The sequence below is a fragment of the Esox lucius genome, chromosome 7, assembly GCF_011004845.1.
Source record: "Esox lucius isolate fEsoLuc1 chromosome 7, fEsoLuc1.pri, whole genome shotgun sequence".
In the NCBI taxonomy this organism is placed as follows: domain Eukaryota; kingdom Metazoa; phylum Chordata; class Actinopteri; order Esociformes; family Esocidae; genus Esox; species Esox lucius.
In genome coordinates this window covers 19,817,485-19,921,171 of record NC_047575.1, presented here as the reverse complement: position 1 = coordinate 19,921,171, position 103,687 = coordinate 19,817,485, and the positions used below count along the sequence as shown (strand labels likewise).

The 103,687-nt window shown below is 44.0% G+C and overlaps 2 protein-coding genes and 1 long non-coding RNA gene across 11 annotated transcripts; all 3 read right to left on the bottom strand.

Annotated features, from left to right (window-relative positions):
- Window positions 1-277: 277 nt before the first annotated feature.
- Window positions 278-76,673, bottom strand: LOC105025996 (Down syndrome cell adhesion molecule-like protein 1 homolog). Of its 7 annotated transcripts, none has more exons than XM_020048673.2 (34): window positions 76,367-76,568; window positions 64,495-64,815; window positions 57,979-58,125; window positions 26,910-27,056; window positions 26,504-26,782; window positions 24,146-24,421; window positions 23,759-24,055; window positions 22,252-22,524; window positions 21,148-21,432; window positions 19,412-19,531; window positions 19,015-19,191; window positions 18,158-18,357; window positions 16,670-16,766; window positions 16,443-16,571; window positions 16,122-16,289; window positions 15,962-16,032; window positions 15,628-15,868; window positions 13,743-13,928; window positions 12,841-12,996; window positions 9,732-9,871; window positions 8,774-8,824; window positions 7,909-8,062; window positions 7,173-7,290; window positions 6,757-6,920; window positions 6,539-6,637; window positions 5,903-6,091; window positions 5,519-5,806; window positions 5,167-5,322; window positions 4,949-4,979; window positions 4,642-4,763; window positions 4,293-4,445; window positions 4,010-4,210; window positions 3,581-3,898; window positions 278-3,481 (listed from the first exon to the last, which is right to left on the bottom strand). In XM_020048673.2, the coding sequence occupies exons 1-34, from the start codon at window positions 76,551-76,553 to the stop codon at window positions 3,045-3,047; spliced, it is 6,378 nt and encodes a 2,125-aa protein (XP_019904232.2). In that variant the 5' UTR covers window positions 76,554-76,568; the 3' UTR covers window positions 278-3,044. The 7 variants fall into 7 exon arrangements, with proteins under 7 accessions (XP_019904232.2, XP_019904233.2, XP_019904234.2 ...); XM_020048674.2 differs by having other exon boundaries at window positions 4,642-4,760; XM_020048675.2 differs by having other exon boundaries at window positions 13,782-13,928.
- An 8,903-nt stretch (window positions 76,674-85,576) lies between these two features.
- LOC114839472 lies at window positions 85,577-86,712 on the bottom strand. The gene is made up of 4 exons (XR_003781912.2): window positions 86,698-86,712; window positions 86,449-86,545; window positions 86,275-86,301; window positions 85,577-85,640 (listed from the first exon to the last, which is right to left on the bottom strand). It is a non-coding gene; the product is annotated as an uncharacterized LOC114839472 (long non-coding RNA).
- A 1,289-nt stretch (window positions 86,713-88,001) lies between these two features.
- Window positions 88,002-102,226, bottom strand: tmprss13b (transmembrane serine protease 13b). Of its 3 annotated transcripts, none has more exons than XM_010897126.5 (13): window positions 102,045-102,226; window positions 99,304-99,469; window positions 99,017-99,127; window positions 97,579-97,728; window positions 96,949-97,075; window positions 95,935-96,030; window positions 94,271-94,317; window positions 93,973-94,132; window positions 93,471-93,649; window positions 93,283-93,381; window positions 93,007-93,149; window positions 92,649-92,804; window positions 88,002-89,215 (listed from the first exon to the last, which is right to left on the bottom strand). In XM_010897126.5, the coding sequence occupies exons 1-13, from the start codon at window positions 102,057-102,059 to the stop codon at window positions 89,201-89,203; spliced, it is 1,464 nt and encodes a 487-aa protein (XP_010895428.2). In that variant the 5' UTR covers window positions 102,060-102,226; the 3' UTR covers window positions 88,002-89,200. The 3 variants fall into 3 exon arrangements, with proteins under 3 accessions (XP_010895428.2, XP_034148860.1, XP_010895431.2); XM_034292969.1 differs by having other exon boundaries at window positions 88,002-89,212; XM_010897129.5 differs by having other exon boundaries at window positions 94,271-94,314.
- Window positions 102,227-103,687: the final 1,461 nt, after the last annotated feature.

Genomic DNA, 103,687 nt, shown 5'->3' with positions numbered 1-103,687 from the left:
CTGTCTTTGGTTGTTAGAGTAGTTAGTAACAAAGACAGAAAGGAGGAGCTGATCTATGGACAGATACAGTTCACAAATACAATATCTCAGGTCCTTTATACAAACCATAAGTGTAATGGTTTCAATAATGCTACGTGATTTACTATTCAATTTTTTTTATATTTATGTTTTTTTCATTGTGGTCCCAAACTTGGTTATTCTTTTCTCCAGTTCCCAACAAAAGCCAACTTTTTTTCTTCCAGCGACGCACCTTTTAAGAAAGAAAGAAGCCATAGCGTATAGAAAGATAGCTTTATTGCACAAGGTGTTAGAATACTCTTTTTGTTTGATTTTCATTTCTTTTCATAGAAAATGTTCTTTTAAACACAAGCAATTGCTATTAGAAGCAACTCAAACAAATGTTTGGAATCCCCTCCACATATTATATTTTTTTCAAATTGTAAATTTTCTTACATTTCTTTCCCTTGCCTTTTTCCCTTTTACCAAGCATGCAATGTCATTTTTGAGGATGAACAAAATACAAAAATCATAATAAAAAAAGTGAATAGGACAAATGACAACATCAAAAGACCTTTAAAAAAAGAATAAAAATGCAACAAATTAGTATAAAAAACGTAAAGGGAATAGAGAAAAATGACTACATTTGTTGCCCGTTGCGGAAATCAATGTTTATCAAATCAATGTTTTCTTCAACTTTGTTGTAATTTTTGATTTGGGGCATGATTCAAACCTGAACTTTCCCCTGTTTATTCTGACGAAAATAGCTCTTCATAAAAAACAGTGTTTTATGTACAAGAGTTAATTTATAAACAACACTGACAAAGGTAGTGGTGTTGGGTCCAGTACTGTATGTCCAAAGGAGAGGGTTTAACAGGGAGAGATGGTAGGGTGAGAGTTTAATAGGGAAAATCTGTTAGGAGGAGGTTTAATAGGGAGAACCGGTAAGGAGGCAGTTTAATAGGGAGAGACGGTTAGGTGAGAGTTCAGTAGGGAGTCAGTTAGGTGGGAGTTTAATGGGGAGAACCGGTAAGGAGGGGGCTTAATAGGGAGATTTGGAGTGGCAGGTTTTCCTAACCGTCTCTAATATATACACCATTTCAATGTGTGTGACCTAAAGAACTAGTCCCTGATTTCACTTGGCTAAGACCGGCTGACGCCATAGATGTGTAATACCTCAGTACTGTCTGGCCTCTGGAACCAAAAAAAAAAGAACCCAAACAATAAAAGCAAACATATTCAATCAATATGAACAGAAGGACCTTAACAAATAATCAAAGAAAATGACAACACACTAGAATAGCAATGCTTCAATAGACATTCCAACAGGTTCCTGTTTTGACATGTAATTCCACAAAATGGAAATGAGGATGGATATCGGGATGGAGAAAAAAGTAGGAAATATACAGCACTTCAGACAGAGACACCAATAGACCACTGACTGCACATCATCTTATCATATTCAAGCTGAACACCCTGACTTGCTGCATCTCTCTGGTTAACTAAACAATTTACTTCACATGATTATCCTCCTTGATTTCTTGGCGGCCATTTTGTATTGGAAGGAGGGAGACATGACTACATGGGCTATTAGGTTGGTAGAGGTTACAGGGCTACTAATGTGTGCTATATGTGGTAGGTAGCAGTGGTATACAACAGCCAGGTTCTGATCCCTGATGTCTGCTCCATTCACAGTGACCCTGTAACCCCTACGCTGCCACAGGTCAATGGTCAATGACCTCTGTTTCACTCAAGTAACGGAAGTGAACGAAAGTAGAGAAATTATAGATAATAGTGACAACGGTGTAGGTCGCCTTGGATACCCCCTGTCTGCAGAGGAAATGATTTGGCTTCTGAAAGTAAGTACACCAACCAATCACGACAACCTCATGAGATACTAACTAATTAGGGGCTTTGAGATATACACTTCCTGTTTCGAAAGGATCACCTCATTCCTCTCAGCCTGTCTACATACAGTTACATACAGAACACCCTCTATATACACGCGCTCCTCCCTCTTCACAATACTCATCTTCATCCCATTTTTACTGCTCTTCACATGATTGAGCGATTGTCTCATTCTTATAGTTTTTAAAACATTTAAATGTTTGTATATTCGTATTCTTTGCCATAATTTCACTTAAATGACATAATATACTTATATAGAAATATATACGTAAAATCTTTAAAATACCAAATATTCTATATTTGTTTGTATTGCGAGAGCCCTGATGTTTTCAAATCATTGCTGGGTTATTTGGGTTGTCATGTTTCAGTCAAAAGCTATTGGATAATGTAGAGTAGGGAAGAAGGAGTGTGGGGTAAATATCAACAATAAATGTGCTAAAAATATGAACTTAATGTTCTGAGTGAGGTGAACCTGAAATCCTTATGTTAGGGAGAGAGAGAGAGACAGAAAGAGGAGAAGAAGAGAAAGATAGAGACTGCCGTTGGAGATTGACACTGGACGATGAGACAGAGAGAAACTAGAGAAGATACTGGAAACTGGAAGTCCTACAGGAGCTTCTGCAAACCACGGGGGACAGCATAATGTGTGTATGTGTAATAAACACTGTTTTTATCCCAGCCATCTGCTATTATGGACTTCATCAGCATGAGCAGTGAGCTTCCACCATTCAACTCTTCAATAATACTCAATAGTTTACCTTGGAGAACAGATCTGGGTTTTGGCGAGTGTGTGTGTGTGTGTGTGTACGTACGTTCCCAGACACACTAACTGAGCAGCAGCACGGCAGCTAATAGGAGACAGTAGTGTGTTTTAATGCAGGTCCAGGTGAACATGAGTCAGGCAGGTTACAATGGTCTCTGGTCATTCCTGGGAGGCAATCCAAGGTCAGAATGACTAATCAGGCTAATACGTTATTAGCTGTTAGCTAGCCGTTAGCTGAGGATACGTGCTGCACTGCACTGCACTGCATGCCCTCACTGACCTGGAGTGGACAGCACTGGTGTGTGGCTGGGTGTGGGCCAAGGCCAGGGTCTGACAGGAGGGTGTCGTCTTGGACAGCGAGAACGGGGGCTACTAGCTACACCAGTGTGTATGACTTGGAGTAGGCCCCAACCCCTTGCTTCTGAAGTCTGCCCAAAGCAGATGAGCTGTTCTCCAGTAGTGAGTCTCTGGAGCCCCCCATTTTGGTACTGGAGCCGGTGGGGTTGCTGCTGGTGCTGGAGGTGGAGGCTGTGGCTGCGGGGTTGGAGCCAGGCATAGTGAGAGTCCTCTGGGGCAGGGTGGCGGTACCTGAGCTAACACCCAGGCTTCCCAGCCCGGAGTGACCCAGCGTCAGGGCCTGCTGCTTGGACGGGTCCAGAGTCATGTGACGTCCCTGGGTGTGGTACGCCCGCTGTGCCAGGCTGCGGATGGAGGCCTCCCGGGGCGGTACCGCGGGACACGGGTCGTGCAGCTCCGCTTGCTTCCGGAAGAACGGGTCCGTCTTCATGTAAAGCGGGAGGTTGCAGAATTCGCCTGGTGACGAGGACGGAAACAGAGAAAGGCTTAGAGGCGTGTTGCGAGGCACCCCGGGCAGTGTCCCGTAGCGGAGCTGTGGCGGCTCCAGATACTCACTCTTGTTGGCGCGGTGGGGGATGGGCACGGCCACGTTGGTAGGTCGGCCGCGGTCGTAGTCCTGGGGTTTGGGCGGCGAGGCGGTGAAGCGACACAGACCTGTCTCGGACGGCGTGCTGAGTGATGTCATGCTGTCGGCCGGGTCGTTGGTGCCCGTGGTCATCTGATCAGAGGAGCTGTCGGAGATGAAGCACTCCGTGATGGTGAACTTGGCGTGCTGCAGGTGCTCCTCCAGTTTGGCGTGTTCGTACGCCCGCGCCAGCTCCTCGTACGTCGACGACGCACTCTCTGTGGACACCATGCTGTTACGACCCTTATCTGGAAAAACAGCAGGAGGTTCCACATCAGAACCCTGAACACATTTCTATCAGTAAGCCTTTGAAGGCCACCTGCGGGTCTGGTTAGACAGACGGGACCACTGGTACCCACCAGTGTCCTGGGACAGGCTGGCGCTGTAGCTGTCACTCTCAGTGGCCGTGATGCCATGAGAGCCCATGGTGCGCCAGTCCGAGGTTAGAGTTCTAGCCGATGCTGTTGACTGGCTCTGACCCGGCCTGCTCAGGGTCCACTGGCTGGAGTAGCGGTTCCTGGAGCTGTGGGCTGACTTCACGCTCTTCCGTGACACCGGGTCTGAGACAAGGAAAGGATGGCGCTTACTCACCGGCTCATGGTCAGAACAGTTCAGTAACAACCAGTTTGGAAATGCACTCACTGGTTCCAGGGCGGATGTCGGACATGTCAATCAAGGGACCTGTGTTCTGGATGAGGGCGGGGTGGTGCAAAGAAACGCCTGTGCAAAAGCTCTGTGGATTCACTGACTGGCTGAACTCTGTGTCCGTCACTGGGACCGCTGCCTTGTCCTCACCTATTGGAGACAAGGAAAAATACACTACACTTAAAAAGGCCCGATTCTTGTCACATGGCACGTGTCCTCCTAATAGGCTGATTTGAAATCACAATCTCCCAATACGTATTTGTCATTTGAGGGAAGGAGTTTTAATGGTTGGTTAGCATTTTGTATCTACGGGATACCTGGTTGGCTGTAGTGTGTCCATACTGACCTATCTGCTTGATACCCTCCTTGTCCTCGATGAGCAGCTGGACCCGAGGGATGTCAATGTGGAGCCGGGGGCCCTGGGCAGGCCCCTTCACTGGGGTGTCCATGCTGCGGTTGTTCTTACTGCTCCACACACACCAACAAGACACACACTTAGACTGGGTCCACGGTCACATCAGCTGTTCCCACACACATGAACAGGGCAGAACTGGTGCTACTTGAGCACTGTTTTCTGGGATTGACAGTTGTGTTCACCAATCTGTACACACCCATGACCACAGGCACCAATCAATGAGGAGTATTATCGTTACCTGATAAGCATCTCGGCGAGGCTTTTTGCATCTGTAAAAACAAACACAAATATCTTAAAAAGATAATGATCATTAGGATCACCATGGGGCATTATGCTTATTATTTTGACCTGATTTACCTTTAGTGATACCGAGCTGCTTAATCACCCCCAGCATGCACTTGTCTCCCACTCTCTCACCCCCCCCCCCCTCATTCTCCTGGTCCCCCTCTCTCTCACCTCTGAGTCGCTTCAGTCTTTTCTCCTTGCGTTTCTTGCGGATGATGAAGAGCAGGGCCACGCCAAGGGTGACCAGGATGACAGGAGAGCCAATGGAAAACAACTTCTTGACATCATCCCTGTCCTCCTGGGCTGAGTTTATAGGAGGGATGGTACCTGGGGGGGGGGGGAGGAGGAAAAGGTAGTGCTTTCTCTACCACTGTTATGCCCATTCACATTGTACCCCCCCCCCCCCCCGCCGAGGTCTTCTCTCCCTAACCTTCTGTGTCCCCTGAATTTCCTTGAGGCTCGGGGTCTCTGAATAAGATGCTAGAATGTTAAAGGTATCTGGCAGAAGCAGGAAGTAACTCACTGCCGTCGTAGTCTGTGGTGGCGAACTGGGAGCTCTGGTTTCCACAGCCGGCGCTATTACAGGCCTTCATCTTCAGCTCGTACCAGGTGGCCTCGCGCAGTTCGCTGAGGAAGAGCTGGGCCGTGGCATTGGCCTTAAGGCTCTGCCAGGCCCACGTGCCCTTGGGCCGGAAGTCCAGCAGCAGGGCGGTGATGGGGCAGCCTCCACTGGTCCAGCCCTGCAGGTTGAGCCCTGCATGGGTGGAGTTGATGTGGGTGAGGAGGGGTTGCTCCTTGTTGAACACAGGCTCTGTGGGGGAAGAGGATAGACCGTGAGACAGGGGGTACTGACGTCAGCAGGTCACAGGGTGGATAGTGGCCCCCCCAGTTCTTCCTCTCCTCTCACCTCGTCCGTGGGTCTTCGCCTCTATGATCTCAGAGATCCGTCCTGATCCCACGCTGTTCTTGGCTGCCAGTTTGACCTTGTACCAGGTGCCACAGCGCAGGTTGTCCAGCCTGAAGGACCTCTCACTGGAACTGATGAACACATCCCTCCACTCCTCTGTGTTGTCCACTGAGTACTGCAGCACAAAACCTGAGGACACAGCAACAAACACCACCGAATAAATGGAGTGTTCCTTCATATATATTCTGACAAAGACACAACATTTTTTTACAGTTATTACAGAATGCTTCCTTTAAATAACAATATTAAAGCCCTAGTACAGAATACTCACCGTTTCCATGCTGTAACTAAAGACATTATACATACTGTGCACACTTCATTAAGGCAAAATCAGGTCAGCTCAAACTGCTGTAACCCTGTTTAACACCAGGGGGAGATAAAGGATGTAAAATAACCTGTATGATACTTCCATTACAATGAGCGTAAGAGCTACGAGGCACTCACACACTGACAAATTGTTACACCATGACAAATGAGGAGAAAATCACAAATACACAAAGGCTCATGCCGTTTTAGGGACAGACGGAGTAAGGACAGACTGAGGCAGGGCGGAAGGCAGTGCAGGGCTGTAACTACCTCTGATGGAACTGCCTCCGTTGTCCCCAGGAATCCAGGCCAGGGTGATGGAGGAGGTGGAGGTGGTGGAGACAGTCAGGCGGGGCTGGTCTGGAGGAACTGGACACCCGGAGAGACAGAACACAGTTGGTGTCCCAGAGACCACGTCCAAACCCCTCCCAGTCTGAACGTCCTCAGATTTCTCCCCATCCCATAAACACAATCATGTCCCAGCTTACCTTGCACCAGCAGGTTGACTATGATGGTGTCGAAGCCCAGCGTATTGGTGGCCGTGCACGTGTAGTACCCAGAATCCTCCGCTTTGACGGAACGGAGCACCAGAGTACCGTTGGACAGGATTTGACGCTGTCCATCCACTGTCACAGGAATTGCAGTCTCCTCACTGATGCACACACAGAGAATCCAGGTACCCATGTTATCATACACCTCTGAACCTGGACCTGGAAGGTATCCTCCCAAACCTGGTCATGGTACCCTCCCAAACCCAGCCATGGTAACCTCCAAAAAACCCAGCCATGGTATCCTCCCAAACCCGGCCATGGTATCAAGTATATGAAGGTATAAAATCTCTCCAAGCAATGGTTGTGATTTCCCCACTTGGCTTGAACTGATGTTGACATGGAAGTGTCCTGACCTGTCTTTGGTCCATTTGATGGTAGGAGTGGGTTCTCCTACTGAGCTGCAGGGCAAGCGCACCTCCTTCATCCAGGGAGTGGTCACGGTTCCCCCAAACGACAGGATCTTTGCTGGGGCTGCAGAGGGTTACAGTGGACACAGGTTAAATTTGGGATGTGTCATACACACACAAACACACTCAGACAACCAGGCACGTTTACAACCAGACAAACATGCTGCCACACTAACATCCCTGACATACCTCTCTGTCCTGGTGTGTAAGTGTCCCTTTCTAGCATCGCTGTGATGATGTAAGTGTCTGCCGTTATGAGAACAGAGAGCAGTGCGCGGGAATGCTCCCCCAGCCCTCCGCCTCTCTCTGTCCATGCTCCATAGATTCTTCCCTGTATTGATCCCTGCACACCCCTACTCCCCCCTCTCCCTAAGGCCCAGTTTACTGGGTAGGCCCTGTTCATCACCACATAATCAACAACAGTGTTTCCTGCTACACCGCCAGCCCTCAATCAATAATACAGCTGTCAGTCAATAGCACAGAAAAAGTGTGTGAGAGAGAGAGAGAGAGAGATGGGAGGGAGACTCTGTGAGAATGAGAGAAAAGAAAAAAGAAAGGTTGAGACTGAAAAGGCCCTCTGTTTAGGACAGACTATTTCTGTAGTATATATTCCTTTTTTAATAACCTTCAGACAAATCCCCCCAACCCTGCCTTAATTATCCCTCATCCCTTCCTGTCTTACCTTTTCCAGCAGGCTCCACGGTGACCTTTTCGCTAATGTTACCGCGGCCAGCGGTTGTGACGGCGGCGGCCCAAATGAGATACTGTTTGCCGCGGGTCAGGTGGGTGATCCTGTAGAACAGCATCTCTGGGTTGGCCTCATACTCACTAGGAGCCTGGGAAACAGATACAGGGAACAGTTGTATTTTGTTCTTTTCATCCCACATTTACCCAGTTTTTTCTTCCCTCTAATATTTTTCATTATTTCCAATTCCCGAATAACATCTTTGCTCATTGCAGCAACTCTGTGGGTTTGGGAGAGTCGAAGATCAAGATATGTGTCCTCAAATACACATATCGCCAAGCCGCTCCGCTTGTTATTACACTACTCGCTCAACCAGGAAGTATTTGCCGCGGATCCTGCACGCCCAGAGGAGAGTACATTCCCTGGCCAACAACCATGATTGCGCTTGCAGGCACACGAGCTGCCACAAGGACTCGTTAGTGTGACAAGGCAAGGCGACCCTGTACAAACGTAGACCCCCTGTTCCCGGACAGTGCTGGGCCAATTTGCACCGACCTTCAACAGACTGTTGGAATGCCTGTACCTGGGAACCCCGGTCGCAGGGACACAGCTGGACCTCACCTCGCGGGGGCCTAGTTGCCTTATTACCACTATATAATGTCATTGTAGCTTGGCGTCCGTGGTCTGATGGCATGAGCGGGAGCTTTAAAGGCTTGGAAAAGGGTTAGAACTAAGGAGCAGAACTCATGCATGTAGTACATTTAGGCCCACACAGGAGCAGGCAGGCGCACATGCACCACCTCCCTCATCTGTTCACCACTCAGCACCCATCTTCATCTCTCCTCCCATTTGCCTCGTTTACCTTTATCTGTCTTTCTCTCTCCCTCCCTATCTCAGCCTCTACCCAGGCTGGCTGCAGAGCAGGGTGGGTACGACAGAGGGATAGAGAGAAGAAGGGAGGGGAGGAGGCAGAAGGGGTGAACGCGGGACTCTGGGGGGTTGGGGGTGAGTAACAGGAACATTAGAACATTCCTCCAGCGTGGAGCCAGTGGTATACTGCTGATACAGGAAGATAATGAAAAGAGGAACAAAACCACTCTCATTTCAGTGTTATTGATACCCTCCTCTGCTCCTCCCTCCCGCTACCTCTCTCCCTCCATCTTGCCCTCACCCTTTCTCTGTCTCCCTTCTCCTCTCCATGCTCATTTGCATGGCACTCATGCGCAGGGTGAGCGAGAGAGAGAGGTTAAGAAATTGTGAATGATAACAAAGTAAGATTCTCCCCATTATAGCAGGATTGTAATTGATTGTGTATGTGGTCTGAAAATGTACGTGTGTATGTGTGAGTAAGAGATAATAGAGTGGATGTGTGAAATCTGCATAGCTGGTGCAGGTCTGTGTGTGAGAGCTCTTGGTGCTGCAGTGTGTGAGCCTGTTCTCTGCCTCATTTGCATATCTACGTCTCATCACGTTGCCAAGACAACCTCATCTGTTCATCTGGGAGGGCAGGAAATAAAGCTACGGAGCAGACACAGTGAGAGAGACACACCCAAACACACACACACACACACACACACACACAAATAAATATGGACAAACACATACACAGGTACTGACACACACATGCACACTCACACACATACACACACAGTCACACATACACACACACACACCCTGAGTGATGGTTACTAATAAATGGTCCATCAAGTGTTATCATGCATTCACGTCATGTTTTGTCACGAGGGCCTTAATTCTCTGCCTCTCCAATACCTGTCAATGCCCCTCCCCCATCTCCCCCGTCCCCTTTTGGTGGTACTTACCGGCTGTCCAGAGCCTGGGCTGGAGCAGTAGATGGTGTACTTGCGGATGACACCATTGGGTTTATGGGGGGGTAGCCAGGACACCACCACACTGCTGGGAGACGAGGGCACGGCTTTGATACCAGCTGGAGGACCCGGGACTGGAGACAAACACCATAGTACAGGTCAACAGGGACGCGTTTGACTGTGTGTGTGTTTGTCTGTGGCGTTGTGTCTGTGTGTGTGTGTGTGTGGCGTTGTGTCTGTGTGTGTGGCGTTGTGTTTGGCTGTTGTTTGTTCATGGGGGTGTGTTCATGGGCATTTCTGTGTGTGTGTTAAATCTTTGTTAAAGTGAGCAAGCTTGTTTGCAGATTGTCAGTCTTATCTTGTTCTGTAAGCCGCTCTGGGAAGGCGTTGAGGAGGCCCCCCCGGGAGGGGCTAGGCCTGGGGAAGACCAGGGCCAGCGGTGACATATGTTCCCTCAGACACCGCGGTCAGCGGTTCTGCTCTGGCCTGACACCCGCCAGGATAACTCTCTAACCCCAAACAGATTAACACACACCCAGTCTGATCCTCTGGTCACTGTATGACCACTTGACTGGCTCACGGAGAAAAATAGTGTCATTACTGTAGCTGTGGGCGAACACGAGACGCAAAACTCTCGTTACACCGGACGTACCAAAATGAACAGACCCTGAAGAGTGTTTCATCCTGTCTGTCGTTCGGTAAGGGCACTAGCATTATGTGGCCAACTGGATCATTTATGGATCATACTGAGGAGAGATCCTCGGTACCCCCTCTGGGCAGCTCGGTCCCCAGGGCCCCCTCCATCCCGTGGGGATCCATCTCAAGCGCCGCATTATGGAAGGGACAGCACCAGGGACATGAAAGGGGAGGGTAAAGGAGTAGCCCCAAGGGGAGTTGGTGTGTGTGGGGGGGGGGGGGGGCAAGGGGGTTTAAAGGAGAAATGCATAATTATCATAACTGTGCCTTCATGTCACAATAGAGAGAGGGGAGGGGGTGCAGTTAAGCTCCATCTGCCCATACTCGGCACGTGCCCAGTCCAGACATTCTGATCCATGGTCAGTACAACCCAGACATCATCTGAAAAACTACTGTCTTTAAAACCACAGCTACCAGAACCATTTGGAGAGGGTAAACCACAGCTACCAGAACCATTTGGAGAGGGTAAACCACAGCTACCAGAACCATTTGGAGAGGGTAAACCACAGCTACCAGAACCATTTGGAGAGGGTAAACCACAGCTACCAGAACCATTTAGAGAGGGTAAACCACAGCTACCAGAACCATTTGTAGACAGGTAAACCACAGCTACCAGAACCATTTGTAGAGACACAAACGGAGACTCCCACAGAACATGAAATACCAGGGAGCAGTAGAGGACATGCACTAAAACAGGGCTAACATACATACATACATACATGTTGGTCTACAGCACCACTAAGGCTAAAACAGTGATGTTTACTGGGATATAGGAAATTATAGTAACAACTAACAAAGAATCTAACAAAGCAGAAAAAAAATTATATCGGGATTTTTTTTTCCTCCCTCCCTCCATCATCCATTCATCATCCCATTTTTTTTGACCATCTTTTGTCTCTTGGACCCTCACCCAATACCCCCAGCTGTGCCACCTCCCTCTCCCCTCCTTCCCTCTCCCTCCTTCTCTTCGTACCCCTCTCCTTCTGTTTAGAGTAGTGAAGGAGACAGGGATCGGCCTGTAATCCCACCTCCAATGGTGTAAGCACGAAATTAATTCTCTCTAATCCAGAAGGAGCTAATCCATGCGCCTAGCTGGTTGGCTGCTGGCGCCCAGAGGCCTGTGGGCTTCAGGGCTGGGTGACGGGGAGAAGTCCCTGTCCTCCCCCATTCTGCTTCTCCCTCTACCCCTCAAAATCTATCCCCTATCTCATCTCTGGAGACCTCAGCCATGGGCCCAAAGCCTCTTAATTCTCATTAGCACTGGTAATGGGGTCTCACTACACGATGAGCTTTAGTCATGGGCCCTGACATCCTCCTTAGTGCCCCAACCTCTACACACACACACACACCACAGTGTTTTTTGGAGCAGTGAGATTCTCAGTGTGGTATATCTAATGGCTTGTCAAACAACAAGACAGCGTGATGTCATCTCTTTCTGCTAGAAATATTGTAGTTCTGCGTGTTTGTGGTAAAGATGTCAGGTAAAATGATCCGGAAAATACAAAACTCACAAAGTTATCTGTAGGACCCCAACTGTTTCAGCTACAGAATGAGGAAGTTATCATTTGTGGGAGAACAGAGTCTAAAGAGCATCATCATTTTTATGATTATTGCTGCATAGGAATCAGTGTTGCATTTACTGAAGGGGTCTTCTCATAAAGTGGTCTTCTCACAAAAAGAAGGTAATTTTGTAATTTTATAATTATTACACCAAGCATGTGAATACCTTCCTATGTCCTAAAATACAGTCTATACCTTCATATGTCCTAAAATACAGTCTATACCTTCCTATGTCCTAAAATACAGTCTATACCTTCCTATGTCCTAAAATACTGTCTATACCTTCATATGTCCTAAAATACAGTCTATACCTTCCTATGTCCTAAAATACAGTCTATACCTTCATATGTCCTAAAATACAGTCTATACCTTCCTATGTCCTAAAATACAGTCTATACCTTCATATGTCCTAAAATACAGTCTATACCTTCCTATGTCCTAAAATACAGTCTATACCTTCCTATGTCCTAAAATACAGTCTATACCTTCATATGTCCTAAAATACAGTCTATACCTTCCTATGTCCTAAAATACAGTCTATACCTTCATATGTCCTAAAATACAGTCTATACCTTCCTATGTCCTAAAATACAGTCTATACCTTCATGGGTCCAATTTCCTCACATTGGTTTAGTATATAGTGAAAAGTTAATTAAAGTTATATAAGGGGGACTATACTTTATGTTTGTTGATTTCTGTTTGTCTTTTTGTGTGTGTGGGTGCATGTACTGACATGTATGTGTGTGTGAATACATTGCGGTTGTGTGTGTGAGTATGTATGTTTGTTTGTATGTGTGGGTGTTTTCGAATGCATAGTGCGTGTGTTTCTGTGCATGTAGGTACTCACGGTCCTCGCGTGTCTGGATGTACAGGACGTTGCTCCGGACCCCGTCTCCAGCCTGGGTGTAGGCCAACACCTGGACGCTGTAGTTAGTGAACTTCTCCAGACCCCTCAGCTCCACCTGCTCACGGGTTGTAGTGATGTTCTGCATTTCACCCCATTCTAATGGAGAGGGAGGGAGAGGGGGAGAGGAGGAGAGGAGGAGAGGAGGGAGAGAAGGGAGAGGGGGAGAGGAGGAGAGGAGGAGAGGAGGGAGAGAAGGGAGAGGGGGAGAGGAGGGAGAGGAGGAGAGGAGGGAGAGAAGGGAGAGGGGGAGAGGAGGGAGAGGAGGAGAGGAGGGAGAGAAGGGAGAGGGGGAGAGGAGGGAGAATAGAAGAGGAGGGAGAGAGGGAGAGGAAGGAGAGGAGGGAGAGGAGGGAGAGGGGGGGGAGAGGGAGAGGGGGGAGAGGAGGGAGAGGAGGGAGAGGAGGGAGAGGGGGGGGGAGAGGGAGAGGGGGGAGAATAGGTTAGTCCTGTTTTCTTATGAATCAAATGTGGACACATTGTGAGAGAAATACATGTTAGGCTTAAAGGACAAAAGTAAAATATTACATTATTACATCCCACAGAAAGACAGACAGACAGATATGGGGAAGGGTTGTGGGGCCACGCCCAGTTCCAGGTGGAGACAGACAGACAGACATGGGGAAGGGTTGTGGGGCCATGCCCAGTTCCAGGTGGAGACAGACAGACAGACATGGGGAAGGGTTGTGGGGCCACGCTCCGGTTCCAGGTGGAGACAGACAGACAGACATGGGGAAGGGTTGTGGGGCCACGCTCCGGTTCCAGGTGGAGACAGACAGACAGGTGGTGTCAAGAGTGGGGGGTATATTCAGCAGGGTAGTAGTAATGATAGTGGTGATAATTACTCTGCATCGGCCCCTGTGCCTGGCCCCCACAGCACCCACCTCCGTCGGGGAAGAGGGACCAGAACACCACGCGGTAACCCTTCAGCACGCCGTGCAGTGTCAGACGTGGGGGCTCCGCCCACGTGATCACCGCCTCGTCTGATGTCACCGAGATGGCCCGCACGTTCTGGGGTGGCTGGCTGGGCACTGGGTGTAGAAGAGAAGTGTCAGGTCACCAAGGTCACACATCTGTCTATGACAAACAGGAAGGATGTGATTGAACCATAACAACCATGTGGAACTGAGGAGACTGGACTATTTAGGGTTGGATGAGGGCGGGTGTTGATGAGATGCAGACAGGATAAAACGCAGAAGTGTGTGGATAGTGGACAATGTGTCCAGTAGTGTGATAATTGTAGCAGACAAGCAGAAAAGACTGACAAACAGAAGACAGGAAGACAGACGAGCAGAAAGACAGACGAGCAGAAAGACAGACAAACAGAAAGACAGACAAGCAGAAAGACAGACAAGCAGAAAGACTGACAAACAGACGACAGGAAGACAGATGAGTAGAAAGACAGACGAGCAGAAAGACAGACGAGCAGAAAGACAGATGAGCAGAAAGACTCACAAACATGACAAGAAGACAGACGAGAAGAAAGACAGACAAGCAGACGACAGGAAGACAGACAAGCAGAAAGACAGGAAGACAGACAAGCAGAAAGACAGAAAGGCAGAGAGGCAGGCAGACAGAGAGACATGTTGCCTGATGTAAATTGACAGAGTAGTGAGAAATGGGGGGGGATTCCCCAAAGAAAATCAAGGGGAAGAAATGTAATGAGTAAAAAAGAAATGGTGTTTAAAAGGAGAGAGGGACGGAAGACAGAGACGAGTGAAGGACAGAGCTAGAAGGATAGGGAGGGAGAGAGTGGCGGTAGAGTGGGCAGGCAATTTTTAGAGAGTAACGGGGTCTCAGTCTAATGAGGGAACTAATTAAAACAGGAGGGTGATGGGGGATGGCTGCACGTTTATTTCCTCCATTTTGTATCAGAGACTGTGTGAGTGTTTGAATCAGAGACTGTGTGAGTGTTTGTATCAGAGACTGTGTGAGTGTTTGTATCAGAGACTGTGTGAGTGTTTGTATCAGAGACTGTGTGAGTGTTTGTATCAGTGACTGTGTGAGTGTTTATATGAGAAACTGTGTCAGTGTTTGTATCAGAGACTGTGTGAGTGTTTGTATCAGAGACTGTGTGAGTGTTTATATCAGAGACTGTGTGAGTGTTTGTATCAGTGACTGTGTGAGTGTTTGTATCAGTGACTGTGTGAGTGTTTGTACCAGTGACTGTGTGAGTGTTTATATGAGAGACTGTGTGAGTGTTTGTATCAGAGACTGTGTGAGTGTTTATATCAGAGACTGTGTGAGTGTTTATATCAGAGACTGTGTGAGTGTTTATATCAGAGACTGTGTGAGTGTTTATATCAGTGACTGTGTGAGTGTTTATATCAGTGACTGTGTGAGTGTTTATATCAGTGACTGTGTGAGTGTTTATATCAGTGACTGTGTGAGTGTTTATATCAGTGACTGTGTGAGTGTTTATATCAGTGACTGTGTGAGTGTTTATATCAGTGACTGTGTGAGTGTTTATATCAGTGACTGTGTGAGTGTTTGCACAACTGAATCACTGTGTGGGTTCTTTGTGATTTCCACCCTATTCTCACATTGGATGCTGTTTTCTTGTTTGTTGGCAAATTAATTTCCCCACTCAACTATCAAGGATGAATCTCCTTGTATCTCTCTTTCACTCTCCAGCACACGCCACCCTTTAACTCCCACACAATCTTCAGTCTACCACCCTCCCCCTTTCCCTCCCTCTTTCCCTCCCCCTTTCCCTCCCTCTGGTCCTACCATCCTCTAGTGTGGTAGCATTGATCTCTGTGCTGGAGGGGCCAGTCCCAGCCCTGTTGAAGGCCTGGACCACCACTCCATACTGGGCAAACTTCTTCAGGTTGTCCAGGGTGTAGACCTCACTGTCCCCTGTGGCCTTCATCTCCACAATGCTGTACTGGCCATTACTGCCGGGCCCGTTCTCACGATAGCCAATCTGGTACCCTCGGATCACCCCGTTCTGAAGCTCCTTCCTGGGGGCCTGAGAGGCACGGGACAACTCTGTTAGATCACTAGATCGATGACACCTTGTGTGGACGTGTCAGCTATTCCACTGTAGCGGCAGGACATTTACCCTCCAGGTGACTCGAATGCTCTGAGAGGTCATTGGTTGGAGGATTACGTCCATAGGAGGGCCATCAGGTTCTGTTGAGGTGAGAGGACAAAATTAAGATTTCAATGACATCTCACTAGACAGCCTTGTGTGTGTGTGGACGTTTGTGTATTAGACTTACGAGCTTCCTCTGTGCTGATGGTGAGCTCTTTACTCGGCTGGCTGCGTCCTATCTTGTTGAACGAGTACATGCGGATGCTGTAAACACAGGCTGGGTGCAGCTCTACGATGTTGGCCTGGTTGTTAGTGGGGGAGATGTTCCTGGTGGTGTATTTGTGATCCCAGGTGTCTGTAAAGCATGGATGCAGATAGAGAGGACATTAGAGGAGAACCCAGAAGGACAACCAAAGCAGTGTGTGAAGATAGAGAGGACATCACCGGAGAACCCAGGACAACCAAAGCAGTGTGTGCTCCACAGGGACGGACAGGTTTGGACTCTTACCAGACTTGTTCTTGTACTCAATGTCATAGCTGGTGATGATGCTGTTGCCATCGAACCTCTGGATCCAGCGCAGATTCATACTGCGGTCCTTCACCTCTCTCACCTCCAGCTCAGGAGGGTCAGGGGGCTCTGTGTGGGAGTGGACAAGGGTTGGTGTCAATGTCACCTCCATTACTGGTCAGTCAATAGTAAGCCTATTTGCACTAACAGCAGAGAGTGAGAGGCACCTTGCACTGTAAGCTGGATGAGTCCTCTCCCCTCTCCGTAGGAGTTGATGGCGTGGCAAGAGAAGAAGACTGAGTCGCCACGTTCTGCCGGCTTCAGCTGTACACAGACAGAGAAAAAGAAAGAGAGGGAGAATGGACATCCTTTTTAGTGGTCAATAATACAATATACGTAGTGTACCATGTCGTACTGTTATACTGTACCCTGGTGCACTATATTGTTCTATATTATACTGTACCATGTTGCACTATACTACATTATTCTTTACCTGGTTATTTTATGCTGTTTGGACACCCCTGCTATAACCAATTGAACACCTTTTTCGAGATCAATCAATGTTAGAGTTTGCATAGCTGGCCAAAAATTGAATTTGTATTATACCTTATGGGTTATGTACAGTGCCTTTGGAAAGGGTTTCTAAACCATTGCATTCTACTTCAATATGATTGGGCTACATCTCTACATTACACACACAAGGTCTGTCAGATATTCAATCATTCCAATTAATTCAATAATCCTTGTTCTTCCAGAATCTGACTTTTTATCTGAACATAACCCAAATCTAAGGATGTGTTAACCTATTCTGTTATTTGTGTTGTATTCATGTTTTCTATTGCTTCAAAACATTGTTGAAAAATAAATGTAAATTTGCCAAAAAGGGTATTGACATTATTGTATATAAAAATCTTCACATCGCGCGTACACTCAATCTACAGTAGTCTGATGTTTTGCTCCACGACCACCAACATTGTCAAAACGTTGCACAAACCCCAGGCTCGCGACTGCATGTTTGCAATTGTGAACACCCGCACACAAATACGTTTTAACCGCGCAAAGGTAACCTGCGATTAATAGGGCAACCAGCGATGGATTTTCAAAACGCAAATGAAAGAAATAAACTGTAACCACTTAACACAAGTTTCTGATATATTATCGTAGACATACTCTGTTTTTACCAGCCATCCAACCAAGAAAATTATACTAGCGCTTCATCGGTCACTAATCTGTTTCTGCTTTCACACACATAACTGAGGCGTGCAATTGTAATTTTGGTTTAAAATAATGATGATTTTAAAACATTAAATACAAAAATCAAACATGCAAGGTGTCAAAATTATTTCGTGCACCTATTATTTCTTTTTCAAAAGTATCTGTAATCTGATTACAATATTTTAGTTGGTAACGTAACGGATTACAGTTACTGTTTTTCTGTAATCCGTTACTCCCCAACTCTGACTGTACTGTGGTACTATACTGTACTGTTTATTGTTGTACTATACTGTACTGTATATTGTTGTACTATACTGTACTGTATAGTGTTGTACTATACTGTACTGTATATTGTTGTACTATACTGTACTGTATAGTGTTGTACTATAATGTACTGTATATTGTTGTACTATACTGTACTCTATACTTTTGCTGTATAAAATTGTACTATGATGTACCTGTTGAACTTTAATCTCAACTCCAAGTCGTCAGTGTCTAACCTTTAGTGTGGAGATGACCTCTTCTCCTTTCTTGTTGATGGTGATGGAATAGCGGGGGTTCCTCTCAGCGTCGATGACTGTGTCGCCCCTTTCCCAGCGGATGATAATGGGCTGCTCCCCCCGTGCTGTGCAGTTCAGCTCCTTTACCTGGCCCTTGATGGCCATGGTTGTGTTGGGATGCGATGTGATCATGGCTGGTACTGGAGACAAACACATATTCATGAATATGATGAATAGATATGGAAAAATGAGAGAAGGAAAGAGGGATATTAGAAAATGGAGGACCATTACTGGGGTGTAGAAATCTAAATGTTTTTCCCTACGTTCACCCCTCCTCACTCATCCCACACCCCCTCCTCTCTAATCCTAAACCCCCTCTCTCATCTCTTACCCCCTCTTCTCTCATCCAACACCCCCTTCCTCTCTCATCCAACACCCCCCTCCTCTCTCATCCAACACCCCCCTCCTCTCACATCCAGCATCCATTCCTCATTTAACCCGCCACCCTCTTTCCCTCCTCTGCGCTGACACAGGATATTGATCTGAGGGGTTCCTGATGTTTTGTTTTCATTACTAATTCATCAGAATCTTTCCTTTCTTTAAACCAAACGTACAGGACAGGCTGACTGAAGGAACAAATCAATCGATCAATACATACAGCGGCCTGGGATGAGAGACAGGGATGTATAATGCATGTCTATGGTTAGAGATGCCCCTCTTGAACAGGGTTAGCACTTTTGTTTAGGGTACCCAGAGGTCAAACTGGATGTTTGACACAAGAAATATCCAACACGACAAAGTAGGACAGAGAGATCTAGAGATCCTTGAGCGAGGAGAGAGCTAAAGAGGCTACTCACTCTTGACGGTCAGGACCATGCTCTTGCTAATGTCAGAGCCCACTCCATTGGAGGCCTGACATAGGTAGTATCCCCGGTCATCCTCCAGGACATGTCGGATCAGGAGGGAGCCGTTAGACATGATCTGGATCCGACCGGTCAACGGGACAGGGTGGTACTGCTGGGGGTTTCCTATTCCTACCGGGGGAACAGTACAGATGGGTCAAGTTTAACACAGGTTAACCATGGTTTCTAATCTTACAGTTCGACCTACATTAGCTTAAATTTGTCAGTCTGCTCATCATTCAGATAGTTAGATAGATAGTTTTTTGGCATTCATATGAATGAGTAGTTCAAATCTCAACAGCTGTGATTGGTTGTAATTGAACTGGTGTTTCAGCAGCTTCTTGGTGTTTACCTTTGGCGTGTTTCCACATAACTTTGGGAGGTGGGTATCCCTCCACAGAACAGTTGAGTATCCCTGCCTTCCCATAGATACCATCCTGGTTGTTGGGCTGAACCACAAAGCGAGGGGGAACTGAGGGGGAACAGGGATTGGCAGAATAAGTCAAGAATACCAGTCATTATGGCACGTTGTTGGTTGAACACATTTATGATTGGCTTGAAGGGAATTCTAGATAGTGCATTACATTTCAATTAATAGATTACAAACTGCATCACAATACTTTTTTGAACGTTCAATTTGGTTCTGATGAATTCTATTTGATTCTTCCTCAACGTGATTTAAGGCTTAAAAACACAATCCCATCTCTAAAGAAGGTAAATATTTGGCATGTAAACCTTTTATCACAATTTTTATTTAATCAAATTGATTTGAGATTAAGTACAATATTTACTCGCAACTTAATATTGAGGGCAGTCCACCGAATTTTAGCAAATGTTAGCATCGCTAGCCATTCTTTATGGAATACTTTCCCGTCAAGCTAATGCTAGCTAATGACAACATTGCCACCTGTCAACGTATGATAGCATCGTATGATAATATGATAGCAACATTGTTTTCATTTAAATATTAACCTTGTCATATTTCCAAGCCAGTATAATTTTAAACAAACGGGTAATTAGCCCCCGTTTAGAGCCATTAGCCCATGTCAACTTTTGGTCGTCAATATAGTTGCACCGTCAACAGAATAGTGACCATGGCAACAACGCAACCGAGTGACGGAGGAGCAATCCATAAATATGACAGACAGTTGGAAACATTGGACACCTTGCAATCATGTGTGCCTATTATAGTGATGTGTGGAATGATTCATATCCCGCTGGCCCCGCAGTTACATCCACGAGTCAAGCGCATTTAGGGTTATACAATATTTTGGGGATGAAGAGCGGGTGGGTTTCGGGCGGGTTGAATGGTACAGTAGCTTTTTGGGGTCTATTTACCGTTGTGCCGCAATTTAAGTTAGTACTTGCCTGGCATTGATATTTATCGAGCATCACTAGCGTCCACAACATGCAGACTATGTGCGGCTACAATTAACAGAAATGTAAACCAACCAGACAACTGGAAATGTGCTAAATTGTAAATACAGGCCAACATATACAGTTCTGTTCTACTAGCCCAGGTTTTTGTTTCCAAGACATTGTTCTCTGTTGCATTAAACCATGTCCTGACGAGAGGGTAAACTTTCCTATGCCAGGCGAAATCGTGCATTATCAGCTCGATGTTATGGAGGTATTTTAATTCATGGCACCCGAAAACAGCTTTAATAACGGCCAATTTGCCACTTAGCAAGGGACCAGCATGGTGACAGAACATTTAGAACAAACCACTGTGTTGTGTACTTGAAGAGAACGGATAAATACATGACACATATGTGTGCTCCAGTGTTGATTTTGGTAATTGTAGTATAAGTTGGATAAACACCTCTATGTACATTACCTTGGGAAAATGAACACAAATATAGTCCATAGTTTCCAAGGTATTATACTGAACACTGTTGTTGACACTTTACCTGACATAATATTAGATATATTATATCTCAAAATTCTTCCTTTTTTCCAATTAAGCAGTTCCACCTATTTAAATCTGCTTCTATACCAAATCGGCCAACTGTAGATTTGTGAACCCCACATGTTCCAACCCCTTGTCTGCTTCTAACCTTTCACGTCCCCCATCTCCACGCCTCTCACCTGTGACGATCAGCTGTCTCTCCCAGCTGACGGTTGCAGCGGCGTTGCTAGCGATGCAGGTGTAGTTGCCATTGTGCTTCAGCGTCACCTTGGAGATCTGCAGGGAGCTCATAAACTCCTTGGTCTCTATGCCAACACCGGATGCGGAGCCAGGAACAATGAGCTGCCCATCTTTGTGCCAGGTGATGCGGATGGGCATGTCTCCTGACGACACCACGCAGGCAATGTACATCAGCTTTCCAACCGATGTGGAGGGGATGTCAAATGGCTGGATCAAGGGCGGTACTAGAGGGCAGGGGTTACAGAGCGTAGTGGTTAGGAGAGGGGCATTGAGCAGGTGTGCCATCTCCTAGAGCCCACAATAAGCAGAGGCCCACTGACAGGGGAAGTCGTGTTGTTACCATGGTAGCGGAGGAGGTCAGGGAGGGGTGGGTAAGGCTTGCTACAGCCGAGGCATTTGGGGTATTTCTTCTGGGATTCATTCTTATTAATTCAATTAAATCACATACACACACATATCTACAACCCCCAACACACACACACACCTCTACAACCCCAAACACACACATACTACTAATGCCCTCAACAAACACAGACATACCACTAATACCCCCTACACACACACACACGCGCGCACACACACACACTACTAATACCCTAAACAAACAGACATTTCTACAACCCTCAACACACACCTAAAGCACCTACACGTACCACCCAACACAAACACACACACACACATTCATATTCAGTAGAGTAGTGCTTTACCAACATGCTGTGACCTACTTGTTGAGCTTGAGTGCTTTGTTACGTCTATAAGAAATCACCCAGTCCTTCAACAGATTCACTGCATTGAAGTTAGGGGACACTTTTTGTCTATGTCCCTGTCTAGTCTATGTCCCTGTCTAGTCAGTGTCCCTGTCTGGTCTATGTCCCTGTCTAGTCTATGTCCTTGTCTAGTCTATGTCCCTGTCTGGTCTATGTCCCTGTCTGGTCTATGTCCCTGTCTGGTCTATGTCCTTGTCTAGTCTATGTCCCTGTCTGGTCTATGTCCTTGTCTAGTCTATGTCCCTGTCTGGTCTATGTCCCTGTCTAGTCTCCCACCTTTGACTGTGACGTGGACAGTTTGGTCGATGGAGGTCTGCGGCTGGATCAGCACACTACACAGGTATGTTCCCTCGTCCATGCCCTTCTGTACGTCGCTGAGCCTCAGAGTTCCATTTTCATACACCACCTGCCTATGGTTGTCAGGCAACAGCATGCCATCCTTAAACCACTTGATAGAGTAGTAGGGGTAACCAATCACACGACAAGTTATAAAGGTGTTCCTTCCTGCCACGGCCGTAATGTCACGCATCTCCCTAATCCTTGGAGAACCTGGAGACAGAGAGAGAGAGGACCGGAGAGGAGGGGGGAGAAGAGGGAGAGAGGGGAGGTGAAGAGAGAATGGAGAAAGGAGAAAGGGGAGGGGAGGAGATGGGGTAAGAGAGGGGAGGAAGACAGCAAGAGATGAGAGAATATTGGAGGGAGAGAGTGATTGGGGCAGATTGATAGGTAGAGAGGGAGGTTAGTGATGCCTCATTAGACCAATCCCACTGGTCATATTGTCATATTTCAATAATCTAATCATTACTTGTGTTGTCCAAGTGACTGCGTGTATGGGGGTGTATGCTTGTTTGAGTGTCGTGGATGATTGTGTGTGTGAACAGATGAACTGTAAACCTAGCTATGTTAGTGCATGTGTTCATTTGTGTTGGATGTATGTTGAACATGTGTCAAGCTCCCTACACATTGCCTGTTGTTGCACTGTGTACACGTCATTTCCTGTATATGTGGTCTGGATAGGAGCATCTGCTATGTGCATAGATGTACTTGTGTATATACACCAGCACTTATTAATGTTGGGGGTGTACAGGTTTAGGTGTATAAGTGCAGGTTTATAAGTTTAGATTATATTTGGGGGTGTACAGGTTTAGGTGTATAAATGTGGGTGTATTGGTTTAGGTGTATAAATGTAGGTGTATGTTTAGTTGTATAAGTGCTGGTGTATAGGTTTAGGTGTATGAATGCGGGTGTATAGGTTTTGGTGTATAAATGCGGGTGTATAGGTTTTGGTGTATAAATACGGGTGGATAGGTTTAGGTGTATAAGTGCTGGTGTATAGGTTTTGGTGTATAAATGCGGGTGTATAGGTTTTGGTGTATAAATGCGGGTGTATAGGTTTTGGTGTATAAATGCGGGTGTATAGGTTTAGGTGTATAAATGCGGGTGTATAAGTTTAGGTGTATAAATGCGGGTGTATACGTTTGGTGTATCAATGCGGGTGTATAGGTTTAGGTGTATAAGTACTGGTGTATAGGTTTTGGTGTATAAATGCGGGTGTATAGGTTTAGGTGTATAAGTGCGGGTGTATAGGTTTAGGTGTATGAATGCGGGTGTATAGGTTTTGGTGTATAAATGCGGGTGTATAGGTTTAGGTGTATAAGTGCTGGTGTATAGGTTTAGGTGTATAAATGCGGGTGTATAGGTTTTGGTGTATAAATGCGGATGTATAGGTTTAGGTGTATAAGTGCGGTGTGGGGTGCATGTATATTGAAAAGTAGACAGGCACCTCTTACGTTTATGCGCGCTTGGTACTCGGCGCTACCGGCCGAGTTGCGTGCAGCGCAGCGATACACTCCCCCGTCGCGGATGGCCGGGCTGCTGACGTTGACGTGGGACACGGTCAGGCCGTCTGATAGGGTGTACTGGCTGGTCTTGTAGGCGGAGTCTCTCACCACAGGCTCATCGTCCAGCGTCCAGGTGATGGAGGGGGGCGGGGCTCCCTTTGCAGCACACATCAGGTAGAAGGGTTCTCCTGGGGCAACCACGCGCTCACTGAACGACGACACAATGCGAGGAGTACCATCTAAAGGAGAGTGGAGAGGGAGGGGGATAAGTGAGCACTCCTCCCACGTCTGCTACATGACCACCTCCACCATGTCCTCCATCTTCTTACCCTCCAGCAGGATGATGGAGAAGTCTTGGGCCGTGTGACCCTTGCGGGAGGCGAAGCACTGGTAGGCCCCGGAGTGGCTCTTCTGGGCGGCTGTGATCTGCAGCGTGTCGTTGTGGGTGCCCTGGATGGAGATGTGCTGGTCGGGGACTATGGGTTCTGTGTTTCTGTACCAGTTCACTGTGTACTCTGGAGAACCCTCCACAGCACAGGTGAAGAACAGGGTGCTGCTGATGCCTGTCTTCAGACTCTTGGGAGACAGGGTAACTCTGAGAGGATCTGGAGAAGGGCAGGGGACACACACATCAGTAACACACACACACACAACACAATCAGTTGTGGAGATTCAGTTTGTTTTTCCAGCACTCATTAAAAAACCAGCTGGAGACATCTCTTTACATCTTTGTCCATGTAGGTGTGTGCGTGTGTGTGTGTTTGTGTGTGTGTGTGTGTGTGAAAGTAAATGTCAGTGAGCAATAAGGCAGCTGGTGGTGTGTCCTGGGGGGCATGGCTGTGCCACCCCCACCCCCCCCTCTTCTTGTCAGAGTCACACTGTGTGCTGCCATGATGGGCCCACTGGCAAAGCCTCGCTCTCTCTTTCTCTGTCTCTCTCTCTCTGTTTTTGTCCCTCTCACCCTTTCTTTTTTCATCTCTCTCTGTTTCTCATTCTTGTTTTTTTATCTCTTGTGCTCCCTATCTCTTTCTGTTTCTATACATCTTTGCCCCTCCTGTCTGAATGGTTGTGGACCGTGTTTTTGTGTAACACGTTGTCTGGTTGTTTGAGGGCATTCTCCTGCTCTCTGGATGTGATGGAGAGTGGTGTTGATCTCTAGTGTGAATTGTTCAGTCTCACTGAATGACTGTCCTATCTGTACTCTGTCTAGAGACCTGATCTGACAGGGCTTCATACACAACACCCATTCACACTCCTCCCTGTCTCACGCACATAATAAGTGTGTGTGTGTGTGTGTGTTTGTGTGAGAGAGCCTCTCAGCCTCCAGCTCAAAAGACAGTGTTATCTATGTAAGTGTTAGTCTGCCTACTAGTAACAGACTCATTGATAGCCCCACCACAGCCACAATAAACTCCAATGTATAGCCCTCCCTCACACCTCTATATCCCACTATCTACCCCCTCACACCTCTATATCCCACCATCTACCCCCCGACACACCTCTACATCCCACTCTCTACCCCCCCACACCTCTATATCCCACTCTGTACCCCCACACCTCTATATCCCACTCTGTACCCCCACACCTCTATATCCCACTCTGTACCCCCACACCTCTATATCCCACTCCTTACCCCCCAACACAAATACCTCTATATCCCACTCTTTACCCCCCCACACCTCTATATCCCACCATCTACCCCCCGACACACCTCTACATCCCACTCTCTACCCCCCCACACCTCTATATCCCACTATCTACCCCCCGACACACCTCTATATCCCACTATCTACCCACCGACACACCTCTATATCCCACTATCTACCCCCCGACACACCTCTATATCCCACTATCTACCCCCCGACACACCTCTATATCCCACTATCTAACCCCCGACACACCTCTACATCCCACTCTCTACCCCCCCACACCTCTATATCCCACTATCTACCCCCCGACACACCACTATATCCCACTATCTACCCCCCGAAACACCTCTATATCCCACCATCTACCCCCCGACACACCTCTATATCCCACTATCTACCCCCCGACACACCTCTATATCTCACTATCTACCCCCCGACACACCTCTATATCCCACTCTTTACCCCCCCACACCTCTATATCCCACTCTCTACCCCCCCACACCTCTATATCCCACTATCTACCCCCCGACACACCTCTAAATCCCACTATCTACCCCCCGACACACCTCTATATCCCACTATCTACCCCCCGACACACCTCTATATCCCACTATCTACCCCCCGACACACCTCTATATCCCACTATCTACCCCCCGACACACCTCTATATCCCACTATCTACCCCCCGACACACCTCTATATCCCACTATCTACCCCCCGACACACCACTATATCCCACTATCTACCCCCCGAAACACCTCTATATCCCACTATCTACCCCCCGACACACCTCTATATCCCACTATCTACCCCCCGACACACCTCTATATCTCACTATCTACCCCCCGACACACCTCTGTATCCCACTCTTTACCCCCCCACACCTCTATATCCCACTATCTACCCCCCCACACCTCTATATCCCACTATCTACCCCCTGAAACACCTCTATATCCCACTTTCTACCTCCTTACCCACACCTATTTCCCACAAACTACCCACACACACTTCTATATCACACTATGTGCATCTCCTCACCTATGACATTGAGTACTCCTGACACCTCCTTGGAGCCGAAGCTGTTGGTGACCTCACAGGCATAGCTGCCGCTGTCTTCCAGCCTGAGGTCACTGATGGTGAGCCCTGTGAGTCGCCGTGTCCAGCGAGCATCAGAGGGCAGGGGGCGGCCATCCTTCAGCCAGCGCACCGTGGGGCTGGGGTATCCTGCTGCCATGCAGGGAAGCTCCACACTCTGACCAACCCGCACCTCCCCCGCCTGGAAACTGTCCAGAATAGAGGGAGACGACTCTGTTGGGTCTGGAGAAGAGGACGGTAGGATGGAATATGTTTACATGAATACAGTAACAACACATCTTCAACACTAAACTGTATGTTTATTCTTTAGGGAAATACAGATGCCTAGAAAGTTGAAGGCCCCTCTCACCCATGACAGAAAGCCGGGCTCCGTTGCTCTGACGGGTCTCTCCACTATATTTGTGCTTTGTGATGCAGCGGTAGGTGGAGACAGCATCCTCTTTCTGCACCTCTGAGATGTATAGAGCACCAAAGGACGTAAGGAAGAACCTGTTACCTGGTGGAAAGAAATGCAGACAGACACACACAGATTGGTAAAAAAAATGCAGTATTGCACTTCTGCAAATAATAAAGTAAACATATTGGGCTGAATGTGAAATATTTGAATCACTATCATACCTCAGTTAGCCATGTATTTCCAAATTTTAATGCAAGCGGTTATGATGATATGGGGCCCATATCAGCACATGTATGTTCTGGGACCCTTTTAGGCTCTACTGCAACATTTTACTACCAGTGGGCAAAAATCATGGAATGTGTCTTTAATAAAGCTACAAAATATCGACATATCAACAAGAAAACGAGGCAAGCCTAGTTCAACCGGCCCGCAATAGGATGTGTTGATCGTGGATACCCTCTCAAGAACCGAACCCTGGTCGCTCACGTGAAAGGCAGTGTCGTTAACCACCATGCCCCCATTTGTTACACATCATTAACTAGTGTTAAACAGAGTAATGTTTCTTATGAAGTTTACCTCCACCACAAATAGAATCTATGAACGGTATGACTTCTGCCACTGGCCGTTTTAAAAGCGTATTAGCAAGTAATATGTAACTAGACGCCATTAAGCATTGTGTTAAACTGAGTAACGTTTCTGATTAAATTCACCTCCACCACAAATAGCATCTATGAACTTGGATATTGTCACTGGTCATTGTAACAGCTTATTAGCCATTCGTGAATGTCATTAATACAATAATTACTGTATCAATATAGGTTAAAAAACAGACTTTTTCGTCAAGTGAAAAGACAAGAGAATCGTGTAGCCAGCGAAGTGTTTGTCTATCTTGAACAAATCCTGAGACCAGAAATAGTCGCAACAGAAAACAGTTTCATTTTAGGCTTCCTATAACGTAGCTACTCAAGGTTGTAGTCAGTGAGGTTTTTGTCTATCCTGAACAAATCCTCTTTGCCACTGGCCGTTATAACAGCTAATTAGCCATTCGTGAATGACATAGATACAATATCTATCAATATAGGTGACGATAACTAGTGATGGCCATTCAAAGCTTCATTAGTATTATTGTAGCAGCAGGATACTATGCTGGCAGCACTCAGCTTTTCTTTATTACATTAAAGCCATAATTGAAATATATAAAGCAATATAGTTAACAATCTAGTCTGTGAAAAAGAACAGACAAGAATAACATTGGAATGGACAATAAACATAAAATGTAAAGACTAGATTGTTAACTATATTAACTTATATAGTTCAAAGATGGCTTTTATTTTGAAGTTAGCACTGATAGCATAATATCCTGATGCTAGAAAAATGGCCTTGAATGGCCATCACTAACGACAACTTTTTTGTCAAGTGAAAAGACGTGAGAATACAGGAGGCGAACGCGGGATCTGTTGTTTCCGGAGCCCGCGTCTGTAATCAATACGCTATTTAACAAGGGGTAGTCAGTCAGGCCCTCACTCACTCACTGACTCAGTAAGAGACATTTGCTCTTCTAGGCCGGCTCCGCTTACGCAGTCCGGCAAAAACAAAGAACCCAGGAAAGAGTGACATATTTTATTACATCACACTCAAATCATATAGTTCATCACAGTATCTTCATCACATCATCAGCACTGTTCTCAGGCAAATAAACTTGCAGTTGTGCAACAACTTAAAGGACACAAAACGTAACTGGACAATTGAAAAACATTGTACTTGCCTTAGCTGTTCTGAAACTAGAGAAAGACTTAAAACTATTTTGGTTGCTGAAAATGTGCCTCTGTACGGCTATGTAGATATTCCATTGAAAATCTGCTGTTTCCAGCTGCAGTTATCATTCAAAATATTAACAATATTTACATTATTTCTGATCACATTGTTGTTGTTTAAATGGATGTGCTTCTCTTTAAATTGCATTTGCAAGCTATATTAGTTCTGGTTTGGTTTACTGCTATAGGTGGTTTCAGAGAGTAACCTGTGGACGAGGCGGCTCATTTATTTTCAATGGACCCTTGGTGGTGAGCGGAGTTCTACTGAGGCGTAAACGTCAGTAGTGTACATGAATCCCACTCTTCAATCGAAACATTTTCTAGAGGAGAAAAATCGTGGTAAAGTGAATCACTGTTAGCTAGCTTTTCTCATGATGGGTCAATGTGGACGATGCAGTCAACACGGGCATGCAATTCATCCTACAATACCTGATCATACAGAATCTAATTGAAGTCTTAACAGCACAGTATATGAAAAAGATCACTCCAATATAGTATAACAATCTAGCTAGCCTGCTAACCCTGTTGCCTCAATGCTTACTAAAATGTATCACAGCTATAGCCTTGCATTAGTTGAATGGACTGGGTCCAAACATGACCACAAAAATATTACAAATATAAAAGTATTGAAATGACACCTTGTTGCTTAGCATCTAAATGAAACAGATGTTGATTTTGAGTTTTATGTTGTTAGGGAGAACATTGTTTAAGGTCCATCGGCTAGCTTTATTCTGTACAGCTTTACCAGTTAAATACATGATTTCATAGCAATATGTACTGTATATGTTTGTTAAGGGATAATGTTTTTTCCGTCAATCTAGCTTTTTGGTAAAAGAGATTTTTTGCCAGCAGTCCTAGCTTTCATTGAGGAAGGCAATGGGACTCATTTAACACTTACTCCCCAAATAACTGGCTTTAGTTTGACTTTCAGGTGCCTTTTACACAATAATACAGTATGTTTTTATTTAACATGTATGTCTCTGAAATGTGTTGGTTTAACACATTATGGCAGGCATTGTTGATCACAGTGCCTATTCCTTGACCAGTAAGTAACAGAAAACGTTTGCAGTATACCAAATTGTCTTTGCCTTTAATCACTGAAGATAAGACTTATTGATCTACCCACAATCCTATAAACAAAGCCATGTGGCTGGATACTGAGGGGGTGTAACGGTGGTGGTGGAGAGGAACAAGGCGCATCGCATTTCGATGTAGACTTTTGTTAATGGAAACAAACACTGAGTATACAAAACAAACGTAATGCAAGTAAAGGGGCTGAACTTTAAACAGCAAAATGGAAGCACTTACCAGTTACTTGTGGACATACAACAGACAAGTGAGGAGAGCAGAGGAGAAACATTTAAACACATGCTGATGGAATGATTGGGACCTGGAGTGAAAATAAGTCCGGGATGCGTTGGTGGAGTGACGGGAACTGGGGTTGCATGGCACGGTGGCGCTGATCCAGACAGGCCAACACGAACCCTGGCTCAAGGGAGGTGGGGGCGGGGCAGAGCAGAACCCCCCGAGGGAGTGGCCGGGACAGGAGAGAGCAGCACTGCGGCCAGTAGGAAACACCCGGCACCTTGGGGCTGGCACCGGACGTAAAGCAGGCCTTGGAGCAGCGGCTGGGGGAGCAGCAGGCCGCAGGGCAGGGAGTGGGGTGCGCCGAATGGCCAGGCGACTACTCGTCCAGTCTACACAGCGTCGGGGTGGCGGCACGGAAGGGCTTGGGCCAAGACCCGAAGGCAGGGACCTCCCCTCAGGCCACCCTTGGGCACCCCATTAGCCCCCCCCCCCTAGGGAAAAAATTCCTGGGGAACCCTCTGGGGTGCTGCCAGACGAGGGATGGGAGTGGGCCGCGGACCCCTGCTTGGAGATCACGCCAGCGCGTTGGAAACCCCCTCGGCCTCAGGGAAGGCCGGGACCAGCTGGAGAACTAGTCCCCCTGGCAGGAATACTCCCCTCTCATACGCAGGATTGGGTGGTCATCCCCGAAGAAAAAGACTGGCTGAGACGCCAGAATTCCTCCTCCGACGTCTCGAGCTTCTCCCACGGCCAGTGGTGCTGATCCATGTGGCCCCGGAGGTTTTGTTTTATTATTATTTGGTTTTCCTTGTCTGTTTTTTTTTTTTGCTTTATTCCGACCTGCTGGTTCCTTGCTGGTCGATCATTCTGTAACGCTGGTGGTGGAGAGGAACCAGGCGCAGGCGGATTGCATTCGATATAGGCTTTTTAAATGGAAACAAACACAGCATATACCAAAAAACATAATAAATGTAAAGGGGCTGAACTCTGAACCGCAAACCGCATACAGGATATTTGAACATCTTGGTCAACATATTAACTTAGACTTGACTCTTAAAAGTTTTAAAGGAATAAAATAGACAAATGATTGAAGCGAGCAGCATTTAAATTACATTTTTATATCCTTTTCAATTTCTTCCAGAATAATTATTTGTTGAGTAAGTAATGTACTTTCTAACTGCACCGCAATTAGATTTTTGTCTATGCTTTATTTATTTATTTGATGCTAAAATGTACATGCACTAAAACCTCAAAAAGAGGTTTCACAACACTCTTAACACCAAATCATGGTTAAAGACCCTGATTTGGTGTCATTGCATTGTAGCTGAAATTCAAACCCCTCCAAAAACAGATATCAGGCAGTGTGCACTACCTTTCATTGTTTCATTACACAACCATATATATTTCAATATTTTGACATTGTAGGAACATGAGCCCAGGTCTAATAAGTGTGTCAGTGTGTGACGCACCCTCCCAGGCAGTGCCCTATTTCCAGCCTGTGCCAATCTGGCACATCCTGCCCAATTGCTGGAAGAACTGAGGTGTAGAGGGAGAGAGCTGAGGGGAGGGCACCATTTTAATGACCAGTTTGGGAAATGTTTGTGGCATCGTATGTATGATCACACACACATAGACAGCCCTGTTTGTCTTTCTATCTTGAGACCTAACCTTAATCCAGAAATGCATGTTCCCTTTTCCTAAGCTCTTAACTAGTACCTTCCATGTCTAAGATGAACCTAGCCTTAATGGCTAAAATTAATCCTGACCCGCACTGCCTAAACCTAAAATGTCCAATTCTGTAAACTTAATCACAATGCCGAAAATGGCATTTTCCCCAGTGGGGATCTGTCCCAAAACCTTATTTCATAGGGTTTACTTAGTTTGTGGGGACATAAGTTCCCCACAGGTACTCGTGCCCCTGGATCAGATACACTCACTTTGTCCCTCCTTCACAGAAGGGGCTCCCAACTATGGCCCAACAGTGTTGTTTAAATGGTACTAAATTGCTGGTCCTCACTTTGACAGTAAAACCTACATGGGCGCGTGTGTGTGTGTGTGCATGTGTTTGGGTGTGCATTAGGGGGCTAGCAGGAGGCTGAAAGACTGTGTATGTGAGTGTGTGTGTGTGTGTGTGTGTGTGTGTGTGTGTGTGCATGCACGCACATAGAGGTTAGGGCTATAGTCACAACGCAGGCTGTAATTTTATAGTCAGCCTTTGTTTGCACCCTTAAATTAAGCCTTACAGGATAATTCGTACTTTAAGATTTCAACTCCCATAACACCGACTGCTATGCTGTCACAACACACTGACAGACAGACAGCAAGACAGACGGAAAGAGAATAAAGGGAGCGATAACCGAGGGATATAGCTAGAGAAAACACATCCTTGAATTGCCGTGCTAAGGAGACTTTCAGAAGAGGAACCATTTTAATCACATGATCTCCTCCATTATCCATCCATTTAACTTGTTTTTGGTTTTTGTTCCATCACTTAATCTTCAGCTAAATACATCCTTCAGCCATACATCCTTCAGAGCATCCACCTAGCCTTTTCAGAGATATCATTCACCTCCACACACACTCCTATTTCTCTCCCTCTCTCTCTCTCTCTCCCCCTCTCTCTCTCTCTCTCTCTCTCTGTTAAGCAAAGTGGCAGACAGAGTAAAATATTCATTACTAAATCACTGTACTCCTCAAGCTTTTATTTATGCTGACTTAACTGGATCAAGTGAGAACAGAACCATGTGATGTTCTAGATAAAGAGCCCGTTCACCACATTCACTCAGACACACTGTTCTCCCTCTACCAGCTGCTGATCTGTGCTTCTCTGTTGGGCTCGTCAGTCAAGGGCACACTAGGTTAGAGAACAGGCAGATCAGAACTGGAAAGGGGGTGGAAATGCAGGAAAACTGTGTGTGTGAGTGTGTGCAAGTGTTCATAATGCATATGAATGTTTATGCACAACAACAACAAAAATTTCGTCAGGGGAAATTAAAAGATACTTTCACTTCCACTTTCCACTTAAACAGTGACACTTCTTAACTCCTTTACATTTACTGGATTGGTTGAACAGTGCAGGAGAGAACCTTAAAGAAATGTTTCTCTCTCGTCAAGACCATTATGTCAGGGTTCTAAAAATAAAATGCAAGTGCACATGATTATTTCTCTATGTGTGTGTGTGTGTGTGTGTGTGTGTGTGTGTGTGTCTGTGTGTGAAAAAAGGATACTGTAATTATGTGGGTTAGACTGCTGAGCTTGGGGCTTGTTGTCAAACAGCACAGAAAGGTGGGCTTCCCTGTCAAAATCACACTGCTTTCAAGTCAGCCTGAAACCCACTAGAAATCCACAGACCTGTGGTAGGATAGCTGGCAGGACCTGGGAGGGCTGTGTGATGGAGGGAAGAGGGAGAACAATACGGACTGGCAGAGGACTGGGGAAAGATATAGTGGCCAATAAGAGAGACCGGGATATTCTAACACATAGCTTATAACATAACATTTGAAATGCCTTTGTTCTCTTATTACACTTGTGTATAATGTTTACTTAAAATGGCATATATTACTTTAAATACATTTTATTTTTGTGGTAACTTTCGTTGTTATTCTATATTTCTATTACGTGACAGTGAGAGAAGTGTTTTATTTGTGTAGCATCGGTGTAGGGTGTGGGTCTGAACCAGTGTGTGTGTTTTTCAGTCAGTAGCAGCCTCATTTCCTCACATGCAAATGAAGGCAGCAGCACAGTGCTAACGAGGCCCATGTCTCTGCCTCCTCCTCCTCCTCACTGGGACATTATTTATTGATGTTCTGCGTCTTTCCCCTCCCTCCCTCCCGTTCTCGCACTTTCTTCCCTCTCCCCTTGTTGCTAGGGGCTGCTTGCCATCCTGCGGGTGCCTCTGTGACGATGTTTGGGGTGCAGTCGTTCGCCCCCCTGCCCCACCCCCCCCTTTTTGGGTAGGCAAACAGATGGGGAAGCACAGACGCACACAAACACGCGCACATCATACTAGTGGGTCAAAGTTCAATTATCTTGGCTAATTAATTGGAGTGACCAGGTCCAACCGACATGTTTAAACAGAATGGGGTGATGTGATGTTCCTCTCCAAGGCACATCCTCTCTTGGAGAGGATTTTATACATCACTATCTTTTTGTCTGTCTGTATGTCTGCCTGTCTGTGTGCCTGTCTGTCTTCCCTGGTTTTTCCTATTCAACAGAGTAAGGGAATAGGAGGGAAGAGTGTGAGGGAAGGTGAGAGAGAGGGAAAGAACAATGGATCAAAGACAGGGGACTGTCAGTGAGAGAAGAAATGGAGAGGGGGTAGAGATACAGGGAGAGAGAAATAGAAAGTTAGAAAGGGAGAGAGATGGATAAAGAGAGAGTATAAACTGAGAGGATGCAGCTGACATTTCTGCAGTGCTGGAATATGATGGTATAAATAAAATCAGGACCATGGACAGGGAAGCAGAAACAGAGTCCAGCTTGACTATTATAATGTAGAATGAATCAACCTTGTGAATTAGTACCATGGACAGCAATCCCACTGCAATAAGGAACCAGTGACTGCCTGGCCTAGTTAATAAACTACAGGTGACTGTCTGGCCTCAATCCTGACTGCCAGGCCTAGTTAATAAACTACAGGTGACTGTCTGGCCTCAATCCTGACTGCCAGGCCTAGTTAATAAACTACAGGTGACTGTCTGGCCTCAATCCTGACTGCCAGGCCTAGTTAATAAACTACAGGTGACTGTCTGGCCTCAATCCTGACTGCCAGGCCTAGTTAATAAACTACAGGTGACTGTCTGGCCTCAATCCTGACTGCCAGGCCTAGTTAATAAACTACAGGTGACTGTCTGGCCTCAATCCTGACTGCCAGGCCTAGTTAATAAACTACAGGTGACTGTCTGGCCTCAATCCTGACTGCCAGGCCTAGTTAATATACTACAGGTGACTGTCTGGCCTCAATCCTGACTGCCTGGCCTAGTTAATATACTACAGGTGACTGTCTGGCCTCAATCCTGACTGCCTGGCCTAGTTAATAAACTACAGGTGACTGTCTGGCCTCAATCCTGACTGCCTGGCCTAGTTAATATACTACAGGTGACTGTCTGGCCTCAATCCTGACTGCCTGGCCTAGTTAATATACTACAGGTGACTGTCTGGCCTCAATCCTGACTGCCTGGCCTAGTTAATATACTACAGGTGACTGTCTGGCCTCAATCCTGACTGCCAGGCCTAGTTAATAAACTACAGGTGACTGTCTGGCCTCAATCCTGACTGCCAGGCCTAGTTAATAAACTACAGGTGACTGTCTGGCCTCAATCCTGACTGCCAGGCCTAGTTAATAAACTACAGGTGACTGTCTGGCCTAGTTAATATACTACAGGTGACTGTCTGGCCTCAATCCTGACTGCCAGGCCTAGTTAATATACTACAGGTGACTGTCTGGCCTCAATCCTGACTGCCTGGCCTAGTTAATAAACTACAGGTGACTGTCTGGCCTCAATCCTGACTGCCAGGCCTAGTTAATAAACTACAGGTGACTGTCTGGCCTCAATCCTGACTGCCAGGCCTAGTTAATAAACTACAGGTGACTGTCTGGCCTCAATCCTGACTGCCAGGCCTAGTTAATATACTACAGGTGACTGTCTGGCCTCAATCCTGACTGCCAGGCCTAGTTAATAAACTACAGGTGACTGTCTGGCCTCAATCCTGACTGCCAGGCCTAGTTAATAAACTACAGGTGACTGTCTGGCCTCAATCCTGACTGCCAGGCCTAGTTAATATACTACAGGTGACTGTCTGGCCTCAATCCTGACTGCCTGGCCTAGTTAATAAACTACAGGTGACTGTCTGGCCTCAATCCTGACTGCCAGGCCTAGTTAATATACTACAGGTGACTGTCTGGCCTCAATCCTGACTGCCAGGCCTAGTTAATAAACTACAGGTGACTGTCTGGCCTCAATCCTGACTGCCAGGCCTAGTTAATAAACTACAGGTGACTGTCTGGCCTCAATCCTGACTGCCAGGCCTAGTTAATAAACTACAGGTGACTGTCTGGCCTCAATCCTGACTGCCAGGCCTAGTTAATAAACTACAGGTGACTGCCAGGCCTAGTTAATAAACTACAGGTGACTGTCTGGCCTAGTTAATAAACTACAGGTGACTGTCTGGCCTAGTTAATAAACTACAGGTGACTGTCTGGCCTCAATCCTGACTGGGTGACTGGGAAGACAACAGCAGAGCGGAGTCAGTCAAGGCAGGACGCAGTAACAGCTCATTCTCTTGTACTGTTAACACTTCCACAAGACCAGACTAACCCATGAAGGATTATAAACAGAGCTGCTGCATCTGAATTCACAACTCTCCTCCTGTCTTTGTCTTCCCCTTCTCTCTTCTTCCTCCTGCGTGCATTAACTGACTGAAGTAGTAGCAGGTGTCAGCCAATTAAATATATAGACTTCCCTGGCCGCTATTCTCCCCACACCATTTATCTATGGTGCCCTCTTCACTCCACTCAATTCACATTCAAAGCAGGCTTTATTGGCACCACTGACGTGTTCCTACTGATTCTGCCCTGTTAGTCCGCCCCTTTCCATCTAGCTCACAAAAGGCGCTTTGTTAACATGACCAAACAGTTCAGCAATGTCAGAGTTAACACAGAAACCTTCACTGTTGGTCATGTCTACTCGATGAACGAGGAATCCACTCCCCACACACCATGGTAAGGACTGGGGGTTGGAAATTGAAAGAGAGAGACACACAAGGTTTGTCATATTTTCATTAAAAAGCCACGCTTCACCGTCCCGTTGTAACTGCTCTCCTCTCCACAACTAATCCTAACTGCTTACCTCATCTCTCAATCATCTCTTCTCCTCCCCTCTCTTCTTCCCCATTCTTCTCCTCTCTTCTCCTCTCTTCAACTTTCTTCTCTTATCTTGTCCTCTAACCTGCTCTGTTTGTTCATGAGACTATGACCTCCATACAAATCCCTTAGTCTTGTTTCTATAACCCTACTAATGTTGACAATGAGGACAGTTGAGGGGGTAAAAAAAAAGGGCAGAGGGACAGACAGATATAGACAGAGGGACAGACAGACAGACAGCGGCAGAGAGACAGACAGACGAAGGCAGAGGGACAGACAGACAAAGGCAGAGAGACAGACAGATGAAGGCAGAGGGACAGACAGACAGACAGACAGAGGCAGAGAGACAGACAGACAGAGGCAGAGAGACAGACAGACGAAGGGCAGAGGGACAGACAGACAGAGGCAGAGAGACAGACAGATGAAGGCAGAGGGACAGACAGATGGGCACAGTCCAGTTCTTTCCACTACAATGGAAGTGCGTCTCTTCTGCTCCATTGGCTGCTCTGTCCCAATTTACCCAGTGTACTGGGGGAGGGGACAGTGACCCCACACAAAACTAAACATTACACAAAAACATAGAATCTGCCATTTAAATGAAACTTTGCCCTCAAAAATCAGACAAATGCCTTTAATACAATGCCATTACTCAATACCCACTGCATTCAGGTGAGAGGAGTTGAAAACACTGTTATAAAAAGGTATTTATGAACCAATCACCATAATCTGTTCTAGAATTCCTTCTGTAAATTTCACACTTTATATGACACTGTAGACTGTAAATTATGTCTTAAGAGAACGTTGTGTACAGAAAATACACATACCATAATTGTTCATATTGGTGGGGGGTTTTGCACTGTAATTTTCCTAAAAATATTGCCCAACACGAGAAGAGGTCAAAATGTTTTACACGGGTTAAAGTAAGTTTATATTTAGTAACCTATTTTATTTTCCATACAATTGATGCAACAAAGAAATGTCTCAGGTTTGTCTGTAGTCCCACTAAGCTCATCGTTATACCATAGAAAAGAACATGGTCTAGGACAGTGTCACAAATCTGATTAGAAATCATTGTTCTTCCTCATCCACATCCTCTTTTTCTTGCTCTTCCTCTACCTCTCTGTCAGGTGTTGTTATCCACTGTTCCAAAACACAGGTGAGTTTACCTGTTGCCCTTTTTATTCATGCCAACATCCTGACTGATTGCTGACTAATTATGCTTGTTAGCGTTTACACCTCGACAACTGTTTTTGGAGAGTGTTAGAATTGTGTGATGATTTGGGTTTTGTTATTGAATAGCAGAGTTTTACAAAGATTACATAGCAGAGTTTAGCAGAGATTTGTGAAAACAGGTGAATAGTGCTTATGGGTTGGGGGAAATGGTTTTCTTTCTGGAATTTAGCAATATGGTTTGGTGTATATAGTTCATTGTTTTAGTGAAAAAAATGGTGTAATAGGGATTCCCAACTTCATTGGCTGATCCATCCCGTGACCCTGTCAACCAAGGGGAAGAAGGAAATGGAGCAATACAAAATGGAGCTTGCTATAATCACGTCTCTGATTCACCTGCTCAAAGATGCTATAATGAGAACCTGATAGGGGTGTTTTCTCTATCTCTGTGGATGTGGAGGATTAGCCCTGGTAACCCATGGATATGGTGAATCCATATGCATCACAGGAAGAGAGGGGAAGAAAAAGGCTCCATAATTCATGAGGCGTGGTGACATCCAGGGTGGTAGGACTAATGTGAGTCCCTGGAGAGAAACTGTAAACCTCAATGTGTTCATAGAACTAAAAAAGGTTAGGCCATCACTTGTCTTAATATTTAAGTTCATAAAAGTTTGCAGAACATACAGGTTTTGGGCTAGTTAAACATATACATTTTTATTGCATACTCCTTTATTATTGAGAAAGTGCGGACAAATATTTTCAGTTGATACAACTCAAACGGGTCCATATGCTTAAAGGAATTGTGTAACATACTAAGCCACACCTGCAATATAATTTCCAAGTATCCCAGGATTTTCATTCTTTTTCAGGGGGCTCACACTGACCAGTTTGTAATATTGGGGTATCATGACTCCCCATCCCCCCTAAATCTACACCCCTGTCCAGAGTTATCACCCATCACTTGTTAATGAAAGATATGGTTATTATATTAATTTCATTTTCAATAATTTTAAGTCCTAGACAATTGTTAAAATGTTCAATTCTTAATACAGTACTTCAAATAGTCTTATGCAGAATTCATGCTTTGGATAGTACAGTGGCCTCAGTGTGTTTGCTGTACTTTTTGAACATTCCCTCGCTTTCAAAACAGAAATCACTGCCTCTGCAGAGATCTCTGGAAGTCCTGGGAACTTTAATTTTGCAACGCCACCCGCAAGCCACTGGCCTGCTTAGGAACGGATGAATCATATTGGAATCCTGCATAAGGTTTGACAAGAAGATTACTGTACATACATGTGTTTGATGTTTGTGTAGCTGAAATGAATTCATCAGTCAATGTGCACACTGAAAAGGATAATAAAACAATTCTAAATGATCAATCTGAAGCAGAGCATACTGGGATAATTTTCATTTAAAACTGAGGCGTTGCAGTCCTCTACTCACCTCGCCACCAACAAGTTAAGCCTTGTCAGTCAAGGAGGTTCAGGACAATGGAGAGAGTGTTCCGGGAGAGTTTCCCGGGAGAGTGTTCCGGGAGAGTGTGCAGGGAGAGTGTGCCGGGAGAGTGTTCCGGGAGAATGTGCCGGGAGAATGTGCTGGGAGAGTGTGCCGGGAGAGTGTGCCGGGAAAGTGTGCTGGGAGAGTGTGCCGGGAGAGTGTGCCAGGAAAGTGTGCTGGGAGAGTGTGCCGGGAGAGTGCACAAACACACACACATCTGTCTCTCTCCAATGTATACCCAAATATGAGAAACAGCAGTTGACAGACTCTGACAGGGAAAGTGCCTGTGAATACATGGTCAACAGTAGTAAACACATCCTGCAGTCAGAGGACAGCCCCTCCTCCTTGTTTACGAAGAGAAGGAGAGATGGACACACGGTGTGTGTCAGTGTGTGTGTGTCAGTGTGTGTTGTACTCCGCCCATGTTGTAACCCATGGCCTGGGGCAGTGGGCTACATTAGCTGCACTCAGTGAGTTGACTGGTCCCTCTCTATCAGAGGACTGGTGGCAGAGGAGTGTCACCATACAGCCATGAGGGACAGCTCTCTGTACATCGCTGCCTCTCTTTACCTCTCTTCACCTCTCTTCACCTCTCTCTTTCTCCCTCTCTATCTCTTTCTAAGTCTCTCTTTCTTCTTGTCTTCATTTGTTTTTCCTACCTGTATCTCAATGTGTCCCACACAAAAACACACACATACAGTGCGCACGAAATACACGGGCAACATATACAGTATGCACACAGAAACAAAAAAACATACAGACACTCACACACAAATACACTCACACACGCAGTTCACTCAACAGGGAACAACGCTACAAACTATGTAACAACAGTGTTGAGTAGACTGTAAATTACGGTGTTGAGTAGACAACTGAACAGGATGCATTAATAACAGTGTTGAGTATACTGTTGAGTAGACAACGCTACAGACTGTGTTAACATGTGTTGTGTAGACTGTGTTAATAATGGTTGAGGAATCAGTACTACAGACTGTGTTAATAAGGTTTGAGTAGTCTGTACTACAGACTGTGTTAATAAGTGTTGAGTAGACTGTGTTAATAAGTGTTGAGTAGTCAGTACTACCGACTGTGTTAATAAGTGTTGAGTATACTGTGTTGATAAGTGTTGAGTACACAGTACTAAAGACTGTGTTAATAAGTGTTGAGTAGACTGTGTTAATAAGTGTTGAGTATACTGTGTTGATAAGTGTTGAGTACACAGTACTAAAGACTGTGTTAATAAGTGTTGTGAATACACTGAGAGGCACTCCCCTTTTTTCAGCCTTAATTATTGACTTGTCTGTGGTTCGGGGTTAACGTGAACCCACACACACACCTCAGAAACCTTCAATTATTCACACACACAGACACACATGCATTCACGCACACACACTTTACAAACCACAGGCAAACAACCAAATACACACACAAACCACAAATCAATATAGTGTTCACACCGACCCATAACTACACACACACATACACACACACACACACGCTACGTCACTTTCTGTCCCTTCCCCTCGCCCTGTGTGATCTGTCATCTAAGTGTCCTCTGTCCTCATCTCGCAGTGCCCTCCCCCACTCACATCAATCAGATAGCTGCCATGTTGACATGGTCTCGGTGGCTTTCAACAGCTAATAGACTGCCTGGACAGGGAAATCAATCCTCCTGATTGACTGGTCTTGTAGGAACATGGCACTTGGCTGACCACCAGTGATCTAGATTGATCTTCAATGATGTCTGTGATGATCCCTGGTCAACGGGGTCTATGGTCATGCCTCGTTTCACCAGGACCCTGTCTTGTTTTCACCAGGATCCTGTCTTGTTTTCACCAGGATCCTGTCTTGTTTTCACCAGGATCCTGTCTTGTTTTCACTAGGGTCCTGTCTTGTTTTCACCAGGGTCCTGTCTTGTTTTCACCAGGGCCCTGTCTTGTTTTCACCAGGGTCCTGTCTTGTTTTCACCAGGGCCCTGTCTTGTTTTCACCAGGATCCTGTCTTGTTTTCACCAGGGTCCTGTTTTGTTTTCACCAGGGCCCTGTCTTGTGTTCACCAGGGCCCTGTCTTGTTTTCACTAGGGCCCTGTCTTGTTTTCACCAGGGTCCTGTCTTGTTTTAACCAGGGCCCTGTCGTTTTCACCAGGGCCCTGTCTTGTTTTCACCAAGGGCCCTTTCTTTTTTTCACCAGGGTCCTGTCTTCACCAGGGCCCTGTCTTGTTTTCACTGGTGTCCTTCCCTGTCTCATTGCAATATCAAATGGGATCTATTAAAACGAAATGTTCCACAGAGTATTTCTATTTTACATGTATTGTAGTAAGTGTGATGTTGTAAATGTGGACTATTTGTCTAGTCCCTGAACAAGAGTCACAAATCAGACAGGAGAGGATTAAATAAAAAAAAAGAAAAGGAGTAGAAGCGTGTTTAAGAAGTAGAGAAAGTGAGGAAAACAATGAGGGTCCTCCAAAATGATTTCTTAGCAGAGCCTTCTGTAATCTCCCCGGGTTAATCCCTCTTTAGCAATAACCAAAACAAAAGAGGTCAGGACCAGGGGAGAAAGAAGAAATTAACCAAATCCTATTCCTTCACCACTTGATTCCTAACCCTCAGAAACCCTACCACCAGAATTGTACATAGTAATTCTTTATCTCTCCTGGCTGGAGTCTGGACCTATAGACTCATGTCCTGTCCCTGTGTAGAGCACCAGGCCTGAAAACAACAGTGTTATAAATGGACTATTAGAGGTGGGAAGAGGTGCGCCTCTAGGTACAGTTTAGGATGTCTGCTGTAACACACTCACGCAGTGGTTCCTGTGTTAGCGGACGGCAGCCAGGGTTGGAGGCTAGGACAGTGGGCCAGCTATCTGTCAGAGTGATGTGCTTTCAGGGCCTCCACCATCTCTTCCTGTTACACTGACTGACAATGATACACCACTGGAGCAAACACATTACTAACAGCAGGAAGACCAACACTGGGAGAGGGAGACAAGGAGAGGGAGAGGGAGACAAGGAGAGGGAGAGGGAGACAAGGAGAGGGAGAGGGAGACAAGGAGAGGGAGAGGAAGACAGGGAGAGGGAGACAAGGAGAGGGAGACAAGGAGAGGGAGAGGGAGACAAGGAGAGGGAGACAAGGAGAGGGAGAGGGAGACAAGGAGAGGGAGACAAGGAGAGGGAGAGGAAGACAAGGAGAGGGAGAAGGAGACAAGGAGAGGGAGACAAGGTGAGGGAGAGGGAGACAAGGAGAGGGAGACAAGGAGAGGAAGACAAGGAGAGGGAGATGGAGACAAGGAGAGGGAGAGGGAGACAAGGAGAGGAAGAGGGAGACAAGGAGAGGGAGACAAGGAGAGGGAGACAAGGAGAGGGAGAGGAAGACAAGGAGAGGGAGAGGGAGACAAGGAGAGGGAGACAAGGAGAGGAAGACAAGGAGAGGGAGAGGGAGACAAGGAGAGGAAGAGGGAGAGGGAGACAAGGAGAGGGAGAGGGAGACAGGGAGAGGGAGACAAGGAGAGGGAGAGGAAGACAAGGAGAGGAAGAGGGAGACAAGGAGAGGGAGAGTGGTCTGGGGACACTGAGAAAGCGAGAGACATAAAGGATGTGTGTGTGTGTGTGTGTGTGTGAATGTAGTGGGTAAATAGTCAATAATAGCTGACACTTGTCAGCCCTCTACTCTAAACACACAAAAGGCTGTGGTCGGGGCATTGTCTAACTCCGCCCCTGCTCTCCCTCTCCCTGGACCTCTCAAGCAGAGATAATTACCCTTATTGTGCCCCTCGCACGTGCACACACACACACACGCTTATTCACGCCAGATAGCACACCCGCCCACATGCATAGACTCTGTGTGATTGAGTAAAACATGGCTGCCAGTACCCCATCTGTTTCGGCCCCCCACCACATCCTCCTCCACTCTCACCTACCTTCCACACACACAGGGGAGAACATGTCATTCACCAGCCGTCTGACGGCTAGCCCACACAGCTCATGTAAAGATGTTCTGGAGGTTCAGTAATGTAGTTTGGGACATTCCAAAGTTATCGTGGTGTGTGTGATGTTGGCATGGTTGGTTGGCTGATTTGACCATTATCTCTGATGTTACCCCCCATGGCCCCGCCATGTGCTGTATGGATGGCAGCCTAGGAGGGGGACGAGGAAGAGGGGGAGAGGGAGGGGGATGAGGAAGAGGGGGAGAGGGAGGGGGACGAGGAAGAGGGGGAGAGGGAGGGGGAAGAGAGGGAGGGGCAAAGAGGGAAGGGTGATAGTGGTTGGTTGGGAAAAAAGAAAAAGGGTGGCATGTGGCCTGCTGCCTGTTGGTGACACTGGATGAGTTTTCATTCCACAGGCCCTCTGATGTCCAACATGCATTCTTGTCCCTCTGTTCTGAACTAGACCCACAACACAACTCCGCTCTGAACTAGAACCGCAACGAAGCTCAGCTTTGAAAAAGATCCACAACACAGTTCAGCTCTGAACTAGAACCACAACACAACACAGCTCAGCTCTGAACTAGAACCACAACACAACTCAGGTCTGAAATAGAACCACAACACATCTCACCTCTGAACTAGAATCACAACACAGTTCAGCTCTGAACTAGAACCACAACACAACTCAGCTCTGAGCTAGAACCCCAACACAGCTCAGCTCTGAAAAAGAACCACAACACAGTTCAGCTCTGTAATAGAACCACAACACAGCACAGCTCTGAACTAGAACCACAACACAACTCAGCTCTGAACTAGAACTGCAACACAGCTCAGCTCTGAAATAGAACTGCAACACCGCTCAGCTCTGAAATAGAACCACAACACAGTTCAGCTCTGAAATTGAACCACAACACAACTCTGCTCTTACCTAAAACCATAACATTCCTCACATCTGAACTAGAACCACAACACACTTCAGCTTTGAACAAGAACCACAACACTGCTCAGCTTGTAACTACAACCCCAACCCGACTCAGCATTAGAACCTCAAGAGAATTCAGCTTTGAATTAGAACCACAATAGAGTTCAACTTTGAACTAGAACCACAACACAACAACATTCTGACCTACAGTCTTCACACACTGCAGCTCTGAACACAGCATTAATGGTTCCTACATTAATGTTTAATTAGATCTTCATGTTCAGGTACTCTCAGCAACTTGACAAAAAAGTCTGAAAATGGCTTTATTGTGTTAGGTGTATGTGTATGTGTGAGGGGTGGTGGGGGGGGGGTGCCGCTGTGTGCGGACACGTGTTTAAGACAGAGAGATGAGGGGGGTTAAGTGGGTTACCACATTGTGGAAGTGATTGTGTGTGTGTCAGACCAATGTTTACACGATCCAGCGCAGTCTCAGACAAATGGAATCAGTCATGTATTCCGGCTTTGAGTGCACCTACACAGATTTCCAAAGAGACGGCCTGTCACACCAGGGCTCTGCTCTCTTTCTCCCCCTCTTCTTGGTTGGCCCTCTAAGCCAGTATTCCTCTGAATCTGGGGAACATGGTGAAGACATATGCCCTAGTGGGGCGCTAACTACTGCCAGTGAAAGAAGCTGCCGTGAGTGCGGGACTGAGAAGCTAACAGGGCAGGAGTGACCGTGTTAATGATAGTCGGAGGAGATACTGTATGAGTGTGAGAGGGCAGTGGGGCAGGTTAAGGGTAGCTGCCTCATGTCTTCTTAATTGTCTGCAGAACTGCAAAAGCCCCAGTGGGACCGGAGAGGGGGCGACCAGGCTGTCTCCCAGCAGGGTCCCAGGGGTGAGTCAGACTTGGGATCGATCTGTAATGTAGCCTGTAAGTGACCCAGAGCCTGTTCACATCAATTAGGCCAACCAGGCCAGAGGGCAGGGAAAACTGCATATCAGCACAACAGGACAGATCAGGTCCTCTACTTAGCTGGTCACCATTATATTATATATTCCACACAAGAAATTACCAAGAGACTGAAGAGATTGTACAACACTGTGTACTACTCCCTTCACTGAACAGTGCAACTGGTAAGTATAGAGAGAGGAGTGGGAGGCCCTGGTGCACAACTGAGCAAGAGGACCAATACATTAGACAGTCTAGTGAAAACCAGAAACCTCACAGGTCCTCAACTGGCAGCTTCATTAAATAGTACCCTCAAAACACCAGTCTCAACCTCAACAATGAAGAGGCCATTCCGGGATTCTGGCCATCCAGACAGAGTTGCAAAGAAAAAGACATATCTCAGACTGGACACTAAAAAGAAAAGATTAAGATGGGCTAAAGAACACAGACACTGAACCGAGGAAGATTGGGAAAAAGTGTTACGGATAGACAAACCTAAGTTGAAGGTATTTGGATCACAAAGAACATTTGTGAGACACAGACCAAAAGATCCTGGAGCATCTGTCAAGCATGATGGAGGCAATGCGATGGTCTGGGGATGCTTTGTACAGTGTAAGGATGTCTATCCCTCTATTTTGCACCGCCATGCCATACCCTATGGATGGCATTTGATTGGAGCCAATTTCCTTCTACAACAGGACAAGGACCCAAAGCGCAGCTCCAAACTATGTAGGAACTATTTAGGGATGAAGCAGTCAGCAGGTATTCTGTCTATAATGGAGTGGTCAGCACAGTCATTGGATCTCAACCCTATTGAGCTGTGGTGGGAGCATCTTGACCTTATGATGCAAGAGTCATTGTAACTTGTGGGAGGTGCTTCTGGAAGCATGGGGTGAAATCTCTTTAGATAACCTCAATATATTGACGACTAGAATGCCAAAGGTCTGCAAGGCAGTAATTGTTTTAAATGGAAGATACTCTAAGAAAAGAAAAGTTTGAAGGACACAACTATAATTAAAATAAAAATCATTCTTCCTAACCCTTTCACTGACTATATTCCCTATTCATTTTGCTAAATTTCCTATTGAAACAAATGTATATTATCATGGGAAAGAAGGACATTTCTAAGTGACACAAAACTTTTGAACGGTAGTGTTAATATGAAACACGTATTACAATTTCTGGGTGGTTCTGTAACTCCAGATGTTGGTGAAAGCTATGCGGTGGACAACAGTCCAGTCAGTCGGCCCGTTCTGCGGTGGACAACAGTCCAGTCAGTCGGCCCGTTCTGCGGTGGACAACAGTCCGGTCAGTCGGCCTGTTCTGCGGTGGACAACAGTCCGGTCAGTCGGCCCGTTGTTCTGCGGTGGACAACAGTCCAGTCAGTCGGCCCGTTGTTCTGCGGTGGACAACAGTCCAGTCAGTCGGCCCGTTGTTCTGCGGTGGACAACAGTCCAGTCAGTCGGCCCGTTGTTCTGCGGTGGACAACAGTCCAGTCAGTCGGCCCGTTGTTCTGCGGTGGACAACAGTCCAGTCAGTCGGCCCGTTCTGCGGTAGACAACTGTCTGGTCAATTGGCCCGTTGTTCTGCAGCGAGGAGTGGTGCTGCAGGGGAGTAGGAAGATAATGTGTGGGCTAGGTGTGCCAGGTGTGCCAGGTGTGCCAGGTGGGCTTGGTGTGGTAGGTGGTCTAGGTGTGCCAGGTGGGCTAGGTGTGGTAGGTGGTCTAGGTGTGCCAGGTGGGCTAGGTGTGGTAGGTGGTCTAGGTGTGCCAGGTGGGCTAGGTGTGATAGGTGTGCTTGGTGTGCCAGGTGGGCTTGGTGTGGTAAGTGGTCTAGGTGTGCCAGGTGGGCTAGGTGTGGTAGGTTGGCTAGGTGTGCCAGGTGGGCTTGGTGTGGTAGGTTGGCTAGGTGTGCCAGGTGGGCTAGGTGTGCCAGGTGGTCTAGGTGTGGTAGGTGGGCAAGGTGTGCCAGGTGGGCTAAGTGGGCTAGGTGTGCCAGGTGTGCTAGGTGTGGTAGGTTGGCTAGGTGTGCCAGGTGGGCTAGGTGTGGTAGGTGGGCTAGGTGTGCCAGGTGGGCTAAGTGTGGTAGGTGGGCTAGGTGTGCCAGGTGGGCTAGGTGTGGTAGGTGGGCTAGGTGTGCCAGGTGGGCTAGGTGTGGTAGGTGGGCTGGGTGTGCCAGGTGGGCTTGGTGGGCTAGGTGTGCCAGGTGGGCTAAGTGGGCTAGGTGTGCCAGGTGTGCCAGGTGGGCTAGGTGTGGTAGGTGGGCTTGGTGGTCTAGGTGTGCCAGGTGGGCTAGGTGTGGTAGGTGGGCTTGGTGGTCTAGGTGTGCCAGGTGGGCAAGGTGGAGGCACCGAGCCGGGCATCTTCTCTGAGCCATCATGTGGTCATAGCCATCTGCTGGGGCCGCCTCTATTCATCAGACATACTCATTAGGTTTCTGTGGGGACAGAATCTGCATGCAAAGATCTCTCTGTCTCTCTTTATTCTCAAACACACCTCCCTCTCTCTCCTTTTCTGTCTGTCTCACTTTTCTCCTCTTCCTCACCAACATCTCACTTGTCTGGGTTTTACAGGCTGCCGTGTGTCATGTGGAGTTGGAGACATGGGCAGGGAGCGGTTGGCATGAGACTGGGGGAGGGATGTGGGGGGGCGGGGTAAATAGGTCAGTCCCACTCCCTCCCCAAACCCCCGCTGTCCTGGTCGGACAGGAAAGTGGGCCAGGCGACAAACGCAAACACACAAACACACAGTATCTCTCTGGTTTGGTCAATGTTATAAACTGAGCTCCAGATGGAATCTGTCTGTAGAATAATGAGCTGTGTTTAGGGCTGTGTTCAGGGCTGTGTTATGTTATGTCATCAGCGAGCAACTCATTCCCAGGACACGCCCATACATGACTTATCCACTGTATAGTGGTTAAATAACTGGTTGATTGAAGAAGCTGAAATCCATTAGGTGTAAATAGCATTATATTATATGTATTTATAATAATAATTCAGCTCCCCATCTGCCTTCAGCAACTGTTCCTCTGCTCCTCCCCTCTACTCTCACCTGTCTCACCCCTCCTTTAATGATCTCCCTCATCAAATCCCTTTAATTCCCCACACTTCTAAACCCACCATCGCTCTATAAGTTCATCAGAAAGTCACAGGGAGTAAAAATAAAGAGAGACATAGACAAAACTGGTCATATAGGACAGACAAAATCCAGTTGATTTCTTGATTGGGAATTGAAGAATTTCAGTCGCTTAAAGAGTCCTGTGTTCACAGTGGCATATTGAACAAAATGATGAAACATAATTCTGGAAAATTCCTATTTTGTTTCAATCTAACATTGATTGTAGGCTTTTTCCCTGCAATTTGAAATAAAGGACACATAAACCCAGTCTTTAAGGGCTTATTTACACTACAATAAATGTTCCCGAGACATATCAAAGAAAACACCACATAACAGAGACATATATGTGAATGGCAACCTGGTTGCGGTACTTCACAGTATTTTAAATTCTGGATTTCAAGACATCCATATTGAAAACCATGTCCTGAACAAATGACAAATTGATTTGGGGGATTTTTACCAAATTATCACACATCAGAACATACACTGCAAGACAATTAAGGGAACACGCAATCATCTCAGAATAACACTGAGTCATTTAAACTTCAGGCATATCAGATGGTCCAGTTAGGAAGCACAAGTGACTGTGAATCAATGTCACCTGTTTAGGTGCAAACGAAAGTTACAGCAGGTGAACAGGAGAGGCAACAGCAAGACAACCCCCAAAAGGGAATGGTTTTGCAGGTGGTGGCCACAGAAAATAGCTCTCTCCTTATCCATCGTGACTGATTCTTCTCTAGTTTTGCGGTTTGCTAGTGTCAATGTCACTACTGGTAGCATGAAGCGGTACCTGCAGCCCATTCAGGTTGCACAGGCAGTCCAACTACTCCAGGATAGCACATCCATACGTGCCGTTGCAAGAAGGTTTGCTGTGTGTCCCCGTACAGTCTCAAGAGCATGGAAGAGATACCAAGAGATAGGCCATTACACAAGGAGAGCTGAACAGGGTCATAGAAGGGCATCAACCCAGCATCAGGACCGGTATCTGCTCCTTTGTGCAAGGCAGAACACTACCAGAGCGCCAACAAATTAAATCCAGTGGGCTACTGGTGGGCATGTTTCTGACCAAATTGTAAGAAACAGACTCCATGAGGGTGGCATGAGTGCCCGACATCCTCTAGTGGGACCTGTGCTCACAGCCCAGCACCGTGTAACCCGACTGGCATTCGTCAGTCAACACAATAATTGGCAGGTCCACCATTGGTGCCCTGTTCTCTTCACAGATGAGAACATGTTCACACTGAACAGGTGTGACAGACGTGAAAGAGTCTGGAGACACCGTGGTGAACGTTATGCTGCCTGCAACATCATCCAGCATGACCGGTTTGGTGGAGGGTCAGTGATGGTCTGGGGAGACATATCCTTGGAGGGTCGCATAGACCTCCACGTGTTACTTTGACTGCTGTTAGGTACCGGGATGAAATCCTCAGACCTATCGTCAGACCTTATGGTGGTGCAGTGGGCCCTGGGTTCCTTCTGGTGCAGGACAATGCCCAGCCTCATGTGGCCAGAGTGTGTAGGCAGTTCCTGGATGATGAAGGCATTGATGCCCTTGACTGCCCATTACGTTCCCCAGACCTGAATCCAATTGAGAACCTTTGGGACGTTATGTATTGGTGCATCCGACGCTGCCAAGTAGCACCACAGACTGTCAAGGAGCTTAGTGATGCCTTGATCCAGGGCAGGAGGAGATCCCCCAGGACACCATGCACTGTCTAATCAGGATCATATCCAGATGTTATTGGGAGTGCATACAGGCATGTGGGGGCCATACACACTACTGAGTCACATTATGAGTTGCCGTGACGAAGTTCATGCAAGTTGGAACAGCCTGTGATTTCAGTTGTTTACTTAGATTATTTGGAGTGAGTTTGAATCCAGCCCTCAATCGATTGGTGATTTTGGTTTCCATTGACTCTTACGTAATTGACTATTGATGTAATTGACTGTCACGTCATATTGTTTTCAATGAATTACACAATGTACAGTACATTTTAATCTTTAATATATTTCCTTAATTGAAACCTGATGTGTGATTTAATCGTTCCCCCTAATTGTTTGTGCTGTGTATTTACACCATAAAATCCCATTTTGACACCCATGTAAACAAAAATAAAACCAAAATATTATTTTGATTTTGAAAAATTGCTTGAACCATTTGGCATGAAGTTTTCATGTATAAATTACAGTAATTGAAAGCGAGGACATAAAAAAGGAGAACATAAAATCCATTAAATGTGAAGTACAAATTGATCACAAACAAACCAACATTACAACATTCCACAGGCCACAATCAACAACCTGATCAACTATGCGAAGGAGATGTGTTGCAATGCGTGAGGGAAATGGTGGTCACATCAGATACTCACTGGTTTTCAGACCCTCCCGGACCCCACCGGACCCCCCCAATACAGTGAACTGCACATTTTAGAGTGGCCTTTTATTGTGGCCAGCCTAAGGCGCACCTGTGCAATAATCATGCTGTCTAATCAGCATCTTGATATGCCACACCTGTGAGGTAGATGGATTATCTCGGTAAAGGAGAAGTGCTCACTAACAAAGATTTGTGAACAATATTAGAGAGAAATAGGCCTTTTGTGTATGTAGACAAAGTCTTAGAGCTTTGAGTTCAGCTCATGATAAATGGGGGCAAAAACAAATGTGTTGCATTTATAATTTTGTTCAGTTTTTATAAAAAGTGCCATCACATTTTGTAACCATGAAAAAACAAGCAAAAACAAGCAGTCCTACCACTACAAAACCCTGAAATACCAATAAATGTATGTAGAGAAAGAGTCACGCTATCCAGTGAGTGAGGCTAGTACACAAACCACAACCAACAAAGATAATCTGGTCCAAACAGTCCAAAAGAAGTATTTGGAAAATGTTACAAAAACCCAAATTAGACTGGTATTTGACTCTAATTGAAAGTAATACACAGTGGTGAATTATCTGACAATTGTGATTTACAGAAAACTTTGTAAGAACTGACAGCGTACAAACTCAGCGAATACAAACTGGCCATAGAGACTGGTCCCCACAGGTAAACTTGGTTGCCCAGTGTGGACAGGCTTTGCTTAGTCTGTCCCAGGCAGAGATTGAGATCGAGTTGCATTTCCTATTAGACTGGGACAAATACCAAAACCTAAAAGAAGCCTTCTTTCCTAAAATGATCAGTCACTACAATTAAACCATAAAAGAGGAAGAAAAAAATCTGTATTGGATGAAAAAACGAAATGTATTCTTGGCAGCCAAATATGTGGCCAACTGTGACAATGCAATGTTACAGTTTGTTTGGTTTCTCATGTCCTGCCTTGAGGCTTTTCAACAATTTCAACACTACAGTAACATCCTACTAATTTTGCATTGTCTGGATTTACTATACTTCTATTTTCATTACTATAGTTGCTGTTGCAGCTGTTAATGGTGGAAATGTGTTAATGTTATTCTCATTATCATTGCCTATTAAGGATATTGCCTGTCTGCCATTGGAATCAATTCTGATTCCATGTACACTCAGATATTAATCTAACCTTCCATGTCAATAAAATCTATGAGATTGAATTGAGCGAGAGGTAGAAGAGAATAAAGAAAAGGTGAGAAAGCAGAGAGAGAGAGAAAAGGTAGGCTTGTTGCTAGATTGCATTAATTATTTATAAAGGAGCCTTATTAGAATATTAATGCTAAAAGCAATCAGGCAGCCGTATGTTAAAATGACTGAGATGAAAAGAGAGGAGGAGAGAAAGGGGGAAAAGACAGAGAAAGAAAATAGGGACATTTTGGGCTATTCTTTGACTTGTAGCGGAATTATTACTTTCAAATACATTGATAAAGGAATACCTATTTAAAGATCCATGCTAGCATACATTACAGCATCCAACTCCACCTATGCACTATGTCCAGAACCATCATGCTTTATTACTCTAATTGAATATGTTACCTGGTTTATAATAGCAATAAGGCACCTTAGGGGTTAGTGGTATACTGACACTATACCAGGCCTAAGTACAGCATGCAGGCCTTAGAACCACCCTTAGCTATGCATTTTAGCAATACACCACCATTCCTTATTGCTTAATTAAACCGTGATAAACCAAATTAATTTAAAAAAATCTGATTCAAATATTTTTACAATAATTGGTTCTGGAGTTTGAAACTTTATTTATATTCAATAATAAGTACAGAAAATACAACACGTAGACAATTACATCTGCTTTAGGTCCATCGTACACACACACACACACACGCACGCACACACATGCACACACACACACACACACACACACACACACAAACATACACCCACACTCTACTGAGAGATGCCTGTCATTGTTTACAATGACCATCCAATTATTGGGCTGTGCTCAGATAGCCAGATAGACAGAGAGCTTACACACACAAAATCAATTTCAATTTCCCTGTCTTCATTAGGACCATCTGAACAGTCTTTGTGCTCTGACCTGTCTATGGAAGAGGGTAGAGAAAGAGAAGAGAGAGAGAGAGGCAGGTGAAATGCCTGGCATGCCAGCAGGTCACGGTGTGGACAGACCATGCCGGCGAGAGGTTCTGATGTAAAGAGGCGAGCACAAACAGAGGTGCCTCTGTTTGCGTTTGTGTGGGTGGAAGTGTGTATGCGTGGGTGTTTGCGTGTGTCGCGAGAGATTGAGATTGTATGCCGCTCGGGGCAGATTATGGATTTGTATGGCAGATGTGGGGTGTTTCAGAGCGATGTCATATTGCAGAGAGTGTATTGGTGTGCTGTTATTATTATTAGGTCACTGTCGTCTTTGGTGATTGGGGTTGTTGGGGTGATTGGGGTAGTCCTAGGTCAAGGTTAAACAAGGCTGTCCTGCAGTGCAGTGATATTCCATCTTGGTCCCACATTTCTGTCATCCTAGCCCAGGACTAACGCATCTGATTCAGTGAACACGTTGATGATTAGTTCATTCTGTGATTAGTTCATTCATCCTTTTTGCCAGTGTAAGCTGTTTTGCTTTCTGTGCTATGAACTGTATTTTCTGCTATGTACACTTTTTATTATATGCTATGTATTGTATTCTTTACTTTATGTTATCTTCTATATTGTATTCTGAGCTTTGTAAAGTATTATTTTCTGTATTTCCCTGCTCTGTGTACTGTGTATATATATAAATTGCTCATACATTGTATTACGTCAGGAATCACTCAGCAAAGATGGTCCTGCTACCCATCTGTCTTGTATGATGTAAAAAAAAAATAATTGAACGTTAATGCGTCTGATATTCAAACATGAAAACACCTATCTTCTAATTTGTGATATCACTGCCTTCCCACTGATTTTCTATGAACAGGCTGAATAGCTAGCTTTATTATTAAACAGAAAGTGATAGTGATTTGATCATTTGCTACTGAGAGGAAATGAAAGCAAAACTTGCTACGTTCTTCAAAAATGACATGCAAGTTCATTTGACAACGATGACCTGCTTAGCTGCTTGGGTATCCAACATTACCTATCTAGCTCTACTTTGCTGACCAGCTTGCTTGGCCAACCTCCAGTTGCAGACTAACTGCCCCAAAACGTAAGAAGGAACGTTATCAGAAATCAATGTGTAAATCAGGCCAGCACGTTTCTGTGTGGTGGCTACGTTATAACTTAGGTAAACTGGATTGGAGAGGGAACTAACCGTAATGTTTTGATGTTAGAGACAGGCAGAGCAGCTGCTTATTGAAAACAGAGGAATATTCATAATAACATAGAATAATCTTGATGTAAAATGATGCAACTTCCATACTAGAAACACTTTTGAAAGAGTAGTGTATTATAATGTTTATAACGGGGCTGTATAGGGGTTTTTGCTTTGCTGTTTAGAGTTAATAACTATGTTGTGTAGTGTTAAGAACTATGTTGTGTGGTGTTTATAACTTTGCTGTTTAGTTTTGACACAGGGTAAAGGATATTTGAAACATTTATCATCAAAATATCTAAGTGTTTGAGAGAATAAAAAGCAATGACTAGATTGAAATATGTTTCTATACTATTTTGGAACCTTTGATAAAACACATTATAATTTTTGGGAGAACCTCTGATGTATAGAACTGTTCGGTGTAGTATTCAAACTGTTCTGTGTAGTGTTGATAACTGTTCTGTGTAGTGTTTCTAACTGTGCATTGTAATGTTTATCAGTGTGCTGTGTAGTGTATAGAATTGTGCTGTGTAGTGTTTATAACTGTTATGTAGTGTTCATAACTGCACTGTGGCTGTGTACCATGCTGAATGAGTTCAGTTCACCATGTGATGCCTCTTCAACTGACCTATATATCCCTAATTACACTCAGTAGCAGCCCCAGCACAACAACAAACCATCATCACCACACAGAGACAAACTACAGGTAATCTCGCTATTGTGTAACATGCAATACACTATAGTACATGGCAAAATGTGAGTCAGTGCTGTTACATAAAAGATGGAAAAAAGTTTACATAAAATGCCATCAAGTCTGTCCTAACCAATGAGAGATGATAATGTCTCACACGTAGATACAGCATGTATTTGTACAGTATGTGTGAGAGTGTGTGTTTGTACATGTGTGGGCATGAGTGTGTGTATGTGTATGTGTGTGTGGGTTAAGCATGTCTATAGAACGCCATCTGCCAGGTCCTCAGGCTGTTCTTGCCCCACTACCCTCCTGCTCCTCTGTTCTCTCCTCTGTCTCTCCTCCTGCTCCTCTGTTCTCTCCTCTGTCTCTCCTCCTGCTCCTCTGTTCTCTCCTCTGTCTCTCCTCATGTTCCTCTGTTCTCTCCTCTGTTCTCTCCTCTGTTCTCTCCTCTGTCTCTCCTCATGTTCCTCTGTTCTCTCCTCTGTCTCTCCTCATGTTCCTCTGTTCTCTCCTCTGTTCTCTCCTCTGTCTCTCATCATTTTCCTCTGTTCTCTCCTCTGTTCTCTCCTCTGTCTTTCCTCATGTTCCTCTGTTCTCTCCTCTGTTCTCTCCTCTGTCTCTCCTCATGTTCCTCTGTTCTCTCCTCATGTTCCTCTGTTCTTTCCTCTGTCTCTCCTCTGTCTTTCCTCGTGTTCCTCTTCTGTTCTCTCCACAGTCTCTCCTCTGTCTTTCCTCGTGTTCCTCCTCTGTTCTCTCCTCTGTTCTCTCCTCAGTCTCTCCTCAATTTCTCCAATCCCTCTGTCTCTCCACTGTTCCCTCCAGAGTCTCTCCTCTGTTCTCTCATCTGTCTCTTCTTTGACTCCTTTGTCTCTCTCCTCAGTCTCTCCTCTTTATCTCAAGTTCGCTCATTTGCTTTAACATTCTCTATATATACAGTGGGGAAAACAAGTATTCTGCAGGTTTTCCCACTTACAAAGCATGTAGAAGTCTGTAATTTGGATTTTCATTTGCATTTTATTGCATGACATAAGTATTTGATACATCAGAAAAGCAGAACTTAATATTTAGTTAATATAGTTCTTGACCAGGTTTGCACACAATGCAGCAGGGATTTTGGCCCACTCCTCCATACAGACCTTATCCAGATTCTTCAGGTTTCGGTGCTGTTGCTGGGCAATACGGACTTTCAGCTCCCTCCAAAGATTTTCTCTTGGGTTCAGGTCTGGAGACTGGCTAGGCCACTCTAGGACCTTGAGATGCTTCTTTCGGAGCCACTCCTTAGTTGTCCTGGCTGTGTGTTTCGGGTCGTTGTCATGCTGGAAGACCCACGACCCATCTTCAATGCTCTTACTGAGGGAAGGAGGTTGTTGGCCAATATCTTATGATACATGGCCCCATCCATCCTCCCCTCAATATGGTGCAGTTGTCCTGTCCCCTTGGCAGAAAAGCATCCCCAAAGAATGATGTTTCCACCTCCATGCTTCACGGTTGGGATGGTGTTCTTGGGGTTGTACTCATCCTTCTTCTTCCTCCAAACACAGAGTTTTGACCAAAAAGCTCTATTTTTGTCTCATCAGACCACATGACCTTCTCCCATTCCTCCTCTGGATCATCCAGATAGTCATTGGCAAACTTCAGACAGGCCTGGACATGCGCTGGCTTGAGCAGGGGGACCTTGTGTGCACTGCAGGATTTTAATCCATGACGGCGTAGTGTGATACTAATGGTTTTCTTTGAGACTGTGGTCCCAGTTCTCTTCAGGTCATTGACCAGGTCCTGCCGTGTAGTTCTGGGCTGATCCCTCACTTTCCTCATGATAATTGATTCCCCATGATGTGAGATCTTGCATGGAGCCCCAGACCGAGGGAGATTGACCATCATCTTGAACTTCTTCCATTTTCTAATAATTGCGCCAACAGTTGTTGCCTTCTCACCAAGCTGCTTGCCTATTGTCCTGTAGCCCATCCCAGCCTTGTGCAGGTCTACAATTTTATCCCTGATGTCTTTACACGGCTCTCTGGTCTTGGCCATTGTGGAGAGGTTAGAGTCTGTTTGATTGAGTGTGTGGACAGGTGTCTTTTATACAGGTAACGAGTTCAAACAGGTGCAGTTTATTCAGGTAATGAGTGGAGAACAGGAGGGCTTCTTAAAGAAAAATTAACAGTTCTGTGAGAGCCGTAATTCTTACTGGTTGGTAGGTGATCAAATACTTAAGTCATGTAATAAAATGCAAATTAATTATTTAAAAATCATACAATGTGATTTTCTGGATTTTTGTTTTAGATTCCATCTCTCACAGTTGAAGTGTACCTATGATAAAAATTACAGACCTCTACATGCTTTGTAAGTAGGAAAACCTGCAAAATCGGCAGTGTATCAAATACTTGTACTCCCTAATGTATGTATATCTAAAAAGATATGTAAAGTCAGAGGTAAAGGTAGAAAATAAGAAATATGTACAAGAAGAACAAAGCAAAGGAGTGTAAGAAAAAGAAAAGATAGTATTGATGAAGTGAGAAGGGAGGGAAAAGAGTGAGAGGAGAGAGGAAAGAGAACAGTCAAAGAGAAGGAGTTGGAGAAGGTGCAGTGTGAGTCAGTGATCCAGAACAATGAGCAGGCACACAGCAGACAGGATTTTGAGTTAGGTCAAGAGATACAGAGATCATAGCAGCAGCAAATGATCATCCTCATCATCATTGTCTTCATCATCCTCCCTCCCAAACATATGGAAGAACACACACAAATGCAATTATAACAACAGAATGTCTTCATTGCTGCTTTCGTTATTAATGCGTTGTAAAGGACAAACACACGGTCAAGGAGGGACCTCACTAGAAACAATAGACAAACCATCCTTGTTGATACCACCTCCCCCGTCCATGCCCCCTCAGTGTCCCCTTTCTGTCCCCTCTTTGTCCCCCTATGTCCCTTCTCTGGCCCCTGCATGTCCCCTCTTTGACCCCCCACATGGCCCTTCTTTGTCCCCTCCATGTCCCCTCCATGCCCCCTCTTTGTCCCCTCCCTGTCCTTTCCATGTTCTATTGTCCCCACCATGTAACCTCCTTGTCTCCTCCTGTTCCATCTCTTTCCTGGGTTGTCTTACCTGGGATGATGGAGACGGTGTCTTTGTCCCAGGACACCACACTGACATACTCCTGCACAGCGGTAGGGATGAGGCACTTGAATACAGCCACGTTGCCACGCATGGAGCGTTGGTCTGCCACACGCACTGTGTAGGGCTCCCTGAACACTGTCACACAGAGGATGGCAACATGTTACAGAGGTCTAACTATAATACAAAGACATAACATGTTACAGAGGTCTAACTATAATACAAAGACATAACATGTTACAGAGGTCTAACTATTATACAAAGACATAACATGTTACAGAGGTCTAACTATTATACAAAGACATAACATGTTACAGAGGTCTAACTATTATACAAAGACATAACATGTTACAGAGGTCTAACACTATTATACAAAGACATAACATGTTACAGAGGTCTAACACTATTATACAAAGACATAACATGTTACAGAGGTCTAACTATTATACAAAGACACAACATGTTACAGAGGTCTAACATTATTATACAAAGACACAACATGTTACAGAGGTCTAACTATTATACAAAGACATAACATGTTACAGAGGTCTAACACTATTATACAAAGACATAACATGTTACAGAGGTCTAATACTATTATACAAAGACACAACATGTTACAGAGGTCTGACACTATTATACAAAGACACAACATGTTACAGAGGTCTAACACTATTATACAAAGACACAACATGTTACAGAGGTCTAATACTATTATACAAAGACATAACATGGTACAGAGGTCTAACACTATTATACAAAGACATAACATGTTACAGAGGTCTAATACTATTATACAAAGACACAAAAAAGACACAACATGTTAGAGGTCTAATACCATGAAACAGAAAGAGAGATATTACAGAAGTCAGATGAATGAACACTGGAAACAAAGCAATATTTTGATCGAAAAAAAATTACATTAGGAATAAAATAATGCTATAGCTGTTGTATAATACAGGAGATGTCCTGTACTGCAGTTATACAGTTCAAAAATATATAAAAACTGTTTTGTATTTGTTTGATCAAAATTATCTAATAATATCAAAATTAGTCAAAATGAATTGTATCTATAAAAAAGCATACATAGCAAACATATTGGGAACCATTAAGATGGTGTTTTGGGAAAAAGTTTGAATACATCTATAAAACTAATCCTACATCTGTTTTCAACAATAACTACGCAACCCAATGTCCAGAAAGGATCAACAATGAAATGATTGGCAAGCTTTGGCCGTGACATCAACACCAGACACTACTGTTTTGTAAACATATTAAATATATGACAGACTGAGCAGGGTAGTCCATGGTTACACGACTATTCATGACAAGCCAGCTTAATGCAACCAACAGGATTTAATGCAATATTTGAAACTCTCCTGGATGGACATGAACTCATTAGTTAAATCATAAGAAGCTGGGACATGTCTGAAGGTTGCTAAGAAACTGCTTTGGAAGCTCCCTCCCTGATAACAGCAATGATGTGTCTATGAAGTACAGACAACGTTACATTAACGTTAGGATCTTTCTACAGCCAGTGTTACATTAACGTTATGATGTATTTACAGCCAGCATTACATAAACTTAAAGGATATTCTGTCTATATTAGTGTTACATTAATGTTAGGATCTTACCACAGTCAGCGTAACATTAACATTATGATCTTAATACAGCAAGTGTTACATTAACGTTATGATCTTAATACAGCAAGTGTTACATTAACGTTATGATCTTAATACAGCAAGTGTTACATTAACGTTTGGATCTTACTATAGCCAGTGTTACATTAACGTTACGATCTTACTAAAGCCAGTGTTACATTAACGTTACGATCTTACTAAAGCCAGTGTTACATTAACCTTAGGCTACAATATAAAAGACATCATAACACATCACTAGCCCCATTTTACATAGACAACCAAGAAAGACAGAAATACATAATGACGTGGCTTTAGATAATCAGGGAAGTGTTAATGAACATCTGAATTCTGAGCTCTGATGGAAGTTGATCGACATTTGAATAACTGGCTGCTGTTGCTATGGAGTAAATGGGACATTTACCTAAATGATCCAAAAATCACTGACCACATCTAGTAGACAAGAACACCACATCACGTGAGCCTGAATCCCATAGCCTAACCTCAACCAGTGACCATACAGAACGGCCCGGGTACGGGGCGGAGCTGCGATGGTTTTGTAAATGTGAATCCCTTGTCTCCAGGGGGCGGGCTTTTGGGTCATGAGGTGATGAAGACAGCAGCGGGAAACGAGAAGCAAACGGAGAGGAGGGGAGCGACATGACCGGCTGGTGTGCAGCTCAGATCACAGGCTCTCTCTCACTCTCTGTTCATAATCCGCGGCTGGTTTGGCTCTAGCAAGTATTAGTATGAGTATGTATTAGTGCAGGTTGGTGTTGGGAGGCAGAATATGAAAGCAGATGTTGACAGCAGGGACGGGGGCAGGGATTGTCTGTGAATGATAGACAGAGAGAGAAAGGGGTTGAGAGGAGGGGGGAGGGGTTGGGAGAGAGGATGAGGGAGGAAGAGAGGTAGAGAGGGGAGGAAGGGAGACAGAGAGGGGATGAGGGAGGAAGGACGGACGGCAGTGAGGGGTTGGAGGGAGAGAGGGGATGAGGTAGAGTGAAAGAGAGAGATGAGTGAGGGAGGAAGGAAGCGAGGCAGAGAGGGGATGAAGGAGGGAGGGAGGGGATGAGGTAGGGAGAAAGAGAGGGGATGAGGAAGGAAGGGAGGCAGAGATGGGATGATACAAGGACTGAGAAAGGGAGACAGGGGTTGAGGGAGAAGGAACAAGAAACATTTTGAATTTCCAGTCCAGTAGAAGTGTAGAAGTATCTGCAAGGTGTTGTAGCCCCATCACCAACTGATTCTCATGAACACACCCAACATATACAGCCCCCTGAGAACATACACAGCCCTCCACAGCTATACAGGGAGTATTCAGTCCCCTTTACTTCTTCCACATGTTGTTGTGTTTTAGACTTAATGTATCATTTATTTAATATCAAACTTTATTTATATCCATCATCTCAAACAGAGAGCTTTCATTGGCCCACATGAATCCAATGGTAGATTGAGGTCCCTCACCATAGAACTTCCATCTGGGATGGTAGAGGTTGTCGTGTCCATTGGGTTAATGTTGGACCTTGGGAAGAGGCAATGTGTGGTGAGAGGCTGAAAGCGAGTTGACAGCCACTGGTCGGGGACAGAAGGATGTGGTATCGTTCGCCTCACGTTACCTAACCCATGCGTTATTGTCGTGTTGGCGAACAATTTCGATGGTGGGGAGTGGCGGCCTGGTCAATCTGTTTAGTAGGGGGAACTGGTCATCAGCTTGGATGGTAAAGGCTGGTTCCCCGGCCACAGAGTAGCCAAGTTTGGTGGAGCAGTGGTTGGTCTGGCCATGGCGGAAAGATCATTCAAAAGTATCCTGACATTAAGTTGAGTCCAAAAGCGCAGCAATGCGTTCATGCAGCCCCTTGTTTTTCAGGTGAACCTTAATCAATCTGTCTTAAAGATCACAAATCTCCATCCACTTCTCACACAGAAAAGAGGCAATAAATGTGTTCTGCTCAACAAAAAAAAAAAAAGATACTGCAGTTCTCGCATTTCATTGCTTTTATAGAATACGGATTGTCAGAGTTGTCCTCCATATTTTATGGATTCGTTTTTAAAGTTTTAAAACTGAAATATCTGTATTCAAACCATTTTCTATGATCTATCCTGTGTCCTTTGATCATCCTTGTTATGTCTCTAGAACTTGATTGGTCATCTTGTTGCAAATTTGATTGATAGGACATGATTAAAACCTCTGAAATTTGGCATGAATCTGGGGAAGACACTAATATGTTGCCAGAACATTGAAAGCGCCCAGGAGCTCAGGGGACTCCATTATTATGAAATGGGACGACCAAGACCACTTGAGAGAACCTTCCAGAAGGACATCCATCTCTGCAGCACTCCATCAATCAGACCTTTATGGTAGAGTGGCTATATGAAAGATACTCCTGGGTAAAAGGCATGCAACCCGAAGGACTGACTGACAAATGTCATGCCACCTTGCCTGAGGGACTCTGAGAGCATGAGCAAAAACAAATAGTGGGACTGATGAGATTAGGCCTGAATGCCAGTGAAGCATGGTGGTGGGAGCATCATGCTATTGTGATGCTTCTCAGCAGCAGGGACTGGGAGACTGGTCAGGAGGGAGGCAAGGAAAACCTGTTCCAGAGTGCACAGGACCTCAGACTGGGGAGAAGATTTATCTTTCAGCATGATACGGACCCAAAGTACAGAGCCAAGACAATGCTGGACTGGTTTCAGGACAAATCTGTGAATATCTTTAAGTGATGCAGCCAAAGCCTTGAATTCCATTGAACATCTGTAGGGAAACCTGAAGATCAAAGTTCACCAATGCTCTCCATCCAATCAGATAGAGTTTGAGAGGATCAAAAAGGGAGGATGGGAGAAACTGCCAAAATCCAGATGTGCAAAGCTAGTACAGTCATACACAAAAAGGCTCAAAGCAAAGGTTCTTCTCAAGGTTGTACAGTATATATAGGGTCTGAATTAGGGCTGTCACAATATCAGAGTTTTCACAAGAATTCGCAGTGACGATATTATCGCAGCATCTATTGAAAATTTTAAGGAAAATAATGATAATCAGTCAAATTCATCTTCAACTTTATTTAATGTTTTTATTTTTATTTTTTTGGCAAATTAATTACACTCAAAACAGGAGTGTATGGAGGAGAAGAGAAATAAAAAAAAAGTATACAAAAAGAACAATTACACTTAATGTATAGTGAAAAAGCAACCAGATGAACTGATATACAAAAGATCCAGAAGGCCTAAGAGTGAGATTTTGGAAAAATGCAAAACATTTTCACCTAGTGAAGAGGTGTATGCATCGTTTGTACATGAATAAGCTATGGAAAACCCGACAGGTGTTTTTGGAAAAATACAACATCCGGTTTTCCATGTGAAGGCCACAAAAACGGCGCGTCTTTGCAGATCTCACCCGGGTGTTCTAATGGGGCTAACGGGTTGATTTCAACACCAGTGCACAGGCCCAGTCTCCATGTTTAAGCACATGCATCGTTTGTCTATAGGTGACATGAATAAGGTATAGAAGATCAGAGAGGGTTTTTTGAAAAAATACAACTTCAGTTTCGCCTGTTGAATGCGATAATATCATATGTGTATTACTAACATGATATCAATATTATTAAAATATCACGGTTATCGTTAAATAGCGGTATATCACACCTCTAGTCTGAAAACAATAAATTGACACATTTCTAAGTATGTTTTCCCTTCATCATTATGTGTTATTGTCTGAAAGCAACATTGTTTTTAATAAATTAGGAATTAGGTATATATAACAAATTTAAATGTGGAGAAAGTAAAGGGTTCTGAATTCTTGACCAAGGTGCTGTATGTACAGGCACAACACCAGCAGGACCGAAACACAGACAACATGAGACAATGAGGCAAAGAGCTTATTTAGAATTTGCATATCAACTGAACTCTCATGGACACGTTATTTCTATACTTATTCATTAATTTCCCTTTCGTCCTAATGTCATGTGGGGAATTAACAATTAAGGCCTAGTTTCAGCTCAGCAAATACCAGCAGGTATGGAACAGTCTAAGATTGACAGTAATGCTGTTTACTGTTTGGACGAATCAGGATTGGGTCAAAGTGGTGCTTTAACTGGATGTGCAGTAGTTCCTGGTGAAATGACAGCATTTGCAGTTCAAATGTCTTTTAATGATAGCACAGCGTTCTATCACAGCAGATAGCACAGCAGGTAAACCAAAAAATTGTCTAAGACCCAATCCAAAGTGTCGCCTGCAAGTTTGTTTTCCATGTTTATTCGTTTGCTTTGGAAGTACCCATTACAATAAAACTGTGGCAGAAGGTGCTTTGCTGAAAGGCTCCTTTGTGAATGAACTACAGAAGGTAATCACAATAGTTCATTAACCTTCCCCAGAAGTAAAACTGGATATGACCAATGTTACTATAGATACTGCAGTTAGCGGAAGTGTTCTGTGGACCATTTGTACGTGCTAGGGATGTGGGCGATACAGTGGAATCCACTTAAAACATGGGATCATTAATGGTTGTGTGATGTGTGGATGGGCTACATGGGTTGTGTCTGACAGTCCTGTTTGGTGCTTAGGCCAGCACTGTCATTATTCCCCTCTGTTGTTCCGCCCTCAGACGTCTAACCTTTAGCCCTCTGTTGTTCTGAACTCTGACCCTTAACCCTTCCCTCGTAGTGTTGGTTTCTTCTTTCCCTCATCCTTTAATTCTCTCCTCTCCCCCTTTCTCCCCCTTCTCCTTTTACCCTATGCTGTTCCCTCACTCCCCTTTCTTCTGTCCTATCCCCTATCCACTGTCCCCACTCAGTTCTTCACCTGACCCTTGTCCACCCCCCACCCCCCACCCCCCACCCCCTCCACCAGACACACACACACTTCTCCTCACCGGCCTTCACTCTGATGTTGGGGCTACGGATCTTGCCAGCCTGGTTCTCGGCGGTGCAGAAATAGTCGTTGTCGTGGATGTAGGAATTGAAGGCGGAGGGTGAGAAGGGGTAGAGCTGGAGGGTGCCGTTGGCATGGACGTGGCGGATGTGGGGCACGTCGTAGATGTCATCGCCGGTGGCCAGGTACCAGCGAAGAATGGCGGTGGGGGTGCCTCCTGCGGGGCAGGGCAGAGACACCCCCACCGAGCTGGAGTAGGTCAGCCTCTGCAGGGACGCGTTCACAAAGTACAGCCTGGTAGAACCCACATCCTCGCTGTGTACTGCATGGGGAGAAACATAGAACAGTCACTAATACTGTACTGCATGGGGAGAAACACAGAACAGTCACTAATACTGTACTGCATGGGGAGAAACATAGAACAGTCACTAATACAGTACTGCATGGGGAGAAACACAGAACAGTCACTAATACTGTACTACATGAGGAGAAACACAGAACAGTCACTAATACTGTACTGCATGGGGAGAAACACAGAACAGTCACTAATACTGTACTGCATGGGGAGAAACACAGAACAGTCACTAATACTGTACTACATTAGGAGAAACACAGAACAGTCACTAATACTGTACTGCATGGGGAGAAACACAGAACAGTCACTAATACGGTACTACATGGGGAGAAACACAGAACAGTCACTAATACTGTACTGCATGGGGTGAAACACAGAACAGTCACTAATACTGTACTGCATGGGGAGAAACACAGAACAGTCACTAATACTGTACTGCATGGGGAGAAACACAGAACAGTCACTAATACTGTACTGCATGAGGAGAAACACAGAACAGTCACTAATACTGTACTGCATGGGGAGAAACACAGAACAGTCACTAATACTGTACTGCATGAGGAGAAACACAGAACAGTCACTAATACTGTACTGCATGAGGAGAAACACAGAACAGTCACTAATACTCTACTGCATGAGGAGAAACACAGTACTGTCACTAATATTTTTGAGAGTCTACATGCAAAAATGTGTAAGCAAATTGTCACTGTAGCAAAACTACACACAAGGAAATTGCACACACTGTTGAGCGCCACTTTCAAAATACACATCTGGAAATCTGCCCACACATTATTCAATCAATAATTCAGAAGATATAATGAAAAGAAGACAATGAGACGTAATGAGTGCTTACAGAAATGGAAGATGAGTTGCAGGAGAAGGAATGCCCTTCAAATATGGACCAAGAGAATCATAACAGATGTCAAACATCAGTCATGTGATCAGAAAGCTAGGGATTTGGGCTAAAGCCTCTTGTGGGTTAGGTGGGTGGGGGAGGCCTTTACCTCCACACACACACACAGGCACACACACACACACACACAGACACACAGACACACTCGCACACCAAAACACACACAGACACGACCAGAGGAAACACACAGATAGGTTATGTGATTGGAATTTGTATGCCAGACACAGAGAGTGTGTTTAATCTCCTTTCATATTTAACCCACACACAGAAGCAGGAGTGCTCCTCCTGGGTGCCCTGATTAGGGACACATCCCATGCAGAAAGAGAGAGGGAGGGCCACCACATTCAGGGTCAAGGAGAGGAAGATTAGAGAGAAAGGACCCTGTGATAAATGGACAGATGTGTGAAGCCTCATCCCCCAAAAATATGAAACGCACTAATACTGCCTCTGGCAACTGAAGGTAGTAGGTTCAATGATATACAAAGAATAGTGTGATTTTGCAGAGGTCATCAATATGAGCTGCACTATTTTATTGTACTTTATTGTGATTTGAGGGTTACAGTATATAAGTTAGATTGATTTCTATAAAGAGATTGTTTGCAAATAAAACACAATCTATTCTAGATAATTCTTGAAAATTGAATGGCCATTTAGGAAATATGTATTCCTTAAAGCAAGCTTTTAAAATTGGCTAAGTTGTATCATAAAAAGTTTTAGTGTTGATGTGGATATCACTGTATGTACATGTTCTGTATGTTGATGTGGGAATCAGTGTGTGTGTGTGTGTGTGTGTGTGTATGTTCTGCATGTTGTTGTAGGTATCAGTGTGTGTGTGTGTGTGTGTGTGTGTGTGTGTGTTTGTTTTGTATGTTGTTGTATGTATCAGTGTGTTTGTGTGTGTGTGTGTGTGTGTGTGTGTATGTTCTGCATGTTGTTGTAGATATCAGTGTGTGTGTGTTCTGCATGTTGACTTGGGTATCAATGTGTGTACATGTTCTGTATGTTGATGTGGGTATCACGGTGTGTATGTTATGTATGTTTTTTGGGGAATTAGAATATGTACATGTTCTAATTGTTGTGTGACAAGATACATGTTTTTTTTGGCTGGTGACAAAAGGCCATAACTAATGGGCATTCTGAGCCAAAATGTTACACTCAATTTACCTTCAGAGTTGACATAAATCCCCCCACAGGGAACATGATTCATTGACATCTAACACCTGTCAACACTACTGTCCTCACCATCTACATCCCGGACCCCAGGGTCAACACTTAACACGTACATGTCAGTTTGTGTATGTTAGTACGTACATAAACCGTGTTCTTCACAGACTGGTTGTTTGTGAGTGGTGCCTCATAGACAGTCACTATATAAACCCCAGAGGAAGTTCAGCATCCTAAACAGTCACTATATTAACCCCAGAGAAAGATCAGCATTAGAGACAGTCACTATATTAACCCCAGAGGAAGATCAGCGTCATAGATCAGCATCAGAGACAGTCACTATATAAACCCCAGAGGAAGTTCAGCATCCTAAACAGTCACTATATTAACCCCAGAGAAAGATCAGCATTAGAGACAGTCACTATATTAACCCCAGAGGAAGATCAGCGTCATAGATCAGCATCAGAGACAGTCACTATATTAACCCCAGAGGAAGATCAGCATCAGAGACAGTCACTATATTAACCCCAGAGGAAGATCAGCATCAGAGACAGTAACTATATTAACCCCAGAGGAAGATCAGCATCAGAGACAGTCACTATATTAACCCCAGAGGAAGATCAGCATCAGAGACAGTAACTATATTAACCCCAGAGGAAGATCAGCATTAGAGACATTCACTATATTAACCCCAGAGGAAGATCAGCGTCATAGACAGTCACTATATTAAACCCAGAGGAAGATCAGCATCATAGACAGTCACTATATAAACCCCAGAGGAAGATCAGCATCATAGACAGTCACTATATTAACCCCAGAGAAAGATCAGAATTAGAGACAGTCACTATATTAACCCCAGAGAAAGATCAGCATCAGAGACAGTCACTATATTAACCCCAGAGAAAGATCAGCGTCATAGACAGTCACTATATTAACCCCAGAGGAAGATCAGCATCATAGACAGTCACTATATTAACCCCAGAGGAAGATCAGAATTAGAGACAGTCACTATATTAACCCAAGAGGAAGATCAGCGTCATAGACAGTCACTATATTAACCCCAGAGGAAGATCAGCATCATAGACAGTCACTATATGAACCCCAGAGGAAGATCAGCATCATAGACAGTCACTATATAAACCCCAGAGGAAGATCAGAATTAGAGACAGTCACTATATTAACCCCAGAGGAAGATCAGCATCATAGACAGTCACTATATTAACCCCAGAGGAAGATCAGAATTAGAGACAGTCACTATATTAACCCCAGAGGAAGATCAGCATCATAGACAGTCACTATATGAACCCCAGAGGAAGATCAGCATCATAGACAGTCACTATATTAACCCCAGAGGAAGATCAGCATCATAGACAGTCACTATATTAACCCAAGAGGAAGATCAGAATTAGAGACAGTCACTATATTATTAACCCCAGAGAAAGATCAGCATCATAGACAGTCACTAAATTAACCCCAGAGGAAGATCAGAATTAGAGACAGTCACTATATTAACCCCAGAGGAAGATCAGCATCATAGACAGTCAATCCTGACTTCAGAGTTGGGGCTCATCATAACATAACATTGGTTTGAGATTTGAATTCTACAGATGGTTAATATGAACTGTAGCTGTCTGTCTGTTGGTGGGTTGCTGAATCCAGGTCATGCTCCCCCACCCCGCTGTACGTGCCATGCCCCCCACCCTCCCTCTCCTCGGCAGATTACTGATAATGGCCCCAGATCATAAAGCCCATATTAAAGATTGCAATATCATAATCTCCCAATGGGGGGACGGACAAAAGTGGAGGGGTGGAGAGGAGCTAAATGAAGGCTGGGGGTCACCCTGAGAGCTTAGGGGAGGACCACATCTCTTTAGATTAGTGGGGAGGGAGTGAGGAGTTGGAGAGACAGGGTGGAGTGAAGAGTTGGAGAGACAGGGTGGAGTGGGGAGGTGGAGAGACAGGGTGGAGTGGGGAGGTGGAGAGACAGGGTGGAGTGGGGAGGTGGAGAGACAGGGTGGAGTGAAGAGTTGGAGAGACAGGGTGGGGTGGGGAGGTGGGGATACAGAATGAAGTGAGGAGGGGATGAGACAGGGTGGAGTAGGGAGGTGAGAACAAGATGAAGTGAAGAGGTCAGCAGACAGGCTGGAGCATGGAGGTGGGTAGACAGGGTGGAGGGAGGAGGTGGGGTCGTGTTGGAGTGAAAGAGGTGGGGACAGGTTGGAGTGAGGAGGTGGGGACGGGTTGGAGTGAGGAGGTGTGGAAACACAGTCGTGTTGGAGTGAAGGAGGTGGGGTCGTGTTGGAGTGAAGGAGGTGGGGATGGGTTGGAGACAGTGGAGTGAGGAGGTCAGGAGACAGGTTGAAGTGAGAAGGTGTGGAGACAGGGAGGAGTGAATGGGCGGAGAGACAGGGTGGAGTGAGGAGTTGAGGAGACAAGGTGGAGTGAAAGATATGGGGAGACAGGGTGGAGTAAGGAGGTGGGGAGACAGGGTGGAGTGAGGAGGTGGGCAGACAGGTTGGGGTGTGGAGGTGGAGAGACAGGGTGGAGTGAAGAGTTGGAGAGACAGGGTGGAGTGGGGAGGTGGAGATACAGAATGAAGTGAGGAGGGGATGAGACAGGGTGGAGTAGGGAGGTGAGAACAAGATGAAGTGAAGAGGTCAGCAGACAGGCTGGAGCATGGAGGTGGGTAGACAGGGTGGAGGGAGGAGGTGGGGTCGTGTTGGAGTGAAAGAGGTGGGGACAGGTTGGAGTGAGGAGGTGGGGACGGGTTGGAGTGAGGAGGTGTGGAAACACAGTCGTGTTGGAGTGAAGGAGGTGGGGTCGTGTTGGAGTGAAGGAGGTGGGGATGGGTTGGAGACAGTGGAGTGAGGAGGTCAGGAGACAGGTTGAAGTGAGAAGGTGTGGAGACAGGGAGGAGTGAATGGGCGGAGAGACAGGGTGGAGTGAGGAGTTGAGGAGACAAGGTGGAGTGAAAGATATGGGGAGACAGGGTGGAGTAAGGAGGTGGGGAGACAGGGTGGAGTGAGGAGCTGGGCAGACAGGTTGGGGTGTGGAGGTGGGGAGACAGGGTGGAGTGAGGAGGTGGGGAGACAAGGTGGCATAGGGCAGACAGGTTGGGGTGTGGAGGTGGGGTAGAGTGAGGAGAGGAGACAGGGGGATCAGTGAGACACTCAAAGGCTGTCAAAAACAGACACACACACTCTCTCTTTCACACACACTCTCACACACACATGTTCCAAGCAGCATTAAGGGCTCTCGTTGACCCCCGGAGGAGACAGGGTTTCCATGGTGTCAGTGACATATGATACAACACACACTGAATACAGTCCAATAGTGGGTGAACTGCGGTCATGTGATTTCCATGTCACACAAGTCACTGGGAAGAGAGACTACAGACAGCCAAGCAGTGACTGCTTTTAACATGTTAAGTCATTTAGCAGGCACTCTTATTCCGACCGACTTACATAAGTGAGTGTATACATTTTCACACTGCTCCCCCATTTTAATCCCACAGCCCTAGCATACAAGCGCCATGCTCAACCACTTAAAGCTATGCCCATTAAGACACAGATGGAATAAATGAAAGCAACCGATTTCAGTGTGCATTGGCTGACATTCCTTCCTGTACCATGTCAAACAACACATTTTCAGTTCGCTTCAGTCCAAAGCATCTAACTAAAAAATCTGAGTTCAGCGTTGACCTTTCACCTGGAAAACCAGTAGACTTGAGAGTTCAGACAACAAACAAATGAGGTTAAACAATAGAAAGGATAGATAGGTATGACATAATTAGGTTAAAACAATAAAGAAAATATGTCAGTATGACATCCTGAGGTAAAACAATAGAAATCCAAACATACATACAATTTGTACCCACATTCTCTGTGAGCTATTTCACATTTCATTGCCTTACATAGGAGCCAGTTGAGCTCTGGCTGGCTGCAGGAGTTGTGAGTGAGCCACTATTTTATGCAGCCTGCTTGTGAACCAGCCATGAATATGTATGTTGGAGAGGCAGAAGCCATTGCCTATGCAAGACTTCATTATGCATAATGCAGCTGGTCTCCGCCTCTCCGGTCTGCACATGCGTGCACACAGACACACACACAGACACACACAGACACACAGACACATACACACAATCGTATCTTGTTTTAAACACGATCCACACACTGGTGAGCTGGTAAACAAATGTCACCCCCCTCCACTCCCTGAACCAAACCAAATGCCCCCCTCCACTCCCTGAAACAAACCAAATGCCCCCCTCCATTCCCTGAAACAAACCAAATGCCCCCCTCCACTCCCTGAACCAAACCAAATGTCCCCCTCCACTCCCTGAACCAAACCAAATGCCCCCCTCCACTCCCTGAAACTAACCAAATGCCCCCCTCCACTCCCTGAAACAAACCAAATGCCCCCCTCCATTCCCTGAAACAAACCAAATGCCCCCCTCCACTCCCTGAACCAAACCAAATGTCCCCCTCCACTCCCTGAACCAAACCAAATGCCCCCCTCCACTCCCTGAAACTAACCAAATGCCCCCCTCCACTCCCTGAAACAAACCAAATGCCCCCCTCCACTCCCTGAACCAAACCAAATGCCCCCCTCCACTCCCTGAAACAAACCAAATGCCCCCCTCCACTCCCTGAACCAAACCAAATGCCCCCCTCCACTCCCTGAAACAAACCAAATGCCCCCCTCCACTCCCTGAACCAAACCAAATGCCCCCCTCCACTCCCTGAACCAAACCAAATGTATAACACTGTCCCTTTCTCCATTTTCTCCATCTTTCCCTTTTTCTCTCCCTTCCTGATTCTGTGGAACTCTCTGCACATGTGCATACACATCAGTGATCTGTCTCTCTCAACCCCCACCCTCTCTGTCACACATCATGGAGCGCCTCTTCCCATGGAGACAGATGTAGGATCATTTTCAGCCAGACTGAAACTCTTGTTTCCAGTGTGTTGCACAATTCCTCCCATCCTCTCCTCCTCTCCTCTCCTCCTCTCCTTCCCTCCATCTCCCTGTGCTCCTCTCATGCCTCTCCTCTCTATATATCCATCTCTCACCTTCCCATCACTAGCCAACTCCTGTCTGTTCGTGTGTGTGTGTGTGTGTGTGTGTGCATGTGAAAAAGGGGACTATGTAGAAATTAGAGGAGAGATAGAGGGAGATTGAGAGAGATGGAGTGGGAGATGGAGGGTAATTAAGAGAGATTCAGGGAGATTGGGAGAGGTGGAGAGAGATTGACGGAGGAGGTTAAGAGATGTAAAGAGATGAGGGAAATAGAAAAAGGTGGAGGGAGAAGGGAGATGTAGAGTGACAGAAACAGATGGATGGATACTGAGAGAGATGGAGAGAGATGGAGAGAGATGGAGAGAGATGGAGAGAGATGGAGGAGGATGGAGAGAGGTGGAGGAACAGTGAGATACAGAGAGATGGGGAGATGGAGATGAATGACAAGAGATGGAGTTATAGAGGGACATGGGTTAATAGAGATATAGGGAGATTGGGGTAGGTGCACATTTATGAATAATCCTTATCAGTCTACTAGTAGGTAGTTGATGTAGAATGGGGGGGTAAGGGCCAGGTTGGGGGGCTGTTGAGGGTTACATCTCATCTAGGAAGGGGTTTTGGCCCTCTGCTCTCTGAACACCCCCGCCCCGCTTGCTGCGTCAGTGAAAAAGTGTGCTACTTCAGCAGTCCCTGGGGACCTGCTCCCCCTCACATCAAAGCAGCCAGTTTCTCTCTTAATGTGAATATCAAATCTGTGGATCACAAGTCCCAGCACAGTCTGCATAAAACCGCCCCTCCCCCAGCCTTTAATTCTGCCTAGTGATGAGGGAGAGAGGGAGGAGTGTGTGTGAGCGAGTAAGAGAGAGCAAGGGAGAAAGAGAGCATACCTTCGACAAAAACAACCACCTGCTTGCCGACTTCTAGCATCAAATTTCCCCAAATACAGTATGAACCAAGGTGATAAAAGGCTCGAAAATGGGCCTAAACTAAATATTTTCATCAAAACGCAAGTTGTTTACATATATCATATCCTAGTTAAAACATAGTCAAGAAATTTTTTTACTTCTTGATAGTCTAATATTTTTTGTTACATTTTGGTGTGCTGCGTTGAAAGGATGGACTGAGTGAAAAGCGAAAAGATGCAGAAAAGACTGAGACGATTTGGAAACCAGGTGGTTAAATGCTATGTAGAATATTTGGGACGTCCGACTCTAACGTCACCCGTTATAATTTCGATGTTAAAACAGTTACGGTAAGGGTTACGTTTAGAGTTATGGTCAGGGAATATGTCAAATTATAGAGGTGTTAAATCCTATCGCTGAAAGTTATAGGCTATGGCTCTGCTCTGTGCGCTCATCCTGCCAGCCTCCATCACCACTGCAACGCGCCACTTGACAAAATCAGCAGTAAGATTTCTAGGCCTACACAGGTAGACTCATCACAACCTACACCGGGTAAGACGTATATTTTGAGTTCCTCTTAGAAACAAGGGCAACTTCAGTTAAGTTCATCGATTTTGTGTCGGTGCACTCAATTTCAACAGAGTTAGCGGGATTATATATACGCAGCGACCTTTGATGGGTTATTTTTTGCATCAAAACGAAAATAATAAGAAAGACTTTATTCTAATAGTAAACACCTCTTTGTGATTAGATTAATACTATTTGACTCGTTATTGAACCTAGGTCAACCGCAACACGGTCTCCTTACCCAAAGAGATAAATACACTTCTCAGAATGAATCTATATCACACTACAGATAATCGAAGCATGACAATCTGTGTTTGTATTTATACATCTACGAATGCAATCTGACCCTCAACAAAAAAATATAGTGGTAGTAGTGAGCGCATTGTTATTAAGAAAAACACTAATAAAAATGTATTTATGCACATATTCGATTCGAAAAATAAGAGCAGGCACTATGGGCAATTATCTATTGGCACCCTTCTGTCCTGTGACCTGCTTAGCTGCTATGACATTGGCGGATGCGGCAGATCGCAACACTAATTGCGCAGAAGAGGGGAGAAGGCAGCTGGGCATTTCGGCTAAAATAGACACCAATTTTGCATATTACTATATTCTACTAAGGAGGACTTGTGGGGGAGGGGTGTCATTATGAGCTTACATTGACATATTATTTTGATTCTTTCAATAAAAATGAAATGGCATTTAGGGGACAACGTTATTTAATTATGTTTCCCTTTTCAGTTCCATAATAATTTAGAAATACACTCAAATTTCAAAATGTTCTAAAGCAAATACAGAACCTTCTAAAATTATTACATAATTAATCAGCAATCATTCTAGACAATCATTAATTTAACTACATGTGTCTATGCTTGATTTGTATTTGGTAAAAAAAAATACATCTTGCATACAGAGCTCGCAGTAAATAGGGCTATCATATTTAATTGAGCTTCATTGTTTGTAGGCCTAAAAATGAGTTAACGATGAAACACCTAAAGATCCAGAAAATATATCATAATTAAGCGTTCTGCAAACTGTACAAAAACATAGTAATATGTATTTTATTTTGTATGTATATCTATTTACGTAATTGAACAATTAGTCCGAGCCATTGTTTCGCTGGGAGTAATTAGGTTGGCCATTGAATTAGGTGAATTTGCGTAGATAAATTGGTCCAAGTGGTTATTCAACAAAAAGAAAATCGTAATATGAAATATTACCAGGAATAATTTACCAATTGCCTCTAATATATTGTTGCAATGAACCACAATGTTACAATGAAATGTAACAAATGTAGAAAACAGTCCCAGATCAAGGCAGAGAGGGAGGAGAGTTCCTCTCTCTTTTTCTCTCTCTCTTTTACACACACACACACACACACACACACAGTCACACATATACATGCACACAAACACACACAGAGGGGTTCAGGTGGGCTATTAGAGGGAAACACGCCTGGGCTTGTCCACATCCACCCACGCATCTGGGGTCTTCTTTGGTCAAATAAATTAGATCGAATTAAATAGATTTTAAAATACTACTTGGATGCTAGTCTGAGATCATATATGCCTATATAGCTTACCTAATTTAATTTTAATCGTATTTTATATGCCTGGCCTACTAGAGGGTCATAGAAATGTTTGAACGTTCCACATGATATGGAAACGTATGAAAATACAAAATGTCACTTATTTCTCCAACATACAGGCCTATAGCCTGTCATTATTATTACTAACACGAAGCAGCTTAAAGAACACCAGGCGCTAATGTGAGCAGATATCAAAAATATTTTTTTCATTTCAGATAGGCCTAGTTAGATATCGAGTCATAAAAACAAGCACTTAGGCTACAAACAGTGCAGGCCGATTTATGACAGAATAACTCATAAAAATGAATACATAACTTCAAACAGACAGGGTGAACAAAGGACTATGCAGAGATGGTGTTTAGTTTCTGTGTTATTTTCTACGCAGATTTGTTCAGGATTATTATAATACACTGTAATAGCAAGGGAGATCAGCTTGGTAATAGGGTCGGGGATTTGCAGCCATATTGAACAAGCCTTTGAAATATGAAGATTTTTCTCTACAAAACAGAAATCGTTTTACAAAGTAATCATGCAACGAAAATTAAACTAATCTACACACACAAACAAATGTAATGGGAAAAAAACATCTATACATATATTGCATTTTAATTACATTTTAATTAATTTGGGTGAAATCATGATAAAGATGCATTTCATTTATTAGGCTACCTCATTTTTCAATATGGCAGGGACTCGAGCCAAAAAATCTCTTAAGATCACCTCCCAAAAATCACAACAGCACCCCTCCAGTGTCCACAGCCAAGCGCCCAAAGCACGTTCACAGACACCCACAAAACACACCAATAAGCCCAAATATGTATATTATATATATATGTTTATTATACTTCATAACTATTATCAGTGAAATAAATGAATAGTATGGATTTTCCCAAATACTTCGCAACGCATGACCATTCAAGTTTTGACCGCGAAAAAGTCGAAATTGCAGGTATTTGAAGACCTGTTTTCATTTCCCCCTCTCGCTCTCCCACTTCGTTCTCCCTATCCAGCCATTTTACATATTCATAACTGTCGTTGGTATAATGCAAAAACAACCCGCGATATCAGCACCATCTGCAGCATCATGGACCCGTGCACACTGCCACACGGCCTACCGAACAAAAATATATTTCACACCTAAAATACCATATTTTATGAACAAACAAAGTAATTTACAATTACATTTTGAAATTAAAACTCTCCAGATTTCATGTCTTCTAATGGTAGGCCTACATCATTCAGTTGTGTTCTGATGCTACATTTAGATTCCTTGACAATTATTGATAATTGTTTAAGTACTTTTGATCAGGTTAAAACAAGTGAGACATATTGGATTCAAAAAGATTAAAAAAAAAATGTGTTTCTTACCTTCTTGGAAAGAGTACAGCAGGAGTAAAGTTACAAGCCACATGCCATAAATAGCTGGTATATTTTTCAGGAATGTTTGGCAATCCTGGCTAGTGTGCGGCGCAGTTTTTGGCCAGGCGAGTCTCAGTGCTGGACTGGCGACTATGCTCCCCGGCGGTCTCTCCAGCCCTGCTGGCCGGATAACCATCGCCGGGAAATGAGAAGCGCCTGAACTCCGCCCACGTCCCCTCCCCTCGATATTATTATCATGCATGTGAAGCTCCTCCACGTATTCTAAAGAGACATCGCGAAACAATGGTTACGCGTCAAATGGATCCGCAAAGGATCGAGATGAGGAGTGAACATTTTGTTATTCATGCCGAGTGCACCCGTTTCACGCGGACAGGTGGATTTCTACTGTTTTTGTGACACGCAGGTGAGCGCGCCCACCTGTGTGCCACACGCTCTGAACTGCCTTTTTCTTTGCACTATGGACACTTCAACCACAGACCCCATTCTAGAGGTTGAACCCAAATTACAATAATAAACACTGTTATTGGTCTTTTCTTTATGTATTCCGTCAGTTGCAAAGAATGGTTGGATGGAAACAGGACTCGAGCCGCATTAGTGATTTAAAATGAAAGCGCTTCTCATTCCTTTACCCGGCAACAGGCCACGGCGGGGGTATGGAGAGAGAAAAAGATAGTTGAGAGATCCCCCTTGAGATCATTACTCTTCTGTCCTCTGTCAAGTCAATGGAAAGTTTAAACAAACCTATACACTGACAATTATTTTTGTTTTATGCCTTTCAACATATCTACCCAGACTACATATGCTGATATCAAATCCAAATGATTGATCACACTGCAGGTTTGCAGTCCCATTAGTTAGCAGAACACCACTCTGCATCCAACTACTGGCCTGCCTTTAAAGCTAAACAGACACATCGTTAATGGGAGACCAGATGCTCCTCGAAGAGTTGTTGGTGGGACATTATGGTGCATTCTCCTCTCTGGTATAAATACTAACTCAATTTGTATTTGTCACATTCTTGGTTAACTAACAGTGACATGCTTATTTAGGGGCTATTTGCAAAAAGTCAAACGGAAGTACATTTCAATTGTTAAAAATCCTGAAATGGTGGCTGGGTGTGAACCAAACCGACTCCAATGCTTCCGGGTATGAATCACTAGACACAAGCAATGTCGTTTTCTAGCCGTGCCCCTAAACCCAACCCAAACCTCGAACACACCAGAGTATTAGCAAACCTTAAGCCTTAAGTAGTGTTTGCGGTGCAGCACTGCCCTCAGTGAACATTTGCATTTGGGAGTCGACGTCACCAACACCGACTGGCTCTTGATACGTAACTCGTATAGTTAGAACAAGAACATGCCATTGCTAGTCCATGTACCGTAGTCCAGGGTGCTGTCAGCCGTGAGGGCCTGCCACTGGACCACATGCCTTCCCTGTGGCATACAGAGATGAGTCTGTAAGTTGGGTGGCTGTGGTCGAGGCCTTCCTCAGACACCGCCTGGCATAGAGGCATTGGATTGCAGGGAGCTTGACCCGGGTGATCCTTTGATCCTCAGATCTGAGGGACGCTGGCAAATGTTTTCAGCTGCCTAAGGGTGTCTGGGTGTGTGTGGACCATGTTAGTACATTAGTGATGTGAACACCAAGGAACCTAATGCCCTCCACCTGCTCCCCTTCAGAATTCTCCATGTGGATGGGGGGGGGGGTGCTCGCGTCTCCCTTTCGCGTGGTCCGCGATCATCTATGTCCCTAAATGTGAATGCCCCATGGCAGTGAAGGGGACTGTTTTGTTTTTTAATTCTGTCAGTCTGATTTGCCTGACATCCTGTTCCGTTAGCTTTCCTGCACGGTGATCATTGTATGCTGTGGCCTGCTTTTGACAATACGACCAGACCCTGTACTCTACCACCAATGCCAGATATCCCACCTCATCAAACCACTTCCTTCTTCCAACACTTCCCCACACAAATGCCCTCTACATATCCTCCAAAAACGACCACGCCCACAGCCTTACATAGACTGCCGGTTCCCAGGCTAGAAGGGAGAGCCTGGTAAAGACCAACTACTCTACGCTAGCAGCACCAGTACTATTGACATCATAGGCTAAACTGTTTACATTTAGAATGTTGTTTCCCCCCACATTTCCCCACCAGACTACGCTCAGTTTAGTGTATTTCTCTACCAAATCTACTAGTTTGTATTGTATTCAGGCTAATGGTTGATGCTGTCTGATTATGAAATGGTGACCTTATTTATAAATCCCTGTAGATTTAACCTGAAATTAGACGCGCTGTTACTAGGCCAAATTATGCTCTACAGAGTATATGAACATCTTTTTCCAATACATTAAAATTTTATAAATTCACTGATAAATACATTTCAGCAGATCCCCTTGTTCTGGGAGGCGGGTGGGTTTTATTGAGATGAGAGTCTAGTAGGTGATACATAGGGTAATGTTGGTTACAGAGAATAAAATGATCTTGTAATATGACAAGAATCTGCTCATATGAGATTAGACATGGGGTAGTAATGGTTAAACTGCATCCAAACATTGGTTGCTTTTTAGAGAAGATGTAGACCTATTTTAACTGACAGGTGATGTCTATAATTCTGGTATGAAAGGATGTAGGGAATAGATTAGTTTGAATGTTTTCAATAGGTTTGTTTGATTTTATTGCCTTTTTATTCAACCACAAACCCTGACACAGATCTCCCATGTGATTTTAACGTTTTAATGTTTTAATAAAGTTTGGAATATGCATTACTTGCTTCTTGAGACTTTCCACTATCAGCTTGGCATTTCTGCTTGGCAGCAGCGGGTTGCTTGGTGCTGTAGGCTCCTTTCTGAGAGCTTTTTTTTTAATTCATGTGTGATTGCTGCCTCCCTGTGGTTAAAACTGATGTTGCATTTGGACCATGTTGATGGGTTCACAGACATAATTCCTGTAAAACCTTGTTCCTTTTTGTGGATTTTACACTCCCTTGACCTGGTCAAACAACTCAAGCTATCTTATTTTCTAATTTGGCACCCAGAAACTAGAGGCAATGAGCTTGACATGCTGATTGGTTTATTCCCAGAAAATAGAGGCAAGTTGCTTGACATGCTGATTGGTTTATTCCCAGAAAATAGAGACAAGGTGCTTGACATGCTGATTGGTTTATTCCCAGAAAATAGAGGCAAGGTGCTTGACATGCTGATTGGTTTACTCCCAGAAACTAGAGGCAATGAGCTTGACATGCTGATTGGTTTATTCCCAGAAAATAGAGGCAAGGTGCTTGACATGCTGATTGGTTTATTCCCAGAAACTAGAGGCAATGAGCTTGACATGCTGATTGGTTTATTCACAGAAACTAGAGGCAATGAGCTTGACATGCTGATTGGTTTATTCCCTGACGATGGCTCACCACTCACACATATTACTGGGCGACTTCAACTTTCCTACATCTGCCTTTGATTCATTTCTTACCACTTTTTCCTTTCCACACTTTTCATCTTTTGACCTCACCCTTTTCTGTTAACTGCTATTAACAAAAAAGACAACTCCCTTGATCCAATCTAATCTTCACTACGTGCTGTGTGTCTGCTACTCCCACCACTATCCCACTCCAATCATCTGACAACTTTCTCTCTTAGACCCCTACAATGTCAGCCCCCAACTATGTCTTAGGCCACCGCAACACTCGTTTTCCCTCCCCAGGGGCTCTCTTCTCCATCCTACCGTCTCTCCCATCCCTCCCTCTGCACCATCACTGTTGTCTGTCATCTTTTTAACTTTGTGAATTATGTTCATTCTGTTTATTATTTGTACGGTCTTCTTTTCATAGCTGACTTTTGAGGATAACTAATTAATTGATTACAATGCACTCACAACTAAGCTGTAGGATTGATTGACTGAGTTTTCTTAAAACGTATACATTTATTCTAAGTCAGTTAAGCTATGCTATGCCAGGTGAAATTAAGTTAAAAAAACGTTTTTAAAACAGGGGCAACCCAGTTTAATCACTCAATACTCTTCAAGCCAATCAGTTGCCTTGATTGAGCAGAGCTCCAAAAGATGCACACTAGATACAATCATGGCTCCTTCTTTTATCACTGATATATTCAATCACTAGAGCAGAGTTGGGCAAACTAAGGCCCATGGGCTGAATCCAGACCGTGAGGCCATTCCATCTGGCCCGCAGTAGGTAATTAAATAGTTTAGAGGGAAAGTAAAACATAACTCACCAGCCCATTCATATACATCTGAATCTGAATTGTGATTATTTAGAAATTATAATGGACCAACTGTATCAATGTTTTAATCACTGCCTTTGTCTGTTTCCACAAATAATTTATTCAAAGATATATCTCAAATATATCTCAAGAGCTACTTTTTCCATCTTCGGGAACATTGCAAACATCTGAAACTCTTTATCAAAAACTGATGCGGAAAAACTAATCCATGCTTTTGTTACTTCTAGATTAGATTACGGCAATGCTCTTCTCTTCAGATACCCTGATAAATCAATAAATAAACTTAAATTAGTGCTGAACACGGCTGCTAATTAATTACTCAAATACTAGCCTCATTACACTTGCTGCCTGTTAGGGCTGATTTCAAGGTTTTATTGTCAACCAAGGTGAACGGAAAGGCTTGATACTGTCCACCCTTATTGTCTTGCCAGGTGGGCTCTCGTCACCACTGGGATGCCCTCCCTCCAATGTCATTTAGGGGTGGAGTCACTGCCTTGTTGTTGTCTTTGTGAAATTGGGGTGTACTCTGCAGGCAATACTTGGCCCTCATTTCAGGGTTGTTGCGGGTGGTTCCGGGGGCCTCCCCCGAATAGGGCTACAGTGTCACTGGACACCCCTGCCTCAGTCCCAAGGTTTTTTGCTGCCATATTATTGTGCCGGGGGATTAGGGTCAGTTCTCTATCTCCACTGTACTGTAAATCCATGTAAATCTAAGGAAGGAAATCTTTAAAATGTCCTTGATACTGCTCCTTCTGGTTATGTTGCATGTCAGAACGATACCTGAAGATTTCAGCTGCCACTCTCCTGACCACCCCCCCATTTGGTCAAGCTTCTGACCTGGATTAGGTCTGAAAGACTCTGAACACAGCCCACATGCATTTATTAATTATTACAACTTGTACACTTAAAATGTTCACCCGGCAAAGTCAGAAGAGGACCGGTCACCCCTCCAAGCCTGGTTCCTTTCTAGGTTGCTTCTTTAATTTAGGCCCCTCTTAGGGAGCTTTCCTACCCACTGTGCTTCAACCCTTGCTGCTTGCTCCTTGGGGTTTCAGGCTGGGTGTCTTGTAAAAGCACTTTGTGATAACTGCTGATGTAAAAAAGGCTTTATAAATACATTTGATTGATTGATTTATGATTAACAAATTACAAAACATAATTGTTCCCTAAAAACATGATGATGTCCTGTGTTATCGACTACAGACCTGTCCAACTCAGGTCTGTGGACACGACACACACTGCACGTCCTCACCGTAGTTTGTCTACAGAGCCAACCATTCTTTCAAAGGACCTTTTATAGTTTTTCTGATTTAAAACAGATCACAATAAATCCCTGTCCATTCCCTGCCGACCAAAGTATAGGACATATACGCATGCACAAAAAAGAAAGAATTGAGACAGTAAAACTGCTTACAAAAACAGCCACATAGATGAACTAATCAAAGACCTGTGAGTACAAAGATGGATCAGCACCCAACCATGGAGCAAATAGTATGGGACAGAAATATGACAAACAATACATAAATAAATAAAGGGTTTCTACAATGTGAAACAGTGCCTACTAAGGAGCAACCAATCAAAGAGTAAATAAGAGGAAGAAGCCATCACAAGTAAATAGGCATCAGACAACCACACCAAGCCAGTCTATTCATGGGCCACAGCTGTGCATCTCTTAAGGAAAGTTGTATGAAACTTTCCCCCCGACCCCCATAAAGAGTGCCTAATCTTCTCAGGTTGTAGGCATGCGTCGAGGTCTTTAAGCCAATGAGAGAGCGCGTGTGGGGCCTCCCCCTTCCATCTAAACTATGTAGCATGACAGGCTAACAGAGAAGCAAAGGGAGCGGGTCTTAGTCTGCAGGCCCAATGGAACAGAATCATGAAAAGCATTGAAGCCACATGAGTTTAATTTCAAACAAAAATTTTACTAAATGCTTATGCCAGATTTGAAAATATAATGTTTTTTTCCCATGTGACTTTATCCCCTTTCATTCGGTACATGGTTGATGTAATGCATTCTGGGAAATGTATTTGTAAATTAATTGTTCATTTTTACAGATTATTCCAAAATAGCGTATTCCCTCTTTTAAAGGTAAATGGCTTCAAGAACATTTTAAATGCAGTACTGGTAACCATACATTAGTTACAATAATATATTGTATAAATTAACCATTTGAATATCAGTGAATTCAATTAAATAAAAATTACTTTGTTTCCAATTCAATAACAATTTTGTTTTCAGAGGTGTGAGGACAACTCAAATTCAATTTCAAGATGTATTTATATACATATAGACCAATATGCAATACAATTCACAATTCCCCCAACCTGCTCCAGATGGCAAAATAACCTTTTAAACTACATGGATTGACTTTGCCTCAAGCCTCAGCATTAGCATAGAAACATACAATGGCAAACATGTTTAATGTATGATCATTATATTATTGCATCGACAGTCAGCACACATCACTCTACATATTGTTCCTCTATTAGTAGGCCTAATCACGACCATGATGATCTCTCATCTTGTCACCATACGGATGTCATAGGGATGTCCTTGGGCCTTATAATGACTGTCTCTTGTTAATGTCTGAAACAAACATTGAAGAAACACCTTAATACATCATTCATAGCTCAGGGTACATTGTATGTTATTATAATGATATTTAAAATGTGCTGCTGGTCTGGAGTCAGTCATTAGCTAACCTTGTTTCAAGGTTCATCTGTGTTTACAGGCCTAGAAACAAAAACAACAACAATGCATTGTTTGAGACAGTTTGTACGTACTAGGTTTTCCTTAAATGTTTTTTCTGAAATATCTTACATTGCACGTCCCCTCCAACAGCTGAGCTTCTTACCTGGGTCAGCACACAGAAGCACAGTCAGACATTCACAGTCAAAACACAGGTCATATATCACATCCAGCCCAGAGATAACTCTTCATACTGCTCCATCTTGCCATCAGAACAATTGTTTTAAAAGCAAAAGGCACATCCAATCTATTTGATGCCTTTTGAGACATGTACTTAAACTTGGAAATAAAAAATTATGTTAGATTTCACCAAAATTCAACATAGTTTAATTTAGAGCACAGATTCACCATCCTAAATACATTTAACAATCTAAAGAGGTTAAATAATCATGTGACTATAGCATGTATTAACTTCGAAATAGAGTAACAGGGTAGACTGTGAGGGATTTGACTGTAACAGGGCAGACTGTAACAGGGTTGATTGTAACAGGGTTGACTGTAGCAGGGTTGACTGTAACAGGGTTGATTGTAACAGGGTTGACTGTAGCAGGGTTGACTGTAACAGGGCAGACTGTAACAGGGTTGACTGTAACAGGGTTGATTGTAACAGGGCAGACTGTAACAGGGTTGACTGTAGCAGGGCAGACTGTAACAGGGTTGATTGTAACAGGGTTGACTGTAGCAGGGTTGACTATAATAGGGCAGACTGTAACAGGGTTGACTGTAATAGGGCAGACTGTAACATGGTTGATGATGGTATCTCAACCCTTTAAATGGGGTGACAGCAAACCTTGTGGTCAGAGCCTCTGACAAGCCAAAAGGTTTCTGTGTTAAAATCTCTGACCAATATGGACAGAAATCTGTCATTCTGTCCTTGAGCAAGACCACCCACGTTGAGGTTGGAAAGTCATGTTAGACATGGGTAGCCTTTGCGTGTAGGCATGTTCTAGGTGTACATGTCCTAGGTTTATATGTAGGCATACAGCGAAATGAAAATGATTGACCCATATGATAATAAAATAAAAATGCAATATCTTTCTGTAATAGGCTCTGTGCACAAGCGTATGGAAGTTCCGCTTTAGCATATCATTTTCCGGTTTACTTAAGGCGATCACCCGAGTCGCCCAAAATTTCTGTTTTTAGTAGATGTCTCCAAGACCTGCCTAAAATAAGCATTAGTGATGTCCATCGAATTGTTGATGCCTGGTCCCCTGCTCCAACAAGCAAGCGGAACAAGGGATTCAAACTCTACGTATCGAGTTATCTGCACAACTACGAGGGTAAGTAGTTTACTGTGGTGTGCCGGCCGGCTATCGGCTAAGCTAGTTAGCGACGTGTTCCTTTTTAGTGTAGTATTAGGCAGGACAATAGAACGCATAAAAATTCATCTGGTCCTATATGGTATCAATTGCGCTTAAACCTGCGTTACATGGAAGTATATAAAAAATCGCCTTTTCTGATAATTTCTAGTCTAGCGTTTGAAGTCATTGAATGGCGCAAGACATATTTTATTAAAAAGAGGACATTCTCCTGATTAAAATGATGCCCCACTTGTACCTTGAAAATTAAATGAGTCACGTACATTTTTACATTTACATTTTAAATGTTTTCCCGTACAACAGCATCACTCATCTTGTTGTGAGTTTAGGTGTTTACTAATGCGGATGAGTATTAGTAAGTAAACCGGAAACTGCAATACCGACTTCTAGACAAAAGCGGAAGTTCGTCACTACGCTGGTGCACAGAGTCTATAGTATGTTATGTAATGCCTTGGATGAAAATGCACTAAATACGTTTTGGACAATCTACCAAACTGCAACAGAGAATACATAAAGACAATAAAACAAACAACAAAGGATCCTGAAGGATCAGTCAGACAGAAGCCACTACATGTTAGCATCACAGTTTATGCACGTTATCCACCCATGACTGATAAAAAAAGAATAATTTCATGAGCAGAACTGATGCTTATTCAAAAGCATAATTATCTACCATTTTAAAGCCATCAGCTGATTCTTTTGCCTGTTACTGGCCGACACCGTTTTCTGGCCAATAAATGGGTGCCTCACAATTTTTTGTTCTAGGTTTGTTCTAGACATGTCTTTGTGTATAAGCATGTTCTAAGCTTTTTTCAAATATGTCTGTGTATTGGCTTGTTCTTGATTTGTTTCAGAAATGTCTATGGTCTGGAGGACACTACTCACTGAAGATGATAGCAATACCCAGGCAGAACAGCACAGCAGCAATGATGAGCCCTGCCCTTCTAAGTAGAGGATAGTCTGAAAGAAAATAACAGAAGATTAACTCCACAAAGCACACATTAAATTCTAACATATTGTACATTAGACCTAATACATATGGCAGTACACTTACCATAGGTAAAACATATACCAGTACACTTACCATAGGTAAAACATATACCAGTACACTTACCATAGATAAAACATATCCCAGTACACTTACCATAGGTAAAACACATACCAGTACACTTACCATAGGTAAAACATATCCCAGTACACTTACCATAGGTAAAACATATACCAGTACACTTACCATAGGTAAAACATATCCCAGTACACTTACCATAGGTAAAACATATCCCAGTACACTTACCATAGGTAAAACATATCCCAGTACACTTACCATAGGTAAAACATATCCCAGTACACTTACCATAGGTAAAACACATACCAGTACACTTACCATAGGTAAAACATATCCCAGTACACTTACCATAGGTAAAACATATACCAGTACACTTACCATAGGTAAAACATATCCCAGTACACTTACCATAGGTAAAATATATCCCAGTACACTTACCATAGGTAAAACATATCCCAGTACACTTACCATAGGTAAAACATATCCCAGTACACTTACCATAGGTAAAACATATACCAGTACACTTACCATATGTAAAGTCATAGTCAGTGATGTCTGTGGAAAGGCAGAGGGTAAGGCATGGCATTACATTAAAATAAATATTAGAACAACAGTTTATAAGAAGAATGAATATCAATGACTGTTTCTGCAACATGTTCCATACTGAGATAATAACGATGAGGAAAGTAGATTCTGTCTTACCTCCACCCATAGTGACTGTGTTGAACGGGAGCTTTACACAGACTGAGCTGGGACCGCTGTGGGCTGTGTCAAGTTTAGCTCTTACAACAGTGTGTCCCTGCTCATTCCCGTCACAGGCATACACACGCACACAAACACACACCCACACATATTAACCGGTCAACAGTGCATAACCATGTATTTTAAGTGATCTTTTAGGCTTCTTATCTGACAAGGTCGTCGCAAATCCTGTAAACAGAGTAAACGGACCATTGATAAACTCTGTGAAGGCCAGCCTCAGATAGACAGACACCCATCGACTTAAAACAACACTCTGCTGTCAGTGCTCTCTGACACTTTCTTCGCAGGTTTGAAGTTTTGACAGTATCTTAAACAGCGTGCAACAGTGGATATTGTGAAGTACCATATTGGTGCCCTTCCATGGAGTTAGTTCTGGGTCAGTGAGTAGTTAGGTTTTAATCATGGTACTGTATGTGGTAGAGGTCAAATGAAGGGGAGAGAGAAAGCTTCTCATGTGATCGGACTGGATGTCATTTGTTGAGAAGCCCAGTGGCAAAGGCATGCTGTTCATCTGGTTAATAGCTTAGGTCAGACACACTGAAGCTGGTTTTCATTTGGTTTTAGTTGGATTCTAATTAGCACAGCGTGCCGACAGCCCATCTTCTACTCTCCCCTCCTATAACAATGGAAAATACACACAGCGTCACTCCAACCAAAGAAAAAACACAGATAAAAGTAATGAATATTTTAGAAATTAGAAAAGTACCGAAAATCTAAGATAAAAACCTGATTTCAATTATTTTCAGTTGTAGCCTACCCCAATCTGCCTACCCCTAAAGTCTCCGTGCCCTGTATAGAATGTGGAAACTCATGAGACACCCACAAATGTCTTGGTATATAGCCTGATTGCCCACTCTCGTTCATTATCCACATCACCTAGTGAGGTTAAATTCAGAAGTGTCTTGTTCCACAGCAAGGAATCCTTATCCCATGCTGCAACCAAGTGTATCTTGGTAGAAATGGCCATATTGTCAATCCACAGCTATGGCAGCTATGGCCTTGCTATGTATACAACACAATGTTCACCGGTACAAACGCAATGAGGTACATCCTTTTTAGGTAAATGCTTCCTCTACCCAGCTAAACATCTGCCTCTCCACTACTTACCACTCCAGATGTCAGCTCACCGCTGCCAACAATTAGAAGGAACTGCAAAAGACCTTTCAGCTTGATACTTTTATAAGACCTCACATCTTCTAAACTATACCTAAATCAATACATCTGCTAAATCCGTTAAACTAATCCGTACATCACTGTAATGCTGTATTTATTGTAATGTTATTTATATTATTTATTTCCTCGAATTTCCACAAATATGATGCATATTTGTATTTATATGTTTTTTTAAACACAATTAGGTTTCTCTGTCAGCTCTCATCATCTTTGGCCAGTTTGTCATCAAGTTACATTGGTTCAACATACTTACATTGTTAAATAACAATAAAAATAAAGTTGGATCTATACATTTATTTACACACATATATATATATATATATATATATATATCGTACATGCATACAGAAAAGTGTATCCACAAATGTAAATCATTTTCAATTAAACAGTACTATTTGATTTGTGAAGATGTTTGATTTATTTTTTTAAAGGTTGCACTGAAATCTAAAAGCAGCCTACAGCTTTATTTTTATTAAGAGCCGGCAAGCTGACAGTGAAGAGGACCGTTCTTGGATGGTGGAATGACTTCTTGAGTTCTGAGGGGAAAACACTTTCTTCCAGGCTCAGATTAAGATGTGACAGACAGGAGTGGCCATGAGTCAGTACCAGGTGTTTGACGTCTAATACTGTCAGTACATAATACACAGTCAAACTCTGCAAGCTGAATGTTTAGGCCCACAGTGACTTTGAAGGGCCAAATTCCATGTGTGTGTCCAAGCAGGAGCCCTACTCTGGTTAGTCATTGAGATTTGTTGAAGGGTTAACGGATGACTTATTCACAGGCATACCGTCATCCACTGTCAGCATCCATTCATCTTAACCTCAGTCATGCACTAAGGTCAGTGGATAATCCATACCCTCCACTATAGTCAATACAATTACAGCCAGGCGCTCTACTCAACTATGATGATCAGAAGAAAAATCATAATAATCTTTGAGGACTTGCATGCTAAATGTCCTGCATTTAGAGAATTTTGATTGTGAAGTAATACATTTAGACTCAAAATCATCTTGATTTCAATTGACACATAGGGATGGACATGGTGAAGCCAAAGTGATCATTTTGTGTGAAAAGTAAAAAATTGAAATAGCAAGGAATTAAACAAATATTTCCCATTGGCCATGATACACGATGTGTAGTTGACAGCAGCTTTAGACATATTCCTATGAACCTGGAATATATCCTAAGAAATGTTGATTATGAGGTTGCTTTGTCAGTAAAATACATTCCTCATTGAATATTGCACAAATATACATACTACTCAAGTGTGGCAGTCAATCGATGACCAAACATGTAAGAATTTTCTCTAGATTACATGGTAACATTATAAATGCAATGGCAGCATATTTCACACATAACAAAGAGCTTTGAGAGGTACAGATGACAATAAATACATACAAAAACTACAAAACCTCAGGCTTAAAGGCACATTAAGTGAAGACCCTCTGTTTCCTGACTGTGTAGCGCGGTTCCACTAGTCTCAGTCTCACTGACTCTCCCAGATGACGGACAGTCCTGTCATGGTCTTGACTGCTGGGAGGTGGAGAGTGAGAGAACAAGTTCAGGATAGTCATATGCACACCACTCATCCTTCATTCAGAGAGTTATAATAAGGTTTGACACATGTGAACTAAATGATTCTCTTTATACAGCAAAATGTGATGAGTGTGCTCAGAAGCAATATAACAAAATGATTTGACTCAGTATACACATGTCCACATTGGGATGGTCTGTTGCTCAACCAGATCAAAAGCATTGGTGAATCAAAATGTTACCGTTGAAGTCCATTGAGCTTTTATGTGGCCTGTCATTTACATTTGTCACTTAGCAGATGTTCTCATCAAGAGCATTTTACAATATTAAATACATATATTAACTTCCATACATTTCTTTGAGGCTGACAACTAAAATCTACCACTGCACTATGGTTCACTACATATTTCAGTCTGAGACTTCATTACAGTTGTTTATGTGATGTCAAAAGTATGGCAGTTGTACAAAACAGTCATCAGTGATTATGATCATCTTTATCCAAATCTGAAGGCTAATAACACATTTTCTAAATGGACACATTTTCTGGTTCCAGCTTAAACCATTGATTACCAGGCACCATCGGAAAAAACCCATTGGTTTTTGGCACCAAACAAGCACTATTGCAAGTCTGCATGTTTTAAAGTTGTATTAAAAAGCAGTGTGAATTAAAATACTTCCCATGGTGTGGGAAGTCCATGGTCCTTTTTCAAACCGGTTTTATGGGTATTTCTAGGTAATTAAAACACAATTACTTATTGCTCTTCTGTATGTCATACTCCTCTGTATGTCATGCTCTTCTGTATGTCATACTCTTCTGTAAGCCATGCTCTTCTGTATGTCATACTCCTCTGTAAGTCATACTCTTCTGTAAGCCATGCTCTTCTGTATGTTATACTCTTCTGTACGTCATGCTCTTCTATAATCATTCTCGTCTGTAAGTCATGATCTTGTATAAGTCATGCTCTTGTGTAAGTCATGCTCACCTGTAAGTCATGCTCATGTGTAAGTCATGTTCTTGTGTAAGTCATGCTCATGTGTAAGTCATGCTCATGTGTAAGTCATGCTCATCTGTAAGTCATGCTCATCTGTAAGTCATGTTCATGTGTAAGTCATGCTCATCTGTAAGTCATGCTCATCTGTAAGTCATGTTCATGTGTAAGTCATGCTCATCTGTAAGTCATGCTCATGTGTAAGTCATGTTCTTGTGTAAGTCATGCTCATGTGTAAGTCATGCTCATCTGTAAGTCATGCTCTTGTGTAGGTCATGTTCTTGTGTAAGTCATGCTCATCTGTAAGTCATGCTCTTGTGTAAGTTACCATTTGGCCCTGAGGTTGGTGGTAACAAAAGATGAATTATCATAATTACTTGCCTGCTTGTTTCAAAAGTATTTGTGTTTCATAGATAACTTAGTTCCTCTCCATGTTTAATCTTCCTCAGGGCTTTCAGTTACCTGCAATTACTCACACCTGCCACTTGAGCTTGGGGAGCAGCAGTCTGGGAGAGTTCAGCGTTAGCTTGTTCCTCATATTTAGACGTCGTAGTTGTGTTGAAGAGGTTTTTTGATAACCCGGTTAAAGGTAAGGATGCTGGCCAGTGTATTTTGTCTCTCCGCCAGGGTCCTCACAGTGTTGCAGAGTTTTCTATTGTGTTTAGGACAACTGGGGGCTAAATCCTGTTGGAACGAGGATGCTCTCCAAGGGGTTTATCTGAAAGGGTTAGGAGATTCAGTAGTGGCCAGGGAGTCCAATGGTTTAGACAAGCTAATTTCGTTGGCTATTAAGGTGGACAATCGGCTCCCATCGTCATTTCCCTCCCACTCTGTTTCCCTCGTTGGATGGGAGCTAGACGTTTATAGTAGATAGGCCAGGAGAGGAAGGAGTTGGTTTTCTAATTGTTGGTCCTCTCATCCTCTCATCTCATCCTATGGTCCTGGGTCAGCCCTGGCTCCACAGACAACAGTCCTCATATTGACTGGGCTGGAAGTGGTGAGTTGGAGCACTTTCTGTCATGCCTCCTGTCTTCAGTCTGCTTTGGCTCCCGCTGAACCAGCAGTTTCCATTCAGATCTAGAATCCTCTCTGTTCCCTTTGAGTGTCTGGACAGGAGAAGTGTTCAGCTAACAGCCTGCTCTTTCTCTGCCTCCTCATCGGCCATATGATTGCCCAACAGATCTCCTCCCCGGGCCGCGGCCATTGACTGGAGGGTAATGTCACGGTCTTGGCCGTGACCTCCGTTAATACTGTTACTGTGTACAGGGTTAATCTATGTTAATTACGCAAATATCTTCCATATACTAAAGAATTACTACATTTGTCTTTTTATTTTCTCTACAAATAACCTAATTGGACAGGAAGGGTCTCATTACAGCTGGCATTCAACAAACTAAAATATTGTGTGAACCCAATCATATACTTCCATAAACGTTGCCTGTATTGCATATGCATATTTACTATTTTATTAAATGGTGAGCGACATACCTCCCCACTCCTATGAACCAAAGTGCGTAATGTTTGGATGAATCTGTGAATGTTATCTAGATTCGCGATTCATGAGTGTCACGGTACGGTGAGGGTCCACCGTGCCTTGCAACCCCAGTTACCGTCACTCCACAAACACATCCCGGACTTGTTTTGTCCTCAGTCACTCACACCAGGTCCCAATCATCCCATTAGTATGTGTTTAAATGTTCCTCCTCGGCTACCCTCACTTGTCGATCATTGTTGTTGATTGTATGTTGCGTGTAACGGGTTTTCGTTCTTACCGCTGAAGTCATCGATCTACTTTCTGTCAGTTTATATTGTGTTCGGTGTTTGTTTGAATTAAAAAATCAACATTCGAATGCGATCCGCCTGCGCCTGGTTCCTCTCCACCACCAATCATTGCAAAGAGATTGATTTACATGAATGCAATATAGGCTACTAAATGAATTAACTAAACATAAAGGAACTACATTTCTTTCAATCAGAATGTTGAGCATATTAGCAATCGGACTAATGGTTTCAAAAATGTGTACAAGCACAATATTGCAGACCAATACATTATAAGGTTTAAGTTAATTTTAAAATTCTAGCTAAATGGTTGAAGACTACTTACAACTATAATTATTCCAATTCAAGTCTATTGCCTTTAAAATGCATTAGGATTATGCAAATCTGGTTGTAACCTTAGAAGTATTAGTGGTACCAAAGTATATTTTTCAGCACACAGCCCGTTAAGCCTTCGTGGTTTTAAAGTGGTTTCACTCATTCCCAGTTTTAGACCTACACTTGGCAGCAAAACGTTAATAATTAAACCACGTAGTATCAACAATTTCTAAAGTTGTGCTTTCCTGTCTCTAAGCACACTTACACTTATTGGCTTAATTCCATCCATGTGCTGAGGTTATTTGACTTAGTGGGTCTCTTTTCAGTGGTCTATGAGTTGTTCTCTTTACCTGCATTTTACTGTAGATCCAGGGCAACAGGCTGCTCACATTACTATAGACCCCTGGACTGTTCCTCCTGCCACAGCCTACACCCCAGCTGGTCACCCCCGTCAGGTACCAGAGCTGATCTGAGTCCATACACATCAGTGGACCACCACTGTCCCCCTGGTGGAGGGAGTTGAAGAGGAGGAGAGGATGAAAGAGAAGAGAGAGTGGGTGAAGGAGAAGAGAGGGATTGAGGAGAAGAGAGAGAATGGGAGAGAGGAAAAAGCCAAGGAAGGATAAAGGAGTTAGATCGGTTGTCTTCATGTAAGAGGTTGTGTGTAGCTCCGGTCTATAGTAAACCTGATAGGGCCTGGGTCCTCACCTGGCAGGAGTCTTTGCCTCCCGTCAACTTTCCAGCACACAACATGTTTACAGTCACCTGGCCGTTGTACACTGTTTTTTTGTTACAGACGAGGGAGTCAATGATATCCACAGACACTGCCATTAGACTTGTGGAGCCACCAGCTAAAAACCAATCAAACAACATAGAGTTGAATAAATCAACATAGAAAATGTGGAATATAACAACAGACTGAATCGTGCTCTTCTCGTCCCACTCCCCTTCAACCCCTGAACTGTCACACTGTGTCCCGTTCACCTGCTCCCTCCTTTGTTGTTCCAAATCCAGAGGTCCAACATCTTGTTCCAGGAGGGAAAGTCTTATCATAAGCAGGCAAACACACAGGCTGGACACTTTCTGAAATAACGGACATGGAAATGTTGGAATGAGGATAACAGTGTACCAAAATAATATCATACTTCTTATTAGGTCAGAGGTGAACTTACTGGAGAATTCTACACGCTGGGTGAGTTTGAGCAGGGTGATGTCATAGTTTTTGGTGTTGCCATCATAGCTCTCATGGACAATTATCTTATCCACCATCGCAGGGCTGGGCAGATTTATCTGAGACACCATGCCCACATACACTCTCCAGTTACTGGGCACCAGGTACGAGGAGTCCTTACTAGAGAGATGACAGTTGTGAGTTTATTTCACTCTTCACTGATCACTATTTTGGCCATGTTTTGCCTAAGCAATGTTCAGTCAAGTCAGTTAGTTTTGTTCAGTTCCAACTCTGTTTAGCTCTGTTCTGCTCTGTTCTGCCAGTTATTTTTGTTCTTAGCATTCTTCTCCTTTTAAAACTGTTCTACAGTATACACATGCTCTGTTCTGCCAGTTATTTTTGTTCTTGGCATTCTTCTCCTTTTAAAACTGTTCTACAGTATACACATGCTCTGTTGCGTCATGTCATTGTTCCAGGTCTGCCATGTTGTCTACTGTACTGACCTGGGGAAGCAGTGGGCCGCTGTCACCACAAAGTCAGGAGCCACTAGAGTTCCCCCGCAAATGTGAGACCTCAGAAAGTGGAGGCTGACCTGCCAAGGCCAGTCGCCCGGATTCACCACAGAGCCCCCTATGATTCTAGACGACTGCTGCTGGCCACAGTCTACCATGGGGGACAGAAACAAGAAAAATCAGCCCGAAGTGCTCATATAGCCGGGGAGCAAGATGAAAGTCATTACCCAGTCTTGATAACCCACTGGTTGTCTTTGTGTATTAACAGAGGATGAAACCATTAACTCACGGATACACTGCAGGTTGACAGCATCCTTGTCAGGACAGGATGAGCTACTGAACACAGAAAGAAAGCCAGAGTTAATTACTTTCACCAATAAAATTGTGTTTGTATTACTCACTCCATCTAATCGTGAAATGCTTGGCTTTGTTTGGAAGATGTTTATTATCATAATAAATATGTAATGTGGTTTGACTTGGTTTAATGTATGTACTGTATATGCAAAGTGGCATATAAATGAGGCCAGCCGGTGTCTGCAGGCCCGAATGATTGCCAAGGACTCCTGGTAACAGATTGCTCTCTCTGGTACCATCTGGGAGACGGTCTCGGACCAATAGGTTCTAAGACAGCTTCTACCTGTGGGCCATATAACACTACTGAACATCTAACCCTAAGCTGGGGGGCCAATCTGGTTCACTGTTTAGGGTAAAAAAAAAAAAGAAGAAAATGTCAGTGTGGTCCACTGAACCTAGTTGAAAACCAAATTCATGGGTAGTAAGTAACTGTCTTGCAGTTGAAGTCTACCAGGGTTCAAATCCCGCTTGCAGATTAGCAAAGTGATCTCACAGGGGGTGATGCAATTGGCCAGCACCATGCGATTTTGGAAAGTTAGTAATCAAATATGGTTGTTTTACCTCATCACTCCTTATGGCAGCTTGGGCACCTGTGAGCTCATTCGAGCTAGAAGACCGCATAATGTGTTCTTTCAGGTAGGTAAGGATTCTGGTATAGACCTTCTGGTTGATCAAGCCGTTTGATGAGAACCAGAACGGCATCGGATGTGCTTGTCCCATAAACAAACAGTCAATGAAAAATCGCCTTCATTGGGTGCACTTACAAATAAGTTCTTTAAATAACACCAGTTGGAGCTACAAAAAAATACTGATATGTTTTCTATTCATTAAAGTCTGTGGAACAAGGAGGGGGTTTTGTTCTAGGACACCCACAGGCTAATCTACATTGGCAAGGGTAAGTGCAGTATGCTGTGGGAAAATAGACAATGAGGGTAAAAATAATGTTTTCCTAAACAATAAAACAAAAATGAATATGTTTTTCCTCGTCTTTTGGATAGCAACTAGGGAAAGAAGTAAATAAAGAACATTTTCTTTTTTCCCACATTTTATAGAAAACGTTACGTTTTGTATAATCTGTTTTTATGCACAATAATGCACTTTCATCGTCAGATCATATGATTTTCCCAAATGTTTTTCAAGAAAGCTACATAATTCTTACAACTCCATATCAAAATGGAGGCATGGATGCAATAAAGTGGATTGGACCTGTATGTATTAATCATGGATTGGACCTGTATGTATTAATCATGGATTGGACCTGTATGTATTAATCATGGATTGGACAGCGTGAAAAAAGTATTCATTAATCTACACTTTAAGAGACTCTTCACATTTTCACTTTGACACATGCACATGCGCACAAACACACACACAACACACACACACACACACAGAGACGCATATATTATTGTATGTTTTTACAACATTGACATTTAATGACGCATTTGTGTTGTGGAGAATAATCAAGTAAGTCTGTATCCTGTTGATGGGACCAGTACACTACGATTGATGATGCAAGAATACTACTGAGTAGGCCTGTTCTTGGACAGTCATTTAAACAAGACACTTTGGATAAAATGTGTATACTGGAGTACTTACTGTAATGACAACCTCCCCTGGATGGTTTTGGAGGTCTTCCCAGTGACAGTGAGAGTGTTAAGAGACCCATCTTTTACTTTGCTAGTGCTATAACTCCTAAATACAGGTAACAGGGTTGATATACAGTTAATATAAGTTAATATACAGTGCCTCCAGAAAATATTCATACCCCTTCACCTTCACCGCATTTTGTTGTGTTATAGACTTAATTTATTATTAATTGCATTTATGTTTTGTCATCAATCTTCAGACGATATCCCATGATGACATGTTTTTACAACCCTGTTTCCAGAAAAGTTGGGATGCTAGGTAAAATGCTAATAACAATAGAATAATTTATTTCTGTATTTGATTGAAAATAGTACAAAGACAACATATCAAATGTTGAAACTGAGAAATATTTTAGTTTTTGGGAAAAAACATGCCCATTTTGAATTTGATGCCAGTAACACATTAAAAAAAGTTGGGACAGGGGCATGTTTACCACTGTGTTGCATCACCTCTTCTTTTAACAACACTCTGTAAGCATTTGGGAACTGAGGACCAACTGATGTACATTTGAAAGTTCTCATTCTTCCTTGTTATAGGATTTCAGCTGCTCAACAGTTCAGGATCTCCTTTGTTGTATTTTTCGTTTCATAATGTGCCAAATGTTTTCAATGGGTGACAGATCTGGACAGCAGGCAGGCCAGTTTAGCACCTAGATTATTTTGCTACTGAGCCATGCTGTTGTAATATCTTGTTTATATATGGTTTCTTCTTTGCATAGTAGAGTTTTAATTTGCATTTGTGAATACAGCAGTGTACTGTGTTCACAGACAAGGGTTTTCGGAAAAGTTCCTTCTGAAACATTATGTCAGGAGTTATTGGAGTAATGGCAAAATAAATCTTCTATGTCTATAACACAAGAAGATTTGGCGAAAGGCATTGTAAATCACTAAACCAATTGAAACCCCCTGAACTTTTTTCACAATGCAGCCTTAGACCACAAGAGAGCAGCAAAAGAGATCTTACGCTCTGAAGCCTAGCTGTGTACAGGCCTCCTTAGCCTGGGCCACATTCCAGCCACTGTAACACACAGGCAGGAAACTACCACTGCTGTTTGTCTTCACCTGGAGAGCCCAATTCATCCCGAACCGTACTGGATAATACACAGGTACATCAAGATTGATTAATTTACACATCCAGCAAGGTTGCTCCTCGGTTTTTTACTGACAATGAAGACAATGGTACTGCAGCTACAGGGTTACTGATAATGAAGACAAGGTGTACTGCAGCTACAGGGTTACTGACAATGAAGACAAGGTGTACTGCAGCTACCGGGTTACTGACAATGAAGACAAGGTGTACTGCAGCTACAGGGTTACTGACAATGAAGACAAGGTGTACTGCAGCTACAGGGTTACTGACAATGAAGACAAGGTGTACTGCAGCTACAGGGTTACTGACAATGAAGACAAGGTGTACTGCAGCTACCGGGTTACTGACAATGAAGACAAGGTGTACTGCAGCTACAGGGTTACTGACAATGAAGACAAGGTGTACTGCAGCTACAGGGTTACTGACAATGAAGACAAGGTGTACTGCAGCTACAGGGTTACTGACAATAAAGTCAAGGTGTACTGCAGCTACAGGGTTACTGACCACAGTTGGTCTCATCACTGCCCAGCCTGCAGTCCTGGAAGCCATCACACTCCACAGTGTTGGAAGGGCAACTATCTTTTTCCAAATCGCTGGGCCGATAGGTTTCACTGCCACTCAGGTAGCCGGCCACCAGGGTCGGGCCATAACGCACTGTACAGAGGTCAAAGTTCAAATAAAGATGTCAGCACTACATCCATAATAACACGAAGCAATAACATATGCAGTATATTACATTCACATACACATTCACATGTTCCTGAATGGCCTCCACATTCAGCTGGATCAACCCTATGAATCATCTGTTGAAGTCCATTGTCAGAATCTGCCCCTGCTACCTCTTACAGAAAAACATTTTTGTTTGAGATTGTCTTTGTAATGAAAGGCTATTATTATTATTATTATTATTATTATTATTAATACAGCTTAAACATGGAATTAATTACACTGTAAACAAATATTTCTGTCAAATAACCTTACAACTTTTTGACCAAGTTATGTTATCTTGTATCTGAGTTTTTTTTAACACTGAAACTATTGAATTGTAATAATGGATATTGTCATTGTACTAATAACCAGGCACGAGCAGAGGTGGGGGGCGGTGGGTGCTTGAGCACCTGCCCCTTTGCCCCTTGATGCCCAAAGTGCCCTTTTGTCAAGGCAAAAAATAATAATAATAATAATTAATGGCCCTTTTGTGAAAGCCTGCCCAAATCTAACTATTAGTAAAATTAATGAATAATAAATTATACGTAAATAAAATGAACCACATGATAACCTTTCACCTGACGACCTCATCCAGACCGGGACGATTTGCCGCACGCGCGTTTTCAATATCGCGCACGCGCACTACTACCAGAAGGAGAGGATCTTCAATACCGCTGCTGCTGGTACGTTTGAATAATGACGATGTCCTAGACAGATTTTACTATAACAGCTGTTCTTTACTATTCTGTTTTACAGAGAAGAAAAAGCCTTCAGATTGGGACAACTTAAGACACTTCAGTTTGTAATTCCAGAGTTATTAATAGGTGCAAAGAAAATAGTTTTTAAACTTTTGACCATAAAATGGTCTTTTCTATTCAGATTCTTTTTCTGCATAACAACATTTGCTGCCATATAAATACAGAAGCATCCGTATCGATACATGTATCAGAAAGGAGTGTGTCACAATATATTGATGTATTGATATTTTGAGCAAAGCCCTATTTAAAGCCTTGTTCCATGTGCCCCTTTTATACTTTGAGCACCTGCCCCTCCAAAGGTCTCTGCATGGCCCTGCTAATAACCCTGGCGGTAATTGTAATGTATGGTTTCTCCGAATGTTGTAAAGAATGAGTTCTCTGCATTTTGTAACGTATGCGTTCTATATATATTTTACAGTACATGTTCTCCGTATGATGTAAAATATGGATTCTCTGTATGTAACTGATCCGATTACCTCCCAGCCAGATGGAGATTCCTAGTAGGACCATCAATAGGAAGGCTCCTCCTGATCCTCCTTTACAGCAGGCACTGTTCCCACATGATGGTCTGTTTTTACGGCGAGGGGCTGCACCGGGGAGACACAAGGACATGTTAGGGTTCTATGTATAAACTGAGGAGGTAGTACAGAGATATTAAAGTGTGCTGCTAGAGAAATAAAAGACAGTAAAACAAAATGGTATTGTTAATGGAGGGGGCGTACATAGAGGTTTGCGGAAGATGAAGGGATTGGTAGGAACTTACGGGTACTATGGGAGACTTCAACGACGTTGATAGGTGGCATAGGCTGGGGGATGTAGTAAGGCTGAGAGAGAGGGTCACCCCAGCCTCTGGCCCCAACAACCTCTCCATACTGAGGAGGCGGCTGGGTGGGCACTGCTACTGAGTAGTATGGGGGGGGACGGTCACTCTGGGGAGAGAATAATTTTTCTGGTCATGTAAGGTCTCATTGGGGCCTTTCTTGCAGAATGGCCCCAAGCCATTCTATGTGTTAGATGTATTCCAAAGCTAGCACACCTGAATCAAAGGGTCTGCTAATTATCAAGCCCTTTTACTAGTTGATTCAGGTGAGCAAGTTTGAAATATATTGTGAGACATCTATGATTCCCCAGGGAGGAGTTTGAGAACCACAAGGAAATGACGCAAGGAAATGACGCAAGGAAATGACGCAAGGAAATGACGCAATAACACAAGCAAATGACACAAGGAAATGACGCAATGACACAAGGAAATGACCCAATGACACATGCAAATGACACAAGGAAATGACCCAATGACACAAGCAAATGACACAAGGAAATGACCCAATGACACAAGCAAATGACACAAGGAAATGACCCAATGATGCAGTCATTCTGATCTAAAATGAATTGCTGAGGGTTTCTTCCAACGTTTATTAGGACCCTAGTTTCACTATATCACTAATAACACTTACATATCTCTGATGATTTCATGTCTTGGACTGTAATTTTCCATCAGTGATACAATAGTCAATATTTGAAGTTAGCCCTCAAGAATTATGATTTTAAAATGATTTCCTCTTCAATACACATTGTTAGTATGATGTTACTGCAAAGGTTCACTTTCACAAAACACGATGATGGTGTGTTGTGTTCAGAAAGCACTGATTTGGAGAACTCACTGGACATACATCAGAACAGTGCTGAACAAGGAAACAGGTGGATTTACTAGCAAAAATGAAAAGGGGTCTACAAAATATAAAGATTACCCAATTGTGCACAGACAAGAAATGCATTATGCACAGGTCTTAAACAAAAATAGAATGTCAAATGCAACATAGTTCATCTCCTTCGACCCTCATTTATCTTTAAGTAGTATTTGTTGAGTGTTTTTATGACATTATGTAATCAGTATTCTCTAAAACATTAGTAACCTGTCCAGTCATCTGACGTCATATGGGTCCCCTACACAATGATAAAGGGTGTCTATGTAAGTACAAAGGCCTTTAAATGGTCTCTCAGTCTAGTTCTGTAGGCAACACAATCATGGGGAAGACTGCTGACTTGACAGCTGTCCAAAAGATGACCATTGACACCTTGCACAAGGAGGGCAAGACACCAAAGGTCATTGCTAAAGAGGCTGATTGTTCGCAGAGCTCTGTGTCCAAGCACATTAATAGAGAGGCGAAGGGAAGGAAGAAATGTGGTAGAAAAAAGTGTACAAGTAATAGTGATAACCGCACCCTGGAGAGAATTGTGAAACAAAACCCATGTGGGGGAGATTCACAAAGAGTGGACTGCAGCTGGAGTCAGTGCTTCAAGAACCACCACGCACAGACGTATGCAAGACATGGGTTTCAGCTGTCGCATTCCTTGTGTCAAGCCACTCTTGAACAAGACACAGTGTCAGAAGCATCTCGCCTGGGCTAAAGACAAAAAGGACTAGACTGCTGCTGAGTGGTCCAAAGTTATGTTCTCTGATGAAAGTAAATTTTGCATTTCCTTTGGAAATCAAGGTCCCAGAGTCTGGAGGAAGAGAGGAGAGGCACAGAATCCACGTTGCTTGAAGTCCAGTGTAAAGTTTCCACAGTCAGTGATGGTTTGGGGTGCCATGTCATCTGCGGGTGTTGGTCCACTGTGTTTTCTGAGAACCAAGGTCAACGCAGCCGTATACCAGGAAGTTTTAGAGCACTTCATGCTTCCTGCTGCTGACCCACTTTATGGAAATGCAGATTTCATTTTCCAACAGGACTTGGCACCTGCACACAGTGCCAAATCAACCAGTACCTGGTTTAAGGACCATGGTATTCCTGCTCTTAATTGGCCAGCAAACTCGACTGACCTTAACCCTATAGAAAATCTATGGGGTATTGTGAAGAGGAAGATGCGATACGCCAGACCCAACAATGTAGAAGAGCTGAAGGCCACTATCAGAGCAACCTGGGCACTCATGACACCTGAGCAGTGCCACAGACTGATCGACTCAATGCCACGGCGCATTGCTGCAGTAATTCAGGCAAAAGGAGCCCCAACTAAGTATTGAGTGCTGTACATGCTCATACTTTTCATGTTCATACTTTTCAGTTGGCCAGAATTTCTAAAAATATTTTTTTTGTATTGGTCTTAAGTAATATTCAAATTATCGGAGATACTGAATGGGATTTTCATTAGTTGTCACTTATAATCATCACAATTAAAAGAAATAAACATTTGAAATATATCAGTATGTGTGTAATGAATGAATACAATATACAAGTTTCACTTTTTGAATGGAATTACTGAAATAAATAAACTTTTTGATGATATTCAAATTATATGACCAGCACCTGTATTTGCAAAGGAATCAGAAAGTCCAAAAGATCTGACCAAATATTAACAACACATGAATGGTAAAACATGTTTACCTAATTTCCATCTTTTTGTCTCACAGGTTTAAATTACTCTAGCTTCTATTAACCTCACATAATGTAGATAAAATATTAATGGTCTATCAAAGATTAATGGTGTTTAAATAAATGTACCTACCTGGTCATTTTCCATCAATGTGTGTGTGCGTGCATGTGCATGTGTGTGTGCGTGTGCGTGTGCGTATGGAGGCCTTCAGTCACTGAGGCCCTGTGGAGTCTGGTGGTCTCACTGGTGTCTGTGCTGCTTTTACGGGAGAGATCCTATAGCTCCGTCCACTCTGGCCGATCCCTGTGCTTCAGTGTTCACACAAAGGCACTGGTATCTCTAAGCCAATGTATTTCTGTCCCTCCCTCTCTTCACATGCTAATGACCAACGCTCACCAAACTGGTTCCACCATGGAAAGGGGGGGGCAATATGTGTCACAGAAACACAAACAGACACATGTCCAAACAGATACTTGGCATGATTATATACAATAACAATACAATAGATACTGTTACAAAGCAATCTATGAAGATAAAACATTTCTCCACACACATGTTAATGTATCATACAAGTATTACATTCTTTATTTAAAGTTTATTTGGATAGGGACATGAACAATCCTCCCATGCATTGCACAACATCATTTCTAGCTTAGCTATTGACTTTTATGCAAACAGAAAGAAATGTGCGTAGTAACGATAGCAAAGACCATTGTTATGATATGATGGAGTCAAGTGACTTGGTGTTTAGGGAGAGGAGGAGAAGGCGAAGAACAGGAGAAGCCAGAAGTGAGAGACCACAGCTCAGACACAGATCCTGTCCAACTCATCGGCTACCAGTGGCCTGCCAGGAAGGATGTAATCCAAGAGTGTAAAAAGCCTGAGACGCCCAGCCCTGAGAGGGTGTGGAGGAGGATCTGATGGTTCCCACCCAGCCCTGAGAGGGTGTGGAGGAGGATCTGATGGTTCCCACCCAGCCCTGAGAGGGTGTGAAGGAGGATCTGATGGTTCCCACCCAGCCCTGAGAGGGTGTGAAGGAGGATCTGATGGTTCCCACCCAGCCCTGAGAGGGTGTGAAGGAGGATCTGATGGTTCCCACCCAGCCCTGAGAGGGTGTGAAGGAGGATCTGATGGTTCCCACCCAGCCCTGAGAGGGTGTGAAGGAGGATCTGATGGTTCCCACCCAGCCATCCACCCAGCCATCAGATCCTCCTAGATGAAGGCTCATATAGGAGTATGAGAACAGAGGAGTTTCAGCTGGAACAAAGACTCAAGTGGAAAGACAGAAAGCCACATTGTAATGTGCTCCATGCATGCAGTTCTTTGACTGACAAAAGCTCCTCACAGTGGTTCTCAAAATGTTTTGGGCCAATGCCCGCCTATCCATTATCCAGGTCCCTTACAGCCCCCCTTCAAATAAGATGTTGGTTGATTGCCCTGAATATTAATTTATTATTGTTATTATTATTGTTGTTATGATTATTATTGTTGTTGTTATTATTTTTGTTATTATTATTGTTATCATCAAAAAAAGCACATAATTGAATGACAAACAACAGATATTGATGATAACAATAATAATAACAAAAATAATAACAACAACAATAATAATCATAACAACAATAATAATAACAATAATAAATTAATATTTCATCAAAAAAAGCACATAATTGAATGACAAACAACAGATATTCCCCTCCAAGAACTGCCACCTTAACGTGGTGGAGGGGTTTGAGTACCCGAGTGACCCTAGGAGCTATGTTGTCTGGGGCTAT

Coding starts and splice junctions, on each gene's coding strand:
- tmprss13b (XM_010897126.5), bottom strand. Junction 99,128..99,303: donor TGAAGTCTCCCATAGTACCC/GTAAGTTCCTAC, acceptor TCCCCGGTGCAG/CCCCTCGCCGTAAAAACAGA. Junction 94,133..94,270: donor TGTCAACCTGCAGTGTATCC/GTGAGTTAATGG, acceptor CCCCCATGGTAG/ACTGTGGCCAGCAGCAGTCG.
- LOC105025996 (XM_020048673.2), bottom strand. CDS start 76,553: ATGGTTATCCGGCCAGCAGGGCTGGAGAGACCGCCGGGGAGCATAGTC. Junction 58,126..64,494: donor CAACATCAGAGTGAAGGCCG/GTGAGGAGAAGT, acceptor TCTGTGTGACAG/TGTTCAGGGAGCCCTACACA. Junction 5,323..5,518: donor CACCACAGACTACGACGGCA/GTGAGTTACTTC, acceptor CCCCCCCCCCAG/GTACCATCCCTCCTATAAAC.